The sequence below is a fragment of the Macrosteles quadrilineatus genome, unplaced genomic scaffold, assembly GCF_028750875.1.
Source record: "Macrosteles quadrilineatus isolate MER2022 unplaced genomic scaffold, UCM_ALF_1.0 Scaffold_10__1_contigs__length_6754688, whole genome shotgun sequence".
Lineage (NCBI taxonomy): Eukaryota > Metazoa > Arthropoda > Insecta > Hemiptera > Cicadellidae > Macrosteles > Macrosteles quadrilineatus.
In genome coordinates, this window is record NW_026542603.1 from 1,047,992 (window position 1) to 1,192,170 (window position 144,179).

General features: G+C 34.6%; 4 protein-coding genes across 4 annotated transcripts; 2 read left to right on the top strand and 2 right to left on the bottom strand.

Annotated features, from left to right (window-relative positions):
* The first annotated feature begins 24 nt into the window (after positions 1-24).
* Positions 25-6,791, top strand: LOC129004690 (bcl-2-related ovarian killer protein homolog B-like). Its single transcript, XM_054433251.1, has 3 exons — positions 25-164; positions 5,413-6,080; positions 6,577-6,791. Exons 2-3 carry the CDS (start codon positions 5,454-5,456, stop codon positions 6,715-6,717), a joined length of 768 nt encoding a protein of 255 aa, XP_054289226.1. The 5' UTR covers positions 25-164; positions 5,413-5,453; the 3' UTR covers positions 6,718-6,791.
* A 24,900-nt stretch (positions 6,792-31,691) lies between these two features.
* Positions 31,692-33,509, bottom strand: LOC129004635 (serine/threonine-protein phosphatase alpha-2 isoform-like). The gene has a single exon (XM_054433183.1). The coding sequence runs from the start codon at positions 33,505-33,507 to the stop codon at positions 32,536-32,538; it is 972 nt and encodes a 323-aa protein (XP_054289158.1). The 5' UTR covers positions 33,508-33,509; the 3' UTR covers positions 31,692-32,535.
* Positions 33,510-49,711: 16,202 nt separating this feature from the next.
* LOC129004703 (adenosylhomocysteinase-like) lies at positions 49,712-70,834 on the bottom strand. Its single transcript, XM_054433269.1, has 8 exons — positions 70,664-70,834; positions 63,592-63,782; positions 59,398-59,550; positions 57,242-57,430; positions 54,944-55,159; positions 51,503-51,700; positions 50,756-50,950; positions 49,712-50,103 (listed from the first exon to the last, which is right to left on the bottom strand). The coding sequence occupies exons 1-8, from the start codon at positions 70,689-70,691 to the stop codon at positions 49,972-49,974; spliced, it is 1,302 nt and encodes a 433-aa protein (XP_054289244.1). The 5' UTR covers positions 70,692-70,834; the 3' UTR covers positions 49,712-49,971.
* A 3,344-nt stretch (positions 70,835-74,178) lies between these two features.
* On the top strand, positions 74,179-84,768 carry LOC129004699 (V-type proton ATPase subunit d). Its single transcript, XM_054433264.1, has 7 exons — positions 74,179-74,383; positions 76,558-76,729; positions 77,821-77,999; positions 81,046-81,203; positions 82,063-82,239; positions 82,612-82,689; positions 83,692-84,768. The coding sequence occupies exons 1-7, from the start codon at positions 74,260-74,262 to the stop codon at positions 83,851-83,853; spliced, it is 1,050 nt and encodes a 349-aa protein (XP_054289239.1). The 5' UTR covers positions 74,179-74,259; the 3' UTR covers positions 83,854-84,768.
* The last annotated feature ends 59,411 nt before the right edge of the window (positions 84,769-144,179 follow it).

The window sequence follows — 144,179 nt, forward strand, 5'->3', positions numbered from 1 at the left end:
TGTCAGTCCGCCGTAGTCTGTTGGTGGAGAAGGTAGAAGGCGTTGCTGCTCTTCTAGCAGTAAAGCGCGCGTGTTTTTAGTGAAGTGAACCGATCATGATTGGCCTCGCACGAGTTTGACAGTTAAGAACATGGGGATTTTATTTTGGATAGATATACCAAAAGGTAATGTTAAACTATTCGTTCGATTAGTTAAATATATTTAGCCTATTTGTTGAAATATTTATAAACCTCAAATAGTTTTAAGTATAATTTTACCAAAAACAAATTAGATATTATATAGCTTATAGTTTTAAAATAGCTACATTTAAAGGATGTATCTGTATCTGATATATCTGTAATAATTAGCTGCGTAAAAAGCTAAATATAAATTCTAAGATAAAACATAAGTACCTATTTATTTATAAAATGGAGTACGAAATACAATTTTATCTAGCCAATTTTAATTCATGACAAATTACGTCGCTGGTTTTTTATAGAATTTAAATTTATTAGTTTTAATTTGATAAAGGCTACACATTGAGGTATTTGAAATGTATTGTAGTAAACAATAAACAACATTTATGAAGAGAACCTAAAATGAACTAATGTATACATACAAATAAATAAATGAACAACCGGATTCAAAGTTTTAAACCTCCAATATATGAGGTTCGCTAACTTAATTTAAGCACATTTTTACCTGAATAATTCTTTCGACAATAAAAAGCTATAAATTAATAATTTTAAGACACTTGATGGATTTTTTACAAGACTAGGGACTTTTTACAGTGAATCGTCATATTAAAATAACTTATATTAAAACCAAAGAAAACATCTCAACAAATAACTACCAAAAATACTGAATACTTGTAATTATGATCTTATGGCACATTCGAATGATTGTATTATTAACTGTTTTCAAATTTGCAGTCTGAATTTAGCTTAACATTTATTATGTGCTGTGGGGGGATTTCCATTATAATAAATTTGGATCAGATGAAAGAAATTTAAGATGTGTTTCTGCCTGAAGGGCGTTCACAGATTTTACTTTTTTATTTATTGTTTTTTTAAAACCTTAAAACTAAATGTACTCTAAAAGTAGTAACACCACACCAAACAGAGCCAATTAAAATAACACCATTACTCAAAAATATACGATAAAATTGAACAATAGGATGAAGATTCTACTTGTAAATGTAAAACCAATGGTTAGTTATACCAAAACGCTATGGCTTCAGATTTAGTTTATGCACAGACGGAATGAAATGGCATATCAACTCTAACGCTTTCAGGGATTTCAATTTAACGATTAATGAGTAGACAAACGATTACGGATCATTCTGCGGTGTTTGAAATCTTGTACACCCCTCTGAACATCTGACAGAAAATACTCGTTGCCTTAAACTAAACATCGTTGATTTTTAAATTCCCACACAATGGAACTTGCACGGGTTAATTGGTTATACAGGGTGGGGCAATGAAAGCGCCCCAATTTATAAGCAGTACAAACTCAATAATATTCACCCTATGGATATAAATAGCACATCAAAACACAGCTTATCTTTTGCCATTTTAACTTAACAAAGTCATTTTTCCATTTCTTGAGAACGAAATCCTGCAAGTAACGTCCTTGACATAAGGCACTTGAAAACTCCATCAAATACTCCTCCAGCATTTCTTCAGGAATCACTTTAGTTTTTGGACAATTCTTAGTTTCGGTTCAAGCAAATCTGTGGGGTGACTTTGAAAAACCTCGAACATCAAGTAGCTTATTAGAACCCCCCCCCTTCCAAAAAAAATTGGCCAACGTAAAGCTTTCAACAACAACAGCTTCCTGGCAAATCTCTTTGGACTTTGAGTTACTGCGACTCGCACTCTTTCAACATTTGCTGATGTACAAAGAGTTTTGCGGCACCCACCGATTATTTTTAAGGTTTAAGCGTTTATTTTAAATAATTTTACCCAGTTCACCATTGTTTTCCAATCTGGAACAGTGCCATGTTGACCAAAGATGGAATGTGGTCCAAACAATCTCTGGGTTTTTGCACAAGACCCACTATTTTAAAAATAGGTTTGCACATCAAAATCTCAGTGTTAATAGCCTCGGGCATAATATTTACTAAAATGGCATAGTTTAATTGATGTTTTAAGCACAGCTGATCATTCGTTGTTGCAACAATTAACATGTGACAGCTAAAACAAATTGTGGCGTTCTCATTGCCCCACCCTGTATTTATCACGAAATTTAATTTTTATTAACAGAGAATTATCTTTTTCCATTTTGCCATATTGCTAAACACCACGAATTGTTTTAACTTATTCTTATGACTTTTGGATCAAATAGTAGACAATATTCGTAAAATAAAATGAATAGAAAGGGGTAAAACTGCAAAGCAAATATATATATCCTGATTTTACCGTATAATTCAATAAAACCCAAACCCATTACTCTTGCAGTTTTGTTTATATTTGACAGATTACTAGAAGTTTATCCTTAAAAAAATAGGTTATTGCTCATACCAATAATTAACTACAGTATTGTTTATTTTAAGAAGTGTTAATTGCTTATAAGTTATGGCGTAATGGGTGAGTAGCTTATTTTTTACCTCACTACGATTTTTTTTAGCCGAAACGTTTATTGGAGGCCGAAAGTTACGTATTGCTGTATATTCCAGCTGTCATCGTTATTTGGGGACCGAGCAGGTTTTTAAATCCATAGGGCCGAACATCAGCTAATACACAATCAGTATCCATAGCATTGCAATACACTTGTTTTATTGTCACGACTGCCCTAGCAACTATTTATTATTATTTTTGCTGATTCCTAAAATGATTTCTTCACGTTTTAGTTGAGTTGACTGATTATTATTGTGGCGAATAGAGGTCATAGGGTATAGTGTGGTGAAAATAGGGTTCGTACCACGGACCGAAAAGGTTTTGCAGCTCTCGATCGTAAAAAAAGCTTGAGCCGGCAAAACTTCATTTTCGGCCCTAGGTACGAAATATGCTATTACACAATTGTGGGTTTTTAATTAGCGGATAAATAATATTAAATAATAATAATAGCTAAACACATAAACATTTAGTACTTAAAAATAGATTGCATCAACATAATTTCATAACCGTTAATTACTAATAGTATAATAGATACTCCTTTTATCTACGATAATATACTCCTTTTATCTATGATAATAGTTATAACAGCTTATACTAGTCCTAACTCTTTCCCTAAAGGTCTGCTTTAAAAATGTTTGGAATTAAGTCAACTACCCAGTCATTGTTAAATGCACCTTAGGTTACCAATGTTGATACATTTTACAATAAGTTCCACCTACTATCCAACCATGTCAATTTCTCGCCTAGTTCAAGATAATAAGTCATACGATGTAATTGGGTCAGTAAAAATGCTGACCCAAGATAACTCAGCGTATGATTATAAATTATTAGAGGCTTTGATCAACAAGCTTCCTCAACTGACTAAGCAGTTTTGATATACCCAGTTCATGTGTTACCATGTGGTCGTAGTACATACAAGATTTTCCCTTCCACTATTATAGTGGTAATTATAATAATTATAATAATTAACTAATCATAACACACAGATTAACTCTTTAGTTGAATTTAAAATGTCATTTAGGTTATGTTTGCTTTTTACTTTCTCCGCCTATAGGCTACATAGTATGGAGAATGTATTGTTTTCGTCAAAATGTTCGAGTTTGAGTTTTGAGTGGATCTATCCGTTTTGGGTTCCTCTGGACCCAAATGGTTTTCGAATTGATGTGTGTGCTTGTGTGTCTGTTTGTGGATGTGTACAGAGCTACAGACTACACCTGTTGTCGTCCGATTTCGATGAAATTGGGTACGGTACGTATGTGTTTAATTAATCCATGGTATTTCCAGTCACTGTTCAATTTTTTATAATTTTTTTAATGGTAATTTTTCTACAAAATAACGGACAAATCAGATTTTCTCGAAAAAGGCTCGAACGATTTTGATAACAATTTAGTATTCCTTTAAATCCTGAAGAAAATGGTATATATCCCATTTCCTTAAAAATTACAGTTCAAAAGTTATTTAACTCATGTTATTTTCCCATAAAAAATCCCATGTCAAAAAAATAGATTTTAGGACAAAAGCCGGTTTTGATTACATTTTGTTATGGTTCTTATGATTATAAAACAAATAGTGCAACTTCCCCATTGCTGAAACAATTGTGGTTTTAAAGATATTGCAACATTTTACATTTTCCTAAAATATCATAGGTACTCCCTCCGCTTACCGATTATAAAGGTTGTTCACGGGCTAGTGGGAGAAAGTATGTGTCACATTTCTGATACCGTTTGTTTTAGGTAATGTTATTTTTCGCTCAACGATTGTTAGTGTTTTATAGAAACGCCAACAATGAAATCAGCTGACTTAGTGATTTAGCGGAAATGAGCTATTTTGCGTAGGCCTACTGCTTTCATGTGTGGAATCGTGGCAATTCCCATGCAGTAGTCGGACTTTGGTCCAAGTTTCCTCAAAATCTGAACAATTTTTAAGATTTTTATCGAACTAGACAATGTTTACGATCCGGTTCACGATGTATTCATGGGCCGGGATATGGATTATCATTAGAATTTCGGCAAATGCTATCTCATCTTAAGCAAATTTTTAAAAACAGAATATACATTGTAGTATCATATTAGATTATTATGGTTTTCTTGTATTGCATTTTCAACAAAAAAATTAAGAAATAAAACATAATAATTAATTATTCCTGTCGCTAGAAATAGGTTAAGATCATGGTAGCCGATCAGTAATTCGATTATCTATTCCATGCTTTTAAAAAGTGCAACATGATGGCATTGATACATTTTGTAATCTAATAGAATCAGTTTAACGTAGGATATTCATATAGATTGTGTTGTAAAAATCTAATTTCTTGGGATGAATACAAATTTAAGACAGCTTATAACATTAGTGGAATAAAACAGTAACTTCCGAGAAAACCTAGGATAAAATCTAGTATACACGAATAAAATACCTTTTTTAAATAAAATACTTGAGCTTATAAGATCGCATACAAAAGTAATCGGTTCGATCTTCAATTTTACTATAGTACAGTAGCTACAAATAAAAATTACAACAATTTGGTCAATTACACCATTTGCTCGGGTAACGATGGATGTTTTTGTATACATTGAGCTTCACTCAATTACCTACGAAGAGATTCTAATGTATTTGTTTACGCTAAATATTCTGAGGACCGAACCGGTAAGCGTAACTGTCATGCGATTACTACCCCCATATCATTTTCTGGATAGTTGAATGGTACTTAAAGTGCTCACCTTCAAATCTTAAGGCTGCTGATATGATTCCAAGGGAGTATAAACTATCTACCAAGACATTTATCACCTATATCATCATTAATGTTTTGCTGGTGTTCCAGACCGGCCAGTGACGTGATGCCCATCAACTGCCAGAGGCGGTATGTCCCTTCAGCCGCCGTTGGACAAGCGCCGCAAGCTCAGCTTCCCTGCCCAGCTTCACCACAACCTCCTAGGACTGCCAGAGCGTCGGCCACCCAAAGTATCCAAGCGACGGTTCAGTACAGTCAGCGACGCTGTTTCCCGCAAACTCTCCGGATGGCGTTCCAACACCGGCGAAATCGTCGCCCAAGCCAAAACACTTTGCGGACAGTACATCCGGTGTAGGTTGAAACGAACGAATCTTCTTAACAGAAAATGCGGTCTGCAAAGACTCCGGAGTGCCGTGAGTTTGCCGGAGGTGCGAGAAGTGTTCCCAGAGCTGTTGAGTATCGGGTTGGAGTTGGAGCGGATGCATCCGTCGCTGTACACGGGCGTGGGACGTCAGGCGAGCTGCACGCCGGTGTTGACCAGTGAGGCGGCGGTGACCAGTGTACTGACTGGGGTGGCGAGGGAGTTGTCTCGGGAAGTGACCTGGGCTAAGGTAGTGTCTCTGTTCGCCGTAGCTGGAGGATTGGCTGCCGACTGTGTGAGGCAAGGCCACCCGGAGTTGCTGCAGACAGTAGTGGAGTCGCTGGGCCAAGCTGTGGATTACCACATGGCTGATTGGATCGCTCATCACGGAGGATGGGTTGGTTATTTTTTAACGTAGTTAAACATTCTATTCGATAACAAAACAAAAACACACGTCAAATTAAGAATTTAAGGAGAATTTCGAGCCTATTTCTTTGTGTTGTGAGGTTCACTGGAAACTTGGTCAACAGAATGCATCTGAGTACTGAGGTTTCTGATAATTGTGTAGTATCTATAAATCGAATAAGGATCACAAACTTTTGAGAAACCCGTTGGCTACACGCATATCAACTGCATACTTGAATGAGGGATCTTGATCAGAAACTTTCCGAAATTATTATCTTTTTGAGTCTGAATGTCAATTGATGTATTCAGACTGTCAAAAATTTAAATATAGCTGATAAACAATAAATTGAATGATTATTTATATCAAAATTTACAAAGTTTGTGCTAGTTTCTTGTAGCACATACATGAATACACAATGACATTAACTTATAGACCTAGAAATAACAATAAATATTGTCTCAACAACAGTTTTTGATTTGTTTTGCAGGCTGGTCTGCTGAGTTACTGTAAGCCGCCAGACAACGACATCTCTCTCTCAGGGTTCGTGGCGTTGTTAGCAGCAGCTCTCATGATCTTTCTGCTCCTGATTCTTTCTCTCCGTTGGCTTGGGAGGATCTCTTTCTTTTGAGGAACTTGTACATTTTTGTTGTTGACCATATTGGTGGAAATGTTATGTTTTTTTCAATATAGATTTTATATTAATAGGGGTATATTTTAACCCATATTTTCCTTTTACGTCAACAGCAAAAAATTCCTGGAAATGTTGATAATTAGGTAATTAACAGGCAATATGGATACATCATACAGCCAAACATTTCCGTATACAGTTTACAATTACGTGGTTACGGTTTAGGGAGTTCAAAGCTTGTTTTGTAAAGTTAATAGTAGTTCTTTAATTTTTTTTTCGATTCCACATACCAAAGGACAAAATATTAACTAGGGTGGTCTGCCGTTACACTTTAGACGCATAAATGATCGAAGCATTATTTAAAGATTGTCAATGGCTAAAGCAGCTAACACCCTACAATATGTTCCCTTTCAACAGATTCACCGTTTGTTTGCCCGATATTATTTAAGTTTTAAAGAATGACAAATTTATCTGATAGTTCATACTGTATACCTTTGTAGTGAAACTGGCCATCCTGACCATTTGCTTGTACACTGTAAATGGGCCTAGCAGGATGTACTCGTGCAATCAACATTTGTTCTACAATCGTCAGGTCAGTAATTCGTTCGGGACACTTCACACATCCATATTATTTAACGCCGTGAATTTAGTTGCATTTGAACGACAACGCGAACAAATCGGTGATTGGTTTGAAGCTGTTAGTTGTTGGCGATGACAGTTAGTGCAAGTGTAAAATTTTAGTACATCTAATTCATGTTGGAATTGATTAGCTAACTGTCTATCATTATCAGCTTCTTCCGCCACTGATTCATCTGGTTCTTCTTGTTCACGACGCCACTCTCTTACAATATTTGCATTATTGGTGCGACGACCAATATTACGTTGGGCCTTTGAGGCATGCTCAAAACAAATATAGCAAAATTGTTACTTCCATTGATAAACTGTTACATTCCAACTTTAACCTAGGATGAAAGTAAACATTGAAATGTAAACAAAACAGTTACAAACAATTAACATATGTTTATCTCATTTAAATGAAACTAGATAAACCCATATGTCATAAACCCAAAATAATTTTTCTTTCAACTTACATTAAAATAACAAGCGAAATTGCGTGACCCGTAAAATAAAATCCAAATGGAAATTCGCAAATATTTTTTACCAAAACATTGTGCTCAGTATTCTTTAGCTGTTGGCCAAATTTCATATCAATTGGTCAAGCCATTACATTCTGATGCTCTTACAAAGAAGTTACAAAGTGAGGAAAAGTGAGCTTCGCTCAACAACAGAATCATCTAAATTTGTTGTATTCTTTTTTTAGATTTCTTAAACACACACTTAAAAATAACACTCATAGTAATCTTGGTCAAGATAACTTTACCAGACACTATAATTCTTTCAGAATTTCTAGAGGAGTGATTTGAAGACAAATAAATAAATTGGTGTCATTAATAGTATGAAATATTTATCATTGAAGAGATTTTTAAAGCAGTGATATATATTCAGGATTGTAGCTAGATTCACTTGTCTTAGTAAAGAACCAAAGAACATAATAAATCAGAATATACATTTATGGCATTCACAGCTTTATTTGAAATAAAATATTACATAAGTCTCTCCAAACGAATAAAAACCCAACGTGTCTTTATATGATTGCAGATTAAGAAAAAACTATACCACGCGACAAACAATTCCAATTAAACTTGCCTCGCAAGAAAGTATCATCCAAACACGGGTCAGTTCCATGTCTGTAGTAATGTCGATTTGCCTTAGTCGTCCAATGGATCCGATCAGAATATAAATGTGTTCTGAGAATGCAAATAAATCACGACTGAGTACAGAACTTACAGTTGACAATAGTTTGCATACATTACTTGAAGTGACAACCGATAAGGTATTTCGTATGTGTATTAAGTAATTGATTAACAAGATACTTTATTAGACCTAGTAGCTTTGTTCTTGGTTCACACCGATGAGAGAAAGCAGAAAAGATGAGTGCGGTTCCAGAAAGTCACTGTAATAAATTATCACATCCTCCCATTTACCGTAGAAACTCAATTGCACCAGTTTGTCGTTTTGAACAACTTTCTATGCTTCAATGATTTCAGCAGTAAATAAATTTGCCGAATTTTTAAAAGAGTATTTTTAAACACTGTCTTTTTTGCCAATAAAAACAACTTAAGAAGTTCCGTTGGCATAGATAAACGTCTTAACCTTCTCGTGACGGATTTTTGTACATTCATAAACTAATGTCTAATTGTATGGGTAGCCGAGTGATTATTGTGCTCACCTTCAAATTTGAAGGTCACTGATTTGATTCCAAGCGAGATGAATTCCATACCCAGGTGCAGTTTATTTGTCGTTGGTTTATCAATCAATGATTACGGATAACAAAAGGAATAAGTTAGTTAGTAACAAAACCACAATTTAGACCATTCAATAAAAGTTTATAATAATTCCAAATATGTAGATAGACGAACAATAAAATAAATTATCAAATATTGTCTACTTTTGAAAAAAGTTACTAGCAAAAAACAAAGGCAGCCACCTAAAATTACTACTTATTTGGCCCCAATGAAAAGGTGACTAATTTTAGAATTACAAATACACAAATTCGCTATAGACAGACATTTCTTATGCTCAAGAAAAAGGGAACTTCATGACAAACTATAAAAGAATTTGTGTTGTTCAAAGGTTTATTGCGGACATTTTCCATCACGAAAGTAAAAAACAATACACAACGTTTCGGGATCTGGAATCTGATCCCGTCTTCAGGTGAAAAACCAGAAAGACTCCGTTTCAGGAGTATAAAAGAATTGTTAAAAACACACAACTAAAACTTGTGTTAGACTTTGCCTCAATATGATAAGGTAGTAGGTTGTTGTATTAATAGTCAAAGGTAGTAGTCTTTCACACCTTCTACCACTAATAAAAGTTTATGTCCTTTCAAGACAGCAATCGAAGGACATTTCATAGGATCGTTTGATACAGATTTCGATCTTAGATTTGATATCTTCGTCCACGACTGTGCACCAGGTAAGCCCGGGGAAGCGACTACATAAAGATCAGTATCAAACAGCGGTCAACTGGCTACTTTGGCAAGAACATTATTGCACATGTGTAATCAGTAGCAATCTTGTCTCGTAAAATCTGTACAGAAGCAATAATCTTGTGATAAAACTGCAAGAAATGTTTAACAAGCACAGGGGAGTCTTGAACAATATTTTCCGTTGGTTTTTTTAGTGCTTCACCAAGTTAGACTAGGGTGTGACGCTAGCATCCATGTTTGAGTATCGGATTTCGGTGCGAGAAGGACGTGTTCGATTCCCGGCACATCCACGAATCATATGGGCTTATACAGCTTGTCCTAAAAGCGTTTTCACCACAATATGATGTTTTTAGCTGTTTTACATACGTTAATTGGTGGCTGAAAGTTACGTTTTGCTGGCCATGCCAGCTGTCATCGTCATTTGGGGACCGAGCGGGTTTTTACATCCCCAGGGCCGGAAAATCAGCTGCCCGCTTTGGCCGCTTACTTTCTTAAAACATTAATGCATATTAAATACACAATCAGTATCCATAGCATTGCAATAGAAATGTTTTATTGTCACCGTTGCCTAGCAACAATATTTATTATTTTTTTGCTGATTCCTAAAATTATTTCTTTACATAACCTTAAAGTTGTAGTTGTGTTGACTATATCAGTGTGCATTATTATTGTGGTGAATAGTGGTAGCATGGTATAGTAGGTGAAAATAGCGTTCGTACCACGGACCAAAATGGTTTTGCAGCATTTGAACTCAAGGAGTAGTAGTTGAAGAAAAGATAGTTGCTGTAACAAATAATCACATATTATTTGTGTATAAGTTTCTAAAAATACATACACACAGACAATATTCATAAAATCTACATCGAGGTTAATTTTATTTGTTTTACATGAAGATACCAAATATTTTCCATCAATAAGGTATAAGCTATGTAAATGTACTAAGAAAACAAGGCGTCTTAGTAAAAGAAGAATAACGACAGTTTGAAATTGCTGTAACTAATGTTTGCCGTTGTTACTCCACGGTAATTAACTACACCCGATAACGCTCGCTCGCTACTCGTGTAATTTATGGTGCAAACTTAAGCCTTGTGCGTTGATTCAACGATGGGAAACTTCAACAAATGTATAATTCAATAAGTACATTCATCAGTTTTGTGGCATTTTGTAAAAAAAGGACTAAAATAAAATGTTTTGCCATGAAAAATCATTTTATAAACTTGTTTGTAAATATAGTAGGTTCTATTTGTAAATGTTATAATATTGTGTCCGATATTGAGGAACTATTGCAGGAATTTTCTATCACAATTAGTGAACAAGTTTTAGTATATCTATCTGAACCCGTCCATTGGTAAGATAAAGTGCTTAGAACACAACGAAATGCAAAAACGAAATCCCCAGAAAGCTGGAAATTCACAAAAGAAATCAATACTGAGAAGTATATAGTAGAAGTATATAGATAGCCTAAGTATAAGTAAAAACCCAATACAAAAAGTTCATAAAAGAAAACAATAATTATTTTGGATTGAGGTTAGACAAAGTGCACGTCTGCTCAGTATATAAAAATATACAGTAGTTTTGTTTGTGGAGTGGGGTCATGATACCGACACAGTTGCCATTGCCTGAGATATCTTCCTCAGTTAGTAGACCTACAGCCTTCAGGTTGATTCGAACCATCATGATACAATATGATGACCATGGAAAATCACTCATATTAGAGTATAGATTTATTAAATTAGTAACAATATCTTGGGTTATAGCCACAATCATAGCTACTTACTCCATTGTCGATATGAGGATATGGGTCAATTGAATGATGAACCCTACATAGCGCTTGCGGCAGATCAGTATGGCGTTACCATCTACACGTGATAACTTGTAGGTTTGACTACAAAATATAAATGCACTTCCATAAATTAGATTTTGTACACTAGAATTTTGTCTTTTGGATACTAGGGTAGAAGGGGTAGAAGTTTATATGGACCAGCTGTAGCAATTTTCAATTAAAAATAACATAGTTAAATGAGCCGAATGCAGTGTGGTCTATAATTTTCGATACTTGAATAGTTCATGTGACTAAAGCTGCTATACTAACAGTTGTCCTTACAGTTTGATCTGATTAAAACTCCATAAATGCTACAACAAAAGTAAGTCACATCAGCACTCTCACTCTACTAGTTCATTCTCATTTTTAAAATGGCTACAACTTCAAAGTGGGAAGATATTATTCCAATTTCTTATAGTTGGTTGTCGTCAGTTTTATGGTAAAAAATACTAAGCTCAACGATTACGGTTATTATTAATTAGTATGTTTTTGTCACATTTTCCATATACTTAGCAAACACTCCAAGATGAATATTTTGTACTAAACTGTAACAGACCGCTGAGGTTATCACAAGTTGTGTTCTCAATCGGTTGCAAATTTGCCAACGTATTAAAACCTTTCTTGTGCTGACATCAATTCATTGCGGGAATGTTGTAAACTTTTACAGAATAACGCTGAGTCAGACTGAGCAGTTACATGATATGTCAAATACATTAGGACCAGTAGTAAATGCTGTTTCGTAATGAACTTGGCGCATCGTGAAGTGAGAAGTAAACTCACACTATCGATTCAATGACATGAAATTTTTTATGTAGCCATAATGAATTATTTGTTGTTTTATGTTTTGAATTTTTGATCGAATACAGTAGTACTGAAGTAAATTTAGTTTCGACAGAATAAGCAATTTGAATTTTTCCAAACAAATCAATATTGATAAAGTTTATTTTCGAGGGATGTTGAAAAGGGAAGTAAATAAATCTCTTTAATTTTATATAATAAAAGTTCAGAGTTAAAAAAAACTCGTTAGTTCTCAAAGTTTTCTCAAATCGATGAAGTATTTCGGGTAATACTATTCACAATAGATTCTGTTTTAGTAATATTAAAATCAAAATTGGAATGTTCAAAATAGTAAATCCATTAACACTATTAAAAGTTGATTGATAAGTAGCCTATCTTACGATGTTGAAAATTAATAAAATAAAACACATCTAAACAACAGTCACATAACTAACGTTTTGTAAGATATTTTACAAAATGTATCAGATGTAAACAATAAACTTAATTTAAAACTTTAATAAAATAATTTTCTTTATATGTGAAATTCATTTATAAAATGCCTAAAATGAACAAAAAATGCATTCAAATAGTAACGTCTTTGTTGTATTTTATGACATTTGTATGTACACTTATTGGTTATGATTTAGGCATAATATTTATAAAATAAACAACATCCGTTTGTATGTGGAGTTTATTACCGAAACAATGTTTTTAAAGTCTTGCAAGTGAATGATCGATGGCTATTGGATTATGTTCTGGTTTGGTGTTAAAGATCCCCTCCAAAACCGCATACCAGCTTTACAAAGTCACATGGATCAGACGTTTTTTGTCCTGACAAATATACAGTGTATTTAAACTATTATGGGTAAAACCAATAGCCTGTCAGTAGTTACACTACTACAGGCTACTGTAGCCTGTCTGTAGTGGTATGTCTGTAGTACCTCTTGGTATGTAGTGGCATGTCTGTAGTATCCGGTCTGTATACTGTAGAAGTGGCCTGCCTTTAGTCACCTAGTCGGTTAGCCGAGCAATTATAGTTCCCGCCTTTAAATCTTCAAATGTTCAATTCCGAGCGAGATCGATTATGGACCAGGATTCGTGCTAGACTAATTAAATTATGTTATCCAACAAAAGGTCGAGCATAGATAGTAACATGACCAAGGTTTGGACACACAAAACTCGTAACAGTTTTAGGGAGGTTGAAATCGATAATTTAAAAATAACACGGGTATTCAAATTATAGTATTTGTCAATGGAGACATATTCGAAAACTATAATTCCAGCTATGATATTACTCACAAGTACAGAATGTTTTTGCCAAGGATGGTTTTCATTGTTTGGCCTGAGGCAGATCTCCATTGAATTACCGGCACGAAAGCGACATTAATTAATTACAGCTGTCAATCTAGCTGTCGGCGTGCCAGACTGTTTCCATTCATACCCTGAGCTTTCTCAAACCGCACGCCTTCAGGGGATTAGTGTACCCCCCGAGGTGTGTAAGAACTGGTTAATAGTCTTCAGTAAGTCTATTGTTTCACCATATGAAATCAACGGTTGATTAGATTAAATTATTAGATTAATACGACGATGGCAAACCAGAATGCGTATTTAAGATGAAGATCAGTGAAGGATGTGTAATGAACGATATGATAGATTTGTTGCCATCAAGGTTCTTTATCCAGGATTATTAATAACAGCACATTGATCAAGGACAGATGATCCTTTTTTTGAGGATCGGCGACGCTCCGGAGTCCAGACCATACAATGATGCCCACCGGAGCTCGGCGTCTACTGACCGTAGGGTATACACTAGAACTTGGTGGCCTTTTGTCTGTGTAAGGTTTCTGTGTGGTACCCACATATCGCCACTCTTAAATTTGAAGTTTGTAAACTGGAGAGGATACCTCCATGTTTTTTGTTGAATCAGGCCAACCTTTATACATAATGTGAGGAATGTAAAACAAAAATTAGGGAAAAAGTGTTCGACAGTTTAGGAATTTCAAATCCTAAATTTAGTGTGCTTCTTTACCTAAGGTGGGTGTTAAATGACCGATTTTGAAGATATTAAAATCCAACTATATATTCAGCTGTCAGATTACGCGTAGAGCACACATTCCATGGCCAAACATACATAAGACGTGTTCACGTACAAAAGAATGGCCCATACTGTTAGTCTTTGCCAATACACTGGTTTTAAAACAAGGTTAATTTACATAAAAACACATGATAATGCAAACATTACTGGGATATTAAAAGCCTGTAAATAACTATGTTAATTTACACAAATAAAAGTTACTTGTTTGGTGAAACTGTCAATAAAGTGTAAAAAAAAAAAAAAAAAAAAACACAAAGAAGATTTCCCCCCACAAAACTGAAAATTGGATTTCTTCAGAACAACAGTCAAACAAAACTTTAATAACGAGTTTTAAACTTTCTGTGAGCTAAGTTAAGTCTCAAGTTAACTGTCAGAACTAGTTTTATGGCTTAAGGGGGAGTAGCTCCCTGAGTTAAATCCCTTAACTCGAAACATTTCAACTGACATAGATATGCTGTTTACAGCCATAAAGAACAATCAGTGTAACTAAAGAAAGCGTATAAAATCAAAATTAATCGTTGACAATCTACCTTGTATTCAGGATACTAATCGTTATGTACTCCGTTCGGTAATATGCTAGAAGATTAGGATCCGGTTTGGAGACGCCTCCAAATTCGAAACCTCACGGACGCCTCGGAGAAATTATAAGTTTGAATAAAACATGCGTAGTCCTTGGTGACTGTAGCTACAAAAGACAGTGTAAAAAGAAAATTAATGGAACGTTGCCAAACTTCTATAGGATAATATACCACTGATAACCTGCAGAATAAGCAAATTCCAATTTGTCTCGTTGGACTTTTACAAAAATATTTCCATTAATAAAACTTATTTACTCCCCATTTAACCATAATTAGATTTAATGAGGCTTCGGTTTGCTGCTATGGGGAAGGTAAAATGTGTTTCTATTAGGGAAATTCGCTAATAGGAGCTAAAACTGCTGTTACGTTATCAAAAGGACAATTTTTTGGAGTTTCTCCTAGCCTGTCGGGTGTTGTGCTCAATCAATTTTATATTTGTTTATTATTGAACAAAATCGATCAATTCATTAAGACAGATATGAAAATTTTAGGTGCGTATTTTAAGCTGAAATTAATCCAGACTGGGAGTAGAATGGATTGAAATGATATGAGTGAATATTTGTTTACGATTAAGATAAGATTTAGCCAGGACTATTTATTAAAAGCCCAAAAATGTTTACTGTAGACTAAAAAAATTAATACACACTACTAAACATTCTACCGGAATTATTATATTAACTGTCTTGACTTGATTTAAAGTTGTATTGAATGACTTGAGATATTAAGGATTGAAATGTGGATAACTGCAACGATTACTTATTGAAGCGTTAACTATGAAAGAGCCGATTGCGTTTAAAATTTACTATAAAATGAACATAAGGCTGAATCGTGATTTTTGCAATCAACAATTCTGAACAACATGATTAAATACTCTAGCAAACATCGTTCTAAATACAACGCTTGCATCATTTTTGCGGTTCTGTTACCATGATTCACATTAGATGTTTGAATATTATTGATCAAATGCTTGACTTGCAAGGTCCTCAAGGAGACCCAGAGTAAAGAGGCCGCTTTGCCGTGATGAGGTCTCGCAACAATCCATGCGTGACCGACCGATTTACTTTCCTAGAGCTAAACCTGGCCCAAATTAGAGTCGATTCGAAGAATTTACTCTTAAGTTGGTTAGGCAATGTAACTACATCAGTACGGTGTTGTACGGTTGTTGTGTTTGAAGGGTTGTTGGTTATATTTCTTTAAATTTTCAGTGAGACACTGAATTGTGCATAATCGACGTTTATTTAGAGTAATAGCTATACCTTCAAAGTCATAAAAATAACATTCAATCAGATGGATAGCGCAAAACAATGAAATTAAGCCCCTACGAATTTTATTTTATTAACAAAAACACAAATTGTATCTCTCGCAGTACATACCGCAGAGCTTAACCTCGAAACAATATTTGGCAAAGAGCTTACCTTTCTTCTTACAAATACTTACCTGGACTCAATATATGCAATACTTTAATACTGTTCATTGAAATGGCAAACATACAAAGTAGGTACTCGTATTTTAAGCCAATTATAAATGGAGATGAGTGTAGGATGGGTGGCGCGATCTAGTAGCCAGAAAGGTACAAATTCTGTATCAGCTCCTATTGAGGATAATTGAGTTACTGTGTTTTTTTTATATTTATTGCCTACAGCCCCGACCCCCGAATATCAACTGAACAAAGATAAACTTTTGAAATGATGTAGAATGAATCCCTAATTTAAAAAATAAAGTGTAAGAGATTCCTGAAATCGGTTCTTAAATCTCTTATGGAAGTTAGAGGATTGTTGAGCGCATTTCTGACCAGTAAAAATTACATATGCTATATAATTCCTATTTTAAAAACTCACAAATTCTTTGTAAATTGAAACTACAATCCACGCAAAATCTACCATGGAATTTAGTAGGAAATCTTATGTTCATTTCAACTTTCACCAAGACTCCTTTTTATGAGTTGGTATTAAGATACGGGACTTCAACCTAGAAGGAAAGTGAACTAGTAAAGGTGGAGGTCTAAAAATAGAAAACTCGGACAGCGGAGGGCGGACCATAACTCTTTAACTCTGTAAGTGTGTGATTACAATGCTAGCCGCAGGCGCTAGTAATTACCAGCTGTCTGAGGACCATGAGGTGAAGATTTGGCGGGAAGCTGCCTACTCGAGGGCTGCTAGAGTTGTACATACTAAGTGAACACAACATAATGATTCGGTTTCATACTTAAACCATAATGTTACCTTTCAAAATGTTGTTACATTTCTCTCATAATTTACCTATAACTTATCCAGATGTCTCAGGACCATGAGGGGTATATTTGGCGGGAAGCTGCCTGTTTGTTACATACCAAAAATAGAACGTACGTAATAGCCATTAAATCTGGTTATAAGTCGTTGCCAGCTTTAGAAAAAAATAACGATTAGTTTAATTTAGCCACTACAAATATCGCTTAAATATGGGAACTCTTGAACAAAGCCAACTGAAAGTACAACTTATTTGTTTACTAGCAACAGGGCCCGTTGTGGTTAAACTTTCCAACGACGCAAGATTTATATCAGCCCTGTAGAACTGTATATTTATTTGTACAAAGATTTTTAAAACTGAATTATTATATTAGTAGATTCCTTCGACGGATCCATAATTTAATACTCCCGTCGCAGCAAACCTGCATACTAAGCTAATTTCCATTTACCCGGCTTGATTTCTAGTAAAATATTCCCTATAAATTTTCAGATTTATTTCCTATTTAAATAACATTAATTTTAGTGAGTAGTTAGGTTTGCTGCTACGGGTAAGATGTTGAGGTGTGTTTTTTAAATTGAAATATTGATAGCTTAGTATGAAATAAGCCAAATTGCCAAATTTGATTTAAATATATCCATAAACAAGCAAACTAGAACAGTTTATTTATTCTCCATAAGAATAACATGGGAATTTTAAATTTACAATTTTTTTAATTTTCTCCGTAGTCAATGAACATTCAAAAAAACTTCAAAATACTAAATTATTTGTTTTTTTAAGCTTTTCAAAATGGTCTAGAGAGAAATCTAGAAATTTAAAGTTTTTAGGGTCAAAAATGAGAAAAACCCATTTTGACCCCATAAAACCCCCCATAAATCCCTGATCCCATGGTCCGATTATGCTGGTTCGCGAACTCGTTCGAATAAATGTAGGTTTACACGTTTGTACCAAATTTCATCAAAATCGGATCATTTTTGCTCGAGTTATCGCACTAACGGACACATATCTAATATATAAAATTCTCGTGTCACAGTGTTTGTCTGCAAACTCCTCCGGAACGACTTCACCGATCGTTATGAAATTTGGTGTGTAAATTCTGTAGGTATGCGAATAGGAAGTAAACTATTTCCCGTTTCGAAATTCTTAAAAGGGCTCCGCCCCAGTGGCTCTGGAGTTTCCCATGTTAACCTTATGGGAAATGGAATTAATGAATCTTAACAGCTGTTTCAATTAAACAAGTTGGTTCTGTTCTATGATGTTCAATGGCATTAAAGTTACAAGGATTACCAACAGGGTGCAGCACTATTATTTCTTTTACATTTATGACAACAGCTAATTTGCAACCAAAAGGTGAGTGAGCGTAGCGAACGAACTTCAACCTGGAGGCGAGTGAGCGTAGCGAACGAGCTAACCTAAAGGCAAGTGAGTCGGTGGCTCAGTCGGTAGCGTCGCGGACTTCGGGCCCACGGCAGCGATGTCGTGGGTTCGGATCCTGGTCACTGCCGATAACATTTTATCAGTACAGTTCACCTTTGTACTGTACCGGCTCACTCCTTGCTTTGCTGTAAACGATCCACGCACGGGCGCTTAGTCTATGTGGACGGGCAAATGCAAGGTTAAAAGAGGCCGCCAACCTCTTTTTTTAAAAAAAGAAAAAAAAATTAAAATTAAGTGAGCGCAGCGAACGAGCTCCAACCTAAAGGTGAGTGAGCGTAGCGAACGAGCTCCAACCCAAAGGTGAGTGAGCGTAGCGAACGAACTTCAACCAGGACGTGATTGAGCGATGCGAACGAGATCATCTTGAAAATTAAACGTAACGGTACTTTCTTTCCATCGGTCTGTCTTAGGGGAAACCTATAACTTAGGCGATACGAAGTTCGCGGGGTCAGCTAGTATAAATATATATATATATAAATTCAACATCTCTTATGCAAGTTAGAGGATTGTTGAGCGCATTTCTGACCAGTAAAAATTACATAAGCTATATAAACTTATATATGAATTTGAACGGATGGTGTTTTTGGCCTCTGGGGACCTCAAAACGAAAAAGTAAATCGGTCCCGGGTCTAGGTCTTACCATGAGACCTACGGTAAAAGCTTATTCCCTATATGGGAAATTCGCTAAAAGGCATAATTTTACTTCAAGGCACAAAATGGCCAGAATTATTAATCATAATTTAATACGAATACATCTAATAACAAACAAAAATAATAATTCAGACAGCAAGCGATCAATATGCAATAGTTGCTAGAGCACAATATCTAAATCGGCTAAAATCTCGCTACACACTTTCGATATTGGTTTGACAGTAAAAATTGTTTGAACAGCTGATTTAATAAACTGTACCGACGCGCTACACTTGACATGCACTATAGAATTTCAGGCTTCAACTCATTTTTACATGAACAAGGAAAAATATTCTTGTCAGTTCGGCATGTCCATTCAATTACTTTAATCTTCATGAAGCACAAATACGTCTACGAAAAATCAAAAAGTTACAGTAATGGTTACCACACAATGTTTAATCAGGTTTTATACTGGGTTCTAATAAAAATAAACCCACTTCAAGAGAAATGTAAATGCAGATATTTCTTAACTACAGTGTAAATGCATAAGTGTTTGAAACCAAGCAAAACCTCTCGAAAGATCGAACACTTTCTTTACAGTAGCGGTGCAAAACGTATGTTTTTAGACCGAAATGGATACATTGTCTTCTAATTGGCGGACTTTCTTACTTTGTCTCGCTTCTTGTTACAATAGGAACATAAAGAAGCAGCCGAGGGAATCGAGCGCTGTAAAGTATAGCATTTCAGCTAGGAAGTGTTGTTAGGGTTAAGTATATTAGCAGTTTACAGAGTTATTGGTACTTTCCTGCTATATTGGCCCTTAATTCCAACACAGTGTTAACTATAGTTTCGTATCTTATAAAATAACTTCTTTATCAGCATCATATGTGTTATTAAATTACCTGAAAGCAGAAAAATACGTCAAATAACACTTGTAATAATAAATTTGCTCTTATACTGTTTACTCACAAGACGGTAAAACCGTATAAAAGATGGTTAGTGATGATCGATTTGGATTGGAGTCTTATTGTAACATAATAATTGTCGGACGAACTGATTTATGACATGTATTGCTATCTACTAGGGGTTTCCAATAATCTGAACTGAAATCGTATAGTTCTCTATACAAGGTTGCATGAAAACATAAAATTAACATGTTCTTGTTTTGCTCAACGTAGATTTATCGTTCGTATTCAATAGCACCCGTATGTTCTAACATAACTCTCTGGGACTGCTCACGTATTTAGTTTGTAACTCACGTTTCTGACTCAAGATTACGGTTGTTATCGGTGAAATCTATATAAATTAAATTACAGTTTTGTCTGTACATTGCTCAGAATGATGCAGTTTTTGGTTTTTTTTACGTATGATAGCCAAAGAAAGCCTAAACGAGCCTTATCTCAATTTCCGTTTGTCTGTCTGTTTGTCAGGTCCGTTCTGTCATACTGTCTGTGACGCCAAAATGTAATTTACGCGGACTTAACCTAATTTTAAAGATATTCCTAGCTAAATTTGATTTTGTAATGAAATTGATAGTTTGCGAGAAATAACATTGATTTTGAGCCTTGCAAGATGTTTTGTCGTCCTGTTTTTAAATATAAATTTGGTTTTGAAGTGTGTTTAACGATTATGTTGAATATCATCAAAATGTTTTCTCGGCTAGCAATATTTCTAATTCCTTTCAATCATAAACACGAACGGGTTTGAATTTAGAGAAACAACAATTAAAAAATATCACAGTGCACTTTAAATATTCCGGCTAGAAACTTTTAATAAAATACGTTTAGCTGATCCGTAAAGACAAAAAAGCGTGTTTTATTCATATAATTATCGTAATGCATATTACAAATTTAAAAGAGTATATGTATTGCCTAAATGATGCTACTAAACGTCCCAAAACGCCTCAAAAACCTAATTGCATTTCCGTGGTCACTAACGGGATCGCCAGCAGAAATAGTGTCTCTTCAGCAAACATCAAGTACTACACTTTCAAAGTGATTGTAAAACCACGTTCATCTTGACAACATTGTTTATTGCTGAAAGATAACAGTCGTTGATTTATGTCTCACGTTTTTCTGATGTCTTTAGGCAATCAATCGGTTCGCCGTTTATTATACGTTCGTTTGTTAAGCAAAACTCTGTAGTGTATAGTATTGTGTCTTAGTGAACGAGCGATTTTGTATCGGTTTTAGTGTTTGCAATGTCCCAGCTGTTGTAAAGACCCAATAAAGTGAATTCTTATAAACTGTAATATGTTATTTCTTTTTGAAATACAAGAAATTTAATTTGATGCAAACAATTTGCGTACAGGTCTCCTCGTTATCATTTCATTCCAATTCAAACGTTGAGAAAATAACTCGTAAAAATGTTTTGAATCAATTTCAATACAGGAATTTTTAAATTTTGTTGGAACAACATTTTAGTAGTTAAAGACAAAAATAATAAAACCCAAATAATATGTAGCGGGGACGGAGTCAGTGGAAATAAAAAAATAAAATTGTTTTCACCATCCAAACACACATTGGGTTTTGCTAGATTACGAAATATTTACTAAAATGTAGATGTTGGATTCAAGTTTCTCACTGCTAAGATTTGTACGAACAACCCCTTCTTTAATAACAGAGTGCAAGACTTCACATTACGCGTAGTATCCCTGGGGCACAACCTCATTTCCACATAATAACAACACCTTTTATCTCATACCTTGATAAAAAATATTCCCAGTCTGGTTAAAAATTCGTGTTAACATTTACACTTAGTTTTGCTTTATTGGTAGAAAAATTTACTCATGTCATCGTACATTAAGGGTTTACAAAGATTACATACGGTTTACTAAGGCATGCCGCAAATCAATGTAAATAAAGTTAACCTACTATTATTTTACTGTGTAGTTTTGATTCACAGAATCATTGGTCATACTATATATATTTTTAAAAATTTTCAATTTTCAATAAAATACCTATTTTCAATTTTAGGCTATTATTATGTTTTGCAATATTGTCTAGACTACCCCAATAAGCTACACGGTAGGGTGGACGAAGTCAAGCAAACCCTTAGTCTCAGACGGGGAAGCCATGCTTGTGTTTGGCCACTCGAAGCTAATCCTATTACATACCTTAACTCTCCTCAATATATTGTTGTTTGGTATTTCATATTTAGTACCTGTAGAAATTTATTGATGAATAAAAAGACAACAGTTCTCAGTGAGTAACGCTTTGTAGTCATTTTGCACTCATGTGTCAAGAGTTAAAGATTCATAATGACTTTTGAAATTAAAAAAATGAACTCTTTCACAAGCTAATTGTGGTAAATATAATGTTATTATATCATAGGAAGCAGATGTACAATAAGCCATATTTAGTGTTTTGTTAATTATTTAGTTTAACATTACTGTTTTTAACGCCGTAGACAGTCTCTTCAGGGTTTGTAGGGCGAAACCTTGGTCTGCTGTTATCTAAGATCACAGAAAAGCAGATACAATAAAATCAAACTTTTTTTATCTAGTAAAATAACTAAGAAAGATACAAGTAGAAATATTATTTACTTAAAAAATTATTAGGAGATACCAATAATCTAAAGATAGATATATAATATTTTAAAATAAAGTGATTCTATTTCCACAAGTTTAAACAGTATCTCCATTTTTTTAATTCCTACCATGGATTAAACATACGTCCTAAAGGGAGTATGTTTAATCTATGGTTTAATCTATGGTAGTACTTATTGTTTCAGGAGAATTTCAGGAGAGTTTAACACATAACGACCATGGCACAATTTATAATTTTAAGTCAGATTTTAAACCATTTATACTGACTCTCCACAGTTCTAATTAATATGTAGAGTTGACAACCAACCTATGTTTTTCATCATCTTTATTTTCGTGTGAAGCATCCCGCCAGCCCTGTTGTGGCTTTGTAGAAGATTTATTATGCAATATAACCACTTCTCGTGTAATGGGTCTGCTCCAGTCGTGGTCTCACTCATTATTCTATTAAGCTTCATCATCTACTTTGGGGACTGTTATAACACCACGAACACCTTGTAGCTCTTGTTGAATGCATATTTTACTAAATATACCTAATTAGGCATAAACAGTGCGGCTGCCTGGAAGGCTAATCTAATTAAATGCGAAGGATTTATAAGTTCCCTGGAAAACTTGTAATGTTCGCATTCCACTTTCTGGCTTAAATCTTTGTATTTCTTATGTGTTTTAACCGTAATTTATAACTTTTATGAGCCTCAATATTCAATACAGTACCTACATAGAAAATTAGGAATGTCTATAATAAACTTGGATGTCTGGTGGACTATACAAACTGTTACGAATACTGTACAACATTTGTTTTCCTTTCTCTTCCTGGTTAATAGCTTTGGATTTTATATTTAGTGGTAGTAATAATTGATATTAGAAACGTGGTAAGAGTCCTATGTTCATAGTAAAACATAAAACACACTCAATGTATTGCAAATTATTGTCATAGATTACATTCTCAGACTTTATTCTAATTTACTTCGTGTTTGGTAAAAGTAATAAATGTTTTCTTAAATGAAATATTCTACTAAGTGCAACAAACGAAAGGTTTTTTTATAAATGAAAAATTACCCAGAGTGTTAAAAATTGATGCCCATAATATCCTGTGTAATAATGTAAACATAACTCTACAGTCGAGAATAGAGACAAGAATGATTATAATTCAATATTCAATTTAATTTTTAATGACAAATCTCTTTTCGTGGAAAATTAATTGACATACACAACTCCTCTAAAATGATTTGTGTAAAAGCCCCAGTAATAGCCAAATATGTTCCTCGAGTATGCTAATATGGAAACCAGGCCTATAATTAATGTTTTAATCAAGAGCTAATAATCACTTTTCGCTTGTATTTGATAATGTTATAAATCAGATTTAATCTCCGGCGTTCCTTAATATAACTTTCAACACTCTAATCTTGGAACACGTGTTTTAGTTGCATTTAACGATAATGTTAATGGTCTAAGATAACAAAGTATGATTTTAAATTTATAAACTTACTGTATCTTTTTGCTTGACGATATCATTTGATCGATTTTGTAGTGTCTAGGCCAGTGGTATTTAAGAACATCACAGAATCACAAATGTTTTCTAAACTGTCCAAACAATTGTGGATATATTTGTTGGGAATCGAACCCGTCTTCTTTACTCAGCTGAAGCGTTATTATATGATGTTAAAAGGAGCAACAATTGATTTATTATTTGGTCAACGTATTACCGTTTGCCAACAAACACTGTAAAAACGCAAGAAAAACTTATTTTTACAATATGTACGAGTACATAAACACCTGTTTCATTGTTTACTGTTACATAGTGCTACTTAATAATTTATTTTTTTATGGACAGGAAATTCAGGATGCTCTAACAGAAAATAAATCAGAAAATTTTCAGAGAATAATATTCCAGCCAGGTAAATGGAAATTTGCATAGTCTGCAGGTTTTCTGCGGCGGGGTATTTTTATTTTGTTACTTAATGTGTTTATCGATAGAAAAAGTTGGTCTCCGAAATACCGGGTCACAACCATTTACAACACCTAAATCCATTGGCCATTTTAACCCAAACATCCGTGGGAGAAGTCCTTATTTCTAATCGATAGCCAAACTCCATTTCGTACAATAATTGCGAATTACAATAGGGCTTCACCCAACTTAATTCAGAAAATCATTAACATAGTTACTTCCTTCTTTTTTACAGAGAAAATATTTGCGATTCTTCTATTTCGTAGCAGTTGAATTGTATAAAAAATATACTAAGGAAAATTACCATTTACAAAATACGATTGTAAGCAAATTATTTTAAAACACAATTTCTTCTGTCGGCAACGTGAATGTGAAGCGACAATAGTAATTTGTATCCTTTTTTTCCGATTGGCCCTTAACCTCAACCTTTGAAGGATGACTAATGATTCCTGCCAAAATCTCAGCTTTGATTAATCATTGGTTGAATCGCGCGGGAATTGACTACTGTCAACCTATCATCCGAAGAGAAGGGTTCAATTTACGATCAAGCATTAGGAACAATCATTTTCTACGGTGAATTACAGAAGTGTGTACATTTTTAAAAACTTATTTTTTATCAAAGAAAATAATCTATGTAGTGTTGTAAATCATTCAAGTGTTTCAATCAAGAGCTAATTTAAGATAGGAAGGTTATAAATACCTAGATTTATGTTTTATTACAAATAGTAAGCGAAAGATTTCTCTACGTGTTGCGAAGCGTTGGTTTAATTATAGTATTGCAAATTTTTTTAACTAAAACTTACTCAAAATAATAGCAATTCCCCGAAAAAAAGAGTTGCAATTGAAAAATGGTAATTTTGATAATGTTATGCAATAACAAATATCGGTATAAAAACAAATACTTTTATTGTAAATAATTTTGTAAAATAAAAATGACCGTTAAAGTTATTAACGGTTTAAATTTGTTAAATCTAGCGTGGTATTATCTGAAAAATGATGAGTTAAACATCTTAGTAGAATTTTAAAAGTGGTGTATTATTATTGAAACCGTTAAGAAAATTGTCCTTTTGAGTTATAAGAAACACCAAAATAATAAAATACTCATTCTAAATTGAATACTCGAATGTAGCCTTGGGCAAAATTGGGAAACCGAACAAAAAAGTACGAATAAATATCTTAAAACACTTTTAACAGATTGCTAGTCACAGAATGCATTTGACAGATGTCATACAGTTTGTGCTGAAAATATTTATGCTTTCATACAACCTTTGTACATCTGTTTGGCGTATTATTTTGTTTACGTAAATTGTCGTTTTTTTTTTAAATCTCTTTAAACCGGCATTAATTTGTTACTAGGACGCCCTTTTTTACTCGGGTTCTAGTTAATCTTCTAGTGTATGCGAGCTGGTCGAAAATACATTTTAGACCGCATAATGAACTTATTTTTTCACCATATTACGCCATCAATTATCTAGCTGATTAATACGCAAAACGAGTCTTTGTATTGTTTGCCAGAAAGGCACATTTTTGATAATACACACAAACAGCCGTCATAATACATATCGTACCAAGGGCCGAAAATGAGGTTTTGCCGGCTCGAGATAATTTTTAAGTTCGAGACGATGTCTAGACTATAGACGGTGGTAGAGTATGCTATTATTTATATTTTAATCGTTAAAAATCAGGTTGCAAAAGGAAACGTACAGCTAATATCCCCGACCATAGCTGATTCATTTTCTATTAAGTAAGGAAAAAAGACAAAAGACTCCTCCGGCGCAATCTACAACCTTACAGCAGGCAATGCAAACGGTCGTGTAGGTTGCTAGTACTGTATACTGTTGTGTGGCCCTGCTCGTAGTGTAACGGTTCACAGGGAAAAGCCGATTACGATGTCAAATACCACATATAAATAAAAACGGCCCCAAATAGCCGTATAGTTTACAACCAAGGGGGCGGAGTGGGCGTGAGGCTAGAGTTATGGCTTGTTTCGTATGTGATTATCACTCCCTCTGGCAAGTTCCGAAGTAAGTGGGCAAGAGATGCATTGGCCGGTTGTTAGGATGTAATCTCCAACACTTAGAGCATAAAAGGCAAACTTGCAGCTCAAGAAGTTGGCTTTTTAAACCAGGTTTTTAAGGTGAAAAAATACCGTTGGAATCCTGGGGATCATCTGCAGGGTATCAGCACACTTTCCAATTTAATTTGCCGTTTTATTTGTATTATTTTATAGTATTCTGCTGATTGTTTATTTCCACTAATATCTCTATATCACAGTTTAACTATAGGTCTCTAACATTGTAAAAATTACATTGTCCATAATTTTACCTATATTTCCTATATTACTGCTATGAGATTGGGATGTTTTATTTCTTATACAAGTTATTTTTTACTGTAGTGTATTTTGGGTCAAGTATGAATGGCAGATAAGTGTTTATTAAATATAATAATATAGTAAGTTAGTTTATTGAAAGCTCAAAGACCAAAGACGGCTGCAACGATTTTCGAACCTTAGAAGAAACTGAATGAAGATCTGCGTTTCGTTCATGGGCGGTGTCAAACGACATAGACAGATGTTTTACAAGGCCTCGTTAATCAGTTTGTTGTAACCTGTTATCACCCAGAACAAATGTCGAGATAGTGTATGTCAACAACTCATTACCTATTCATGTTGGTTAATAAACTAGCTGAGCGGAATGCGGATTTCCATAAGATTTGGTTGCATGTAGACAAATGTGTAGGTGGTTCATGAAGGCTATTAGCCAGGCTCTTTTCTGAAAAATAAGAAAAACCATGATTACAAGTCACCCAGATCATTTTAGGAGGTCAACGATCACTTTGTACATTTTGGTTTTATACCCTTACTTTCATACATACCTTACCAACATACATGTTACATACATTACCAAGTGACTAAGTATCTTGAGACCCCACTCTAAATGGTTTACAAAACTACAGCGACACACTTATTGGAAACAGAAAAAAACCTGCTCTTAATAAAAGTACAGTTTGTTTTTAGTGTGACAACTTTTACCCCAAAATAGGATAGGTATTAGGTTGTATTTTTTTTAAAATACAAAGCCCCGTCGAGAGACACAAAATTAAAAGCCCCTTATAAAAGAAGAATATTGGCGAAAACTAAGGTAATCTCAATCAAGTACAACGTAGCAGTCATTTGATAATATATTAATGTAGATTCACTCAAGCTGATACAAGTTTTTAATGACGTCATTTTGTACTGTGTTGAGATAAAGTCTTCTGGTTTCACTGATGACCTTTAACAAGGACCTTCAAAATGAGGTGTTACTCGATGGGGCATTACATTTTTGTCTAAGGAACATGTCGGCCTTAGTCACTAACAAGACTACAAGATCGCGCCACTCATCCTACACTCATCCTTCACTCATATTTGGGTTAAAATACGCACATAGTGGCGTCCCCATCTTAAATAATTGATAATTGATGATTTAAATATCTTGAGCTGTCCCATAATACCCCATCTAAGTAGGATTACCATACATACCAAAATTTGCTCTTTCTTGCTTGGTGGGATGAGTTTAGTTGTCTTGGTACAACTCGTTGTAAAGTTAAGAGTGTGTATCCCTACATTTGCCTAACCCTGTTTAATATATCCAATTACAAATAAATGCAAGTTTCTATTCGTGTCTAAAGACAGTGTGGAAGGCAAGACCACCTACACAGTGTGTTATCACACACCATCTACTGATAATATCTACAGAACTCACGACCCAGAGACAGCTATACGACCACGACAACTACCCACCCACACATTCACTGGGATTAGCGAGTTTCGAATGTCTTACACTTGGAATACAAAATTAGTGATAGTACCGGGACATCCCACTCCCTTGTTAGCTATATAGCTAGTTTCAACAGATTGTGCTAATGCAAATTACTGGTTTGTTTCCTACACACAAACCTTTTGAACGAGCCAAAGAGTACAATTAATTGTAAATTGAGATAATCGAAATTTTCTCCCTCTGGATGTTCACCCCGGCTTATAACAGACAATGTAGGCCTAAGTAGAAATTCATTGAGGTTGTTTGTGGAATATCGTCATACTTTCTTGAAACTCTTCACAAATAAATCAGACTTAAGATAATAGGCTAAAATATTGTTTCGACCATGTTTCATGAACTCGTTTTAACGAGTCAAAACAAGAAGAGAGAGTTTGTTGATTATCAGTTAACGTTGCAAGGTTATCAAAGTGTCGTGTTTGTAGCTCTTCTTAGCTTTTTAGATTAGGTTGGTTTTGATAAGGTTAGTTTTGGATAGGTTCGGTTGGAAGTAAGAATAGGCGCGAGGTTAAAACTAGGTTGAGAATAGTTTTTTTATTTTTTTTTTACTTTATAGAATATCTTACCGCTTTTTGAACTTCAGGCACTTTGATATTGGATAATATTTTTAAACTCATGTTTAGATTCTATCAAACAATGTATCCGTGACGGTTGGACCTCCGGTCTCCATCCAATTTATCCTGAGGCTAAGATATGTTGGCTGGTTTCATTTTAATCAATAATTGTGAATTGGTTATGGTCACAATTGGTTTTAAACCATCTTAATGTTCCAGTCTGATTTACGGTATAAAATATTCATGGAAATATGGAATCTTTATGTGAAAATTCATCCATGTGATCATAATGTGATATTACCTTCAACCATCAATGTAATACTCGATATTCGATATTATAAATTTATGTTTTTGCCTGAATCAAAATACCTTATAAAGCTAATCTGATGAAGTGAACTGATTGTTTTGCTAATTTCAATTCAAAGTCGAGTTGTAGCTCGAGTATTCATCCAAAAAGGTCAGTTTAGTTCAAGTATTTGCCATGTGGCCGGGTCAGTTAGTCAAGTAGACTAAGGACATTTCAGTCAGTGATGTTTGAAGGCCAATGCCAATGAGTTTGTTGGTTTTTGACCCCACATCAGCTGCTAAGCAATTGTTGAGTAGACAAAATTGGTCCAGTGACTCATAGTAAAAGCTATTCTTTAATTTACACTAATATGATGTGGTGTTTGTATTATTTATTATTTTATTTGTTTGTACTTAACCAATCGTAATATGTAAACTAATTTGATGGATATTTCATGCATTGTCTTCGGATGCGACTTAATATTTGTAATATAATATTAACACATTATATTCTAAATAAATAATCTAATGCAATGCATCAATACATGATATATCCTTAATGCTTTACTAGGCCACCAATCTAGGGCGTCGAAATATTGGAAATTGATCTGTAGATACCAGGGTTGGTTAATGTCTTATTCTCCATCTTAAAATATTTTAAGACTTTTGCCCCCAAGCTTCCAAGGTTTTGAGATGTGGCTTTTTACAATAAACATGGATCGGGCTCCATGTGAACTTGACGAATGACTTATAATACTCAAGAATTATGGATAATCAAACATAGAAGTGACTAAAAAGGACACAGTTTGTAAAACATCTCATCAAGTAATCTTCTGTCATAATTAGTTATTTCCTTTGAACTGATGTTCAGATTGGTTAGTGAAGCGTGAAACTAACGCAATTCGTGAAATACGATTTAAAATTTTTTATGAGCTACCATATTTCTACTAGAAATACAGTTATCAAAAGTAGTCAGGTAACTTATGTTTAGAATAAGGCAGGATTTCCTCTTCATGAAAAGCACACATGAAAAATAAAACATGACATATTATGTTATAAAACTAGTCTGGTGCCCACACGAAAATGTAGAATGTCCATTGGGTTTTAAACTATTAAAATCGTGCTATCTTTATCATTATGCTGCTTGCAAGATTATCTACATAAAATGTATACTCTAATATGAGCTATGTCAGTTTGTCTGTCTGTCTGTATATATATCTAAATCCAGCGGAAGGATTTTGAGTAAATTTTGGCATTATGGACTTATAGCCCTAAAAACGTGATTGGTGACAGGCACTACCTCAGGAAAACTCGTATTTCACTCCACAACTCATTTGAAAAAATAACATTGGCCATGGGTTGCCAGGTAACTATGGTGCTTGAACAAAATAACAAGGAAAAGTAAACAAAAGACTTGTTTCATGTGCTTATTAAAGTTAGTCATCCAAAGTATACCAATAAATTAAAAATACAGTACAAAGGGAAAAACATCAATTGTAAACTATTGAGCAAAGATTACACTAAAGATTCGGGGAAATAGCTTCGATCAAATACTGATTATTTTGCTAATCCTTCTCCCACCAAAACTTAATCTCCGAAGTACTGAGGCATTCAAAGTAAACTAACTAAAAAATCGTTGGCACAAGACATTTTGAAACTAATATGATTTTGTTTATATCATACTAGTTGTTTCCCCGTTTTTCGCAACAGGACAAGAATACTTGAGAGAATAATGTGTGTCTCGAAATCTACTGTAAAAAAAGTTACACACACTTGCCATGCTAATTATACAGACAAATCTCAATCGTAATTTTTTCAATGAAAATCTCTTGTGTTTTTGCTTTAAACTGTGTGGCAAATCAAAACATTAACTCAGGGAAAAAAGTAAACAAACTATTAATCAAAACAAAATGTAAACAGCTGATACATCTTCAATATTATTTTACTTTCATATGTTTTGTTAGTAAACAAATCTTAATAAAGTTCTTTTAAAATCCCTGACTTAGGTACCTTCAAGACGGTCCCAAGACTAAGCCCTGAGAGTTATCAAGAAATTGATGGTGTAACCTACTCCATGAAATTCTACATGTGTGTACATAGTTTCGTGGCCATCGGTCCTGCGGTGTTTGAGTATATCACACCACATCCAACAACAAATATACAAACAAACCAACATCCTCTTTTATACTTATAGATTTTTATCTGCCGTCATTGGCGAGCGTATAAGTCGAACAACTGGTTTCAATAACTAGAGGGAAGAACATTTCTTTGCGAGTAGCACTTAAACTTAGCAAAATCATAAAACTGTATCTTATTTTCGTATAATTGCATGCTTTTACATTACATAGTTGTTATTGTTTCAGCGATTAAATGTGAATGATTTGTAATAATTTTTTTTTTTTGTAAATTATACAATTTCTGTACGATTATTTTCACTATTTAACTGAACTAACAAAAGCCGAGCAAGGCTCGGTCCCCCGTTACTAATAATAGGTACCTATCGCTTAGCTATTCATAGAGTGAAATGTCCAGTATAGAAATAGCTTTCTTCGTTACCTTGCAAACCTATCAGAATTATAATACTAGTAGATTAATGAACCTACAGCCTTAGGTAGGCTCAGATCCACTGGGCACTGCTTCACTTAGCAATTTCCCATTGTTGATTGACGGGATTCAATCCCGGACCTCCAGGAATGAAGGGTAACTAAGCAAGCGTACAGGCATAGATAAAACATACTCCACAGGTGGCTCTTGTACAGATGTAGCTTAAGATTTAGGATTACGTCAGCTGTAAGCCAATATTTGGGAATGTTTCCTTAGGAGATCAAGTAAATAAGAAAAGTAAATAAAAGTAATTTCGGTTATCAACATATGTTTATGGTCTTTTTGTCTATGGTAATACTATCTGATGAAACCGTACGTACAAGTAATCCACTGAACAGTTACTAGGAGTTCACTCTATTTGAATATATTTGTCGCCAAACAAGTTGCTCTGACATTCAACCTTGCAGTTTCCTAAACGTAATATACGCATACAAAATCCACGTTCTTTCTCTCACCTTTATTTTTTCGTGATAGAATTCCTTAATGACGTCTCTACCTTTGGAAACTTGTAATATTGTGACGCTCTCGTGGATTCGTGAGGTTTTAAAACTTGAAAAGAACACTTGAGATCCTCCCCCACCGTCATCATAGCACCAGCGTTGTCGAACTGCCCGCAATAGTTGGGTGCGGAGAATATAGTTACAAGTTTTCTATTGGCAAAAAACTCATAGCCATCTTCAACAACTTGATGACCTCTTGCGATCAAATCCATGTCAAACTTCGCGAGGAATCTCAAAATGACTTCATTTCCAAAGGTGAATGAAACCCCTCGGTCATTCTCACCCCAACCTGCTATGTCTTCCGATGGATCAGCCCAGAGAAGGTCACAGAGAAGACCTTGGTCAGGAATGTCCGTGGGCCGTTTAATACGCCTGATGTGATCCATACTCTTCAGATCCGGACTGAGTCCTCCGTGGCAACAAAAGATCTTCTCATCAATAATCGCAGCAACTGGAAGGCAGTTAAAACACTCACAGAAGGTCTTCCACAATTTGACGCTGTATCTCCTTTTGCACTCGTCGTAGAATCCGTAGATTCTATTGATACTTGCACACTCATGGTTGCCTCTGAGAAGAAAGAAGTTTTCAGGGTACTTTATCTTGTAGCACATGAGGAGACAAATTGTTTCAATAGATTGTTTACCTCTGTCGACATAGTCACCGAGGAAGAGATAGTTGACACTGGGAGGGAATCCACCGGCTGCGAAGAGACGAAGAAGATCGTCGTACTGCCCGTGGATGTCGCCGCAGATTTTCAACGGTGCGTCAAGTTCCAGAAGCATCGGCTGAGATAAGAAGATCTCTCGTGACTTGGATATGAGGTGACGAACCTCAAAGTCTGATAGTTGAACGTTCTTACCAGGCTGCAGCTGTCGAACTCCTTGTAACAGACGGTCTGTAATCGAGTCTATGTTCACTTTGGCATCCATTAGTCGAGTTCTAGTTGATGCAATTCGTATTGTGTATTTGGAAACTTGGTGTGTTGCAAAACATAATTTATGTTTTCCATGTGTTAACTGTAAATATTGTCATAGACGTAAATTAATGTTAATCATATGGTCAAGAAATGCTGCATGCATTAGAAAGTAACGAGATGCATTCGTAGCAATAGTAGAAAGCCTTAAACTAGCTTCTAGTTCTTGGTGTTTTCCTAGCCATCTTCACTGTTACTCTCAGCTGTGAGCTTTTCTCATTATTTAATTATTGCACATTCCTAATATACTGTGATAGCAGTTATAAATTATTTATTATATGAATAAATATGCTATAAACTATCTCTTTGGCAGAATTGTACTCATACAAAATTCTTTTTTTGCATAAATATTATCTTAATTCATCATAATTTCGTCACATACTTGTATATAATACGTGAAGGCGATTTCTACGAAACACTACTCCTCCGTTAATAATGGACAGATTTTTACAAACGATATGTCAACATTAAGTATTTTTTGTGAGGACGCCCCCTTTCACCAATTCCTGTAATAAAAGTCCTCGGGCTTTGCCCTACATAGGCCATCAAAGTCCCAATGTATTTCTTATGAAGAAGGGATTTTGTTTACTTAAACAAAAGAATAATTTGTATTAATTACAGCTGTTCATAGTAAATACATGATACACACAAGGGCGTTCGTTTTCAGAGTGAGTTCGTTTTCAGTTTCGATTACTGGAGTGGAGTGAGCGTTCGTTTTCAGAGTGAGCTCGTTTCCAGGTTCGATAATTGGAGTGGAGTGATTGATTACATTATCTTTGAGTTTACTCTTTTAAGTAATCAGAAATTGTGACTGTTACTCGTTTTTAAATAATGCCTGTAATACTTTGCAATAGCTCGAATTCGAGTAACAGGTTCACTAGTTTTATACCATTCCTTTACAGCGACGGCTAGTACTGATGTTTGCCATTTCCCACCAAAAACCACCAAAAAAACAGTATATGATTCTGATTTCTCACGAGAGAACACTTCTGGTTAAATTCCTACGGACCAAGCTACACTAGCTACAGGGTTAAAATAAAATTCATTGCTAGAGTCTCGATTAGAAAGTTGTCAACTCTGACAAACCAGATGTCTAACCTTAGTGGTAAACGACATTTACAGACGGCTGCAACTGAATTGATTCATAATTAGATGAACGTGAAGTAGTCAAAGCCGTACGAGGAGGCGTCGTTCCCATACCGTTGGTTTTGAAGCGTTGGAAATTATTAAAACTTTATACCGTAGCTGTTAAACGTACAATACATAAAATATATTCTCCTGTTAAAGCCGTTTATTATGTTTTTCTCACAAAAAATACGTAAAAATGAAAATGTATTAAACACACACTTAGGGACCTACAATAACTTTTGAACCGTAAATTTTACAGCAATGGGGGTTTGCACTATGTGTTTAAGAATTATAAGGACCGTCACATACAAATTTTCATCAAAACCGGGTTTTTTCGAAAATACGATTTTCTCTTATTTTATGGGGGTTCGATAATAAATTCGGTTAATGGGATAGTAACAAAAGTTACAATAACTTTTGAACCATAATTTTTACATGAACGGGGTTCTATCATTTTGTTCTGAATTTGAAAGGCTACAACATATGTACTAAATTTTTATCAAAATCTTTCGGGCCATTTTGGAGAAAGTTCGCCTTTTTCATGTATTTCATGGGGTTTTCTAAAAAAAATCACCATTAAAAATCAAAATTTCAAAAAAATTAAAGAGAAACTGGAGATACCATTGATTAGAACTTACATACCAAATTTCATCAAAATCGGAACCACAGGACCGGGCGGTGTGGTCTGTAGTTCTGTCTGTGTACACATCCACACACACAGACAGACAAACACACGAACAGACATCACTTCGAAAACAACTTTTTTGTTTCAGGGGAGCTCAAAACGGATATATCCACTCAAACTCGAAAATGTTGACGAAAACAATGTTTTCTCCATTCATACCTACTCTGTCATGGGGGGGGGGGGAGAAAGTAAAAGTACACGAATAACTAAACCTTCCATTAACCAAAAATCAATATTATTGCTTGAAATTCATACGACCTTTGACTATTGATGCAAGTTTAATAGTCCAATAGACAATGATACGATCTAATAATTGCACAAAATACACCCAAAACCCTATTACACAAACAGGTCGACGCTAATGCAGTATAAAATATACGTTTCCTAATCATGGATTTTAATCAAACCAAGAAATCCTACGTTGCGAGGCGGCATTCTTTCACGAAAACTTAAATTATATAAAACCAACGTGTAGCTGTCGACTAGGTGGTGGTTTCCGGCCAACCTTCTCTCTTAATATCAGGTAATTTCTGCGGATTTTTATACCTAAGTGCGTGTGCAGGTGCTAAGCTGCTCGCTGCAGGCGATTGCAACCAAATTGCACTGTCATTACATAGAGCAGCGTGGGTATGAAACGCCATTGACGCCATGGACAACTAGCAAAGTTTCACTTCGTATAGTTTTAGTTGCTGACACAGTCACATCCTTATAGCGAACTTACCCATAGCATTACCGTAGTATAGTCACAGACTACGGAAATATTACAGTATTATATTGCCTGTGGTATAGTGGTGATCTAACCTCAAATGTTCATCGCAGAGTCCCCAAACGATTAGTTTTGCATGGTGTGTTTCCGTAAGCACAGCAACACGAATTTTTACGAGATTAAGATTTAATAATATATTTGAGTTTTTGATGCAGTCTCATTCACCCATTGGAAAGCATTTGTATGGATGGGGAAGGGGTAAAATCCTTAAAAGAAACTGTTCCTTCCACTTTTGGTCTTAAAACGTGACAGGGGATTTTTACGATTCTGAATCGACCACTCGACAGATTATCATGATTTTTGTGTTGAAAGAAATATAATTTTGAAAGGAAGGGAATGTTGGATTGGATTCGTTTGTGTTAAAAACTTAATTTTAGTTTAGGGTTTAAGTTTTTTTACAAATTTAGTTTTTACTATATTATATATTATCATAGACAAAAAGAATAATTATTTTATTTGTCTATATTATTATATAAGATGCAATTTTTATGCCTGTTACAACTGACTGTCAACTGTCAGCATGTTTAGGTTATGCACATCTTTCAATCAATATTTTAATATATTTAATAATATTTTAATCCAAACTATAGACACATTTATTTAGAGTTATAATCATTTCTAAATAGTTAAAAACTTTGTCATCAAATCATCGGTTGATAGAGGTAACATGTCAAGTATTACCCTACTGTGGTGGTCAAATATTGCCTATTCGTCGTTGTAGCTCTTGATCGTCACAGACATAACCAATAATCCCATGAATGGCAGTCAACAGGAGCCGTATCAAAGGCAATCTCACGGTAAAGTGGAGCTATAAAGCTGATCTATGGAGACGCTAGCACGGCGTAAACCAAGCAGACTATAACGTACCAATCGATTGGTTTATTTATGTCGCAGTTTCTTTGAACTGACTGATCGCCAAGTGTTTCTATGCTTTCCACGCCGGACTAACTCATTGTAGATATTGTGTGTGCTTGGAATACAACTAAAATCTTTCTTAAGTTTCCTTCGATGTGAAAATTCTTTGTTTTTGATACTTTAAGTAGACTTAAGACATCTCATCGTATCGTAATGAAGCATTTTTTGTATCTAGTACGCCTAGAAGCGTTGGTGTAGTACGTTCAAATACGCTGATGTTGACGCGATATTTTTTATATTTCAGTGAATTTTATCTGTGCTCTTTTTACTATTTGGCAATTATAAATAAAAACTTTTCGTTGTGGGGGGAGGGGTAACCTACATACCAGGTAGAAAATTACATAAAATTTATATTTCTAAACGAGTATGTTTGATTTTTTTGTAAAGGTATAAACATTTTCACAACACTTTTCCTAGCATAGTTAAACATTAACATTATTTCATCACGGTAAGGGAAGTAACGAATAAGTTCAGAAATCAACTTATACCCCTTTCTACTATTATTTATTGCAATAATTTGTGTTTTCTAAACGGTTAGAATTTGTTTTTTGCGTTTTATATATTGCACGATAAAAATTGTGATTTCTTATTGCATTGAAAAAAAAAATCATCTTTGTCAAGTTAGAAACAACACCTTGATCTCAAACTGGAATAATTTTGTTGAGAGGAGCGTTCCCAAAGCGCATTCGGGAGAATGACTTGATCGTGCCAACAGCTGTTTTCATACCAACTTATTCCTGTGCGCATGCAATTTGCACAATTCATAAATAAGCAATCTTTCCCACGAGTTTTTACCGAAACCTCACGACCGGCAGTTATAATCCGCTACGCTCTCGAGGGCCAAACTGTAAATAACACTTTCTAACTTGCACTTACTAACCGCCGTGGAAGAGGGAATAACTTTACGACATCGTGCATTAACTATTAAGCGTAAATTCTGCTCCGAGAGCAATTATTATGGTATGCTATTGTTGTAATAGCTTATCATATGACTGGTATACAACAGGTTGAGTATAAGAAACGGAGATGCCATAACTTTGCCCGTTAAAATCATTTTAATTTCACTATTTTTTAAAGTTGGGGACCTCTTTTGATCATTTTACTCGTCTATATAAGTCTAGAAGACCTCTGGACTTTGGGACATCATAGTCTAACTATTTCATCTATGGCATGATTCCAAGCAAGTGATGAGCTGGTACAAACTAGAGTTAACTGTAGTGATCAAATTAGTTAAGAATCAAGAATCAACATTTAATTCCAGTAGACACATACATGCATATGGACCCGTCAAAAAGTGGATTACATGCTGCAAAAACACAAGTCAGAGATAAATACAGTACATACAAAATTCAGGCAAAAACAAACAAGTCAAATAAGTTACAAAGGTCATTTATGTTCGAATAAGTAGTTGCTGCACTGAAATGAGAACCCACGACATCATCAGGAGGCGGATCATTTCTCATATATTTAATGGTTTTTATACGTGCGTTTATAATTTATATTGCGTGTGATGCAGAACAGGATTTTGCTAATATTTAGAGTATAGGTCAACCGTGGATTCACACTGAAGATATTCTAGCTTATACTGCACAGTTAAAGGTTTGATGTGATATGGTGCTGGAAAAAAACCGTGAGATAAAAAATCAATTATGTCAATGCGCAATTTGAGTGATTCACCAAGTAGATCCCTCCCCTTAAACATAAACTTTCATACGCGTATGTTCTATTATATATTTACAAATCAATACCAACGCTCTAAAATACCAACCAGTGTTCATTTTCTTCCTGATATCGAGGGATTAAAACCTCAAATAGAGAAACCTGTGAAAAGTGCGTAGGTTTATTAAAAAAGAATTATAAATATAATCCTGAAATATCAGGAAAAAAGTAAAGTTGACGTGCCATTTCAATAAGCGTGCATCAAATTACAGCATTATGAAACCTTTTGATTTTATTCAGGTTCTGAGTCTCAACACATAATGTAACATCAGTGACCTCTGCACAGACCGGAAACACAACTCAAGAGAGCAGGCTGATTGGGGGGCCGAGCTTCATCTATCAGAAGATAAAGACCAGTAGATTATAGACTAGCGACACGTGGATTGACCATGATCATCATGGTGAGGGGAGGGGGGGGGGGGGGTAGCGGGTAGTTCTAGACTATAGACATCTAGCAACAATCAACCACGCAACTCTACTTCTGTTCATTGCGGAAAATAGCACACTGTACGAGTGTACGTGGATAGGAAACTGGCATATCTTGTTAACGAAAAAGAATTAGTAAGGCCCCCCATACACGTAAGGCCTCTTTTATGCACGGCGTTTTCGGTCGGGCGAAATCGTCGGGCGGAATCGATGTCCCTTTTATGCAGTTTCTCCGCCGAGCGGAATCCGCTGATGCCCGTGGTGGGGGTGGTCAGTGCTACCAACTTCGTTCATTTTGCCATCGTCAGTGACCCAAGAATGATCCTTGTGTATTGGTGTATACTTAATTGTACATGAATAGAAATAGACGACGGCGAAGGATATGGGCTGTACGTGGCTGGTACACCCGGTTAATGAAAGTCGTAGGGTGGATGGGGCTTTCACAAACCTATATGGGTTGCTGCGAAATGATGGGAAAAGTTTGAGAAGTTCCTACGAAACAGTAAGTTTGTATTATTCCGCGGATTTAAACAAAAATGTAATTAATTCTCATGCAGTAATTTTTCCCCTAATTACATCACTTTATTTGTACTCTTCAATAAATTACAATGAATAATGATATTCTATTTCCAATGATTACCGTAGGTAATTTCAATACTGTGGATGACAGAGCGTGGGGTAGGTTGGCAGCACTACATTCCGCCCGACGGAAAACGCAGTTGCATAAAAGGGTTCCATTTGAACCTATGTAAAAACACGATCCACGAAACGCCGAAACTCGGCGGAGTCTAAGTCCTCCGTCGGCCTCCGACGGAATTCTGAAACGCGACGGAGATTCCGTCGTGCATAAAAGGGTCCCATATGATCCCATGTTAAAACACTCACCGACGGAAAGCCCGATAGATTCTGATAGATTCCGCCCGACGGAAAACGCCGTGCATAAAAGAGGCCTAACGATCGGCCGGCCGGCGAGGGCCGGAAGGCTTGGCCTGTGAAAGGAGGGTCCCCATACACGCAACGATTCGCCTGCCGGCCGGACTGAAATTTCTCCGCCTAATGGCAAGTGTGCAGTCAGTTTTCGTATGGTAAAAACGTTTTTGTTAACTTGCTAAAAGCTGGATCTTTTAAGTCCCTGTTGTGGTATGCCTTGTTTTTGACCCTCCGCCGAAATTCATGCTTTCTGTATTCTTCTATAAAGGCTAGCACATGCTGATTAGTCCACGTAGCCATATTAGTACAAAGACTGAACAGAAAATAAAGTTAAGTTATGTCAATGACCGTGCCTGACCTTAAAAATGAACGTAAATAAAAAAAATAATGCTACTACTGTACTGTCGGCCTTCCGGCGGCCTGCCGGCGACCCCATACACGTAACGATCGGCCTGAAGGAATCCCATCAGTCGTCGTCCGGCCAATTTGGTCGTCCGGCGGCCGGACGACGACCCCATACACGTAACGATCGGCCGGCCGGCGTGGACTGTTCAGGCCGGGCCGGCGGGCCGATCGTTACGTGTATGGGGGGCCTAAGGTCGAGTGTGTTCACCCTAATCTTCAACTACAACACAAGAGGAAAATTATTATTTGTCGTTTATCGTTAATATTATCGTTATTATCAACTGGCTGGGTAGCTGAGTGGTTACAGTGCTCTCATAACAATCAAGGTGCGGGTTAGGACATGAGAAAAGTGACTAGCTTTTGATAGTTCGAAACTGGACCAAGCTGTCTCAATCATTGGACCTTAAATAAACGATTCTGGCCAAAGAAGTAGCTGACCCTAGTCAGTGACAAAACCACGCAGATCATCTCACTTTATTATATCACTCTCCTTGCATTCGTATTCAGATTTGAAATATGCAACTTGATGTGCGTCATCTGTCTTAATGACATGAGTCTAGTTTTTAATCATCAAAAACCTGCATGTATCATGATTAAATCAATATACTTGTTATTGTCAGGCGAGTACTAAAAGCACTAGCAGGTTGTAAATACAAAAAATAATTTTATTCAGTTGAACTAGTTTTACAATGAAATAACAAGTAGGCTAGTTAATAACAAATACCGAATCAAAATGCACTGAAATAGGACACACTTGAAATTTTCTTCAGCTAATCAATAAGAATAATGAATGTAAAAGACAATATGTTTAATCTATGATTTTATCCTAGCACAGGTCGCTTGATGATGAGTCATTATCAGCTGTCCAGTTGTTTATTATACCCGCATAGTCTGATCTAACGAAGGTCTAGTGATGTTTGGTACGATCAATTATCAAGATATAGAACGCCGCCAGGAAAATAACATACCATTGCCATACGTACCATTTTCTTTTGACGAACAAAATATATGGATTGTCTTAATGATTTGATGGTTAGATAGATCAATTAGCTTTTTATAGTGTTATCCCAATAGTAAAGGAAATGCTTTACTTTACTTTTAATAGTCATCCCATCTACATGGACTAAGTAGATATACATATAGCATGATTATAGTTAAATACTGTAGAACATGGGTAAATTAGTATATCATAACCTAGCGTGTACTACTATTCTATTTAAGTTTGTCGTAGTTTGTTGTATCTTTGATGGGGTTGATCTTTTAGCACAAAATATAGTAAGGGGTTTTTAATGCATTGTGCTTCAATTTCGGCATGATAAACCAGTTGGTGTATAGCAAATTGACGATTTGTCCACCAGCACACCCTGTTTTGTAGCTCAATTTAACTACTAACTCCTTTTACTTCTGAGACTGCACCTTGAATGTAGGAGTTTTCTACTAAAAATTAATGTATTTTTTTCATTAAGATTAGATCAAAACTTTCTGGAGTAAAACAAAATTAACCGTATCCCTCTGAGAAAAAATTTTAGGGGTTAGAGTGTTCGCTTTCAAATCTATAGGTCGCTATTCGGTACCAAGCGTGATCGTTTCTAAAACCAAATACCCTTAGTCATTGGGCTATCAATTGGACAGTGATGCTTGGATACAAAGAAACAATGTAATATATTGTATACATATGTTACGTAACGATAACAGGGTTTAGACCATCCCCTAAAAATCGTAAAAATGTCAAAGGACGTATAATACACAAAATAAAAATAAACGTAAACCTTAGAACCATTTGAATTTCTACCCCATGAAAAGTCTATCCCATGTGAAATTTTTCTTCCTTACAAGTATAACCGTACTCTGTGTGTAAAATAAGTGTTCAGTCCCAGCCGAAATGAATACCTTCATAAATAGGGAAGTCCAATTTAAAAGTGTTAGAATCAATTTACTGTGGAGTGATTGAGAGGGGTTTATACCCTAAGTATCTCCACGCAGGTTCAGCGGCCCTGAAGCTATTTTGCGTTCATTGACATAGGCCTACGTTTTCCTGGATTTCTTCTTGTATGAAATATTTTGAATGAAATCACAGCTAGATTCAATTAATAGACAAATATGAATAACAACAAACCGATATTATGTTGTTTTGTAAAGGTAAAAAATCAATAAATTAAAAATATACGCGCATTTCTTCCTTAGCTGTATGGCATGTAGACCAACTTCTGCCAAATAACTGTCGGGATTTATAACTATAGTAAGTCTGCATTAAAGGGGTTCAGATTGTTAGTGGGCTTCAGAGGTGCGTAGCTAGATTATAGTATTATAGTGCTCGCCTGACAATCAGAATGTTGCAAGTTCAATCCTGAGATAAAAAGACGCTAAAAACTCGTTTCTGATCTTTCTTCTTCTCCTGTATAATCTGTGTGGGAAGAATGTGTTCATGTGATGTCGCTAATACATCACATCACAACAAAATACTTTTACCAATCACATATCATAGTTCCCAGAATTCCCTCGATCAGGGAGGTGTCAAGATACATTATTTATCACCTTCGAGCCGACGTGAGGAGAATCAATCATCTCTCTGATTCTTCTCAGTTGGTTGTCATTCAATATGTTGTTCAGTTCCGTAGCCTATCTCATCCCGTATTTTGACTTGCGCCGATACTGCAATAACAGCTGTTACAATATACGTTCTGAGTCTAAAGTTGTTCACCATTAGGGCAAGAAAGTGTTCACTTTTAGCCATATTTACCAGGTTATTTTGAGCCATGTTTGCAAAATGGCATGCTTTTGTTGTACTTCCCCAGCTGTAACATTAGTCCGGTCATAAAATGCAGGCGAATTAATGGGAAAGTTCTGCTACTACTTAAAAAAAATAAACAGTATCAGCAATCTGACACATACTTTCTCCCATCCCTCGTCAACAAACTTTATAAGTGTAATCTTTATAAGATAAGAGATGGGAGTAACTATGATTAATTTATAGGAGAAATCACAAAAAATGTAATAGCTTTTGAACCGTAGTGTTTACAGCAATGGGGATTGCTTTTACAACGGAGTGGAGTTGGATTTTTTAGAATTAAGGACCTTAACAGACAAATTTTTATCAAAACCGGTTTTTATCAAATTTTCTGTTAAATTAAAAGGACAAAATTTTCCAAGGAATTTGAAACACTAAATTTCTATCAAAATTGTTCAAGACATTCTTAAGAAAATTTGATTTTTCCAGTAAATAAAGCTAAAACCACCTAAATCTTTTTAACAGAGTGTGTAGTATGCTATAGTTTGATTTTAAATGCTCTCAAGGAGTAATCTATAAAACCACATCTTCACAAAGAGCATTTTAGAATCGCTTACAATTTTATATGCAGTAATGATTATGATACACAGGTAACAAGCAGGATTGAAATGACCAATTAACTTAGCCCTCGACCTGGCTGGGGGTCCCAATTATAAATGAAGCTATAAATAACTCCTCAGGCACACTTCAAGGATGGCAGCAGATCCCCTGCTTCAAAGGCTTCGATTGATAACATGGGCGAATATTTATTAGCGAATTTCCCCTATAGGGAACAAGCTATTACCGTAGTACTCATGGTAAGACCTGGACCAGGGACCGATTTACTTTTTCGTTTTGAGGTCCCTAGAGATCAAAATCACCATTTGTTCAAATTCATATATATGTGTCCGTTAGCGCGATAACTCGAGCAAAAATCATCCGATTTTGATGAAATTTGGTACAAACGTATAACCTACGTTTATTCGAACGAGTTCGCGAACCAGCATGATCGGACTATGGGAACAGGGGTTTATAGGGTAAAAATTGGTTTTTCCCATATTTGACCCTAAAAACTTAAAATTTAGCATTTTCTTTCCAGACCATTTTGTAGAGCTTAAAAAACAAATAATTTAGTACATTGAAGCGTTATTATGCGCCTAATGGTTACGGAGAAAATTCCAAAAAACTGTAAATTTAAAATTCCCATGTTATTCTTATGGAGAATAAGTAAACTGTTGTAGTTTGCTTGTTTATGATCATATTTTGATCAAATTTGGGAAATGCATTCATTTCATACTAAACTATACACATTTTACAAAAAAACACCTTTTTACCCTCCCTGTTGCAGCAAACCTAAGTACTCGTTAAACTAATGTTATTTAATTAGGGAATAAATGTGATATTTTTAAGGAGACATAATTTAGTGTAAATCGAATCAGGCAAATGGAAATTCGCTTAGTCAGCAGGTTTGCTGCGGCGGGGGTATATTTCCTATATTACAGTTTTGATTGAATTTATATAATTTTGTTTGTAAAAAATTGAAATGTAAATGTCTTTTGCAGATAATCAAGCTAATGTTTCCCTAATTATTAAATATTTTCAATGTTATATGCACGGTCCCCAATTCTTTCAAAAGTAATTACTGTACATAGAAAAAACCAATTTCAAGAAAACAGACTACTTGAAACTATAATACCACTGAGTTAATACCACTTTAAAGATGTTTTAATACCTTCATTGATTAAATATTTTGAGCTTGTCCACTTTTCAAAACTCACAATTCACAGCAGTTATAAGAGATCAATGTGGTTTGGTCCAGCAACAACGTAACATAGACCAAAGGAAACAGGTGAAAGTGAACAGAGGACGTACAACATTTAAGTAGGTATAATCAGGCAGAAATTATCTTAGTTTGGCAAACAGAAAAATTGGGGCACAGGATGTGAACGTGAACAGCACAAATAGTAATTTGCAAGAACTGAGCGACAAATTCTACAACTTCCGGTTGAATTATTGACTTCCCTAGGTTATTACATTTATAAAGAGGGAAAGTACTGTAACTTCAATTGACTATGGTAGGCACATATTATTATTGTGGATAAACTTTTGAAAAAAGTTAGTAGCTTCAAGGGAAACTGCGTGGTAATTTTAACTAACAATCAAAAAATAATACTTACTCCTCATAAAAAAAATTAAAAACACTTTGTTCTAATGTGATCAAGTGTTTTTATTTTTTTTTTTATGAGGACCGCTAAAAAATAGGTTTGCATTTATTTATAAAATTGATTGTTTTTGTAAGGGACCTCACTGTTAAGGGGGCAATGTACGGTACCCAAAAATACTTTTTCTTTATAAATGGCCTAAAAAAAGTTTTATTGATTAAAGTGTATCCTAGTGTATAACTGAAAAAATATATGGTATGAACCCCCCCCCCTTTCTCTTTCGGGCGAAATATGTTTACGTTTTACAGCATAACTCCTTTTTGTAACTTTGTTTCAAAGCTAATAAATAGCCTTACAAACTGTAGCATGGCTTTTGATATGCAATGAAAAATAGATAAGGGACATTTTATTTTAATTTTTTGACAAAATTTTGTTTATACAAAAATATGTAAGGAGTATGGTTAACAATATGTAAATTTCCATGCTACTGTTTGTGCACAATATATTGAAGAACATATGCACAAAATGACTTATCTCGCTAAAAAAATAAAAAAGTTATGCTGTAAAACGTGATGGAAAACACAAATACACTAGCTTAAGAAAAAAAGTTAAGTTTTTTTTTAATAAAGTTTTTTGGTTACATTGCTTTCAATAGGCGAAGCAGAAAAGCCAGCTGTGCGCGCTTATGAAATTTAATCTAAAAAACACATTTTGAATATTAAAAATACAAAACCAATGCTTGATACTTGTTCCTAAATTGTTTAAGAAACAAATAAATAAATAATTTTTTGGGTACATTGCCCCCTTAAGTTTTATAAGATTTCGTCAATGCCTTATGTAATAGTATATATTAAAATCAAAGTATATTGATACCAAACTACTAAATCTGTACAAATCCTTATACAGTATATTTCCACTAACTAAAGGACTAAAAACACAGAAAACGTAATACTATAATGGTTATAGTAGTACGTTTTCTGTGCTAAAAATCACTAGTCATAACCTCCGAGAGAGGTTATGTTTTTGTTTATAACCATTCATTGCCACCTAAATACAATATAATCAGCTGATTGGTGTCCGTAAAACTCATTACAGTACAGTAGTACCATTGACTTTATATCTACACAAAGATATGTGTAGATATAAAGTCAATGGTAGTAGGTACGAAACCACATTTGAATAAGCTGGCGGCAAACAGCTGTTTTCCTGGACTAAATCCTTGCGTGGGAAGTTCGTCAAAATAATGTAGTGTGGCGTAAAGATAATTAAGTCACGAAAAATGAAAAGTCATTCCTCTTTTTATACGAAACTATGGGATTCTATATTCAGATCAAAGGTTTTCTGCCTGATTTAACCTAATACTAGGTTTTCTGCCTAATGTTAAAGCTTTAAGAGATTTAGACTTGAGCTTAGCTAATGTTCATTGTCATGATTAATGGTAAATAACTCTGTCTCTCTGAAACAAAATATTCAGTTAAAATAACTACCCAATTCACGTTGTGGATGAAAAGGTCCTCTAGATTCCCTAGGAATCATAAAATGTCAGTAGTAATTTCATTTATGTAGTGCAATCCATTTAAGTCACTGAAGGGATAACAGAAAAGAGGTAACTCGTAGATTTTCATTAGGAAAATATCAGTTTGCATTTAAAAAAATACATCATATGATTAGAGATTCCAAATATAAGCCAACTCCTATTTTTTTGGTAATTTTTTTTTAATGCAGTTTTCTTTTCAAAATGTTTTCTGTTAGTTGTATACGGTAATCTCTAATCTGACACTGAAACTTCTTGAATCTTAACAATCACTGTCATGAGTACCAGTGAAAGACAATTTAATCATTCATCCATAAGATTTCCCTGATTAGTGAATCAGAGCTATTATCAGTATACCTAATCTACTATCTAATATTACCGTAGGCAAAGTAAGACCCAGGACCCAGGATTGTGTCTGTGAATACAATAACTGAAGTCATTTGGGTCTGTATTTATTTGAGTAAATTTGGCTTGAAGGCATAGAGCGGGATTAACTTAATTAATTGAACAAAATAATTTATAAATAAAAATACTTTTTAAAAATAACACGTTTTTAAACGCACTTAAAAGTATAAAATAATGTATAAAATGTTGAGAGAATAAATACTTATAAGATTTAAAACGAAAAACGTGGGGCGCACGCTGATTTACAATCAACTTCACCTATTGAACTATTATGATCTATTGCATGCGCCCCACGTTTTTAGTTTTAAATCTTACAAGTATTTATTCTCTCAACATTTTATACATTATTTTATACTTTTTAGTGCATTTAAAAACGTGTTATTTTTAAAAAGTATTTTTATTTATAAATTATTATCTAGTTTTTAGTCTTTAATTTGTAAATATGTTAAATCTATTTTATATAGCCTCTTAATGCATAACCAAAACCTTATTATCTGTAATCAGATGTATTATCTTTACTTATGATTGTTTTATATTTTTAGAATATCTCGGGAGCAGAACCTGTACCTTTTAACCTCTGCTCTTCTAACTGTCAAATTTAAGTACAGCTGACTTAAATTAATTTATATATTTACATTCTTTTAAAATGTAAACATGGAAAATTTGGAAGCCAAAGGGGCGTAGCCCAAGGGAAATATGAAAATTAAATTATATAATATTGCATTGTCATCCATTTGTGAGCTATGTTTCAAGTTTCAAGTCTCTAGCTCATCGGAAACTTCGTTTAAAATTGATATTAAAATTTGTAGGAAAGCGAGCTAATAAAAACAAGCCCTTGGGGCGTAGTCCAAGGGAAATATGAAAATTAAATGATATAATATTGTATTGTCATCCATTTATGAGCTATGTTTCAAATTTCAAGTCTCTAGCTCATCGGGAAGTATCAAAATTTGTAAGAAAGCGATTTAATAAAAACAAGCCCATGGGGCGTAGCCCAAGGGAAATATGAAAATTAAATGATATAATATTGCATTGTCTTCCATTTGTGAGCTACATTTCAAGTTTCAAGTCTCTAGCTCGTCGGGAAGTTAGTATACAATTGATTTCAAAATTTGTACCGGACAAGAAAGCGAGCTAATAAAAACGTTTTAAAAAACCAGCAGGTTCAAGTCAAAACGACATGGGGGAGTTTGAAATTTTTTCAGATTGATTTCTTTCTAATCTTTACACTTAAAACCTAACAAGGTAATCTCAAATTTTCATTACAGCCATTTTGTTGAGCTTAAAAAAACTAATAATTTTGTATGATGTTGTTGTACAATTAAATGTTATGGAGAAAACTCCAAACAAACTGTAGGCTTACATTTTAAATTTTCAGGTTATTCTAATGGAGAAAAATAAAACTAGTCTAAGTCTACTAGTTTGCTTGTATATAAGGGTAATTTTTTAAATAAAATAACAGAAATTCTTTTCCCACAAATAGTTTTAGTTTACGATTAAAGGGTATCATGTATTTTTTACTTTAACAAAATTATACAACTCCTAAGAGGCTACAAAAATACTGGTTGGAAAGTTATTTCTAGTTTCGTCGGTGGCGCACCACAGACTTCAGACCCAAGGCAGCAATGTCATTATGTGGACGGACAAATGCAAGCTTAAACGAGGCTGACCTCATTTTATCAAATAAAGTAAATAATAAAATATGAAATTATTAATATGTTCAATTTTAATGTAAAGCCAATTAATTGTAAAAAGTATTTGGTTTAAAAAGTATAAAGGGATTTTTGTCACTTGTCTGGTCAATATGTGACTTAGGCCGACAGGGCGTTTCTGGCATTCAGTTAATTTACAACTTAGACTGTAACCCAGTCAAGGTCAAGCTTCTTGGTACAATGAATATCCTGGGCAAACTGTTGTACACAGGAACACAGGTCACACTGTCCTCAACCTCAACCTTGGGGTGGCTGCAGGCAGGTGCTACTCTGAATGGGCGACATGCATCCTAGACTTCTCCTTGTTGAGTGTGTCTGCCCACACATCTGCATGTGTCTTTTACATCGAGCGCGGATATAGAGAGCCTTATACGACTGGACCAAGGATCTCCAATATTGGCCATTAACTGGCTAAGGGAAGAAACACCCTTAGAGACCTTGTCTGTTGTACTGAAGGTCTGGTGCCACCAGCTTGTTATTCACCATACTTGAGGGCACAAACGGTTTGGAGTTTGTAATCTAGGCCCGTTTGCTCTAACTCTGGGCACTGAACAAGTTAAAAACTAACAAAAAACATCCAGAGGTAGGTAATAAAAAATGTAAGACTTGTACAAACATTATTTTACTTATGATAACTCTTTGTAACAATCCCTCTAACTAGGACAAACTTGAACCAATCAGTAGGAATACATTTTAAAACCTGCAATGTTAACAAATGTGCTTAATCTGTTGAAATAAGACTTTTTCTGATATAGTACATAGCTCATGTGTTCAGAATCGCTTCAAAGATTCAAACAAAACTGTCTTTGCCATGGAATAGTTCAGCTCTATTATAAGAAAAGAGAGGCATGTGGTGTAAGTATGATTTAGTATCTGTAATGGTCAGGTTTAAAAGGACCTTCCTGAGCAATGCCAAGGTAAGAAGCTTGTTCTGATGACAACTTGGTCAACTTGACACCAAGATGGTCCAAATGCAGCCTTGCAACCTCCTCGTCCAGCTGAAAAAAAATAGTTTTTAATCAATTTATAAATGTAATGAGAACACGAGGCCTTATCTAACAAATGACTAACATACCAACCACTACTTAAATAGTCTTGAAAAACTTAAACTAGGGCAATATTAAAATCATGCTGAGCCAACACCCTAGACTATTAAATAAAGACAAAAACAAGATAAGATGGATCATTTTAGTCTACACTATCTAAAGTATGAAATTATATTTTGTTTGAGTTTGACCTGAGCAATACTTGACACAATCATGTTAATATCAAAACATCTTAAAGGCAAAAGGTGATGCAAGGCAGTAATGCCTGAGAGGAAATTCCACTACTATTGTTCATGTTCTGGAGGCGACTAGGTCCAGCTGGAAATGGTGGTCGGCATTCATTTCCTAGGTTATTGTTGATCATTGGTATTAGTAAAATTATTATTTTAAGTTCAAATATTAATTTTTAAAAATCTCAACGTCTTGCTATTTTACTTTATTTTCAACAGAAATATTCAAAACAACGTAATTGTTTTTTTTTTTTTTTTACTCAAATTTAAGATAAGTATAATAAATATCAAGGCCTTAACGACCATGGATAACAAAAGGGCTCAGATAAACGGACTCTGATATTGAAAAAACACAGTATCTATAGTCTACTAACCTTTTTGGGCAACATGTAAACTCCCAGAGGGTATTCTTCAGACTTGGTCCATAACTCAATCTGCGCCAACACTTGATTGGTAAAGGAGTTGCTCATGACAAAGGAGGGGTGACCCATGGCACAACCCAGGTTGACCAACCTTCCCTCAGCCAATACAATGACATGACGGCCATTACTGAGTGTGTATCTGTCTACCTGAAACATGACAACAACTAGTCAGTGAAGGAGCTCATGTTGGGCCATTAAGAGTAGTACAAGAGGCTTGTTTTCAATGTTTTTCTAACCAAAAATTTTATTCTAGTGATCGCAGAAAGTGTCTTCAAAATGTGTTGTCAAACATTTATTGTGTTGCAATCGCTGGGGACGTTTTCTATCTTGCTTTGATAGTAGTAGACATTGATGACTCTACAACCTTTGTTCACAATTTTCCCAAGACCTTCAAAATCTGAACAGGACCGATGTTCCTAAGAATAATAAAAAAAAAATTCATTTTAAATAATTGATACATACTACTTGGTTACATACACAGTAGAATCTTGATAACATGACTCTCATAGGGATTATAAAATAAGACTTGTTATCAAGGTTGACTTCTTATTGAGGTTTGCAATAAAATGTGATTAGTACTATTAGGAGTAAAATAATTTGAAGGGGATTTCAAAATGACCCTTGTTATTGAGGGTCTAATCGAAGTTTTACTGTATTATAAAGTATATAAGGTTGGTTACTGCATCACTAAAGATATACCTGAGGTTTGATGTTGATCTTTTCCTTGGAGTTCTTCTCCAGCCAAGAGACGTCAATCTCACAGTCAAAGTGGCCGATGTTGCAGATGATGGATTCATCTCTCATTGACAAGAAGTGTTTTTCTGTAATGATATCCTTGCAGCCTGTTGTTGTAACAAAAATCTGTCCTTCCTTTGCTGCCTCATCCATGGTTGTAACCTGGAAGTTACAATACTCAATATTTGAAACTATTGTGTTGGTATTGAAGAAATATTTATTGAAGTGTTTCCTAGACCAGAAACAAGATTAAAATCAAACTTAACATTACACAATTACATCTTATGAGGGTTATTTGACTTTTGTGTAGCTTAGCTTGGAAAACCTTAAGTGAAGGAAGAACTCAAATGAGGTCCTATAATAATTGTGTGGGTGAGGTTGAATTTGCTAGTAGGGATGTACAGGTCTCGAAACTTCGAGAAATTTTCGGGACATTTTAAATCTTGTTCTACAAGAAAAGATTTTATTTTGATCAAGATTTTTTGGATACAGATTATAAAAAGAACAGTTAAAAACGCCTGCATAAAGTCAATGCAATACCCGCAATACAGGAGCACGTTGTTGCGTTTCCTTTGCAAAGGTGTTCTTACTTAATTAATTCTTAACATGTAAATATTGCTTTGATTAAAATTTTTTTTCATCGAAATGATGAGAATGTTTGTTAATTGTAAGCAGTGTAAGACATGTTTTACTACTGTTAACGTAACCAAAAAAAGTCATTCCAAAATCATTCTAAAAATAACACAAGAGTGAAATTTTTTTACTTAATACTTAACTAGTAGTAGTAAGACTGCTGTTTTAGACTAATTACTTTGGTATTTTTCAAAGTTGAACTATATCCTAACTGATGTCACCATGTTTCCTATGTGTGACAGTTGTTTTTAATAAAGTAGGCCTAAATAATATTTGCTTTTTTATACTGATGTTTTTTTACACGTCTGCTACCGCAATAGTACAACACTTTTAATTCATATGGACCAGCGACGGCTGAATTCTACCCATAGACTGCTGTTGCACATTTGCTTTGGTGTTCCAATGTTATTAAAACGCTTATATCTTTGTAACCGTCTATTTGAAGGCCCTAAATTCTCTGCAGTGGTCTACAGGGATGTCTGTCGCACATGTATTTTGCTTGGTCTGTGGATATGATGATTGGTGACGTCATATGATACAATAATTAGACAATTTACAACTGTAACAAAACGTCATTAGCCTACGTAGATTTTTATATGTGTTATTATTATCTTTAAACACCATAGCCTAATTCAAGAAAAGACTTTTAATGAACTGTTACATGTATGCAGCGTTTGGGCTATTTCAAGAAAAATATAATCATTTCAACTGTCTTCGGTTCAGGCAGCATATGGCCTTTCCCAGAATATTTCAACTGATGAATCGTTAACTTTGTGGAAAGGTCGCTTGGGGTTCAAACAGTATTTGCCATTGAAGGCTCAGTTTGGTATTAAGTCTTTTGAGATTTGTGAGTCATATTCGGGGTATTTCTGGTCATTTCTTATATATACAGGTAAAAGCATGGTTTTTGACAATCCTATTGTCCCACCAAAGTCAAACAAATACACTGCAATTGTTTTATCTCTCATGGCGCCTCTTCTCGATGAGGGTTTTTGGTTGGACACACTCTGGACAATTGGTACAATTCACCGGAACTTTCAAAGTTATTGAAAGAAAGGAAAACTGACACTTGCGGCACCTTGAAACTGACCAGGAAGTGTGTACCTGATGAAGTAAAAAGTCAAAAGTTGGATAAGGGTGAAATAGTTGTATTGCATATAGCGAAGATGTCATGATCATGAAATGGTGCGATAAACAAGTTGTCTCTCTTATTTCAATTCAACCTTCCATTCCCATGAAATGGGAGTGAAAACTAGCAAGAGTGGTAAGCAAGAAATTAAGCCAGTTTTGGTACTTGACTATAATAAACAAATGGGAGGGGTTGACTTGAGGGATCAAATGCTACACGGTTATCAGCTTGAAAGAAAGAGGGGGCAGAAATGGTATTTACAAATTTTCAAAAGACTGCTAAATGTTACTGTTTTGAATTCCTATCTCATTTGGAAATGTACCAACCAAAAAAGTGAACATTTTGCCTTCAGATTAGAACTGGTAAAATGTTATTTGAAACCTATGGATCCCAAGAGCAGAGAAATGCAAGTGGTAGACCATCAATTGAACCCAAACCAGCTCGGCTAACTGAAAGACATTTCCTTTACCTCATTCCACCTACTGCAAACAAAGTGAATGCTCAAAAAGAAGATGTTGTGTCTGTTCCAAAAGAGGAAGTAGAAGGGACACTAGGTACTGGTGCCCAAAATGTGAAGCTGGACCATGTTTGCGAGAATGTTTCGAAGATTACCACACAAAACTCAACTTTTAAGGTATGAAAAACTTGTATAACTGGCCTAGACTTTTAATGTATTATATATTTTTTTAAAGCCAGTAATTTGCTGTTTAATTTGATGAAAGAATTGTTAAAATATAATTATAAATAACAAATAGGAAAACTACCTATTATAAGCGTTTATTTTACAAATGTTCCAAGCCTGCTGGAAAACCAAAAAACCCACGCAGCAGGGTTGGTCTTTATTAAAAAAAACTTGCGCGTTGAAGGGTTAAAAGTGACACAGCCTATTGCATTGCTGAATGGCCAAATAAATCATTGAAGGATGGATGGGTCCTTGACATCAAATAACGATCCCTGATTAAGCGATTTTAGTAGTTATGATGACATCTTGACACATTACATATGGCAAAATGTATAAATACTTCAATATTGATTTTCTACTGGTAGACATATCAGACATATGCCATAAAACCCTACATATTTGTACAAACTGCCTTGAAACTCGGCCTAAATAGATGTTTGCAATTTCCTAACCTAACAGTTAAATTTCCAGTACTCAAGATATGTAATTTTTTACAATTGTTTTATTTAGGGAATGTGCTATTACCAGTCTCATGGTAGGATCTCGCCCCAGGACCGATTTTCTTTTTAATTTTGGAACCCCAGAGGTCAAAAACATCGTACACGTACATATTCAGTCAGGTTTGCTGCAGCGAGGGTATTATTATTCATGATTGTTTTTTTTTGCCTAAGTATTTTAACCCATTGTTGGTTTGTAAACAGTGTAATAAAGACTGCAAAATTAATTTTCTTGGTTATTATTCTCATTTTGAAGAATTTATTCTCAAAATTTATAAATCTAGCCTAACTAATGGTTTTTTAGTGGCATGAGAAGAATATTCCATCCCGTTCCTATCCTGAAAATGAGGAGGAAAGGAAAAATTCTCCCTTATCTCCAAGTAAAAGTACAATAATGTCCATCAAAGCTACTGAGCTCTACATATCCCAATAGTTGCCACACAAAAGCCGCTAACATTACTAACCTCGTATCCCTCCATGGAGGCTTGCAGTGCATTGATAGGATCAATCTCTGTGACGATGACTCGACCACCGAATGCCCGCAGACTCTGAGCACAGCCCTTGCCTACGTCACCGTAGCCAGCCACTATACACACCTTGCCAGCCAACATGATGTCTGTCGCTCGCTTGATACCATCTATCAGTGATTCTCGGCAGCCGTACAGATTGTCAAACTTACTCTGCAACAAGTGACCACTTGGAGAGTTTAGCAGGCAGGATTATTTATTAAAATATTTCTTATTATTCAATAAAACTGTAAAAATGCACACACCAATCAATTAGGTTGTAGAATAAAGCGTTTATGTAAATAAGTGTCTGCAAGAGCTATTTAAAAATAAACCTGGGATTAGGCTAGTATTTAATGGTACCAACACACCAGGACCAGGGTAAGATGAATGTAGTACCCGCAAGGGTCTATTCTTGGTCCATTGCTTTTCCTGTGCTATGTTAAGGACATGGACAAATCACTTTCATGCAAGCCTATCAGTGAACTATGCCTGTATGCTGATGATTCTAATTTACTCATTTCAACACCTAAAATAGAACAAACGGAAATGGTTGCTTTCATAGAACTTGGAAACCTTGGAGATTACTTAACGTATCAAAATTTAACATTAAATCATGATAAAACCAATTTTATTACATTTACCCTAATACAAATTTTCTTGGCCTGACTATCGATAAACACCTTAATTGGAATGAACACGTAAACAAGATCTTGACAAAAATGAACTCTGGAATTCATGCGCTTTCAAAACTGTCTTTTTATTGTAATTTAACAACATTGAAAAATATTTATTTTGCTTACATACATTCTCATATTTCTTTTAGTATTTGTTTATTTGGAGCAACAAAAAAAGCAAATTTGGATGGTACGTTAAGACTCCAAAAGAGGTCTATAAGAGTAATGCTGAAATTGAATCATGATGATTCGGCCAGAGAACATTTCAAACAGTTAAAAATACTGACGGTTTATGGCCAATATGTTCTTGATGTCATTTTGTGTGCAAAGAACAAAATTCTTAATGATGTCCCTCACGTACACACACATAATTATAACACTAGAAAAAAGAACTCTATAAGGCAAAATCAGCACAGACTGAAGCTCTATGAAAACAAACCAACATATGTTGGTGAACAGTTTTTAAAATTAATTCCAGAAAATATTAATAAAGAAAAAAATTCAATTAAATTTAAAAGACAACTGAAAGCTTATTTAATTAACGAGGTAATTTACTCGCTGGATGAATTTCTAAACCTCCCTCTTAAATAAATAAACTAATAACTAATATGAATGTACCAACAAAGCTTCCTAAGATGAGTTGTAGGAAATAATGTTAATTTATAGTTATACTTTTTCATACCTGTATTTTGACACTATTTATGTATGTTATATGCTACTTACAAATAAAGATTATTTGAATTTGAATGTAGAATAAATTAAATGACACTTTTGTTACTGAATAAGATCAACTGCGTCTTTCAATAACAATATATATATCTATATAAATAAAATTAGAGTTTTGTCTGTACATTGCTCAGAATCATAAACTTTTAGGTTATTTTTACGTTTTATACATTAAAGAAACCGAAACAAGTCTCATCTAAATTTCTGTCTGTCTGTCTGTCTATCTTCCTGTCTGTCACGGCCCAAGAGGCATTTTACCCGGCCTTCTCCTGAAAAATGAGAGTACCTATCAAGTTCCAAATCATTTTAATGTATTCACTGGATTGGCAAGATTGTCTTTAGCCATTAAAATATGGCATCACTACTTTGTAAATAAAATGACGGACGTTTAAAAACCCAATTTTGTGTGATTTTTGTAAAGTTTTCTCCCAATGTTTATCACATATTCATCATGAAATAACGAACAGCTGTTCGAATCAAGATTATTTCTTCTAGCTGTAACTGATATGTTTACATTGAATGTTGTTTACAAACACCGCAACCATTTCCAATCACGTTTTGAAAGCAAATCCAAACCAAGTAAGATTAAAAACGTTTTTCCTTACATAATGGATTTAATTAATCGCAAGTGCAATAATTTGTAGGGTAACCGTAAATGAAAATAGAGTTTCTTTGTGTATAAAATTGTTCTAAAATATTCAACTACATCAGAATCCTCATTGTACAAAACGTACCATGCATCTTCACCTCAAATATTGTTTTTGTGGACATCACTCACTCACTATCTCTAAAGCTAGAGATGTGTCTCTCAATAAGCAAAAGCTAAAAAGTTTCTGAGGTATATTCAACCTACCTTGGTAACAGAGTCGTTGACGTTGATCGCAGGCACTTTGAGCGTTTTGCTCTTGAGCATCTTGTAGAGGTTATGTACTCCAGTGGTGGTTTCTTCTGAGATTCCCTTGATTCCAGGAAGATATTGCGGATATTTTGTGTGGACGAGGTTTGTCAAATCGCCTCCGTCATCCAGAATCAGGTTTAGAGGCTGAGGTAAAACAAAAAAGCAACAGGAAACAATTAATTTTTATTGTAGAATAATTCAATCAATTCCATTTAACGTGAGTGTAGAAGATTTAACTGACTGATTTCTTTAGCTGGATGTTACCTACTCTAAATGAAAACACAGATTCAACTACTTCTATGAGGAAAAAAACTTATGCAGCTGATTTTACCTATCAACAATGCAACACAGCCAATCAAAATTACTTATACAGTACTTATGTAGGTACATGAAATTACATTTATTTTAGATACTCTGATAAACACTTTGTCCATTACCTGCGGTTGTTTTAGAAATAACTGTCAGTGGTCATTAAAAAAAATTATATAACATTTTATTTAAGGCCAAACACTGAATAGAGAACAGCCATAGCAAATTGATGATACATCTGTTTGAAATATCATTGGAAAGACATATCGGTAAAGAGTAATGGAAGTAAAAACTTGTAGCTTTTTAACACAACCATAACGGGATTGGAGGATAAAATCTTGTAGTTGATCACAACCTGAGACTAATTAACCCTTAGATAACATTTTCCTGTTATATGACCTGGCAGTATATAGCCATGTACAAATATGAGAAAAGAAAATATAATTAGCAATCCTAGAATGGTAAATGTGAAAGTGTGAAATCTACAGTAGAAAGTAGATTAAATTGTGAGTTCTAACAATAGCTAACTTTTGGAAATTCCATTGCCATTGTGAAATCTTCTATATACGGTAGACTCCATCTTAACCGGATACCCATTAACTGGACTACACTCGGCGAAAATAACATCTCTTTAACCGGACATTTTTTATCAGCACATCGGTTTAACCGGACTAGATTGGCAGGAAGTGGGAGTGGGGGGTTCTCATGTGAAAGATTTGAGACCAGTGATCATGTCCCTAAATACAATTCTCTCCTACATTTAAGTCAAATACTGTATACAGTATGCATTTAAACGGTCAGTTTAAACAAGTTTTTGGAGATATCAGTTTAACCGGAAAAACCGTTATCCAAGATGTCTGGATAAGAGGGAGTCTACGTATATGATACGTTTAGTCGTTTTTTGTGAACAGAACTCCTTCCTCGTTTTAAGACCGTTTTTGATGATTAAAGAGCCAAAAAATGGCCCTGATCTGTAGTTTTGCAAAGTGGTTTTCATTTTTTGAAATCTTCATTAGTTTGGGCAGGACGTTCCATCAAAGTTGGGTCTTCTCTCATAAGGTTAACATGGGGGAATCTATAAATTTAATTGGAAACTTTGTCTACACTAATTTGAGAGAACGGATGGGTGTAGAAGCTTGGTAGATTTGTCTTAAGAAAGGTCTTGGAATTTAGATGAGCCATCAAAAGAAAAACAAAGTAAATTCCCTCGGGGCTATGCCCCATTGACATTTTAAATTCCCTCTCCAAATGTGTTTGAAATTCCATTTGCATTGTGAAATATAGTTTAAAAAGTTCCAGGCTATAACAAAAACCTTCTAAAAAAAAACCTGTTTGATGTATAGTATTTTGAGTTTTAAAACCCATAAACTTCTGAAAACACTGTAGGCCTTAACTATGGAACAAAACCGTGTGATGGTAGGCCTACACTAGAACTGAGTTTTAACCAAAATAAAGATTAACAAAATGTATGTTAGCAAAAGAAGAAAAGGAATGTTATTAACTGGTAGTCACTGAGCACACAATGCAAACTGCATAAACGCACGACACAACTGCATTTAAAACCTCTGTGGAAAACAAAAATGGAAGACTCAAAGACGGTAGAACTGCAGCTGCTTATGCATCGTCAATCTACATAGGCCTAGGCATAAACTTTAATCAAAACTAATTAAAATACTTGAAAAATACCTTTTTAAAGCAACTTTCATTGTTGAAAAATGACTCTCCCACTAAAAAGTCCTTTCTTTATTTTAATTAAAATAGGTAGGTAATGTATTTTGATTATTTATAACCATGTAGCCTACCTGGCCGTCAGGGAAGACGATGGTTTGGTCTATACACCAGATGTATTCCTCGTCAGTTTCTCCTTTCCAAGCATACACGGGCACTCCTGTTTTGGCTATGGCTGCGGCTGCGTGATCTTGTGTGCTGAATATATTACAACTTGACCACTGCACCTGTACGATCATCAGTAAAACACAGTTAAAATGTTTGTGTTTACGACAGTGGGCCAGTGGAAATTTTGGTTAAAGAACCACGAATGCTTTTAAAGATGTTCATGTACAAGGGAACTCTGGTGATGAGCTTATTAGTTCCCCAACTTGTCTAGTATGCCATTGCTGCTGTTTTTAGCACAGTGATTTGCGCAGCATAGTGGCCATGGAAGACGACTTCCTAAAATAGAGGTAAGTTATAAATTTCCTGGTCAATGGAAATAAGATGTTAACTTCCCAAGTATTTTGAATTTTATCTCTTGGTGACAAGCTTATTAAAATTAAGTGGAATTTTTTCATTTAACCCTCAATCTATATAAATAAAATTAGAGTTTTGTCTGTACATTGCTCAGAATCATAAATATTTAGGTTATTTTTACGTTTTATACATTAGAGAAGCCGAAACAAGTCTCATCTAAATTTCTATCTGTCTATCTGTAACACTCAAGATGGCATTTTACGCAATCTTCTCCAGGAAAACAAGACCCTCAATGTTTTCTAAAAAAGAAAAACTAATTTATAAACTTGATATTTTTTTATAAATGAAGCAAGAGTATAATAGGAGATCCCAATGTTATTTTTTTAAATAATTTTGTGTTTAAGAGATATAAAATCTGGAAAGTAGCCTACACAAAATGTAACCACCATGGAATGTCCCCTCCCCACCTATGTTTTTTACAACACTGACAAGTGATTTATAAAAAAAAAACAAAGAATAATTATATAACAAATTCTCAATGTCAATTATAAAAGACATAAAACCCACAGGATGTTCAACCTAGACTTAATTATAACAATATCTAATTAGTTTGAAAAAATAGCCTAATTTAAGGACAAAAGTTGTCCACAGGGTTGGATATAACCTCCATAGACCATAAAAGTTCTTCAAATGCTCACTAGAGAGCAGCACTGTAAAAAAAATATATTTACAACATTTAAAGGATATCATTGAAGCTGTTTTTGAGATCTTTGTGCAAACATACATAAAAGAGTATGTACATAGGATACAGTACAAGGTGTATTTACATTGTAATAAAGTAGGGTAATAACTTAGTATTTGTATTGAACAATTTCTTGGATAGTTTATAAAAAAACTAAAAACTAAAAAAACTTGGTTATATGTTTTATAAAAAAAGTTCATAAAGTAAACAATAAAAAACCTCAGTAAAGTAGTATGAACAGCATTTTTTTCATACTACACACAGTAGCCTACATCTGGCGAATTCCAACTTTTGACAGTGATATGGTTTGTTCTTTACCATGACTGAAGCAAATTACATCTCGCCACACACAACTGTACGCGACCGAATATCACTTCATGGCTCTCATGGAAAGCGCTCAATCCACTAGTGGTTATATATCGATGGTCATACTTGAGGGCAAATGCGTTGATGCCGTTACGCCAACACTGGGTGCCGCCATACGTAGCGTCTCCCAGGCGCATTTGCCGTTGTGCACTTATTTTATTTCCAAGATGGACACCATCCAGTTGGGTTGAGTAAGCTTTTTGAACATTTTAGATATTATCGAAGAGTACAATCGGAATAATCCAAGATGATGGGGAACCCACCTGTTTTTTCTTCACGAGGACAGTTTTATCTAGTTTTATTTATATAATGTTTTAGGAACACAGGAAGAATGAAAAGAAACTCTATCGTTACTATCAAATGTTATTCCAGCATTGTGTAAAAATAAAAATTAGTTAATTAAACCTAGCGTTTAAAAGGGTTAATAACTTATTATAAATTCAAATGTTTTTCCAAACTTAAATGAATACAAGATAAACTTAAGATCATATTAATGAATAAAATATACTTTCATTCTCAAATAATAGAGAACAGCATTCCTACTTAAATTTATAACAAGGTCGGGATAAATTAATGAGAGAACGAGATAAATTCTTATCAGTCCAATACAAAATGTCACTAAACTATAAAATCAAAAAAGCCTACTTTTAGGTGGTCTGATAGTTCAATCAAAAGTTTATGTAACAGAATTATTAAATTTGATGAAATATTAGCTGTACTATGATATGTTGAGAGTTTATCAAGAGGCCACTACAGATAACAGAGTACAATAGTTAAAAGCAAAACATTCGTCCAAATCTGTGAAACTTGAATAGTTATCAACCTTGACAAACTTGATTTTTGTTCTTTATTTTTCATGAATCTGGCAATGGAAAAGAATTAATCTGTTTACACCTATTTCCTTAACTGTAGCAAACAGTTAACTAACGATTTTAGTTTTTAGTATTAAAAATGTCAGGCCTGCCTAATCTGCTAAGTTTGGGATTAATATTTTATTTTTACAAAATTCAATGGCAGTTCCAGGTTTACTAGATTCATCATTGCGAATTGTCAAGTCCAGACTCAAAAGACCATTTTATTAGTAGGCTATCTAGGCTAGGCCCTACTTCTTATGAAGTACTGTACCACATTATAGGCTTAAGCCTTGAAGTTCTTGTGAAACAAATTTTATTTAAAATTTTAGATAGGTAGACCAATAAAATAAAATTATCAACACTAGCAAACCTATAGGCTATTTTTAAGCTTGATATATCATAATCTTCTGTAGGCTAAGTCAATAAGATGTGGAAAAATGTTTAAGAGCTTTATTTTTTATTGAATCAATGTAACTTAAACTTAGGTTCTATGTGTGTGCTGTATGTTTAATGTTTGCTTATTACTCACGTTTATTTTTAAGCTAAGCCCACAGGTATTTTTGCACATGGGACCAAGACCAAGACTAAGAATTTCCTACTGCAGACTGGATTATTTAAGTAACATAACCAAAATCTTAAAACTGATATATGAATTTTATTTACATCTTTTTGAATTCAGAATTTAGAGTTTGTAAACACTTTCTATCCCCAGACAATAAAAAGAGTCGATAAAACTGGCCTATATTATTTCAGGTAGGCCTAAATAATGTTAAATTTAAATTTAATTATTCAACTTAGACCAGGGCTGTTTGACTTAACTGGTTAACTTATTTTTGTGGAAACAAAATGAATCATTAATACATAGTACAATTCAATTAATTATTTATTGATCTGCTTGTAATCCACACTTTAGAATATTTTAGTGGCAGCTGGATATTCAAAACAAACATTTCGATTCTCCTTATTTAAATACAACTACAGTAATTACGTAAAAATAAACAAATATCTTTGACGGTACGGTACCTATCATGATGTTAAAACAGTTGCTGCATACCTTCTCTGAGCTGACCTTCAAAGGACCAAGCCCCTAACCTCGTAGGTCAGTTAAAAATTACGTAGGCTAATTTTACAGCTTTGTAAACATTGAAAATTCTTCATGTGATTTTTATCTGATACTATCCCTTTGCCCATGCGTTTTAACCCAGAATAAACCCTGCAGACTATTATACCTATTACAACTAGGCCTATGATATGTATCATTGTCATTTAGGGCCTTCCATTTCCATTGTACAATGGATATGGAAAGCCTTTAATGACAAAAAAATATTCTCGGCAGATAAACCGAGCTGTATTTTTACTCTTACAGAGGTGGTTTACCCAAGTAGCGGTTGATCAAGGATCAGTTAAGAGAGAGAAGGTCGAGGTTTATACTGTACAAATTTAAGCCCTGCACACACCAGAGCGATACTCATGCGATACTGGAGCGGGCGCGATACTTTTACTTGGTAACTCTCTTGCGATACCATTGCGGCTTATGGAGCTGAACACACCAGAGCGAACTGCAATACGCGATACCGAGACGAATGCGATACCGTTAATAAAATGAAGGCTCAATAGAGCAATCGGGGAATTGTGGCACCATCTTCAAACTGAGGTGTACTGCTTTCCCGCACGTCCCTTTCCCGCTCTGGTGTGGAAGCACCTGTTCTGCTGCGATATCATCGCCCAAGTATCGCAGATAAAATTCTAGGAATAGTATCGTACTACTCCAGCGATAAAGTATCGCTCCGGTGTGTACAGGGCTTTATGTAAGTAAACCTTACTTAGTCCACATTTAGACCTACCTCAGCTCCAAGCTCTGTAAGGGTCTCAATAAGCACAGCTGTTTGAACCGTCATGTGCAGACACCCAGCGATTCTAGCTCCCTTCAGGATCTTCTGTGGCCCGTACTTGGCACGAAGCGCCATCAGTCCAGGCATCTCTTTCTCTGCCAACATGATCTCCTTTCGACCCCACTCTGCCAGGTTGACATCAGCTGTAGCAAAGAAATAATGAATAGGTTATTTATTCATTTATTCATGTAAATTGTCACAAATTACACCATACAGAGGAGTTTCCTCAATGGTAGATGACATGTCAAAATGATACAAAAATGTTAAAAACTAAATTAATGTAACTTAAACATAATGAGAAAACAAACTCTCCACATGAACCATTTTACAAACCACTATTACTATATAAAATGAAATCCTCTACTGAATAAAACATATGGCTCTTTAGATAGTTAACAAGTTTTCTTTTAAATGCTTTGGCAGAAGATTCATTGCGAATATGAGAAGGTAGTTTATTAAATAATCGGCTGCCTGTATAGAATGGTGTCTTTCAAAAGCTGCTGTTCGATGTATCGGCAAAGAAAGATTACAATTACGTGTAGGATAGTTATGTGTAGATTTTAAAAGAGTGAATTTGTGAAAATTTTCTTTAACAAATAGAAGGGTATGTAGAATGAAAATGCAAGGTAAAGGCAGAATATCTAGTTTCCTGAAAATTGGTTTGGATGATGCAGTATAGGGGGAATTTGTCATAGCACGGACAATGCTTTTCTGAATCTTAAATATTGCTGGAGAAGACTGTGAGTTGCCCCAAAATATCACTCCATATGTTAAGTTTGAATAGATATATGCATAGTAAACCATTTTCAAAATGTTTATCTCCAGGATTTTTGATAAGTTTAGAATTAGAACATGACCTTTATGGAGAATTTTTGATAAAAAATTTACATGCTCATCCCACTTCAAAGAAGGATCAACGTGTAACCCTAAGAATTTATAACTATCTGCTGTCTGCAATAAGGGTTTGACATAAGAGTCATCAGAGTATTTTGAATTGGAGTAGTTGGAATGAAAATTAATAGCAAAAGTTTTATTTTTATTTAAAAGAAGGCCATTAGCTTTAAACCAAGAATTCATAGCAGATAAGTCATTTTCTAGCATTTTAAATAAATTAACCCGGATGGGGTGTTTACATAAAAGAGTAGTATCATCTGCATATGTTATTAATTTGGAGTTATGAACTGCATTTGGTAGGTCATTAGCAAAGACTAAGTAAAGGAATGGTCCCAGAATTGATCCTTGAGGGACACCAGCTTTAACAATGGAATAATTACTTTGAACAATATTATTTATTTTGACTGATTGTTTCCTATTATCCAGATAGGACTGAACCCAGAGAAGTGCATTACCACTCACCCCATAGTGATTCAATTTTTTCATGAGCAAGTCATGGTCAACACAGTCGAAGGCCTTCGACAGATCACAGAACACTCCGACTGTGTACTGCGATCTATCAACAGCCTCCGAAATGCCCGAAACAAACTCATAAATTGCCTTAGTTGTATTTCTACCCTTCCTGAAACCAAACTGGTTTTCACAAAATATGTGATTGCTCTCAAAAAAATAAGATAATCGGTTTAAAGCTACCTTCTCAAATACTTTAAAGAAAGTAGGGAGGATGGAGATAGGCCGATAATTGTCCAAAACTGAAGAATCCCCTTTTTTTAAAACAGGGTTAATAACACTATATTTAAGTATATCTGGGAATTTATGATGGTCAAAAGATCTGTTAATAAGAATTGATAAAGGATAACAGAGTTTATCAGAACAAGCTTTGACTAAAAAAGATGGAATGCCATCCCAGCCAGCCGATTTTGAAGACTTAAGACTTTTTATGACATTAAAAATTTCAGATGAAGTTGTTTTCTTAAAATGAGACATATTTACTAATGGAGTATTCACATTCGCAAGGAAGGCTCTTACGTCATCTACATCTGTACTCAAGTTCAAATTATTACATGTATTTACAAAAAAATTGTTAAAAACTATTGCAATATCATGAGGCTTCTTATGTGTAATGTTTCCATGATGAATAGATGTGATTGTTTTGTCTTTACTATTGCCTTGCTCAGCTTTAATTATATCCCATGCAGCCTTTGTTCTGTTATTTGATTTTTCTATAAAACTATTGTTGTAATTAAGTTTTAATGATCGAACACATTTTTTGAAAATTGCTTTGTATTCCTTAACCCTTTCAGTGCTAGGCCAATAATTCATATTTTGTAAGACTTTTTTGTTTGCCTTTTAAATCCATTACCTGTTGTTGAATTTTAACTGTCATGTTGTCACTATTTTATTAATTAGGCTAATTTTGAATAATAACACAACAAGAAAATATATAAGAAAGATAAATCCCGCTATTTGTAGTAAACATTAAATAAAACTTAGTTTTTGTTGTAGTTTTCCTGGTTTTCCTATAAATTTTTATGTTCTGATAGCATTATTTGAAACCAAAATCTCATAAAATCAAAAGACATATAGTTTACAATGTAATATTGAATTTAACCTTGATTAAGTTGGACAAGGTTATCGTAATATAGCCATTTTAGGGAAACTAATGTTTTGCAGCAAAGTCTCAGGAACACATTTATGATCACTGTTGTGTTTAAACTAAAAGATTGCATCTAAATAGTCCGTGACTAACCGGTGCTGCTACCTAGTAACGCATTGAACAACCATCTGCAGCGCCATCTGTTCGCAATCGGTGGCGACAGCTTAAATACCGGGTTTTGACTCCCCAGTCTTCAAGCACAGATAGCCGAGAAGGCTAGGGCGTGTGTCACTTGGCCAGTGGCATTCGTCTGCTCGGGTTCGAATCCCGTCCTGTGTGGCAAATAATTGGTGACCTGTGTGTTTGTAGCGATATACTACAACCACTGGGGCATAGTGAGGTGTTCATAATCCTTGGTTTAGACATACACCTCGAAATCATCGGATTGGGCGAATCTTTTAGCTAAGTGGTTGATAGTGTATCCTATGAACATGCAGGTCACCAATGGCCGTTTTGCTATTTTTTGTTAAAATAACCTTCCTCTCTATATCCCTTAGAGATTTTTTAAAACAACGATATATCGTTTCATAGCACTGAAAGGGTTAACATATGCTAGAAACTCTGGGTCTCTGTTGATATTACTGAGTTTGTGCAGATATCTTTTTTTCTGACTCGACACCTGAATACCTTTAGTAACCCAGCCTTTAAGATTAAAGTTCCTAGCTTTCCTCGAGGTCTGAAATGGAAAAGAGTCATCAAAATAACTTATGAAAACGTAAATGGCTTTAAAGTTCCCATGTTATCCTTATGAAGAACATAATTGTTTACATTTTGATCAGCTGTATAATTTAATTGCTGTTATTTATTTTTCAATTCAACAAAACGCATTGGGCACATTTACTGATTTTGTTGAAATTAAATATTTACTACTTTAATTTACATTCGTACATATTACAATGTAAACAATCGAGAAAGCCTGGGCAATTTGATATATTTTACAAAAAAAGAAAAATGAATTGACAGGGTACTGTATTTCTTGAGCAATCATTGAAAGAACTGATTTTTTAACCATGGAAACATAGGAAAGTCATAGAACGCCACCAATTAGAAGAAATAGAGATTTAAAAAACCCATTTACTATTGTTATTATCCTATACAGGGTGAGTTTCTACTGACCGTGTTAACTTCGCCAGTGGGTTCTACTCACTAAAAGGAACAAAAAAGTTCCTATAAACCCATGTCCGATTTTCGACCGTTTGGCTGTTTTGGGGGATTTTGTGTTTTTCTTATTTTATTAGACTTTGCTCCACAATTTATGTAATACAAACTTAACCAATTACTTTAGAGAGTTATAGTTAAAATCATTGGAAAGAACATTAAATTTGCTATAAATCAAAGGTTTCATTCAACAATTATACCATTACATAGTCCACGTTATAACCAAAATAAAGTAAAAATGTCATTAAATTAATTAATTACGGTAATTTTCATGGGCCTCCTTTGATACATAAACCTGCATTTATGCAATGTTGAAATGCATAAAAAACTTGGCATTTTAATAATCTTTCAAATGATATGCTATTCAATACTATTATTGATATAAACCAGTGAGAAATTACTAATAAACTTCAATAAAACACGGTTTACAGATTTTGTTTTTGCACAGTTTTACTGAATAGCTCACATTCCCGATTAACATTAAAGCATATTCTTATCTCAAAAATCCTTTCGGGCTCCGCCCCAGTGGCTCTGTAGTTCCCCATGTTAACCTTATGATTTTTCATATTTAAAGGGAATTAATGAATCTTAACAGCTGTTTCAATTAAACAACTTGGTTCTGTTCTATGATGTTCAATAGCATCAAAGTTACAAGGATTACCAACAGGGTGCAGCAATATTTTTTTTTTTTATTTATGACAACAGCTAATTTCCAACCAAAAGGTGAGTGAGCGTAGCGAACGAACTTCAACCTGGAGGCGAGTTAGCGTAGCGAACGAGCTAACGAGCTCCAACCTAAAGGTGAGTGAGCGTAGCGAACGAACTTCAACCAGGACGTGAATGAGCCATGCGATTACTTATGAAGTTAAACGGGGCAAAGCCCGCGGGTACAGCTAGTCTAATATAAATTATGATTAAGTGAATAATAATGGTGCGTGCTATATCAGGTAGCCTATTCAAATGCCTTCAAATTTGTCATTAACTCCCCACATTACTGTCGTTAAAAGAAAAAAACTCAAATAATAGAAATGCAAAACTTAAATCCACCAAAGCCGTGCAACGGAACCAGACTGATGATTTTAAAAAATGACACCAAACTTGATCGAAGCAACAATCATTAGTGGTAACTTTAAAGGAGAAATAGTCTTAATCCCAAGAATACTGATGATTTCATCCGAATTACCCTTTGAATTCAAGCGACTACAAATTCCATTGCGTCATGCTATTGCAATCACCATTATAAGGCACAAGGACCCCCTGACTATCGCCAGTTTAAATTTAGAAAATGCATGCTTTTCATACGGACAGCTGTATATTGCGTGCTCACGTGGTGGTAGGTACGCCTACAAACTTACCGGTAGCCTACTTTACACCTAATGAAAAAACAAAAACTTTGTTTATCCACTGGCAACAAAGTAAAATAAATATTCTATTTTTGTTTTTGGTACCTATACATTTGTATTATTTATTGTAAAGAACAAATTAGGTACCATTTAAAATAATAGTTGTTAGCGCAGCAATGCGCGCCGGTTAACTGCTACCACCTGGTAGTTATATTTTTAAATCATAAAGACTATGGTTTGAAAATATCAATATAAGCTTACACAGGCCTACTCGTTTTCGCCAGAATTCCTGGGAAATCTGATTATGCCTTACACAAAATTTGGATCTTGGACGCATTCAATAAAAAAAAAAAATCCAGAAACTTAAACAAAAAAAGTTCTGGGTGAAATATCAAAAGTAAATTAGTGTAACTTACTGACAAAAAAAAATGTTTATTCAAAAATCATTAGGTCTATTACATAGGTATCTATATAAAACCCATGCACTTTTGAGAAAACTAACTCACAGCCCCATAAACCATATATTTCACATAAAATGTTCGTCATGACGAGAAACCTTGCACAAAACTATCCATTATTCCATAAATTTCCCTTTAAGGTTGTAATTCTTTCTATATAGGCCTACCTTATGTTAAAAATACCTCAGCTGTACTTTTGTATGAGCTTTCAATTTATTACCTTATTTAAATCAGGTGTAATTATTTGTTTGTATTACTGTATTCTGTTTTGTTTATTTCAGCTTAACTTAACCAATCAATAGTTTTATTAAAACTCTTATGAAGTAAAACGGGGAGAAGCCCGTGGGTAACAGTTAGTATATCTAGACCAAAATTTGTTCCCTATATAAGAAACTCATCCTTCACTCATCTCCATTCATATTTGGCTTAAAATATCTACTTTGTATGGTCGCCAATTCATAGAACAGTATTAACAGTATTAAAAAGGTATAGCCTAGCCTAACATGTGTTTAAACAAAATTTCTTTGTCTTGTTTTGTGCTATTCTTTGTGGCAGATCAGAACATGTTACCGGGTACTTTTGACCGGATGCGATCTCACTTTGGAAATCAAGTCAGGTAAGACACTAAGTATATTCTTAGATAGATCTATGTTAGCACCAAAACCCGGGTCAAACGAAATTCACAATAATGGTAGTAAAATGTGTTTTTTTTTATCGGTTAAACTTTATAGCCTAAGTTAGAGCATCATGAATACTGATTTAAACCATCAATATCTCATATGAAATCCTTTATTTCTAGGAGCAGCCTATTTCCAAGACCAAGACATAAAAAATAACTTAAATTTTAGGCCTAACTGGTAGCCTATATTAGGCCCACTGAAAATTAATGAGTGACAACAATAAGTTAAAATTTGGTCTATTTCACTTACCTTAGGGCCTATTAAAAATAATACAATATAGGATAGACTCTAAACAATGATATATACAATATATCATGGTATATACAATAGGCCCTAACCATTTCCCGTAGTTCTGCTTATGTAAGACTTTTGATGCAATTTGTATGCAGGACCTAAGTCAAGTTATGTAATGACTTCCTTGGAGGAAGGTAGCTTTTTCTAAGTAGGATGCCTAAGACTATTAAAGTCTGCATTAGGTAGGCTATATCAGGTTTTGCCAAGAAAATAGAAAAATCAGGCCTATGGCCCATCCTTTAAGTATATTACTTGATACTGTAAAATAAGTTACGATGTAAATGGGGCCCAACGTAATTATTTTGATTTTGTTACCCCCCACGGGGCAAGAACAGACAACATGTTCCTTGCATTAGTTTAAGTTTATCATAGTTGGTATTTTTCCAAGCAAATGCCCTTAATTTCCTTGACAGGTCAATAATTAATTCTTTGGAACATTAATATGAGGATAAGGCTTAATTTCAATTTAAAAATCCCGCTTCTAAGTCCACATGGTTTTTAACCTAAAACATTTACTTAAATAAGACTCGTATCACTTACCGACTTTAAACTGCGGTTTGTTTGGCATATTTTCAGTTTATATTCGCTAGATAAAATTAATATCCTAATCCAAAATATTAATAACTACACAACCGGCGAGTAGAGTTTTCAACAGGGAGAATCGTCGGTTACGATAGAAGTAGAGATGGAAAAGTGTGTGTGTGTAGAAGACTAGAGACTAGACACAGACAGACGACGATACCGCGGTACCGAACTGAAGAAGAAGAACTAGAAGTGAAATTAGTGAAGTAGAAGCATGGTGGCAGGAAAGTACAAGGTGAGTGAAGTGAAGACCGAAGAAAAAGAACGAAATCGTCAATAATCGAATCGAAATCAGTAAAACATGGTAAAACCATATATAAAACATACTCCCTTAGTAGATTTCTCATCCTTATGGAACTGGGGCCCTATTTTTGAAATGGTTGACAGTTGAGTCAATCGTCAGCACTTAACTCAACCAACAACATGATTTGGTATTTTTGAAACCCAACAGTTGGGAAGCGAGTTGGGAATCACTAGTTGAGAGACTCGTGGTGGAAATGTAGAGCATACGACCGTCAAAAATTCAGATGACGTCATTTTGAACCAATCACAATGCAGAGTTCTTGCGGACTTCGATTTAACCTCTTCTTACTCTAAAGCCTGTGTCACACTTGGCTACTTACTAGCAGCTACCTAGTAGCAGCTACTGAAATAGCAGCTACTTTTCCTGTCACACTTATTTTGGTAGCGTCTATTCACTAGCTGCTACTACTAGTTTAGCTCAAGAGAGGTTATGTCCCAAAGACACGGATATTTTTTATACAGGTTCAAAAAATTAATCACATCTCCCCCACCCCACTTCGGATCACTCATGATTACTTCAGAAATTATTCAAAATGAACGAGAATAAACAAATCAGGCAGACAGCACGTGGTGCAAGTAGCCGCTAGTCTGCTATTGAAGCTGTCACACTGGGCGACAGTCGCTACTTGATAGCTGCTAGTTGGTCACGTGACTCACTAGCGCAGTTTAGTAGCACGGAAAGTTGGACATGTTCAACTTTCCATGCTAGTAAAATTTCACTAGCGCGCTACTCTTAGTAGCTGCTACTGCCTATGTCACATTGGCTACTTAGTAGCTGCTATTTCGCTAGCTGCTAGTAAAGTAGCGTAGTGTGACACAGGCTTAAAATCTGGCAGCTAATCTCAATCCAATCTGCCATATTTCGAGACACTGAGGTAAACTGTCAACTCCGTTCTAGAGAGATTGAGGTTATAATGGGTTATGTCTTGCTTAATTTAATCTTAGTGATTGCAAAGTACCTTAACTTATATAGGCTAAACTTAAGTATTAAAAATAAAATTTACTATGGATGTTTGTTTTAGGGTGTAGCTAATTATAAGTTTAGGCATAGGCTGCACTTTACTTTAGGTCCTACACTCATCCTAAATACATTATTAATTGCTTTCTTCGTCTCTATTTCGGAACACATCACCTTATTTTAGTTTCCTTCATCGGTTTGTTTTATGTTATTTTTAATTGTTTTTTATTTAGGTTAAAGCGGCCATTTGCCATTGCACTGGAAGCATATCGTAACTTAAATTAATTTGATCCCTTTATTAGGTGAATGGTATTGAAACAAACTATGATATTGTTTCTCTCTACACCAATCTTTAATACCTTAAATCATAGGTCTAATAACAATAATTATCTTATAATAAGTTCAATTAGTATGCCTAGTCTATTTCAAACATTCCAACAAGATTAAAACCCTTGATTAAATAGTCTAGTATTGACACAGTAAATAAAATTAAAATGCGATTATTCTACAGAAAACAATCGCATAATTGGGTGCTAATACATTGACAACAAATACATAACCTCTAAATCGCAATTAGTAAATTAAAGCAATAACAAAACAATATGGCGTCGTCTCAAAAAGAGTAATTTTTTGCCGAAAGAGAGGAAGAAGAAAGTGCAGTCAACCTCCACTCAACAGCTCGATAGGTGTTGAGTAGTTTTGGTTGTATAAGTCCACCGTCAACCGTTTCAAAAATACGAAACGATTGGAAATAGAATGACTCGACACTCAACTCAACAGTCAACCATTTCAAAAATAGGGCCCCAGCTGAAGACAATTTTATTGTTAGTTCCGTACGGTTTATGTAGAGGTCGTGTTTTGTTTACAATTTGTTTCCCGTTATTACAGCCATTTAAAACCTCGTTTAACCAAATAATACGATCTAATCATAAACAATAACCTGTCCCCTAGTTATATAACCAAACAGTAAAGCACAAATCAAGAAATTAACCCTAAAATAATAGAAACAAAGTTTCGTCGACACTAGCGCCCATGTGTCACGTACATGAACTAGACACGAAAAACGTGCTTCAAAATTTACAATGGGATGAGAAGTCTACTTGTGTTGGTTAGTCAATGGTAAAACAGGCAGAGTGACAAGCTATGAGGTGCAGTGTCACCAGAATGGTTAGGATTCACTTACACTACTACGAGTCGTAGACACTATGAGCCTCCAACCATGTAATTCTTAAAACACATGGCTCACTTAATCTACAGATCATAGTCTGTACGGGCCTATCGAAAATATACAATAAATTAGGAGGGCTCACTTACCGTACTTTACGGATCATGGTGCGTATGAGCCAAACGATTGGATTAATTTTCATTTCAGGAATAAGCTCGTATATTATAAGAGCCAAATTACTGAATTCATACAAATTACAGGAAGAGGCTCGTATATGCTACGAGCCTATTTAATTATAAATATCATAAAATATTGCTGAAGTTAACTATTATTAAATGGGATCAGGAGAAAATCGCAATATCAAAGCAGCAGTTAATATTAATCCATCTTTAAATGGCCGGGTTTTTAGCTGATATATTATAGAGTTTACAATCAATATTGACGTTTTAGTGTCATTTTAAAGAGCTCGCTCTGAAGTTGTGTGCCGTCATAGCCGTCCCTAGTACTCTCCCAAGAAATGTATACAATCTACTCCATTCATAATGATAAGAAACGTAGACCGTAGACCTATATTATTGCTATATTTGGAGGTTGCTATAGGAATTAATTTTCCTTCGACAAATGAACAGTTTGCGTTTTCGGTCAGGTCGATCGGACAACGCAATCCTAGTGTGGCCCACACAAAACAGCTATTGTAAATAATGACAATAGCACTTATTTAAGAATTAAATTTACAGCAATTAATTAAGAACACTTATTTTTCTTTGAAAAGGACGTTTCATTGTAACAATAAAATACAAACTAATAATAAAGTGGAACACTAGAGGTTTGTTACCAAAATACTCCTAAATACTGTACAGCTAATAGATATTGAGAAAACAAATTTCAGGGAGATTTCAAATAACTAATTGCATATACATTACACTCTACAATTTGTATTGATTATAGTACTGGTTATACTATGATCCTTACCACTGACGAGATAATGTCATCCACTGTCTCGTGACGTTGTGATCATATGATAAAATTTGGGTGGTGACTGGTGAGACCGAGGAAGGCCTACCAGAAAGAAACCAAGTGTCAAATCGTTTTCCGAAATAGTACTAAGTTCCAAACAACTCTTTCAAAATGATGCAAGGATGTATGTTTAATGTAGACGGGGGATATTTAGAAGGACTCTGCAGAGGGTTTAAATGTGGAATATTGAAGCAGGCTGATTATTTGAACTTGGTGCAGTGCGAGACGCTTGAAGGTAAGAATTTGTCTTAGGCATAGGTAGTCGTTAAATGGTTTCCTTTACTTTTAATTATATACTAGCCTAATTTATAAAAGGTCAGCAAAGGTAATATATCAAAATTAGGCTTAGGCCAATAGGCCGTAATAACGTTTCCTATTATACAACTAGGGTATATGGTAGGCCTAGCCTAGGTCTCGCAGCCTTGGTCTCCCTAGACTTGGGTTTCAATTCTCCCTAGACTAGTTTTGGGAACATAGTTTGGTGCACACTTTAAAACAACCTTCAAATGAAAGATATGTTTATGTAACTTAGGTACCTTCGATATTTTGATTTAACCTTGACTAAGTACATTGTCTTTTTAAGAGCCATTTGAAAAGTTAGTTGGTACCTAGGCCTAGAGCCATAAAAAAAGTGTAAGATGTTTTAACACGTTCGCTGCTGACCTTCCGTGATCACAAACATCTTCGGCGATTCTCCCGCGAGTGGGGCGAATTAGAAATTTCTTCTTTGATTATGAATAGGCCTACATTATGAACATCTTCTGAGATCACAGTGGCATTATGAATATCTTACACAATAATGGAGACATTATGTACAACTTCTGATATCACAGAGGCATTATTAACATCCCCCATGATCACGGATACATAATGATCGTCTCCCGCATTGGCAGCAAAATACTAAACATCTTTTGCGATAAGATCCTTTCGTCAAGGGGAGGGGTTATGACCCCTAAAATCTCCCACTTTGTCTAAGCCACTGCCTAAAGCCTGCTCATAGGTGCCGGGAATTCTGGTTTAAGTATGACGTTCTAAAATATTGAGATGATTTGATTGATGAATATATAGTCTACGTGCCCCCGTTGATTGAAAAATGTGCTCATCAAACTGAGCCTGACAGTTGTCCCTTCTGTAGTTGCGCATGCAGACTAAGGCTAGGGCCAGATTCATCTTACCTCATTGAATTTTTTCCACGGGCGTTACCCGTGGGTTTGAGAGACACGAGTAGGCCTAATAAAGTCTGTTAACACGTTTACCAGTCTCAGATCAACCAGATTTGCACGTGTATTCTCTACTAACATGCCACGGGCATTGCGGCTTATGGGAGTGAACACACTTATCTTATCATTCTGAATTTTTACACGGAAGTTCTAGTTTTAACCTAACTGATTTACTGTGCAGTGAGCTCGAAGAGGGGGGGGGGGTGGGTTTGCGGATCACGGACGGGACAGATGATTTAATTGCTAGTGTGCCATGCTCTACCAGTCACGCTGGTTAGCCCGAAAAACGTACCTATCTCGCAAAAAGAGTACGGCCACAGTCAAACTCTTTTTACGTGTATCAGAAATACCAATCTCGCTGTTTAAATATTACAAACGTGTAGCCCCGGCCTAAAGCCCCGTTCACACGGGGCGAGTTTACAAGCTACAAGCCGGATTTTTTACACGCAGCTAGTAAAATAGCTCAGTGTGAACGACGTACTCGCTCAAAAGCTGCTTGCAAAAAAACTCTGGAAAAAGTTGACACAGCTGCTATTTTACACGCCAACTCGCCAGCTTTTGAGCGAGTAGGCGTGTAAAGTAGCCCATTGTGAACACAGTTGCTTGTGCTTGTGCGCATGTTATTCGAAGATGTCGGAGGATTTAGTTCAAGCCAGCTACTAAGCGAGTGGAAAAACCATCGTGTGAACAACTACAAGCGCACTCGCTGACTCGCCGGCTTCCTTCTACACGTTGGCGAGTTGGCAAGTGGACAAGCTCTGTGTGAACGAATACAAGCGCACTCGCCAACTCGCCGGCGTGTAAGAAGCCAGAAGAAGTAGCGCGTAAACGAGGCTTTAGCCTCTTTTGCTGCTGCACATTTTTTGTTTGTTTTTAACCTGCGCGACAAAATATTCATTTGGTCTATTGATGTAGGCTACTATCCCCAAGTAAAGTGTGATGGGAAGTAGTGAATTAATTATGTTTTACTACTCTTGGTGTCAATAACTAAAATTTTGGCTTAATTTATTCCTCCTGTTTATTAAAACAAAAAGGGAATTCGATCTGTTACCCTAATCTTTTATGCTGTACACTCTTTGTTAGGTCAGATGTAACTTTGTAATTTACATTAGACAAATAAATAGGCGTATAATAAATTAAACTTAGTTTTTTTTCATACAAATTTTATGCAGACTTAAAATTTTTTCAGACTTAAAACTTCACCTCCAAGGCACTGATTATGGCAGCTTTTTGGCGAACGAACCAAGCCCTCTTGCTGTCTCAGTTATTGATGACAAACTCCGTGAAAAACTTGTCATTGAGTTCCAGCATCTCCGCAATCATGCTGTTGAACCTCTCTCCACTTTTTTGGATTTCATCACGTAAGTAGTTAATAGACATGTTTTAAATAGCCTACAATATAAACATCTTACAATTTTTTTAGTGATGTATGAACCAGAAATTTTTGATCGAGCTGAGCTTGAGTAGTCCAACCAAGCTAACAAATTTGATCGATTCAAGCTTAGGTAAACATTTACAACTCACATGTCACCCTTGGAAACACACTCCTGGAATTAAAAAGTTTATAAAATAAAGTCCTGGAGAATAATAAGTGTGGGAAAAGCAATTTTGGTCCCAAAAATGGACCAGAAAATATCTCGGCCGCAGCAAACCTGCCGACTAAGCAAATTTCCATTTGTCTGGATTGGCTTCATAGTAGGCAAGCCGCCGTCTCTATTTCACCCGCCAGTGCAATACTCTAAACTGCTTACACATCAAGATCATACATCATGCATAGTAGATCCTGGAATTGCATCCTATTCAATACCATGGTGCGATCCTGAATTTACTATGCCATACATTGAAAGTGATTTCAGTGATAGTGAAGACGAACTGTTGCTGTTATTCAATATGTCAAAGAACTAAATGAATCCATCTAATTAATTGAAGAAGAACACAATTTGGCAAATTCCACCATCTAATGAATGACCTAATTGATTACGAAAAGTTTAGATCTTATTACAGCCTGAAGGGTGACGGTGACAGCTCAGGGCGCTAGTGCACATTTGTGATTTCACCTTTTGGTGACACGAACGATGCGTAGCTAGATTCCATAGCGGTAGCGACGTCACTCACTTGTTATTACGGCAGTGAATATGCTTATTTAAATAACATTTAGAGCTACGTCAGCAACTTCTTCTTAAGACATCTGCTGAGGCCGGTGTGACAGTCCTTTGAACAATTTCAGGTACCCAACAAACTATGTGTAAGGAAATATATTAGGGTATTCGGCTTGAGCTTGATATTTTGACTTGGCATTCGATTTCTCAAGCTTGTAGGCTAGGCTTGATTCCTCTCAAAAATTCAGCTGCTCGTTCTCCTCTAGTTTAGATGTACTATTTTAAATCTTGATGGTTTTACCCAAGTAGCAAAGTTTATTGTGACGTGTAGTAAAAGATTGGTTATGTTACAGGTACAGTTACATGATTGACAACATCATTCTGCTGATTACTGGGACGCTGCATCAGAGGCCCATCTCTGAGCTGATACCCAAGTGCCATCCGTTAGGCAGCTTTGAGCAGATGGAGGCCATTCACGTGGCGGCTACTCCAGCCGAGCTGTACAACGCCGTCTTGGTGGACACTCCTCTCGGTAGGCACTCTCAACTCTGCTTTTCATAATCATTATCTTTACTTTAAGACAACAATGTCACCTATCTTTTTTTCGTGGACCCAAGGGTTGGCAGGCTATTATCCACAGGTGATGTTGCCTTCATCTTATTACTGCTACTTAACTGAATGAACTTACATTTTCTTTAAAACAGACAAATGAAATAAAGCATTGCAATATCGTGGTAGCCTATCGTTATAAATGTATTGGTTTTACACAATAACTATACCGGTTATATAATACAGTACACTTCTTATTAATCAGAGAGTTTCTTGGGACTGGGACTACCTCTTGGATAACATGGCGGTCACTTAGATTTCTAGGTTAGGGGTTACCCATCCATTAGGAAGACAAATACTTGTAAAAAATCTTATACTATAATACGAGGAAGATTTGTGTGCACAATGATCTCAAAAACGCCCCAACGAGATCCTCTTTTAGTTATTAAAAATATCTTGGTTTTAGGCTATAAATTATGTCTATACTAGGTTCTGTTGTGGGAAAACTAGTGTTCTGTTAAAAAAATTTAAAACAAAATTTTTTTACATTCCTTATGGGTTGAAAATTTTTTTAAAGAATGTAAATTAAACTAGAAAATTAATAAATACTGTACAAAAGAAAAAGCCATTTAGATGAATACCATTGAATATAATCAGGGTGTATACCAACCGGGAAAAACATTGAATTTGAAGTAACCTGGAAAACTGGGAGAAAATACAGGGGCTTCAGAGCCACTCCGGAATATTTATTTCGTCCACTAATAACTGTGTGATTGTGTTTCCCAGGCCTACAAGCTCGAGTGATTATACACAAATTCGGAAAATTTAGCTCGAGCTGAACTTTTACTATCGCGATTGTAAAATGTTTCTGTATTATTAGTACAGTTTAGAAGATTTTTAGTAATTTCAATTTAAAAAAAATATTTTGTAGTAAATGTTTCTTATTGCTAATGTAACCATAGACAATAGACTTTACCACTATTCATGTACAAAAATTGTGTAGGCACTGATATGATGAATAAAGACTTTTGAATCCTGCAAAGTTCGCACAATCAAAAAATTCACATTTCTGCTGCGGTCTGGGAAGACTAAGATGATGTTTTTTAATGACTGCGGGAGGCGACAATAATGTATACAAACCAAAGAAAATATTGATATTCAGGATTTTGCTGGATGGCGGATGATGATGATAACGTTTCTGTGACCGCGGGAGACTATGATGATGACCACATGACCACACCACGGAAGGTATTCAGGATTATGCCGCCGATGATAATGTTTCTGTGAACGAGATATTTAGGATTTTGTAGTGATGGCGGATAAGGATGATAAAGTTGTTGTAACCAAAGGAGACTATGGGCCCTTTCACACGAGGCCACTGGTGGCGGCCACCGGCAGGGAAACTGCAGTGGATGATACAGGCAACTTACAAGCCACTCTACTACAGCCACTGTACAATGGTAGTTGTGAAAATGCTGTTGAACAATGAACATCTCCTTCTTCTCGCGTTGATAATAAAGAAAATAAGGCAAAGACACAGGCGTACTATACCAAATTGCCAGTTACTTTTCAATTTCGCAAATTAGATCTTCAGTATTCACTTTGTCTTCTATTATTTGGTTTATTATCATATTCTGTTGTTTTCCTTTGTCTTTTTCAGCAACGTCCTCTTTATTTTTCTTCTGATCACTCATTTTCACAAACAAACAAGTCAACACGAAAACGCTCAACAACTACCATAGTGCGTTTGTCTTTGCAGTATGCACGTGAACTGATTCAAAATAGTAGCTGCGCGCTCATCCACGGTGGCGGCCACTGGTTGCTACGTGTGAAAGCTCCCATTTAATTCAATGCCCCGCGACGAGTTGACGCCACTGCAGTTGCCGGCGGTTGCCGACTAGCAGTTGCGCGAGGAGACACTGCTCGGCCACTGTGTAGTGGCGGGCAACTGCAGTGATTGCGTGTGAAAGCTCACATTTAAAATAATGTTAAAGCTGTGGCAGGCAACCAGTGGCGGCAACCAGTGGCGGCCACCGGTGGCGGCCACCAGTGGCCTCGTGTGAAAGGGCCCTATGATGATGACCAAATGATTACACCACGGGAGGTATTCAGGATTATGCCGCCGATGATAATGTTTCTGTGAACGATGGAGATATTTAGGATTTTGTAGTGATGGCGGATAAGGATGATAAAGTTGTTGTAACCGAGGGAGACTATGTTGATGACCACACCACGGAAGGTAATCAGGATTATGCCGTCGATGATATTGTTTCTGTGAACGATGGAGATATTTAGGATTTTGTAGTGATGGCGGATAAGGATGATAAAGTTGTTGTAACCGAGGGAGACTATGATGATGACCACACCACGGAAGGTAATCAGGATTATGCCGCCGATGATAATGTTTCTGTGAACGATGGAGATATTTAGGATTTTGTAGTGATGGCGGATAAGGATGATAAAGTTGTTGTAACCGAGAGAGACTATGATGATCACCACACCACGGAAGGTAATCAGGATTATTCCGATGATAAATTTTTTGTGAACGATGGAAATATTTAGGATTTTGCAGTGATTGTGGATGAGGATGATAACATTTCCGTGACCGCGGGTGGCGACAATAATTTATACAAAACACGGGAGATATTCAGGATTTTGCAGTGATGGCGGATGAAGATGAAAAAGTTTTTGTGACCAGCTCAATGATTTAGATCAGTACTATATTTCGGTGGCTCAGACAAACTATGACGATTTTTATTCAAACACTATTGAAAAAATTTACATAAGATTGAATGTCTAGTTGTGTAAATAGTCAAAGGTAATACTCATTAGTACTCGCCCTTTGAATTGCTGCCTATTTTGTTTACCAACTAACACATTAGGCCTTACTTCTAATTGCTCCTTTTGTATGGTGTACTTAAATATTGTAAATTTAGTTTTTTTACTGTTATTTCTTCAACTTGCAGTAAAACAGCTTCATACTGAGAAGAAGCCTATCAATAATGATGATTTATTTATTTTATTTACAGCTCCATTTTTCGTGGACTGTATCAGTGAGCAAGATTTGGACGAGATGAACATTGAAATCATCAGGAACACCTTGTACAAGGCGTACCTGGAGGCGTTCTATGAATTCTGCAAGAAGCTGGGCGGCACCACCGCAGACGCCATGTGCGAGATATTAGCAGTGAGTTGGTGTAATTTCTTGGCTTAAGTTATTAAATAGATCTTGTGAAATATTGTGTTGTGATTAGCTGGCAACAGTTTTACCCCTAATTAACCTGGATGGCAACGGAAGTCTCTAGATTCCTAGAAAAGGCCAGTTCAACTAACACATTTTAAAATCTAGGGTAGATAGACCGGTCAACGTCTTTTTACGCTCAGACAAAGAAATTTCATGTGAGCAGCAGATGATCCAGAGTCTGTTAAGATAGACTTTATTTTGTACATCACATGATTCCTTGTTACCCCTTTTTGGATCAGATGACTCAAAAAACAGGGCAATCAAACTTTGTTTCGAGATAGGGTTTATCACCTTACTCCAGCTCTTCCCTTTCTATATTTTCTTCCAGGTTTCCTATGCTCTTTCCTCTCATTTGTTGTCCCAGAGGTTCCAGTCCAGATTTGGTCTTCCTACTGCATCCAGCTCTTTCTGTAGGTTGAGAGCTAACCACTGTCTCTTCCTTTTTATCGTTCACTGGCAGCAATCCATATCTCCAGGTCATAATTTCACCCAAGCGTATGCAAATTGTTATTTGGCATAGGCTAGTGGTAAATGGTTGAAATATTTATGTCTCAGTTATTGTAGTATTATGAATTAAAGACCAGTTAAGCCTAAATCAACAGTCTCACATATCCCATCCATATTATTTAGTAATGTTTTCCTATCTGTAAAAATTTTGTTTCATGCTTAAAATATGTTTCACATTGGTCTAGTCTTATTAAAAAATTTAAAAAAAGTAACTGCTTCCACACACTGATCCACTAATTGCTGTAACTGCTGCATTAGTTATAGTGTAATACATTAGTTCATTCTGCTTTGACAGTTTGAGGCAGACAGGAGGGCAATCATCATTACCATCAACTCGTTCGGAACCGAGCTGACAAAGGATGACCGAGCGAAGCTGTACCCTCGCTGTGGGAAATTAAACCCTGATGGATTGGCAGCCCTGGCTCGTGCCGACGACTACGAACAAGTCAAGCAAGTCGCTGAATACTATGCAGTGAGTATCACATCAACAGTTTTTATGGGTGGATTGGATCAACAGTTTTTAAATTTGTGATTGGATAACGAAGTGGTATCTAGGTCTACAGGGTATTGAAAAAGTCTTAACACACTTAAAAATAAATTAAACGCAATAAGATAAAATTTTGAAACTTTTACATATCCTTAAGGGTAATCCTTTCATAACATCATCCTACAATTCAACCGGATGTGGAACATGGTGATGAAATGGTTTGATAACAGATTTAAAACCATAGTGTTGAATTGAAATTGAATGTTTTTTTGTTTATTTGTGTTTTTTACGGCAATGGCATTTTTTAATTTTGAAAGGAAATATTGTGAAAGGTATTCATTGACTCTGACTTTTCAGGAGTATAGCGCCTTGTTTGAAGGAGCTGGGAACAACCCTGGGGAAAAGACTTTGGAGGATCGGTTCTTTGAGCATGAGGTAAGTGAAGAACATGATTATTTTAGTTACAGATTTATTGTACTTCTACTTCTCCATTTCTGGAGGAACTTTAAAATATTTAGAATACTAATGGAAATTACAAGGTACATTCACTATAGTGATCGGCGAGACTAGATTTTTCACTTTGAGACAAGATTCTTTTAATTACCGCGGGACAGGATTTTTTTCAGGACGAGATTTAATGGAAGGTTATAAACAAATTAATATCTACTTTTTATATGTTCAGAAATATTTACACGATTTTAGCCTACTCTGTTTTTTAAGGTAGATATTAACTAGTGATGGTTGAATCCAGGAATGTGGAATCTTAATCCTAAAAAAATCGAATCTCAAATCTTCAAATCTCAGTTTTGATTGCATTTTTGGGTAAAGGCTATATTGTAATTAAATATTTTAATTGGAAAACTATAGCACAAAGATTTGTAACACTTCTGATTTAGAATATCACATTCTCCAAACATTCTGGTTAGACACACACCTTTCTAGAGTTTTCAACACCCCTTTTCTCTAGGAACCCATGTTTTCAACTTAGGTTTGCTATATCTGGCGATTTTCTATTGCAATGTAAGTTAGTATATTTCTTTTATGCAAAGACTCAACCAATTAATGTTGAGACTTGAAAATTCAGTGCCTAACTGAACATATACTTATCTTGGAACAACGATTGGCCTCTTAGAAAAAAAGATCTAACTTTAGAGATTCCCAGGAGAAAAATATGAAAAGTAATTAGATAATTAGAATTAAGCTAACTTATCTCAAAAAAAGTCAAGGTCAAGGCCACTGATGGACAACATATTTTGTGTTCTGTGTATTATTTGTGTATCAAGTTATGGTCTACCTGGGACTTTTCTCAGATAAACTAGTCACTATCCCTTCCCTTTATTCTAAAATCTACAATCTTAGCCTTGAGTCTTTCCTTAAACATGCCATTTAATTAGTTTACTTTTAATAAAGATCTTTTACCGTGTTTTTTTTATGCAGGTGCACCTGAACGTGTATGCGTTCCTGCAGCAGTTCCACTTTGGAGTGTTCTTCTCCTACCTGAAGCTAAAGGAGCAAGAATGTCGTAACATTGTGTGGATCGCCGAGTGTGTCGCACAGAAACACCGGGCCAAGATCGACAACTACATCCCCATATTCTAATTGGTATACTCTGTGTAATACACTGTGATAGTGTTCTTTAAAGTACGACCCCTCCAAATTTTAGTTAAAAATCTTGCAAAAAGTGTCATTAATTTGTATTGACCACTTTGGGTGGGTTCACATAATTTTCAAAATGAAAAGCTTTGTTTTGCTCCAAAGTGGATTTAATTTACATAAAGACTTCCTATATAAATAATGTGTATTGCTTCGGTTTCTATTTGTTAACATTTTCTCATGAGAAAATACATAATATCCCTAAAAAATTATCCACACATCAATGTTGATTGGCTTCTTAGTGTTTTTAATGTATTATTAAACAATGGGGTGTAGAAAGGTTTTTTTAGTCCAGTAACAGAACAAAAATCTTGGAGTGTTGATGAAGATTGGATAGTCCTTTATAAGGCCAAGCGCTTGGGTCTAATTTTAACATTCCACTCTTGTGTTTTAATTTTCAATAATATAAAATAGACAATATAAATATTGCACGGTATTGTTATTAACAGTTTTGATTGGGCATAATACAAAATGATTAAACCTTTTTCATTTAACTGCTCAAAAGGTTAGTCAGTTAAAATGTAAATTTTAGATCCAGAGTCGTCAAAAATATATTATTGGTGTATAGGAGAAATGAGTGTTAAATACGGATATTGTTTAATAGCTTTGTTAGATTTCTCAGTAGCCAATTGTACAGCAAGTATCCCAATAGAAAATATAACAGTATTGTTGTAATTAAGATATTATTTGTTGGTTCTTTTATTATTTTGTTGAATGTATATTTGTAAAAAATCTTGTCCTGTGTAAATTAGGTGACTAAAACTTACCTTCAAATTGAATCCTGTTATCACTTGGTTGCTTTGATCATCCCCTCTGTCTTGTGAATAAATAGGTTACAAATAAAGTTATAACAATGTTAAATTATTGATCTTTATTATTATTTTAACCCTTGATGTTTCCTATTCATTAAAGAATAGACATCCTTGTTAATACTAATTGGACCTATTGCGCTGGAAAATAATATTGGCCTGATGAAATGTTACTTTATTGTTGAACAGTGCACAGTTGATGAACGCAAATGCAGGGTGAGATACCTTGTATAGCTTTGTTATTGCTGCTTTGTATTAACTATCTGATCATAATGTAAACAAATCCTAACTTCAATAGGATAAAGTGAAACTTAAAAGAACACTAGGATAGAGCCCCAAAAAACCTTATTTTTCTTTTGATGACACATCTACAGACCAAGACATTTCATTACACCTCTAGGGGTGTGCACCAAGATGTAGTTATTAAAATTAATCTTTTACTTTTTCAAATGAGAATTTAGTAAACTAAAAGAATGATACTGTTTCACCTCATTTTGGCTACTATAAGAGAAATAGAAATCAGAGATTTAAGAGAATTTTTTGAAATTTTACTCTTGGCGTTTTTTCTCCAAGCCTACTCATTTAGGAGCTACAATATGTTTGACATTGGAAAAGGTGGCTTGTTGTGTCATTTTGCCAGATGCAATATGGGACGTAATAAGGTGCACACTTTGATAAAAATCTTTTATGAAACCTCGTTAATGCTCCTATCAATCGAAATAGTTATTTGTGCAACTAGGGGGCAAAGTGAGCAATTGCCTCACTCGAGAGAAATCCTTACTAACGAGCCGTAGGCGAGTGAGGAATGGTTTCTCGAGTGAGGCGATTGCACTTTGCACTCAAGTTGCACATTATATTTTTCCTACAGTTACCATAAAACAAATAAATTTGTAAAGAAACGTGCCTTTACGTTGCAAATCTGGAATGAGACAAAGTAATTAGTGTGAGACACTGCTGAGCGAATTGGCCACTTTGCTTTCTCAAATCAGTGAGAGAACATGTACATTGTTAGGTTACTGCAGGAAAATTAATTTTACGCCACACTACACTGTTATAATGAACTTTCCACACAAGGATTTAGTCCGGAAAACAGCTGTTTGCTTCATCAAATGGAGGTTTACTACATACTACTGTACTGTAAAGAGCTTTTACCGGATACCAAACAGCTGGTTAATTTGGCAATGAGTGATTATAAAAAAAAACATAACCTCTCTTAGAGGATATGAGTGGTGATTGTTAGTCATTGGGAATAGGTCACTCGTTCAAAATGTGTTTACCGGACTCGTTTGGTAATACGGCACTCGACTTTGTCTCGCACAGGAACGACCACACTTGTCTGGTAAACACCTATTTTCCGGACTAGTAACTTAATATAATATTAATATTACCTACGACCATTTTTCAAAGTAGCAGTTTCAGTTCAGTTCTTAGAATTGGAAAGATTCACTTAACAACATTGTTTACTTAATCGCATTGTTGTTTTACTTAATAACAACACTGGTAAAGGACCAATGAGGTTCAAGGATTGAGAGAGAAGAAATAAAATTGTAGTCTTTGAATGTCAACTAATCAGCTGTTTACTGTTTAGACTAATTGAATTGCTAAATTTTAGATTGCTAATTTTAGACTAATTGAAGTGGTGCAAGTAGTGTTTTGTAGAACCAGTGCCGGATGTACCACTAGGCCGATTAGGCCGCGGCCTAGGGCCGCAAGCAAAAGGGGGCCGCAGAGGATTGGGAAAAACATTTTTTAGATAAAATTTTTAAAAAATAATTTATTTTAAACCACCAGTTTGCCGCGATCACAGGTGACCATAATGATGTCTCCGTGGACCGAGGGAGATGTTCACGATTTTGCCGCGGCCTCGGGTGCCTGTGATGATTTCCCCGTGATTGCGGCCCATGGGAGAAATTCACTATTTGGCCGCGGGTGCCTGTGATGATGTCCCGTGATTGTGGCCCGCGGGAGACGTTCATGATTTAGCCGCGGCCGCGGGTGACGGGGATGTGTCCTTATGATCGCAGCTCGCAGGAGACGTTTACGAAGTAGATGCTGTATCGAGTTGTCAATGATGATGTCCCCGTGTGCGGGAGATGTTCACGATTTCGCCGCGGTCACAAGTGTCGATGATGATGTCTCCGTGATTGCGGTCCGCGGGAGATGTTAACGATTTCGCCGCGGCTGGGGGTGTCAATGTGGATGTCCCCATGGTGGCTTACCGAGGAGGATGTTTACGATTTCGGCACGGCCGCGGGTAACAATGATGAAGTCCTCATGATCGCAGTCCACGGGAGATGTTTTAACACGACTTTGCCGCGATCGCAAGTTTCGATGATGATGTCCCCATGATTGCGGCCCGCGGGAGATGTTCACGATTTACTGCGGTCCCGGATAACTATGATGGCTTTGACTTGGTTTAGGAGAGATGTCCACGATTTCATCCAGGATCACGGGTGTCGATGATGATGTCCCCTTGATGTATAGGAGATAGTCACTATTACTTCCGCCTTCCGCGATCGCAAGGAATTTTCACCACAGGGGGAGGGCCGCTCAAGTAATTTGGCCTAGGGCCGCAAGTACCCTAAATCCGGCACTGTGTAGAACGATTTGTTGCATCACTGTCAGTGGCGATGAAAGGTTATAAACAAAAACATAACCTCTCTTAGAAGTTGTGAGTAGTGATTCTTAGTAATAAAAAAAATTGTCGCAGGTAAAATAGTGTATGAAACTCGCGTAAGTAGTGGTAAGTAGTGGTAAGTAGTGTCTTAACGACACTATATTTACCATCCTAATGCAACTATAATAAACTACTAATCTACCTACTAAAATATTTTTTAGTCATGCTTGTGTAGCCTAAATATAATAAATAAAATGACTTTATTAGCCAGTGTTTAACTGATACATAACAGTTTTTCAGAACAACATTGTCTTCTGTAGGTACTAGTATAGTGCCTCCAACCAAACTTTTGTATATTTTGAAAACTTTAAAAAGTTTTATCTTAAAAGTGTGCAACAGATTTTATGCTCTTGGTCGGGTAAGCCCCGTTCACACGGGGCGAGTTTACAAGCTACACGCCGGCTTTTTTACACGCAGCTAGTAAAATAGCTCAGTGTGAACGACGTACTCGCTCAAAAGCTGCTTGTAAAAAAGCTCTGGAAAAAGTTGACGCTGCCGCTACTTTACACGCCAACTCGCCAGCTTTTGAGCGAGTAGGCGTGTAAAGTTGCCCAGTGTGAACACAGTTGCTTGTGCTTGTGCGCTTGTTACTCAAAGATGTTGGAGGATTTGGTACAAGCCAGCGACTGAGCGAGTGGAAAAAGCGTCGTGTGAACGACTACAAGCGCACTCGCCGACTCGCTGGCGTCTTTCTACACGTCTGCGAGTTGGCTAGTGGACAAGCTCCGTGTGAACGAATACAAGCACACTCGCCAACTCGCCGGCTTCTTACACGCCGGCGAGTAGCGTGTAAACTCGCCCCGTGTGAACCAGGCTTTAGAAGTTATGAGTAGTGATTCTTACTAATAAAAAAAAATTGTCGCAGGTAAAATAGTGTATGAAAGTGAAAATAGTGAAAAGTGTAGTGAATGCAACTATAATAAACTACTAATCTACCTACTAAAATATTTTTTAGGCATGCTTGTGTAGCCTAAATATATAAATAAAATGACTTTATTAGCCAGTGTTTCACTGATACATAACAGTTTTTCAGAACAACATTGTCTTCTGTAGGTACTAGTATAGTACCTCCAACCAAACTTTTGTATATTTTGAAAACTTTAAAAAGTTTTATCTTAAAAGTATGCAACAGATTTTATGCTCTTGGTTGGGTAGTCAAGTGTACAATGCCAACCCATAATAAGAAATATGACACAATCTCAAACAGAAAGCCTCTGGTGAAATTAGTTTGGCTCATGGAGGGTTAGTTTCCCTATGAGTAATGCAGAACGTTGAAACATGACCAAATCTTTCGTGGTAGAATATAAATTATTTGATCGCTGAACTTTGAATCTGCTGTTCTCGGCACATGTGTTCCATAAGTGATACTTTAGCATATGCAGGAAAGCAGTAGTAAACTACTGACAATATCAGTGACAGCACGAGTTGAATTGTGCAGCCTCAGGAAGCATACCTCTGAACCTGTACAGACCTCAGTCTTCCTATTACTATTTTGAATTTGTTCTCCAGATCAGTGTTAATCTTGTGATACCCTCCCTCATAACCAGGCTCAATATATGCAGCTAAGAATTATTTTTTTACACAGCTGGGATAATCTGCAAGAAGTGTACTTTTGGAGTCCTATGAAGGTATAGAGTATACTACATAGATCTAGTCTCTGGCTAGATCTAGTCCTCAAGACAACATAAAGTGTTTAATAATAGGCTTTACCTTTGTCAATGTGAAAGTGTTTCTATACCAGGAGGGAAGTTTACTAGCATATTGTGTAGGTAATACATAATTCCTTTTCTGAAGTATAAAGGCATCCCTAAAGTAGCTTTTATCATTTTATTTTTTATATTACAGAAAACATTTAATACATTTTTGAATTTTTGAAAAAATATAAATAATATAAGAGATAAATTCAAACCAATTCATAACTTTGTTTGCAGTTGTATACTCTTTCAAATGACATCTTGTTTCTACTGATATAGTTACAAAGCCTTAGCAATTCTTGAGAAAGCCTGCAAATTTTGTAAAAAGTGAGAGGGGGGAGGGTGGGTGGTTCACAAGTGGTCGAAAGGTGTTACTTTGTTTCAAGTAGAATCGATATGGATAATTAAGATTAAAATTTCTCAAAATAATACATAGCTAAGAATTTCAAATTTTTCAGTGGGACCTCCCCTTAAGTTTTAAGTGGATATATCCGTTTTAAGTCCCTCTGGACCCAAAATACCCCCGCCGCAGCAAACCTGCCGACTAAGCTAATTTCTATTTGTCTGAATTGATTTTAAATTAAATATATTTAAATAACATTAGGTTTAACGAGTACCTAGGTTTGCTGCTACAAGGAAACTAATAACGTGTGTTTTTTAGTAAGATATCGATAGCTTAGTATAAAATATATAAATTTTCCAAGTTTGATCAAATATCCATAAACAGGCAAACTGCAACATTTTACAATATTCTCCATAAGAATAACATGGGAATTTTAAATTAACAATTTTTAAAATTTTCTCCGTTACCAATAATCGAACAAATATACTTTTATATCCTAAATCATTTGTTTTATTTTAAGCCCTTTAAAAAGGTCTAAAGAGAAATTGGGAAATTTTGTGTTTTGAGCGTCAAAAGTGAGAAAAACCAATTTTTACCCCATAAAGCCCCGTTCTCATGGTCCGATCATGCTGGTTTGCGAACTCATTCAAGTTTATCCACCTACGGTAATAGCTACTTCCCTATAGGGAAATTCGCTAAAAGTGGTTTTCGAAGTGATGTCTATGTGTGGATGTGTAAAAAGCTACAGACTTTACCTGTGTGGTTCGATTTTGATGACATTTGGTATGTAGGTACATCTATGGTATCTCAGGTGTTTTTTCATTTTTTTAAGTTTAGATTTTTCCATAAAAACCCATAAGAAAAAATAAAAAATCAAATGTTTATCTACATACGATTTTGATAAACATGTTGTAGAACAGATTCTGAACAAAATGGTTTAATACCCATTCCTGTAAAAATTACGGTTCAAAAGTTATTGTAAATTATTTATTTTCCAAAAAAAAAAAACTCCATAAAATAAGAAAAAAAATCGTATTTTCGAAAAAAGCCGGTTTTGATTGAATAGTATGTGATGGTCCTTATAATTTTTAACAACATTGTGCAACTCCCCATTGCTGTAAATATTATGGTTCAAAAGTTATTGTAACTTATGTTATTTTCCCATTAAACCCCATAAAAACGGATAAATGGATTTAAAAAACTGTATCTGATTGAAAATTGTCTGTTATGGTAGAAATAACTCTAAACAAAACAGTGCAACCCCCCCCCCCATTCCTGTAAAAATTACGGTTCAAAAGTCAATGCAACTTTTGTGATTTTACCTATTAAATATCATAGTTAATCTCGCTACCCATGATTAAGGTTGTTGACAAGCTAATGCGAGAAAGAATGTGTCAGATCGCTGATACCGTTTATTTTGAATAACAGTACGAACTCTACAATACATGCAATGCAATATTGTACAACATAATTCGGAACAGAGTAAAAACAAAAACATTGGAAATAGTCAAAATAATACAACAATCCTGTAGAGATCATTTCCATATGTGCGTATTAATCCTTAGTTATTTATCTATTTTCATGTTACGATGATTAATCCTACTAATATTATAAATGAGAAAGTTTGGATGTATGGATGTATGGATGTATGGATGTATGTTTGTGACAAGTGAACGCGAAAAATACTGGTCGGATTGGGCTGAAATTTGGCATGATGATAGCTCACATTCCCGATTAACATATAGGCATATTCTTATTTCAAAAATCTTTTTGGGCTCCGCCCCAGTGGCTCTGGAGTTTCCCATGTTAACCTTATGAGAAATGGAATTATTGAATCTTAACAGCTGTTTCAATTAAACAAGTTGGTTCTGTCATAGACTAACCAACACAAGTAGACTTCTCATCCCATTGTAAGTTTTGAAGCACGTTTTTCGTGTCTAGTTCATGTACGCCACACTGGGCGCTAGTGTCGACGAAACTTTGTTTCTATTATTTTAGGGTTAATTTCTTGATTTGTGCATTACTGTTTGGTTATATAACTAGGGGACAGGTTATTGTTTATGATTAGATCGTATTATTTGGTTAAACAAGGTTTTAAATGGCTGTAATAACGGGAAACAAATTGTAAACAAAACACGACCTCTACATAAACCGTACAGAACTAACAATAAAATTGTCTTCAGCTGTTCCATAAGGATGAGAAATCTACTAAGGGAGTATGTTTTATCTATGGTTCTGTTCTATGAGTTTCAATAGCATTAAAGTTACAAGGATTACCAACAGGGTGCAGCACTATTATTTCTTTTAAATTTATGACAACAGCTAATTTGCAACCAAAAGGTGAGTGAGCGTAGCGAACGAACTTCAACCTGGAGGCGAGTTAGCGTAGCGAACGAGCTACCTGAAGGCAAGTGAGCGCAGCGAACGAGCTCCAACCTAAGGGTGAGTGAGCGTAGCGAACGAGCTCCAACCTAAAGGTGAGTGAGCGTAGCGAACAAACTTCAACTAGGACGTGATTGAGCCATGCGAACGAGATAATCTTGAAAATTAAGAAGTTAAACGGGGCAAAGCCCGCGGGTTACTGCTAGTATATTATACAATGATTAATAGCACGATTACTAGAAAAATACCGGTATGGATCATAAACATAAACAAATGACGTTATTGGCCCGATCCTATACTAATAGCATTGAACATATGTTTTTACAGTTCCATTTAAGCAACGTTAAATAATGTTTATTTTCGGGCCAAAAACGTCATTTGTTTATGTTTATGATCCATACCGGCATTTTTCTAGTAATCGTGATTAATAGCATATAAAACAACAAAACTTAATTGGATACAGTACATTATGTACCGTATTCAAATGTTGATAGAATTTTAACCAAAAACTATTTTTCTTAACAGCTGATTTAGCAGTCTCTCGCACGATGTGTTTGTTTCTTCTTGGGTCATTGTTGTCTTTCTTGTCTTGTTCGTGTCGTTGAACTGTACGATATATTTTTATTAAGTGTAGAGTTGCCTTGTGTGTCCATGTACTGTAGTGTAGCGTTCGTGAGTATGTTTTGGCAGAGATTTTTAAAAGTATTAGTTTCAAGTGACATATATTTGTTTGGTAAATTCTAGAAGAAAATTTTGAGTGTAGGAGTTTTGCCAACGGGTATCAGGTAGAAAGGGTCCCCACCCATGAATTCCACATACTGCGGAGTTTTGCCAACGGTTGTGGGTTGCGCGAGAGGGGAGGGGGAGAGAGAGAGATTACACGTGACCGTGAGGGTGGCTTCCGCTAGGGGTGGACAAACCAGGCAGGATGCAGATTGTGTTCAAAGTAATGGAGTTATGTACCTCTGACTGTAAAAGGAAATATTGAATTTTTAACCTAACCTAACCTAACCTAACCTAACCTAACCTAACCTAACCTAACCTAACCTAACCTAACCTAACCTAACCTAACCTAACCTAACCCAACCCACTGCGACAAGCGCATAACTGCCAAGCGTAGACAACCAACCCTGACAATCGCTCTCCCTCCCTCCGTCACACTCTTTCTCCCACCACCACCGTTGGCAAATCTCCGCACCAAGAGGTGGCCGAAGGTATCCCCCCCATCTATCTGACACCCGTTGGCAAAACTCCGGTTCCCGAAAATTTTTCCTCTGACGACATGCATCTTTAGTTCTGATGCTTCACTGCAGCAATTCTGGTTAGTATTTTCCATCATCATCTAAGTACCATTATTCTTGTAGAATATTATTTTAAGAAGGACAACTTAAAAAATAAGAAGTAGAATACTACATTTTGTGCCCATTAAATCTAAAGAAGAAATTGCAAGTAGCCAATAATTGCTTTTGTAGCTCCAGTTTTATTGGAATGTGTTAAAGAAATATTATTTAAAATAATAACAGTACCTATAAGAAATAGCTCATGTAGACTAGCTAAAAGCTTTTTAGACCACCAGTTTAAACAGTTGGTTTTTAGCTTATCCAAGCGCATAAATAATAAAAAAAATTGTTCGGAGGTTAGTGATTGCGGTCATACCAAAGGTAAGAGAATATTATCTATGAATATCCATTAGTAAATACTATTTATTATGTGTGTACAAAACTTGAGTATCTGACCTTCTCAACGCTTGGCTTGAAAAGGAAGGCTAGAGCATACATTCTTCATAAATGCCATGATGTAGTTAGTTAGGTCTTTGATGAAATTTTAGATTATATTTTAGGCTTCAGCACTAAGCTAATTAGTAGTATATTCTAAAATTATTTTCATTCCTTGTAATTTCGCTAATTCGAAGATAAACTAACATTGGCATTGTTCATTAACATTACTGTACCTTTAGCCTGCATTCGTCAACATTTTAAAGATATATTTTTTGTAGGGTATGAAGTTCAAGTTCATCAAAGTTAAATAAAACAATAACGAATCGGAGTTAATCCTATGGCTTAACTTTGGAAAACTGTTTTTTTGTAGATAAACAATATTTCTAAGACCCCGAACCTATTTTCGGCAGACCTGCATAATAATATTTGGTAATTAATACTAGGATTACGTATGCCTACCTCAATACTAAAATTGATAAATCTAAGTTATCTATCCATATTATTAATACGCTACATGAAACTTTGTGAACAATAAGGCTTCATTATCGTTATTATGGACAACATAATGCGGCTATGAGTGGGAAACATTTGTAGAAAACACAAAAAAATTTCAGCTTTTGAAAAATGATAAGATATTTACAAGGAATGGTGATTATATCCAACTATTATGTAGGTACGTAGTGAGTATTTTCATAATCTTTGAGTCGATTCTTTTGAAGTCATCGGAAATTATGACTGCTATTCGTTTTAAAATAACGCCTGTAATACTTCACAATCGCTCGAATTCGAGCAACAGGTACACTAGTAACTTTAAAATAGCGTAGGTTCAACTATGTATTACTTGTTTACTGTACTTCGACGAATTCTGACATTTTTACTCTACACAGATAGGCAAGCTACCTACTCTAAAAAACTTACTTTATCACCACACTATGATGTTTTTAGCTGTTTTACATATGATAATTGGTGGCTGAAAGTTACGTTTTGCTGGCCAAGCCAGCTGTCATCGTAATTTGGGGACCAAGCAGGTTTTTACATCCCTAGGGCCGCAAAATCAGCTGCCCACTTACTTTCTTAAAACATTAAATACACAATCAGTAGGCCTATCCATAGTATTGCAATAGAATTGCTTTATTGTCACCGTTGCCTAGCAACTATTTATTATTATTTTTGCTAATTCCTCAAATTATTTCTTCACATATCCCTAAAGTTGTAGTTATGTTGACTATCAGTGTGCATTATTATTGCGGTGAATAGTGGTAATTGGGTATAGTGTGGTGAAAAATAGCGTTCGTAGCACGGACCGAAATGGTTTTGCAGCTCTCGATCGTTTTAAGTTCTCGACTTCGTCTCGAACTTAAAAACTACCTCGAGCCGCAAAACCTCATTTTCGGCCCTAGGTACGAAATATACTATATCGTGCATTTGTTCGAACTCTCATTTCGGTTGACGAAGGAAAAGGCTCGGACAGTTGCCACCGGACTGTCACAGCTGATTGTTACGTCACACCAGAGCCATGGCGAGCTGCAGGTATGATGTTGTGTCGTTTGTGTCTTATCAGAGAACTAGTACCGATTAAAGGTTGGAAACGCTCTGTTTCGTAAATTTAGATTTTCTGTCTTAATTTAGCCTGATTAGCTGGATTATACCAGCATAAATTCTATGATGAGTTATGGTTCCTAATTAACACTTAAAAGAATGCTTTCATATTTTTGAAAATTAAGCTATATTTTAGTTTATATAATTATTGTGTAGACATCGTAGTACAGTTCGTTATAATGTCCCCGTTAGTTAACAACTGAACCGGGATTATAACTTTGGCTAACTTCGGAACTGTGATTAATATTGTGAAAAGAGTTTGTAGTGTAGTTGAAATTGAATAATGAAAGGAGAATATGAAGGTGTTTTCAGACAAGAAGCAACCTAAAAAATACAATAATAACTCTTTACCCTAAGTTGACAAAAACTAAAGTTAAAGTTTTTCACTTTTAAAATGTTACGAGCGGACTTGTTTTAGGAATTATGGTGGACTGAGCTAAACTTCATCGTACCTACCTTCTTTTATTTAATCCTTAGTTCATGACGTAAACATACTCAGGTTTTGGTACATGAAGGTTTTTGCAAAAATAAATACCAATCGTGTTACTAAGACCATCGCACTAAAGTGTAACTATGCTTTAGCATAAATGTAATTTTAATAGTGCATCTCAGTATAATTGCATCTTAGACGGTGCAATTATTGAAATCAAATTCGTCACTTAACCTGATTAAAATGCACTCAAGTGCTTTTGCCCTAGATAGTTACTCAAGCTTAAGGCATGGTTCTGCGCTAAATTAAATGTCACCTTGACTTAGAGAGGACTTGAGGTAAGCTGTTGGTTGAATTAATGATCCAGGAGCATTTCATAACCAAACTTGCATTACAGTAAGTAAGTTTGTGGACCACCGAATTGGCAAAACTGTTAGCGTTTTAAATACTGTATATTTGAAAGTAACCAGGGTAAACTAATTGGCAAACATCTATATCATTATTGAACATATAGTGTGGATACGTATTTAAATACCCCCACCGCAACAAACCTCCTGACCAAGTTGATTTCTATTTGTCTGATTGCATTTTGGTTTAAATAATTTGATTAATAATATGTCACATCAATTCTCTATTTAAATAACAGTAGGATAGACAGATTTGCTGTTACAGGGAAGTCAATAAGGCATGTTTTTTAGAGAAATATTAATAGCCAAGGATGAAATAAACAAAATTATGAAATTTGGTCCTATATTCGCAAACAATTAAACTTAAAACTATTTGACTTATTCTCTATATGAATAATATGTAGTACAGTACAGTTTTATGGAATTAACCATTAAAAGTGTGTCCATTAAGAGTTCTTGGATTTTTTTTACCACGAGACATACTGTACGGAAGTAGTTTATTCTATATATTATCTAAAAGGAAAATTCACTAAAATAAATGTGCATTTTAACATAGCCTATATGATTCCTCATCTTGCTGGAGATTGATGGACAATTTAAGAAGCAAGTTGTATAGTTGTGGCCATTATTTTTTTAAGTACCGGTAATAATAATTTACGATGGTTGTTTCTCTATGGTTCGTAATGAGTAAATATAGAGGGATGAGTAATAACGACATATCATCAGAACACTCAATTGTTAACGTACTTTACCTAATTATAAAAAAACTAATCCATTTCTCAAGACGTTTCACGCTACACCTTAATTATTTACCTAAGGACTTCCACACCAATCTTAATTTGTTGAACTTCAAACCAAATATAACTGCTTTGAAAACTAAAACAAATTATAAATTATTGTATTGTGTACAAATATGACATAAAGGAACAGAAAACAGAATAAACGTGGAAGATAAATAAACAGTTCTCTTCAGGACGCTCTATTTTAGACGTAAGGCTACTTCAAAACACTCAAACACAATAACACTTCTGGCCTCTAGAAACCGTTCTTAAACACACTCAAGCCGAATCAAATCCTCAAGAAGTATCTCGCCTTATATTTAGTAGAGGCTGTGTTATACAGAGGAAACATTTAAATGCTCTTTTTATACATGTTTGCGAGTATAATACTACGTTTAAATACAAATCACCATAAAAGTGTCTGGGTAGCCATTTATTATAGTACTCATTTTCGCATTGTTTGATTCAAAGCTTGGTAAATTCTGGACCAATATGCCTTGTCATTGGGCTATCGATCAAAATACTGATAACATTTAACGAAAAGTAGACGTTGGATAGGAACAAGACAAGGGTTTGGATAAATTACTTGGGGAAAAACGTAAAAAAGTCTACTAGCTTGGATAAACACTAAGTAAATAACTAACTAATCGCCGGTTTTGGCATCGTATAAAGGTATAGCTTATGAGGAATATATAAACAGCAAACAACAAAAATTGGTTCAAAAGGGTTGACTCTAACAATAACAACAGAGCTTCAGGCATTTACCAAACTGAGGGTTGATTGTGGCGGTTTTGTGTATTTAAAAAGTTTCTATAACAATACCAACCTATACAATTTACAATTATAATATACAATTAGTTATTCTTTTCCGGGTTTTGTAAATCCAATGTACAGATATAGTTTGCACAACAATCTATCGAAACATCCTTTATTAAAGGAACTATATAACACCATCGTTAGAAACATATGAATGGGATTGAATACGCGTAAACATCAATGAACGGTTATGTCCTCATATGATTACAAAATACTTCGCAACACTGTTCGATAGATATGCTCTCAATGAGGTACTAAGGTATGGAGTTACCATCGTTTAGGATGTCCCTTAACTGATCACCTGTGATAATGCCGCAACCCCTAGGTCTAGCCTGAAGTAATGTGAAAAACAATCCCGGGCTCGTGTCTAGCGTCCTAGGAAAAAAATGTCGATTGGTTGGATTTGAGCTACTACTAGATCAGCTCGCTCCCCAAAACAAACACACAGTATCTTGAATCATAACCTTATTTTTACAGTTATTCTTCATACAGTTAGTTATACTTTTCCCCTTTAATTTATAAGTACAAAAAATAAAATAACGTTCAAAGTGGTATGGAATTTATATTTAAAATATATTACATAAAAAAGATGTAACTTCAAATTATGATAACAACAATGATTATAACGATGGTTCATATGTTAACCATTTACCCTTACTATTATGGCTACTAGCATAATAACTCGATTACTAACATTCAAATTTAGCAAAGTTACCTTTAAATAAGTTTTCAGTAAATCTTACCTCGAGGACGTGTAGAGGTTACAGTAAATTAATACTGAGGAAAAAGATGGATCAATCCCCAAAGTCATCACTATTTCTCACTAGAGATCTACGGAGGGGTTCAAGTAAGGATTTCAAGCCACATCATCCATATTTTCTTCTGGGTACTTTATATGTGAACCGAATTTTACATATTTTATTGAAAGGATGACTGATTTGTTAATAGAACCTGAGATAGTGAAACGCATCTTTTCAAAATACAAATTTTTATTTGGTTCAGATAAATGTTTTTCGTATAAAAATAAGCGTTAAGAATATAAGTTAAGAAAATCATGAAATAAATATAAAAGAGAGGTATTGAAAAACAATAATATCGAAATACAGAGAGACAGCGTATATTGTTTTTTCAATAATAAAATAATTGGTTGGTAATAATTTTTTTCTGCTTTATTACCTAAAAGTTAAAACCCTATATGTATTCAAATATGTTTATGTTGTGATTGAGGCTGCATTTAATGCGTAGGACTAAATTTTATTTACTTATAAAGATTGAAAATAAATTTATCATAGACTTAAAATTGATCATAAACTTATCACCGTTATCAATACTTATGTATGTTATGAATATGAGTAATTTATGCGAAATGTTGTGGGCTATGATTGTACACAAGGGTTTAAACTGATATAATTAACTACCCTTCATTAGTATTAGGAGTTTATTCTTGGATACCCAAGGCTCATCAAGAGCCGTCAGCTCCAATAAAGTGGTCCAGAGAAGTTTCTCCAGCTTAATTCTGTTTTGCCTTAATTACTTGTGTGGTTCTTACCATAAGTAATGAACTATTTTTAAATTGTCAAATTGTCAGGAGTTACATTACAAAGTAAAGAGTTTGACTTATTCCAGTTACAGATGTAGACTCCTTTCAGAATAATTTACCATTCAATTACTGGTTTCAGCTCAAGAAAACCGAAGCACAAATATAGATCTGTGATACAAATCAAATCATGTGGTTTACGCTTGGTCTGAGGTAAACGTGGTCTCGGAATAAATCAATACAAAATGTTATAAATGATCGTTTTGGATAAATGACTACCTAGCTAATTTAATCCAGAGACCTTACTCAATGCATTGTGTTATTTTGATATTGTTACAATTTGTTAAATTTTCTTAGGATTGGTGGAAATCATAATTTTGTTAAAATACAAGTTCCATAGAATTTACAGAAACATGTGTTTCAAATTGTGAAAGCAATACTTTTGTTTCTTTAGTTTGTTTAGTTAGGCCCGTACTTAATTTTTTCAGTACAGCATGGTGTTCCGTTCCCACAGTAAACATGTAAGTCCAGTAATGAGATAAATTCTCTCCGCCTAACTTTGGTTACAAAATTGTATTGGGATAAGTTAACGGACAACACGTATGAAATAAATGTTTGAAGAAGCGTGCTTCTCCAAACATTTATTTCAGTTTAGCCGAAAATAAACTTGTCCATTTATTAACGATAAATAAATCATAGACAGTTATTCAGCATATTTTTTTGGTAAATAAAAGATGCAATGATAATAATAACAATTGTACATACTGTTTTACACGAAAAATATTGCTTTTAACTTATATATTTATTTAAATTTATAAACAGGAAAAAATACTGAAATATAACAATACACTACATATAGGCTAAACTGACGATCGTTTAATTATCTCAGTTAAATGTTGATGTAAACCTAATTTCAATATAGTTCGATCAATTTGATGAACTAATCAGTCAAAATACTACTGAAACCTTCTTATTAAAAAAAAAATATATCCATAAAAAATACAAAAGAAGCATGAAAAATTATCGTGTGTAACATTTCTTTGTACTACCGTATTATAGTGTAAAGTTCTTAAAACACAAGCAGATTAATCAATTAGCTTGTTAGCCAGCTGGCTTTTATTTCAACTAAAAAAATCACACGTCTAATGTTTTTTTCCTGTCGATTACTGTGTGTTTAATACATTAAACAAGTTGTTGAGTTGTTCCTATTTAATTCAAAAATAAGTTTGTTGTTGCGTATTTTAGATATGAAGTATATAGTATTTTGAAGTTTTATGAAGAATTATTATCAATTAGTCAAGTTATTTATTTTTAATGACATCTTAAATCGTAACATTTAGTATACCGGTTGGATATAGAAGTGGCTTCTAAAATAGATAATTTTTTTCAAAAAGATACACTAACTTTGTTTTAACCTTTACTTGTATTTTATTTGTCGACTTAGACCAATATGTATGTTATGTATATGAGTAATTTTTACGAAACTTTGTACAATCAATCCCCTTAAACCACATTAAGTGTGGTTTAAGGACATAGTTTTTGTCTTTCTAAGCTTTAGAAATACAATTCATACGGAATGATTTTTAAAATCTTCGTAAAGATAACAGTTTTTGAAATTTTGTCTTTGACGATTGACAAAGAAAAGCTCTTTGATGGTGAGAGAGGTTAGTTGCTTGGAAAAAATGGCTGGCATTTTGTTGGAAATAATCTCATTTAGCGGAAGCTTCTTAAACCTACTGTGAATTCTTGATAACATTTTAATACCCTTTTATTTTAGCGCAGTTCCTTTTTACTTTGATAAAAAATCTAACAAAAGGAGTGATGCGGTTAAAAAGTTTACGTGGTTAAATAATTTCAGTCCCTTGACAAACTTTTTAAAGAAGTACGCACTATATTGCATGAGAATAGTATAGTCTAAGTAAAATGTTTGTATCAAAACATAAATGCACGCAATAGACCATTCAGCTTTTTTACCAATTATTTAACTTTGTACAAACAGAGAATACATATTCCTCGACATAAAATGACAAGATAGGTTCAGGTACCGTGCAAACTGAGAGTCATCGAGGCAATTCGGAGAAATGTCAAAAGCCCAATAACAATTCTCGAATCGCATTCTATAAAATCGCAAACTATTTCACACATTTGGCTATTTCTATTTTATAACATACTGTTTACCAACATTTCTGTTTCAATAGTGACTTTTTAAGGCATACTTCTACTGCAGATTTTTTCTGTCTACATCCGTGGCCCAAGAACTGATACATTTAATTGATATATGCAAACTTAAAATGTTTAAGTACTATATACAATCTTCAGCCTTTGAATCAAATGCCAGTTAGTTTCTTCGTACTAGAGGCTTTCCACAAAGAGACTGAAGGGAATATTTATACATAGATAAAGTAGTAAATCAAGTTGAAAGTCTCTATTTTTCTAATGGATTAATGGATACAAATTAGGTAGCCCTCAAAACCTATCACTGTAGATCTCGAGAGTTTAACACAAAACTTACAAGTCTAAGTTTTCTCTTGAGCTCGATTCGGGTACAAAATTATATGTTTTATTAACATAACACTACATTTGAAAACAACCAATTACTGGTTTAATCAATAGGTCAAGATGCAATAACATCACAAAGTATGTTATAGCATATAGTGAGTAAAATGATAAATTTTGTTAATTACCCCCGCCTAAGCAGACTAAGCGAATTTCCATTTGCCTGATTTTATTTTCACAAAAAATATATCCTTAAAAATGTAAGATTAATTTACCAAATAACATTAGGCTAGATAGCATTAGTAAATAATTTAGTTTAACGATTACATAGGTTTGCTGTTAATAGCGAAATGTTTATAGTTAAATATGAAATAAATAAATTTTCAAAACTTGAACAAAATATGTTTATAAAAAATCAATCTACAACCTTTTAAACTTACTTATTTCCAAAAAAATTGCATAGTGATTCTTTATTTACCGTAAAAAAATGGTATCCTTAACCAACATCGCTTCATTTTACTAAACTAGTTGTTTTTAAAGATCTACAAAATATTTTGAGAAGAAATAGCAAAACTTTATGTTTTGAAGATTAAATATTGGAAAACCCTTTCAACCCATAAAACACCCATAAACCTTCGTCCCCATAGTCCGATCATGCTGGTTCGTGAAATCTTTTAAATAAATGTCCTACAAATGTGTAATGTATAATGTGTATAAATGTGTACACAAATTTTATCGAAATCGGATTGTTATTTGTTCGAGTAAGTGTGTTGTATATACACGGCTCCAAGTCCAGATCTTACCATGAGACCAACGGTAATAGCTTATTCCCAATATGGGGAATTCGTAAAACAATACTTTTTTGAAGAAATTTATACATTTTTCCCTTGGTGTAAAGTCTTATATACGAGTGGCTACTTAATGACTTATAGTTACTTAGTTTTCTTATAGTTAGGATCTTATGTATTTGCCTCAGTTTTCTCCCCTAGAACACTAGGATATACTCGGGGTTATTTTTTCACATTATTTCATACTAGACATTGGGATTGCGGTATTATCACAGATAAAATCCATTACACCGGTAATTTGTGGGATTTGAACCCAGGACTTCAGGGATCGTGAAGTTTTGCATTCCACCGATAGAACAGCTCGCTCCCCAAATTTATATGTATTTGAAAATTGAGATATTATCATTTCGTAAGCTATAAACTTGGAAAAAAGGTAAATAGTTGAATAAATACCTTGTGTAGAAAAAAATTTCTCAAACGGGTGCCACGGAAGAGAATTCCCAATAGTTGACACATTGTTGGTCCTGTTACGAACATTATTTCAAGCAAGTAGCCCTTTATAGAAACGATTTTCGTACAAAGTTATAACGAGTGTTCAAGCAAGTGATTTGGACCTCTCGCATCGTTAAACTGCCATTCGGAAAACTGCGATTCTTAACAAGTTCTCTCAACTTGTACAGATGAAGGTGGAGTCTTCCTCATATTTATCGAAACTCTCAAATCTGTTGTTACTAACAGTTTAATTTTGGGGTTAAGGATGATAAAACGATATCTTTCAATCGTAACAAAATATCTTGCAGATACAATTAATGCCAACAACTATGTCACTGAAAAGGCCAACCTACAAACATATACACCTACATTTATGGTCATTATAAAATATGTTGCTAAATTTTTCAGTACAATTGCTATACGAATACGACTGTAAACACTTAAAACACTTTTTTAAATGCATTAGAATACAGGTATAATGTATGTATTTCCATTTTATGTTTGATTATTATGCTTGAGTTACCAAGAGACCACGTAGAACAAGTTTTAAATCGTTAACATGTCATAGAATATAAAAAAAATAACGACTATAAAATAATATCAAAAGATCTTTACCTTCAACCATTTTAGGTGTTTCAGTTCAGTTCTTAGAATTGAAAGGTTTCTCATTACAGCAATGTTTACTTTCATAACAGCATAGTTGTACTCATAACAACACAGTGGAGTAATGAGTTTCAAGGATTGAGAGAGTAAAATTGCAAAGATTCAAACTTCAACTAATCAGCTGTTCAGCCCAATTTAATTGTTGATTGATGCAATTGATATTTGGTACAATGTTTCGTTGCATCACTGCCAGTGGCAATGAGGGGTTATAAATGAAAATACAACTTCTCTTAGAAGTTATGCGTCGTGATTTTTAGTAATTAAAACACTGTTGTAGTTAAACTAGTGTATGCAACTCGAGTAAATAGAAGTTTTCAAGGCACTCGCCAAGGCTCGTACCTTAAATTTTTTACTCGTGTAGTTAACACTATCCATACACAACTACTATTAAGTATTTCTCATTATAATACAATTTTAGAGACGAATAAAGCTTGATGAAGATAATGATAGATAATTCAACAGTTGACATACCTTAAAGTCAAATCTTCAATAGGTGGTTTTTTGTCGCTTACTCCACACGGTTTGCTGTGAAGTTACTGAAAAGTTACTGGTGTTTTATTTGTAAAAATTCAGTGCTCTTACAAGTGAAAAAATCCAATGTAAAAATTACATTGTAATACCAGAGTACTGGAAATGTCTCTATGAATGTAAACGTGATAACATTATACTTTTGAAAATAAATTAAAATTATCACTATATACCGTAATTAAATAGTTTCTATCCTAAGCCATTAGCTGTTTTATGATTCGTTTCTTCCTAAAAAACATCAAACAAAATCACTAAACATACAACGTTAATGATTGATATATTTTTATTTCCCAACCAAAACTCATAAGCTGATAAATACATTATGTAACCTACATTGTGAGCTGGGAAATTGCGATGCACGCAGATGTTAGATTTTAATATTATGTTTGGAAAATATAATTTGCGTTTCATAATTATTTTCTAATTTTCGTTCTTGTATTTTTGTCTATAAAATCGAGTAGTAATAAAAATAAATGACAAGTTAATCTTTAATGACTAAGATAACTAAGTAAACTAATGACCCGAAACTAGTCATACCAACAACGGTTTTTGGAAAGTATAATCTTTTTATTTTATTAAGATATGTTATCTTCCTATGGAATAAATACATTTTACTAGCTTTATTTAATAATATCCTTGATCAAGCAAAGTACAACAGTTAATCTGATTCTCCATAAGAATAAAATTAAATATAAAATTTATCATGTTATAGGATTTATTATGTAAGAATTATGGGTAAAATGATTCGTTTTTGAAATTTTAAATTGTTTGGACAAAATTCAATATCTTAAGGTTGAAAAATAGGAAAATTCTAAATTTAATTACACAGTCTCCTCATAAAACCCCGTTCCAACTGTCGGATCTTAATACTTCGTGAACTCGTTTAAATAAACGTAAATTTCAACACGTCCGGATGATATATACTCAAGTTATCATGTTAATAGACACACACAATCACAAATACCCCCGCCGCAGCAAACCTGCAGACTAAGCGAATTTCCATTTGACTGATTGGATTTACACTGAAATGTCTACTTAAAAATATAACATTTATTCTCTATTTAAATAGAATTAGTTTAACTAGTAATTAGGTTTGCTGCATCAGGGAGGGTGAAACTGTTTTTTTTTTTTTTTTGTAAAACGTTAATAGTTAGTAAGAAATAAAAACATTTTCCAAATTTGATCAAAATATGTTCATAAACAAGCAAACTACAACAATTTACTTATTCTCCATAAGAATAACATGGGAATTTTAAATTTAAAATTTTTTGGAATTTTCTCCGTAACCATTAGGCGCATAATAACGCTTCAATATACTAAATTATTTGTTTTTTTAAGCTCTACAAAATGGTTTGGAAAGAAATTGCTAAATTTTATGTTTTTTGGGTCAAAAATGGGAAAAACCTATTTTTACCCCATAAAACCCCCCGTAAACCCCCGTTCCCATGGTCCGATCATGCTGGATCGCGAACTCGTTCGAATAAACATAGGTTTACACGTTTGTACCAAATTTCATCAAAATCGGATCATTTTTGCTCGAGTTATCGTGCTAACGGACACACATATATATATATATAAATATATAAATATATAAATATATAAATATATAAATATATAAATATATAAATATATAAATATATAAATATATAAATATATTAATATATAAATATATAAATATATAAATATATATATATATGAATTTGAACGGATGGTGTTTTTGGCCTCTAGGGACCTCAAAATGAAAAAAAAATCGGTCCCGCGTCCGGGTCTTACCATGAGTACTACGGTAATAGCTTATTCCCTATATGGGAAATTCGCTAAAACAAATATGACACGTACATTCAAGGTAGACGTATTTTTTGACGGGTTCATTTGATTATGACAACGGTACCGATTTATTTCCAATAATAGTTCATGAATGCAACCTCAAGGATTACTATAGGAAGGTATTTGCACAATTGATTAAATGTATCGGTAATCCAGAGGTGATAATACCATAATGAAGATAACTATCCCAGCCTGAGGCCTGAGTAACAAATAACTCTTGAGATATTATGGATAATGTGGCCATATGGGCTGCACCTCTTAGATGATTACATATCTCGACATTGTTCATGACGCTTCTTACATGATGGCGTACTTGAGCTACACTAACTAGGCTAATATTGCATCAAAATCCAATCATGCCTGTAAATCGAACCATAATGATTTTACTGATTATTTAATACTCCAAAACAATTACTGTAGAATTCATTAAGTACGGTGTATGATTATTATTATAATTAATTATTATTATTAGTGCGAATTAAATGAATACGGATTCAAAATACTTCCGTAAAGGTTACTACTAATTATTACAAGTTTTTGCCATATTATGGTAAACAATCTTTAATATTATCTCCATCAAGCTGTCAAAGTCAACAAAGTGATAGTTACTCCAGTATAACTATAATTTACTCTAGATTACTCGGTTAGGTTGTGTTATCATTAAGAAGAGGCCTGGGTTACAAACCAATTAATCATTGTAATATATAAAGTTGTTACAAAATATTCACAAACTTTGTACTATAGAAAGTAACAACAGAAAGAGTACATGACTAAAGTTTGACATTTAGGAAACATTTATAAAAGTCTAGTTACAGTATAATTGATTATTGTATCAATACAATTCTTCCTATTAAAAAAGTTTGGCCGCTTAGAAAACGACCTGCGCGCTAATGCTAAACCAATGCTGAAGGAGGTCACTTTCTAAGCGGCCGAACTTTTATACCTAAAAAATAAAGGCTGAAAAATATTGTTTTCTCTATAGTAACAAAAACAAAACTGTAGAATTCAACGCTAATCAGCAGAACTAAAAATTGACGTAGCTGGAAAAATATACTCTATAGACTTTTGAGAAAGTATTTAAGACTGACAGTGATACATAATGAATACAATCTCTTTTAGCGAATTTCCCTATAGGGAAGTAGCTATTACCGTAGGTCTCATGGTAAGACTTAAGCCCGGGACCGATTTACTTTTTCATTTTGATGTCCCCAGAGGCCAAAAACACCATTCGTTCAAATTTTTATATATCTATATATATATATATATATATATATATATATATATATATATATATATATGTGTGTCCATCCGCACGATAACTTGAATAATTTTTGTCCGATTTTGATAAAATTTGGTTTGAAGGTGTAAAGCGGGATAAACTTGAATGAGTTCGCGAACCAGCATGATCGGACTATGGGAACGGGGGTTTATGGGGGGTTTTATGGGGTAAAAATAGGTTTTTCCCATTTTTGACCCTAAAAACAGGAAATTTCACAATTTCTTTTTAAACCATCTTGTAGAGCCTAAAAAAACAAATAATTTAGTATATGGAAGCGTTAGTATGCGCCTAATTGTTATGGAGAAAATTCAAAAAAATTGTAATTTTAAAATTCCCATGTTATTCTTATGGAGAATAAGTCAACTGTTGTAGTTTGCTTGTTTATGAACATATTTTGATCGATTTTGGAAAATACTTTTATTTCTTACTAAACTTTTATCATTTTATAAAAAAATCTTTTTTACCCTCCCTGTTGCAGCAAACCTAAGTACTCGTTAAACTAATTCTATTTAAATAGGAAATAAATATGCTATTTTTATGGAGGCATTTTAGTATAAATCCAATCAGGTTAATGGAAATTCGCTTAGTCTGCAGGTTTGCTGCGGCGGGGGTATTTAGTACTGTAATTACTCAAATGAATCTTGTCTTAAATTATTTAAAGGATAAACCCAACCTATAGATTGATGCAATATTGGAACTTTTAATCGTATGTATGCTTATTCTGACTTGACAAACACAATTAATCTTAAATTTTCCAATTAAAATTTCTACAATTTTGATCTTTTAATTTTTTTTCTTTATGGACGTGTTTAATAAAACAATACGATAATAATATATTGTTGACAAAAATGCATTATTAGAAAGTAATAGCGAAAATAATGTAGAAAATAATCATTCCAATAATATCCTCAATGTTAATATGTCTTGTAAATAGGGTTACCTTTGCATTTGCGTCTGAAATATAATTTAATATGCAATAAACCTTGTTTCACTTTCAACAACACGTTTTACAAATGCGCTGAATAACTATTTGGTGAATGTTAGCATATTCATGATTTCATTTTACATAAATCTGTTAAACTTAGGAGGATCAACATCGTCCATTTTAGAATTCTAAATGGCTTTTATATTCACAGAATGTACAAGATACGTTATATTTTATGTGCAACGTAACGGAGTAGTATATTTAAACATTTTTTTGTTTAACTAAATCAAAGGTGGCTACTAAAACTGGAAAATGTATGTAATAAGATTCAGATTGTCCTTACTAAAATAGAATATCATTATTTAATCACTAAAGACATTTGGTATGCTAAACTCATTAAAACTGGTACGGCAATGTATTTGAATGATCTTTTATAAATTAAACTTTATGTTTTAAGATTGCCTCATGAACAACATGAGCATTAACATGAGGTGAACTTAATGTTATGAACATTTAAACCAACACCAAATAACCTTTGGAAAACAAATTATTATTTTCATAAAACGATGCGTTTTTATGATATTCTTCATATTTAAATTATCTATGATTCGTGATGATAATTGAGCTACAGATAATATTTTCAACAACACTAATTGAATATTGTTGTGAAACAGCGCATGGGTAACGAAGTCCTGGAAATAAGGGACAGGGGGAAGAAACACTAAGAGTAGCTAAGTATTAAAGGGGAAACATTCCACATTTTTAAAAGTAAATTTGTTTGTTTGCTATTGTATGCCCCTAAATTCGAACTAAAAAGCCTTCAAAAGAGCCTTTGTGAAAGGCCTGGCAAACAACAAAACATTTCCAGAATTCAATCCTAAACACTGAATGGACGTTGTCTGAACTTGTAGTTCCTTCGTTCCTTTTAAAATGTTGCCAATTTACTTTAGATTTTTTGCGTGGATCAAGCAAGTACTTATTTAGAGGCCAGGGGTGATACTGTACAATCAGGGGCTAAGGGTGATTTTACCCATCTCTTTAGACCGACTATTTAAATACGTTTTTGTGATTGTTTTTAAAAGCCCCATTAGTTGATAAAATGTAAAACCCACCAAGATGTTGAAATCGTTATGAAAAAGAACTGTGACACAAAGTTACTAATACAGTCAATCTCTGGTATAAATATATGCCCAACCAAAATACTTCGATGTAAAATTCCTTTCCATGTTTTACACTTAAGACTGGCGTTCGTATGAGTTATTCTGTCATTAGATAAAAAAGTAGTAACTGTAAAAGTCAGCCATGTAAGAGAGCTTTAGGAGAGTGAAATATCCTGGAAATGTTTTCAGCATTCAACAAAAACCTGTACATTACGTAGAGATTAAAGGTTATAATTTTGTACTTGAAAATTGTTAAGCTATGTAAAACAGTAATATTGATATAACCTTTCGAGGGTATTGTCATTGGTAGCCTATTGTAATTTTGTAAAATATTGTGATTAATTGGAAAAAAATATATTCAACTTATGTAAAAAGTTTATTCTTGAGAGCTCCGGTGTAAGAGTTGTAATATTATGGTTATCAAAATGATACACTGTATCTTACTAATATTAAAAATCTGAAAGTTTGTGAGTTTGTGTGTATGTTTGTGTGTGTGTTGCTCAATCACGCATAAACTACTGGACGGATTGGGCTGAAATTCGGCATGCTGATAGCTCACATTCCCGATTAACATTAAAGCATATTCTTATCTCAAAAACCCTTTCGGGCTCCGCCCCAGTGACTCTGTAGTTCCTCATTTTAATCTTATGATTTTTCATATTTAAAAGGAATTAATGAATCTTAACAGCTATCTCAATTAAACAAGTTGGTTCTGTTCTATGATGTTGAACAGCATAAAAGTTACAAGGATTACCAACAGGGTGCAGCACTATTAATTTTTGTTTTTTAATTTATGACAACAGCTAATTTCCAACCAAAAGGTGAGTGAGCGTAGCGAACGAACTTCAACCTTGAGGCGAGTTAGCGTAGCGAACGAGCTAACCTGAAGGCAAGTGAGCGCAGCGAACGAGCTCCAACCTAAAGGTGAGTGAGCGTAGCGAACGAACTTCAACCAGGACGTGAATGAGCCATGCGAATACTTATGAAGTTAAACGGGGCGAAGCCCGCGGGTACAGCTAGTGATTAATAACGTTACAGTTAACTAAATTAATTGTTTCTTAAGTTCAAAAATGATCTCGAAAGGAATTGATTTCCATCAAACCTCAACCCCATATCAAGATAGTTCGATATATTTACATAAAAAGTAAAAAGCAAATATTGGTCCCTGACTAACTAGGAGACCTGTGGTGATTGTTCATTCCCTATGGATGGGAAATTCGCAAATAAATACACAAATTACTTTATATTACTGACCCTCGCCTATGGCCATCCGGTGGCTAAAAAATGAAGTGTCAAGTCAGGACTGTAAAAGTCAGCCATGTAGGAGAACTTTTGTAGCGTGAAATCAAATCCCACCCACCCTGGGATTGCTTTCAGCGAAAACCGGACATTACTTACATCACAGTTGGAAAACCTTTTTATACATGAAATCATTTGTTTTAAGAGTTTAAAGGAACAAGGTGATCGCATTGTTATGAATAGAAACATCCTTGGCATACCTGTTAAAATGAATATTGTAATGACATTACATAGGGATTAATATTCTAAAATGTAATCTTAAAATTTAAATCTTTCGGAAAAATGAGAAGAATATGACTAAGTTAGTGTTAATTACTCAGTTAATTAAAATAAATGATAAACGGTATGCAGCTTACCAAGCCTTGCACACACATGTGTTTTAAATCGTTGGTATCGATGATATTGTGTTCAGTTGAAGTTACTTGAATAAAGTTGTTGCAGAAAATATTTAAAATCCCCCTTCTTATGAATAAATTTATTTTTCGAGTCAATTGCATTTGGTTGCAATATGATGTTACAGTCTATGTTTTAATCTATACTTATTTAATACGCAAGCAGGATTTTTGTGACAATTACTCCTCCGAAACTACTGAACCGATTGTCATGTTTTTGGTGTCATTGGAAAGAGCGTAGCGTGAAGTTGTGCAGGAAACTTTCTTTTTAGGGAAATAATGAGAGAGTGAGGCCCTAGAGCCCTTTAAAGTTTCGTATTTCTACATAAGATTAACATTGGAAACAAAAATTGTTATGAAACTCCAGCTGTTGTCAGAAATCAAAAGTGAGAAGAAGAGCATAGGTTAATCCTAAACAGTCAATAAGTTTGCTAATATAGTATTATAACAGTTTGCTACAAATATTTACTTAGCAATTGCTCGAATTCGAGCAACAGGGACACTAGTGTCTATTATGCCGTGTCTTAACGTGTTTATTGAGTTGGTAGTGTAGAGTGAATTGGTAGTCCGCTAGTCATAATCTTAACTGTTATCAAGTAAATATTGAGAGTTTGAACTAAACTATCACAAGGGAACATTTTGATACATATTAGAAAAACATTCAACTTTAACTATGCTAAGATATTTTTTTTTAATTTTATGATTCTTTACTTAGATTTGTTGACATATCTCAAATAGCTTTAATATAACAAAATATTTTTTTTTTCATCTGAAAATTGAAATGTGTAATGAAGGGCTCAATCTCATAACCAAGAATTTAAAAAAAAGATCACCATACAGTGGTTTGTACACAGTTGCAAACTCGACTTGGTTTGAACACTAAACTTTACGGTTGTAAAACAGTTTATACCTAACCATCGTTTTATCGAAGCTATGATTGCGAATCAATTTCAATTGGCAATTTTACGCTGAACGCAAAGCCATGCGATCACAGTTTTCTTGTTCCATACATTGTTCCATTTAAAACACCTGCAATGATTAAAACCCATTCATGTATGCTCATATACATTTTGTCTAAACCTGAAAGCCTTTTACTCCAAATTTGTGTGCTAGCAAATACAACAAGATAATTTGTGAACAATACTCTATGCAAAGAAAGTTATGGTTAAAAATTAATTGACAAACATTTTGATCACACGAGCTTCAATTATTATTTCTATATATGTAGATAATATTATCGTTAAGTCATTCCACCACATAGAAGAGTTGTTCTGACCGTTCCTTACATTTTGGTTTAAGAGCTGATAGTTGTTACTAAAACATTCATCTCTGATTTCATTGTTTGAGTTGTAACCGTGCTAGTCAAAGCCTGACGATAGTTAGGATTTATTTATTAGTCAGGAATAATATTAAAGTATATTCCTGACGGCTCTGGGCAGGTGCTAGAGCGCAAATAATATAATTTAATTGACTGTAGTAGATATTATTTTGCGTTGTACCTAGAGTTAGTTATATTACTAATAACTCTGAGGCCCGACAAACCTAGGCTGCACGATTTAGCGTGCGTAGTTGGAAGCACGTGGCCAGTAGGCTAGTAGCTAATATTATTAGCCAATTAACAGAAGCCCAGCTAAGTAACATAAAGTTGGTAGTAGCAGTAGCAGTAGTAGGGTTGTTATTGTTTATTCATTTGATTATTTTAATTTAACCTGAACAGCTTGTTTGGTAGTCCAACACGTTATCTTGGTAGCTTGGATAGCGGAGTACCGGCTATCAGATAATATATTTATATAGTGTTTGGAACGTATTTAATATTTATTTATCTGCTACTAAGTAGCTCAATATTTTAATAGTGCAATTGCCATTTAGTTTTGCTTGTTTGGCTTGGTATTTATTGAGACCAGCTACTAGTGGTGTAGTCACTCTACCTATAGTGTACTTGTATATTATTATGTGGTACGATTATTGAGTGAACTGTTTGATTCTTAGCTTGGGCATTAGAGTTGTGTATTGGATTATAGTGGCCTAGTAGACCCCGCCTGGTGATAACACGCGTTGTGGTTTTTATTGGCAAGTCGTCGTATAACTCACCGTGTTTTAGGCACTCTGGGCTTAACTATTGGATAGTTAGGACGAAGCCCGAGTTGCGTAGTCAGCAACGACCCCCTAGGAGTGTGGAGAATCGGCGTAGGCCTGGTAGTGATTATTGCACGTTTGTTTTGGTGACTTGTTTTTGACTTGTTCACAGTGCCCGTGTATGAGCCAGTCCTATACCGGTTAGACCCGGCTTTTGGCCTAGTGGTTTCCCTGACCTTATCGCAGACCCTGGAACTTTACCCAGCCATTGTAGGCTGAGCTGTCCCGGCAAACGGTTGCGACTGACTGCACTTTTAATATTTTTCCAGTGCAGAACATCTCGTCGCAAGATGGCGCCTGCGAACAGGGACTGAGGTTGGCAGTGGTGCTGAGTTGCTGACGTATTAACGGCGCCCGAACAAAATAATTTTATTTGTGCAGATTTGCTGCGGACTTGTGCAGATTGGCTGCGGAACTGAGCTGTTGAGCAGAGTTTTAGGCAGACCTGCTGTGATTTTATAGTCGGTTGGGTAGGCCTAACCTGTTTTCTGTTACAGAGTGGTGTGTTGTGAACCCTAATTTATTTAGTGGTTTTATACATAGATATTAGTTAGTAATTTTAATTTTGCTAATTAATTGAGCCTTATCATTGAATATTATTTGAGTGAGAACCCTTATTGTGTATTTGTGGTTTGACTTTCACACCCATAATTCATTTGATTTATTATTTTGCTAATTAATTGAGCTTTAGCATCGAATATTATTTGAGTGAGAACCCTTATTGTGTATTTGTGGTTTGTCTTTCACACCTATAATTGGTTTGATTTATTATAACGGTGTGAAATAGATTTTAATCGGTTTCGCTTTTTTTTTCGGATTGGTCGTGGTATTTGGATTTTAAATATGGTTGTGACTACGAGTACGACGTCTGTGCTGGGCGGTACGCCTATTACGTCTGCTATTGCTACGACTAGTTCTAGGGTTAGCTCCGAACTGTCGGTGATGACGACATCGTCATTGTGGCCGGCGTCTTCGCCCGTTTGGCCGACAATTTCCTCGGTAGTGGCTACGACGGTGACAACTTCGTTGACCTATTCCGCGCCAGCGACTATGTCCTTGGGGTCGCAGCCCCGGGACAGTCGCGTGGGTTGGATCTATGACCTCTCGAAAGGGGAGCTCATGAGGACGATGGACCAGTATGGTTTGGTGACCACTTGGACTTCTGCTGAATTACGGCAGAGATTTTCGTCGCTTTGGAAGCAGCGGAATGCCCGTCGGTACAGCGATGATAGGCTGTGTACAGCTGGGGCTGCTGCACCGACATATTTACCGCCCGCTACTACAACTGTGGAGCTTCCTGACCCCCAGAGAACCGTACCTCAGGTACTGGGTAATACGGAATCTAACCAACTTAGCAGAAAGTTAGAGGCGGTCAGAGAGATTCTTGGGTTGTCTTTGGAGACTGATACCCGGACTCTTCGAGAACAACTTGCATTGGTGGTGCGACAGGCGAGGGGCTCGCCGAGTAATGAGGTCGGCTATGGGTTCGGAAGACCCGCCAACCCTACGTCCCCTGTTGTGGCTGCTCCAATGCCTACCTTTGGGTTACCTAGTAGACCCGAGGGATGGCAGCGGCCCAATGATAGTTCTGAGAGACCAGCCCGGCCTTCTAGCTTGGAGCTGCCACGGGGCTCGGATATGCTCTCAAATGAGGCCAGCAGGGGGGAGCCAAAGGATTGCTCCAAAATATGTAACACGGTACGGAAGTGGGGTTTGAGGTTTGATGGCCGACGAGACCCTGTGTCGTTCCTGGAGCGCCTTGAAGAGCTGATGGTCTCGTACTCTATAACATCAGAGGACCTGCTCAGAGCGCTGCCGGAGCTGTTGCAAGGCTCAGCGCTTCTATGGTACAGGAATTGCAAGGAGCTCCTGTATTCCTTTGAAGCTTTCCGGCGTCAGTTTGAAATCCAGTTCTTCCCACCAGGATATTGGAGGAACTTGGATGAGGAGATCCGGAAAAGGACACAGGGTGAAGGCGAGCACTTCCGGGACTACGTTGTTGCCATAAGTACCTTGCTTAGGCGTAGCGGTACGTTGTCCGAGCATGGTAGATTGGACTTGATCTACAACAACATGCGACCTGAGTACAAACTCATGGTGCGACGGCGGGACTTCCGCAATCTGGCCGAGATGGTTGAGTTAGCCGAAGACTACGAGGCCTATCTGCGAGAGAAGGCAGCCTTTAGACCTCCTCCTTCTCCGAACGTAGCGCTGGTTTTGGAAACCGCCTACACACCCAAAAAGAAGGTGGAGAAGCGCGCCGAAACTGCCGCCGTCGAGAAGCGGAGTTTCGAGAGACCATCTCCGGAAGCCGAGTCGCGTGGACGGGTAGCTTTGAAGTCGGATCGGGTCCACGGTCAACGGCCCGTGACAGCAGCTAGAGCGCCTGAGGGTCCAAAGGGGACGGTGAAATGCTTTAGGTGCCAGGAGACTGGTCACTTTGCCCGAGAATGTGGTAAACCAAGGATCGTCTCCTGTTATGGGTGTGGCAAACCTGGTTTGACGGTGAGTCAGTGTGGATGTCGGGCGGGAAACGGCAGGCCAGCTCAGACATCAGGAGGTCAACTGGGCAAGGCCATCCAAAACGAACGACCTCAGAAGAGTGGTCCGAGTGGCTCGGAAAACTAAACAGCCTGGTTGGTGGAGTAGACGAGAACCGGCTGATTTCAGAGACAAGGCCCTTTGTTGAAGTTGTGCTGATGGGCAGCGTTTTTAAGGCGTTATTGGACACTGGGTCCGTAGTTAACCTGGTTGGGCGAGAAGTCGCCGATCATCTTCAACGCCAGGGGGTCGAGCCTTTTAAGAAACCCTTTCCTCTAAGGATGGCAGATGGGTCACGGTCAACAGCTGAGTATTCATTCCGATTGGCAGGAGAAGCTGCGAGAAGACAGTGGGTTGGAGATGCCTTGTGCGTCCCCACTCTTACCACAGACATGATTCTGGGTATGGATGTCATCTGAGACCTCGGATTGGTGACATGTGGGACAGAGGCAGTAAGAATGGGCGTGGGTGATGACTGTTCTGGCCAAGGTGGCCGTATAGACAGTGTCAAAATTGGTGACGAAGACCCCGAAGGCCCTTGCGATGGAAATCCCCGTCTGGTTGCTGACGCTAAACCATTCAGCACCTTGTTGGCTGGTAGTGACTAGTACAAGAGTTTTTCTTTGTTTTGAGTTTGAGACCTGTGGTGTAGGGTTCACCATTGGGTTAGGGGTTGGAGTATTTTGTTTTGGCCGGAGTTCAAAGATTTTTTTGTTCTTTTTGGCCGTTTTCTTTTTTTCATCCCGATGTAAGTGGGGGATGTAACGAGTTATTTTTCCTAGGCGGGTAAATATTTGCTATTTGACCGCGCACCTATTGCTGGCATCAGCAAGCGGCGGCGGCGAAGCTAGCGAGCGCCCTTTGACCCGGCTTATCAGTGCCGATAAGCCTGGGATATACTAGTTTCTCAGGACAGTCTAGGACAGGGACATTCTAGTGGTGGATCTCGGACAGTCAAGAAGTGAGTGTTGGTGTCCGGTGTCTAGTGAGACGTCCAGTGGTGTACGTGACAGTGGTGTCGGAGTATGCTGGTGGTGTGATCGCGCCGAGTGTTGGTGTAAGTTGGGTACAGACCCACTATTGGTGAGTGGACGACGTTCCTTACATTTTGGTTTAAGAGCTGATAGTTGTTACTAAAACATTCATCTCTGATTTCATTGTTTGAGTTGTAACCGTGCTAGTCAAAGCCTGACGATAGTTAGGATTTATTTATTAGTCAGGAATAATATTAAAGTATATTCCTGACGGTTCTGGGCAGGTGCTAGAGCGCAAATAATATAATTTAATTGACTGTAGTAGATATTATTTTGCGTTGTACCTAGAGTTAGTTATATTACTAATAACTCTGAGGCCCGACAAACCTAGGCTGCACGATTTAGCGTGCGTAGTTGGAAGCACGTGGCCAGTAGGCTAGTAGCTAATATTATTAGCCAATTAACAGAAGCCCAGCTAAGTAACATAAAGTTGGTAGTAGCAGTAGCAGTAGTAGGGTTGTTATTGTTTATTCATTTGATTATTTTAATTTAACCTGAACAGCTTGTTTGGTAGTCCAACACGTTATCTTGGTAGCTTGGATAGCGGAGTACCGGCTATCAGATAATATATTTATATAGTGTTTGGAACGTATTTAATATTTATTTATCTGCTACTAAGTAGCTCAATATTTTAATAGTGCAATTGCCATTTAGTTTTGCTTGTTTGGCTTGGTATTTATTGAGACCAGCTACTAGTGGTGTAGTCACTCTACCTATAGTGTACTTGTATATTATTATGTGGTACGATTATTGAGTGAACTGTTTGATTCTTAGCTTGGGCATTAGAGTTGTGTATTGGATTATAGTGGCCTAGTAGACCCCGCCTGGTGATAACACGCGTTGTGGTTTTTATTGGCAAGTCGTCGTATAACTCACCGTGTTTTAGGCACTCTGGGCTTAACTATTGGATAGTTAGGACGAAGCCCGAGTTGCGTAGTCAGCAACGACCCCCTAGGAGTGTGGAGAATCGGCGTAGGCCTGGTAGTGATTATTGCACGTTTGTTTTGGTGACTTGTTTTTGACTTGTTCACAGTGCCCGTGTATGAGCCAGTCCTATACCGGTTAGACCCGGCTTTTGGCCTAGTGGTTTCCCTGACCTTATCGCAGACCCTGGAACTTTACCCAGCCATTGTAGGCTGAGCTGTCCCGGCAAACGGTTGCGACTGACTGCACTTTTAATATTTTTCCAGTGCAGAACATCTCGTCGCAACAGTAAGCCTTAGCTTACGAGTAATTGGAACTATTCTGACTTCCTGAAAATATCATTTGCAGAAAAAGCTGGCAAAATGTGACAGTTGGTCGCAATGTCCCATTTATTTAAACATCAACGTAGAGATTGCTGAGACTTCATAGGAGTACAAAACTCTATTTTACCGCTGATAATAATATGCATGGTATTAAAATACCTCGGCATCTAGGAATTACATGGCACAAAATACAAATTTACTTTTTACCATGGTAGATTATAGCCTTAGAATTAGCCGAACAGTATAAATTTGTAAATATATCAAGTTTAATAAACCGAATATAATTAGTATAACTATTTAGTTCACATTTTAATTAAATTACCAGAAAAACTACATTGCCACGAGGACATGATTTTTATTTATGGTTTTATTTGAGTTTTAGTTAAGTAGTGAGCCTTGGATTTTCATCTGAATTTCTTGTTGTCATCAATATACACAATTTTGTAGGCCTGTTTTCCACCGGAATGGGGGTTTGATTTCTGCGTGCCGTTATTTCATACATTTAAAATATTTCTATTGTAACCTAATTTTAAAGGTTTACGAAAAAGGAATGTTAAGGAATAATCTTTTTCACCACACTATGATGTTGTTAGCTGTTTTACATACTTTTAATTGGTGGCTGAAAGTTACGTTTTGCTGGCCATGCCGGCTGTCATTGTCATTTGGGGATCGAGCAGGTTTTTACATCCCGGGGCCGCAGAATCAGCTGTCCGCTCACCTTCTTAAAACATTAATGCATATTAAATACACAATCAGTATCCATAGCATTCCAATGGAATTGTTTTATTGTCACCGCTGCCTAGCAACTATTTATTATAATTTTCGCTGATTATTTATTATTTCAAATTATTTCTTCGCAGAACCTTAAAGTTGTAGTTGTGTTGAATATCAGTGTGCATTATTATCGTGGTGAATAGTGGTAATAGGGTATAGTGTGGTAAAAAATAACGTAAAAAACACCAACTACGGACCAAAATGGTTTTGCAGCTCTCGATCGTTTTAAGTTCTCAACTTCGTCTCGGACTTAAAAACTCCTTCGAGCCGGCAAAACCTCATTTTCGGCCCTAGGTACGAAATATACTATTTCAAATGTGTGTTGATTATTATAGCATTTCTCTTTTGAAACAAAACTGTTTTACACTACAGAAAGTAGTAGCAAATACAAATATTTTTACATAATTAAAAATAATGAGGTCAGTACAATTAAACTTGACGTTATAAAGATATAAAGCAATGAAAGATTATTTATACTGTTATGATAAGAAACTCGATTTTTATTCAATAGTTTAATGGATTCTTAGTTACATATGAACATGTCTTTGTAAAACCTAAAAAAAAGTTAAGTGGTAGCCCTATATCGATGTACCCATCAACTAACTATTAATTCTATAAGAATTTACACTTTATTTGTAGAATATATTTATTTTATGCTTGAACCTTAGTTAGGCCCATTCAAATCTAACAGACATAATTTCTTATTTGAGGAATAAGTTTTGGTTCTTAAATATGTGTCAACATTTATCGCGTTATGACAACATCACCTGTGATAATTTCCATTGTTTTTACCAGGAATATACTGAACTTTCTACTCAGTTTTCCGAGACGGAAAATTTGGTCGTCTGACCATCCTATGTAAAACCAAACATAATATACTCTGCGATAATTAAAATCGCCCTTTTATTTTTAAATCTTAATTTTAAAACTAGTACTAACGGCCTCCAGCTATTGTTATTTCTTTTAGAAAATGAAAAAGTAACTACTGACAAATTGTAGATTGAAAATCTATTTTTTATTTCGTACGTTCTGTAATCTTACTGAAATTATATATAAGAAAAAAATGTCAAGACACGAGACGTAGGACGAAATGCTTTGAGTAAAAAAAGTTGAATACTTATTGCCTATTATATTTGGTCTAAAATTTTAGTACGTGGCAACTAAAAAGCTATTATGTAATTCAACTCAAGTGCTCAGGTTGGGATGTTTTTTTGCTAACAATATAACTTAGCATGTTTATTTTACTCTATTCTTCAATTTAACATTGAACTTGACATACAAATGGCTTAGATACATAAAAAACATGAAAAAATACTTCAGATTGTGCTTATTTAGAAAATAAAATAACTATTTGGTCAAACTTATAAATAGTGCATTAATGAAACAGTTCTTTCAGTGATATAAGGAATTAATTGGGTTTATTTATTATATAGTCATAATACTTTTATGACTTCCAATGTTGAAAAGTGAAATTAGCCTGTAGAAGTTACGAGTAAGTTATCGTTTTACTAAAATGAAATTTGGAATATGAAAATGCAGCTTACAAGCATATATATGAGAAAACAAATTACTTACATTTTTTATACAATTAACACTGGTCTTTTAAAAGATAATATCTGAAGTGACAAGCTATAAAATTAAAAATCTGCCGTTTAAGGGAATTTTTTAGAACGAAATCAGATACCGCCCATTCTGGGAATGCGTGTTACAAAAGCCACACATTAGGTTAGGATTATGGGATTACAAATCTGATATTATACGTGGAGTTTTTACCGATTGTATAACGTATAATATCTGGACACTGCAGTTATATTGGCCCAATACCAATAATAATAATGCTACGTTGATGATAGTTAACGGAAGCAATTTACAATACGGCAATAACTTGAATTGGACCTTCTTCGAAGTGCATTAATTGTGACGTATTTATTGTTTTATTGTTTATTATTGTTTTATCGTATACTTTTAAAAGAATGGTTAAAAACCGCTCCAGTATGGTTTTGTACAGTTTTAAATTGTAATTGGTTTCTGAATTCCACAATGAACACCATGCCTAGGAACAGTTTTGACTGAACCATCAATTTATATTCAAATAAAGTTTTGATTGTGAATTAATGTTGATTGGCAATTTTCCGCTGAATGTAGTTCGTGTGTTCATCGTCTTCTTGAATTTAAAATTGTCACAGTTTATTAAAAGCGACTGCTTTTCCTATTATCAATAAATCATGCCAGTAAAAAATCCTTTAATTTTAATATTTTTCACAATATCAATTAAATAATTAGTAAATTTGCGATTACTTTGTGAAACATCGAATATCGATTAAAATGACGAACCAATCCATTTCTAAGAAACAATCGTTAATAATTTGTTTGCATAACATTCACCTTAACGAAGAAATCTCCATCCTCTGACAGTCCAATACTTTTCTTTTATTCTTGTTAGGCTGTATGGCAATTCATTGGTGGAATTTGAGCCCAAACCTTCATGATCAAAACCTTGTTCTCCAATAACACGACCAGCCGCAATAATAATTGAATCTTTGCATTCATTCGTTGAAAACTATTCTAAGGGCCGTTTCCCCCAATAATATAACTATGTTTAAATTTTATTGGGGCTTACCTTCCAGGTGAGGACGGTTATCTGGTGATTTATGGGTTGGGATTTCAACTGAAAATAAATTTCGAACAAGAAGCTTGTTTCAAGAATATTACTAGTTTAGAGATATTTTACTTTGGGATATCTAATAATTTCTTTTTGTAATACATCAAATCGTAACATGGATTGAGGTGATGATTTGAGGAAGAATTCATCCAATAAGGAAAATTACAGTAACAGAATTTCTAACTTTCAAAACCGCAGACATTCGATATTAGTTTTATCAGACGTTATATTGGTCAAATCCTACGGTTTCGTATCTGAATCGGAGAGCAGATTCGAACTTGGAAATATCATGGACAGAGGAGAAGCATTCCAATGTCCCTGCGGAAAGGCAGCTTAATCTAATCTTCCAAGTTGTCCTTCAAGTTATCCAAGTTATTACTTTGAACCAATGTTAGATACACTTCTGATTTCCTTTGTCAAATTTTCAGCCGTTATAAAGTCTTATTAGTTTTGAACTCTCTGGACCGCTCTTCGCTCGGGCAATTTTTTGTAAAACTAGCATTTTATTTAGTGTATTGCATTTAAAATATATGTAAAAGTCTAATTCATTAACCACAGGACACTAAGAAAAAATCTGCATACAAACAAATACAATTACATAGCAAAACAAAACACACCATTAATTTACATCACCTGATTATATTTTAATTTCTTTCAATTCTTCAAATTTAATTTTTTTAAATTTTGTTGTGTCACTAAACAAATCTAACAAAACTTTTTCCAAAATTCCTGACATGGGTACCTTAAAAATTACGACGACACATGACACATTAAAAAACACGAACTTTATTTTATTGAAAGCTAATTATAAGGATTTCGCTTGTAACTAGTCCAGGTAGCAATCAGATTTGTCGTTAATGTTTGTAGGAACAATAAACATGAAATAACAATGTTATCACCAGGTTTTAGTATCAGAAATCGTATAAAATAGAATACTCTTTAAGAAGAGACAACAATAATAATTTTATGGAAGCTCGGGAAGAGATTTGTACATTAAAAAAGGTTGAAAATGCAGATTTAACTTTGATGCTACATAGAGTACTTTACAATGTCCAACCAATTACAACAAACCGGGAGGTTTCCTCCTACACTAGAGAGTTAAATTGTAATCGATTAGCCTATCCCTTACACAGTACATAAATCTGACACCTCGTATTCGAATTACACATTACAGCTTTTATTGATATTTGACGTATTTTACTATTTTTAATTATTAGGGGAATAAGTAGTAACATGCTAAAAGTGACTAATTCATAAATATGTTTGCTGTAACGAAGCATTCTTGGGAGACTACACACATGAGCAATAAACATGGCAGGCTTGTATTAGAGCCATAAACACAATAACACTTCAACTGGTGTTACATGATGTAGCTATAAAAACAACTCCTGTTTGAGCTAAACGCCACTGGCAAGTCGTTTGACTGTTGTCATACACAAATGGTAATTTATCTTAATTCAAACTATAACGTTACTAAACGTACTTAAAAGTAAACAAAAATTTATCTGGGTAATTTAACGTTGCTGTCTTTTGTATGGTTAGAATGTTAGTGCACAGTTAAGATTACATATTATAAGACAATTATTACGTCTCCCGCATAATGAAATAAATTAAATCGGTGTCACTTTTGCAATACTACATTTATATTTGGAAGACTATATTTATTACTTAGTGCAAAAATAACAATATAATATTTTTTTCATTTCGACTATAAATTTAACAATTGGTTCATTTTGAATTTGTTGACATAAAGACAAGGAAATCATTTACTGGCGAATCTTCGAAAAATGGCTAAATTAAAGAGAGCTTTACGCAGATTATTGTTGCTAAATATATTTATAGCTTGATACTGTATAAGGTAACACCTCTTTCAGACATAAACCCTGTATTAACTAATAATTCTCACTTTAGAATATGGATATACCTTAGCTGCTGACAAATTTACAAACAATCGGTCAGAAGTTGGAACACAAATAATAATACCTAAGGAAATTGAAACAGAATTTGGAAAACTAGTGATTTAACTTTACTCAGATTAGAGTGTTATTTCATTATAACACATTACATCTGCGTACGTCTCTTCATTCCGCAGTTTAACTTGTACATGTACTATGTAGCAATGTAGGTTTATGGTTATGATTAGCATAAAGATAACACGATTCTCCCAATTAAACGGCAACATTTGTGTTTTACGACTGCACAAAACAACACAATAGCATACTAACTACTTAAAATATTTAGATTAATTTCACTTTGTATTGTTTTCTAACACACAGTATATATACTAGCGTTCAGAGTGATTTTTAAAGGGATCCATTAAATGTTGATTCTACGTGCTGAATAAACATTTAATACTGCAAAATAGTAATAAAAAATTAGAATAAAAAAGAATAAGAATAGAAAATACCCCCGCTGCAGCAAACCTGCCGACTAAGCGAATTTCCATTTGTCTGAATTGATTTTCAGTTAAATATATTTTAATAACATTAGGTTTAACGAGTACTTAGGTTTGCTGCTACAAGGAAACTAATAAAGTGTGTTTTTGAGTAAAATATTGATAGCTTAGTACAAAATAAATAAATTTGCCAAGTTTGATCAAAATATATCCATAAACAAGCAAACTACAACATTTGACAATATTCTCCATAAGAATAACATGGGAATTTTAAATTTACAATTTTTTAAATTTTCTCCGTTACTAATAATCGAACAAAAATACTTTTATATACTAAATTATTTGTTTTTTAAGCTCTTTAAAAAGGTCTAAAGAGAAATCGGGAAATTTTGTTTTTTGAGGGTCAAAAGTGAGAAAAACCAATTTTTACCCCATAAAACCCCCCGTAAAGCCCCGTTCCCATGGTCCGATCGTGCTGGTTCGCGAACTCATTCAAGTTTATCCCGCTTTACACCTTTAAACCAAGTTTCATCAAAATCGGACAAAAATTACTCAAGTTATCGCGTTCACGGACGTATATATATATATATATATATATATGTCTATATATATATATATATATACATATATAAAAATTTGAATGAATGGTGTTTTTGGCCTCTGGGGACATCAAAATGAAAAAGTAAATCGGTCCCGGGTCTATGTCTTACCGTGCCACCTACGGTAATAGCTACTTCCCTATAGGGAAATTCGCTAAAAAGAACAAAAAGAAGATGTACAGCAAGAACTAGATGTAAAAATTATAGCCCTGTATAAATGCTGCATTCTATAGTTTTGTATAAAAACTGCATTATAAAACTTTTTAACACTTTGGCCAATTGTTTTTAACTCCTTAGACTGATGTAGGATGTTTTCCAGTTTCATACAGGAGAACTCTATTGCCCTATGACATGGAAGGAAATACATTTTTGTTACTACGTGTTAGCTCATCCAAATGCTAACACGTAAAAATGGGTGTGAATAAGACGGTTTTGTCCAAAACCTCCATTGAATAATCTCTTATTGTATTTAAAAATGTTTTAGAAAAGAGAGAGAAATAAAAAAGTATATTTCCAATCTAATCATATATTTTATTAATTTAAAAATATGTGACCACATACGTTGTATTACCTGTTTATAGACATTTGAATATTTAGCTTGTAACCGTGGCAAAAGTCAAACCAAATATAAAAACTGTTATGACTGCAACAATGTCGTTGTAGGATATACATCATGGAGGTGTTAGGGCAATAACAGAACAATAGCTCCCTGTCCGTTTAAAATACTTTATCTTTGTTTGGCTGTAATGCAAAGGACATATGAATGAAAAAGGACGATAAAATATTACTTTGGAAGAATAATGTCCAAATATTCATCGTATAAGTGGGCTAGAGCAGAAGATGTCATAATCATAAACGTTTAATGCTTATATGAGGATTTATGAAAATGAGCTACTACACAATACAACACATAAAACGTTATAATAATAATTACGAATACGTAAACGTCAAGGTGAGTTATATTACCATGATAACTACGCCTTAGGTTTTTTTTTACCTAAATAATTTTTAACTTAAATACTAAACTAAATGCTAGGTATTTTATGGTTTCTATTGGCTATTGAAAAAGTACCATTTAAAGGATGTTTTTTTACTTCACAATATAGAGACCATCACTAAATCACATATATAAGTTCATAAAAGGTGGGGACATAATTTACGTATCGATTCCTTGGGTAACAATAAAGAGAAAATCAAGGATAACATTTTTCCAAAATAGCTTCCTTAACCAGATATCCATCTTTTTGTATTTTTTACATAAAACCTTTTATCTTTGCGTTTTCTTACTGATATTTATGAAACTTGGTATGTACGTTGGTAAAAGAGAACCATGTTAGAAAAAAATCATCTTGAAAAAAAAAATGGTGTTCATTTTAGTTTTTTAAACTTAAATTAACACAAAAACGGCTGATTTTATAAAATAATGTAAAAAATGTATTACCTATCAAACGGTACCAAGTTTAAAAAGATTGAATAAGAAAAATCTGAAATATTAGATTTTTAGTTGAACAATTGTGTAGATTAAGGCATAACGTAATATTTTAGCTATTTCTTATGGGTATTTTTTTAGGAGATTGGCAGCCATTACGGATCTGGTGATTGCCTGACTCATGTGACTCATATCCCTATGCGTGGATTGTATCAGACAGCTGATATGATAACAAATAGCACCGGCATGTTGATCCACGACATCGCTAGATAGGTTTCACAATCTCGCATACAACCAACCTAGCCACAGTCTCACTTAACACTACACGTGTAGTTATGTTTCAAACTTAAATGTTGATAGGTTAAGGATGATGTATATAATACTGATCAATAGGAATGGAAATTGTTGAAGACTCAAATAACAGTACCTAACTGACAATTGAGTGGGATATTCGGTGGTGTACATAACGTAAAACACTGTTCGGTTAACAACAAAGCTCAGTATTGTGCCCATTGATGTTTGAGGTTAACAACCAACATGAATATTGCTGTGATGCAATCATTGTTGCCAACAGAATGGTATTTACTGGTAATGCATTAAGCGGATTTCCCAATGTCAGAGTAACTTGTATAAAGCCAGGGGTTTTAACTATTTTGTGAAACTGAAACCAAATTTTAAATTAAATAAAAAAAATAATCAAAGCGAACTATATAATGCTGTAAGCTATTGCATGGTTTTATTCTTAAGGTGAGTCAAAAATGGTTAATATAGGTTCGTCTTGTACATTGTATTCGATCAGTTAAGTTAAGTTGTGTTTACAGTCAGCCTGTGTGGGCACTTGAGGATGTTGGTTTAACTTGGAGAGTTTTGATGTTTGAATTACTTCAGGGTATAAAGTGTCTGAAGAGGAATTTATCTAATTCAGAACCCTACCCGGACTTCGATAGACATCAAAGTGAGCAATGGAGCAGATGGATGAAAGTTAACTGACGTTCGTTCACTAACTACCAAAAAAGACAATCTTACTATTTCCATTTCCTTTATGAAAATCCCAAATATAAGAAAAGGACCAGATAGAACAATTAAACTAAATATACTAATGTAAAAAAAACTTGAATTTTAATGTAAATCGTGTTTTATTACTGCTTTTCTGCTATTAATTTATACAGTAATGATTTTTCTGTAATTTAACCAAACAGATATCTAGATTCTTTATGACTATATTGTTAAAAAAATAGCTTAAAAACTCGTAAGCCTTTAAAAAGACATTAAAATTGCATTAAACATTTTTCAGATTTAAAAGTAAAAAGGAGAGTCATATTAAAACTGAAAAAAATCTTATTGACTCCAAAATAAAAATACACAATTACAAATTTACAAAACAACGTGCTGTGTTTTAAATTAAATCTAATGATTGCAACTGTACCGTAATAAATCCTGATTAATCCAAGTAAAACAGATCCTGAAATAACTTTTATTTAAGTTACCGTCTTACCATGAAACTAATTTAAAACATAAATTACAATAAATCTTTTGAAATATTTACTAGTTTACCCCTGATTGCATCTTTGTAACAAACATTTTATTGTTATTACAGTTAAAAAGGACATATGGAAAGGATTAATAAACCTTTCCTGAGGCAAGCCTCTGGGGTTATTACAAAACACACAAAAGGTAACTAACTATATTACAGAAAATATAAATGGTTGATTTGTTGTAATGTTGTTTGGAGAAAGTTACACTATCCCTACAAAAAGACATCTTGGTCAAACACTGATTTGACTTTGAAGGTGCTTTGAGCAAAGTCAAGCCAATTTCCAGTACTGCGCTGTTTCATTAGTTTTGCAGTATCTTGTCAGGATAGTGCTTTCCTTCTTGCAAACAATTGTCAAATTAATTTCCAAGTCAGTAATCATTTTATATAATTGGAATGTTTATCACTATTTTTACTTTTGTAAATATTTATATGTTGAAGACACTGTGTATTAATTAATATACCATCTGTGTAATCACATCAACTTTTAGCCTTCAGATGTGATGACTACTGGTTCGTTCCCAAGCAGAGTCTATAGTGGATACAACGCTAGATTATCATCGAGCGATGCATTATAACAAAATAATATAGATAATAGCAAGACCATGGTTTCGACCTGTATTTTTTTAAGAGCGTACAAATGCTGGTGGAGTTGAAACGCAAAATTAAATTAAATTAAAGTACATAGTACAAATACCCGGTTAACTTTAATTGTTTGTCTAGTTTTAGTGTTAGAGGAAATGGTGATGTGGATTTTATGTACAGCTAAAAAAATACCTTAGTAAAAAATTCAAGCTCTGACTATTTAGTACCCAGGTATTTCTAAAAGAAGATCACAACAAACAAACAAAAACAAGTTAAAAAACACAATAAAATTATAAACTTTATTATTTTGTTATATTATGAGAAAAACAACTACTTCGTTTTTTATAAAATGCTTGGAAACTTTTAATACTGTAGTACAATAAGCTCCCAGATACATTCATGAAAAGGAAAGGAGTTTTACAGCTAACACATGTAGTAGACTGCAAAGTCACTTTTGCCTAAATGATGAGAATGAATGTCCTTGTAAATATATTTGGATTACTCTCCCTGACCCTTCTACCACAGAGAGTTAGTTATGGGTAAGTATTTCACTATGTTTGGCTTAGCCATTGCACAATTGTTAGGGACCTATATTATTGATATCTCTATGTTCAAAAATTTAATCTGAATATGGGAAAGGGTTTTATAGGAGAAAAAATAGGTTCTAAAATTTTCAACCTACGAAAGATTGAACTATATTTCTGTACCATACTAAAGAGATTAAAAAAATAATTTGGTGTATTGAAGAATAGCTGTAATCTGTTTATGGAGAATAAAATAACATTTGTAGTTTTCTTGATAATGGACATAGGCTATTTTGATTTGGCGAATTTATTTATTTCATACTAAGCTATAAATAAATTTTTTTAAAACACTTCATAAACTTTCCTCTAGAACCTAAATAATAATAAAACATAATTTAATAAAAAAGGGAATATAACTGACATTTCGAAGGAAATGTTTTCGCGAAAATCCAACCAAACAAAAGGAAATTCGTTTGGTGTGCAGGTTTTCTGCAGCGGGGTATTAGAAGAGGTAGCGTATCGTAGTTGAAACATCTTGCAGAGTTTATCCTTAGGAACTAATAGATAGATGCAATCAATGTACACAATGTTAACCTCATGAAAAAAAACTTTAAAAAACTATAATTTTGAGTACTTATAGTGTGAAATTGTACAATACACTATTCTCAAGGATCGCCGTACCTCTTGTAAGGCTAGTTAAATTATATGGACGCTGTAATCATTTTGTGAAATAGTATTTCAGATATGAATTAAATACATACTGGATGTTTTGGCTACATCCATTAATTAAATATATTCACAGGACTGGTAAACTGTATTTTGTAAATTTGTTACTGGGTAAAATTATCCTTTGTTTTATACGGAATTAATTATTTATTTCAAAATCCAAGAATCAAGAGCATCTAGGTTTAGTATTTAAACATTTGAAGTATACTGCAAAGACTTTTTTCACAATATCGAAATATTGAGTATAGTCGAGTTTAACCTTTTGATCCTAATAGTTGTAAGTGCCAAGTCCAATGTATATAGACGTAAAAAACTGATTTAACTGGTAACAACTAAACCTGGTAATAATTTTGTTTAATTTAAGATCGTTTATGGTACATTATTATAATCAAGTCATATTTTATGTAAAATATATTTGTTTTATGTCGCATACAAATGCGACTGGTTTTATAAAACAATTTCTGGATTAAAACATTAAATTTCTACAGTGTATCAGTTATTACATCTAAGATGTTACCCTGAAAATATATTATACGATTAAATTTACATAAAATTAACCTTTTCATATATTTTTTCAGTGCCAATATCTGTTACTATTTTTTTGAAATAATGTTAGAGTTAAGATTAAATAACCAGTAACCGTATTTAAACGGGTACATCCGTCAGTTTAATTTGGCTTAGTAACACGTGTAAAATATAAATATGAAATAATTTGAACATGAGAAGAAACAGACTGTAAGTGAAGGTTTTTTAATTACCGCATTAAACAATAAGTCATTATTTCAACAAGACAGCTCCTGGCCATTCTTGATAAGAACTATCAGGAAAAATGTCTGCAGTAAGATTTATTTATCGAAAGAGGATAGCAATTGCAATATTTCTCCAGAAAGCAATTCCAGCGGAGAAGAGAGAAAATGTATTATTATCATACAAATTCTCGTTTTCCATAGTAAGTTACATAGGAGTACGATTAGAATATTAGAATATGATCAATACTTATAACTCAATAAAAATATAAAAAAACAACTTTGCAGAGGGAAATATTGGTTTACATTTAGTCGTAAAGTGTTGCGATTACTATGTGTTTCATCATCGAGTAATTTGTAATTCAGGTAAAGAATAAATCCGCTATTGCGTAATTATGTAAAGTGAAGTTATAAGAATACATTTGTCCTCAAGCTTAACTAAAATTGAGTATATACAAAACTATTTGTGTACCTTTAACAAAATAAAAAAAAGTTTTACTTAAGTAGTAAGGCCAATTTGATATTCCTTAATATATTTTCTATTTAGATTACTTAAGGTTTTATTTTGCATTTTAAAACTAAATATGGAATTTACCTAGATTTTAAAACTTTATGCGACTTCGACACATGTTAGCAAGATAAAATGTAATGGAAGTCCTTCAAAAAGGTCAGCAATTCAAGTTGAAGGCAAATAAATGGAACATTGAGAGCATCTGTTACTCCCCTTACTACTAAGAGCTTTGCTGCATGACCGAAAATATTAACTAGATATTTTCAAATCACGAAAGCATCTTCAAAAGTCAATCAACCAATCAATTAAAATAAGATTCGTTGAATTATATACAATATTTAAAATACGAAAAAGCTGTCTGCCGTAGGCTAAACAGGACTTGTGCGTGGGACGCACTAAAATATAGTTGCTTATAATGCTTCATAACTGAAGTTAATGTGAAAAATAGAGTTTAGGAAGTGAACTTTATATTTAGCTTACCTGTAGGAATTGAAAAAAAGATAATAATGGGTCTGGTCTTACAATACAATGACTGTAGTTTTGTTTTTGCATGGCAGGATGCATTGAACATTCATCTGTAAGTCTATTTGTTCAAAACATATGACACGTAAAATTATTCAGTTGTATATTTATAACCTTGTAAATAGGAGTCAAATGTTCTTTTCCCGCCTACACCATATGTTTGACTTAATATTAACATAACGTTATACAATTACGTTCTAGCTTTTAGAACAAAATTTCCCAATGTTTTGTTAGTAAAAATAGCTGTAGCCTATATGTAATTGAGTTTATCCCTTTATAAAGTTCTAATGTGTTTAAGCGGCTTAGCTTATAACTAACTCCTTACAGCATTATAAATAATTCCCTAATAAATATAGTTATTTAAAAAATTGTGTATTAGTCAAGTGTTCAATGTTTACAGTTATAATGAAATTTGCAAGCTTAAGTTTTACAAGTAACTATGATAGTACATTTAACTGTACAATCAGCTAATAAAAATCACAAGTTTTGTTATTACTCAAATTTAAGGAATTACCAATACTTATTTGTATAACTCAATAGCATCTTTTGATACGCAATAATATGGTGTATTATCACCAAAAGAAAAAAAAATTATAAGGATGCTAAGGGATCTAAGGGTAGCTGTAAAAAAATGTATACGATATATATACAATTCTGTAACACGACCATTTTTGTGCTTATTACCTTGAAATAACTATTATATCATCGTAAAGGCTTAGCAACATATCAGATTCACTGGTGTGCATTGCGTTACCAGCAACTTTTCTGCAGCAATTTAGATGATTTATTCTTTAACAACATGTGTTGTTACGGCTTTAATACGTTTAAATATTACGTCTGACATTTTGGCGATTAAAAAACAAATGACTTTTTTTATAAAATATATTAATTAATTATTAGTAAAATAAAATCGTCCGACTCCCTATTCTTGTTGAAGAATCATTTCAACTTTTTAAGACGCATTTTTAGAAATGTCATCAATAATTTAATAATAACTTTTGTTTAGGTACTAAGCAGTTTCTTCTTTTCTATAAATTTTCTATCAGAAACAAGTATTTTACACAACTGTATTAGGATCAAAAACTCATTCACCTTATCCTAATTTAGCAATGATGTTTTTACATTATAAGTATATTCATACATGAAAGTTAAATCAAACATGATATCAATATAATGAAACACCCACGAACCAAACTTTGAACTTAGAAGGTATTATTACTGGATGAGATACTCAGGCATGCATTAACTTGTGTGTGTAATCCACACCGTGGTTTAGCTAATGTAAACTTACACATTCTATAGTGTTATAGTTCCAAAGTTGCACTGTTAATTATCACTCTGATAAATGTAACTTTACTATGTTTTAGCGGATTTCCCTATAGGAAAGTAGCTATTACCGTAGGTCTTCTGGTAAGACATAGGCCCGGGACCGATTTACTTTTTCATTTTGATGCAAAAGCAAAAACAAAATCCAAATTCATGAAAAATCAGACAACTCGGGGAAGAATTGTGTTTGCTGAATGTATCCTAACACGTTCGGTATGTTTCTTTGGTCGGCCAGAAGAATCGAAAATATTTTTAATCTCAACATGTTTTGTATAATATAAGGCTGAAGCTAAGCGTGAAGTAGGGGTCTAATATTACATAGTCCTATTGATGAGCAAAAATAATGACGTATACAAATTTTAATAAAAAAAAATGTTTATATGGTCTGGAAATGAATACATCTTGGATTTAAAATGTTTTCGCCCAAACGCTTTTTTGTTCAAGTATTTAAATAGTTATGCTGCCTAAATAAAATGTTATAAACACTGCTAAATTATCATTAAAAATCATTAAAGTTTAGAAATTAGTTATGAAGAGTGGTCGGTGTACTTGTATGCCATAAAATCGTTTAAAGTCAAGATAAAAGACAAGTAAGATACAAAGCTAAGTTATGGATTAAAAATGCTTACAGCAGATTATTATTAATTATATTATTAACATTATTTGTAATAAATAATCAAAAACTAATTATGTCAGAGAAATACTATATGTCTTGTATCTGTTGGATGATTGCATGTGTATCTCAGATATGTTCAATATCACATTAGGCTGACAGTAATGAACACATATGGTACAATCTACTCGACATGTTCATACAAGCAACCATAATGGAAGTTTATTGAATGAAGATGTTTCAGTTCCTACAATAAAAATACAAACTAATATATTCATACTGCATGGAACGAATAAAGTCATACTTTAAAAACTATGTTTGTTAATTTTCATGAACAGTATAAATTTGAAGATTGATGAAATAAGCATACGAATTTATTTTGTGTGAATGTTGGTGAAGTATTCTTTGTTGAAACCAAAATAAAGATGATTGAGGGTGCAAAAGAGTGTTTTCATTAACACATTAATGTGTTTCGAGATCATTAACACCACTGTTCATGAGATGGTAATTCCAAAATAGTATATATTCGCTAAAGAATACACTGTAATACTCTGTTGTATTATCGCCATCAAAAAATGAAACGCACAGGATTGTTAAAAAACAACGCTTATAATAGGTTAAAAAAATTATTTTACTATTAAAACATTTTTTTGTATTTAATAGCACCGTATTATTTGCCACTGTTCCTAAACAGATGTTTGAAAACGTGACTTTTATACACATTAAACAAGTTTACACTACTGACACAAGCCGTACTATTAAAGAAATAAGCTCTAAATATTAAGGTTAAGAACTGAACAAAGTGAACAAGCCTATAACTAATTGACGCCGTGATAAATCAAAGGTAGCCTAAAACGTGAAAAACTGAAACAAGAATTATACACAGACCTTGGAATAAGGATTGTGTATTGGGAATCAACATAGGATATGTTAAACTAAGCATTTGTTAATCCAAATAGTTAACTAACTTACCAGTAAATACCGATTAGAAACAAAAGTTACTTAGCGTTGCTCGGTTAATCCAGAAGTTAATGTAAAATCCACCCCAATTACTGTACAGTTATTGTACACAATGTTTAACTAGGTCATAAGACACAAGTGGCTGATATTGAACTAGAAATTTAAGAATATCGTACCAATAATCGTACAAATAAAATGTTGTCTCCCTCGTGCTGAAGCGTCACGTACAAAACAATCCTATAACCTATAAGCATAACAATGTTTCAGCAACATGTTACCATTGGTGATAATGTTTTGGCCTCCAAGTAAAATCTAAAAAACATGACAAGATACAAAGTAAACGAATAACTACATCGTATAATTACAATAAAAGAGTCACTAAATATCAATTTGATTGTGCAATTCATACAGAAACCATTATTCTAGTCACAGAAAGATTGTAGAAAAAGGATCAATCAATCTAAATCAATCTGTGGTACAATACACATGGAATGGAATGAAACCATGGATGGTTCTTAGTAGTATACCAATTAAGAAATGTCTCTTATGTGTCTTATTGAAATATCCAACCTTTTTTGTCGGTGAAATTTCATTATAGTGCATCTTAATAACAGAAAGTTTTCCCAGAAATACCCATTACATGGAATGTGCTATATGATACACTGATTGCTGGCTTGGCTCATTAATAAATACCCATTAGGCCACCGATTCTAACTTCCATTGTGGAAATCGGTCCATTTAACTCTTTCTTTGTTACTGTTTTCGATTCGTTGAAACGTTGATAAAGAGTTTATATTGGCAACTTGTATGGAACGACATAGAGCATGGAATTTGATTAGACCAGCTGCTTTTTAATGTAGAAAAATATCATAGGTTTCACACGTTTTATGACGGTTAAATGTGCCATATGGCGTTTGGACATTTCATCTGCAAATAAATATTTCGTTTTATAAATAGCATATACCATTCATACATAATACACTCATCAAACTACATTTATATCCTTATAAATAAAATTAGAGTTTTCTCTGTACATTGCTTAGAATCATCAATGTTTCGGTCATTTTTACATTTCATACGATAGGAAAGTCGAAACGCGTGTCATCGCAATTTCTGTCTGTCTGTTACGCTCAAGGTGGAATTTTACTCTCTCTTCTCCAGGAAAACGAGAAAAAAGATCATGATAAATTTTTTGATGTATCCTCAACATGCATAAGAAGGTTTTTAATTACTTGGAATGTGTATGCGTCCATTGGAAATAAAACAACGAACACTCAAAAACCCAGTTTTGTGTGGCATTAGACTCATTTTGTACTCAGTTCTACCATACAAGTCAAGTGATCTATTGTTAATGAAATAATATCAACTAACCTTTGAATATTTTCCTCCTAACACTAAAACTGTTCAATTTGTTATCTGTGATTTTTAACTATTTTAAAGAACTCCCCAATATTTTCTTGAGTGCTTCAAGATTGCTCCCCTAATTGGATGGAACGAATGTACCATTACCTACAAAGTCACCATTGAGGTATTGCACCGGGCATTTCTAGATATTAGAAACAGCCCAACCTGAATGGGGGAGTTGTTGATGTTGAATTGAACTGTGATGTTTTCTGGCGAATCCAGACAAACTCTGACTGTTGTGAAATACTCAACACTGAAATGGCAACCATACGAGTAAGTAAGTATTTTAAGCCAAGTACGAATGGAGATGAGTGTAGTGCCACGATCTTGTAGTCTTTTAGTGTCTAAGGCCCCGTCCTAGCTGGACGGCAAGAGCGACGCGACCGACGCGACCATTGGCCGCTGCTTTCGGCGGCAAAATGTGTGTCCACACTGAGCGGCACGACAAGGCGACGCGTCATGGAATGAGTCAGCTGTTTTGGGTGCTGATCCGTCGCGTCGCGCCGGTGTAGCGCTACCAAATACAAACATGTTTGTATCTTGAAGCGCTTGTAGCGCGACCGACAAGAGCGGCGCCGCTGTTGCTGCTCAGCTAGGACACTCCCTTTACTTAACATGTGTTTGTATCTGTCGCTGTTGTCGGTCGCGTCGGTCGCGCCGCTCTTGCCGTCCAGCTAGGACGGGGCCTATGGTCAAAACGTGGTGGGGGGACGAGGGCTGACTAAATCGATACATCTCTTAAGCGATCCACTTTGTGGCCAACCATCGCCTCTCACTCACATTAAATATGAAAGCTGTTTGCACTGATCAACGTGGAGATGGATAATTCCCAGAGATTATAATCAAGGTTGGGGACGGAACATTAGAAAATATAAAATTTATATTTTCTAATGTTCCGTCCTTAACGTTACCTACGTTCAATAGGAGGATACCTACGTTCAATGGGGTAATAATCGTCCCTCCTTCAGTTGGTGTTGTTGCCAGATCACAAGTGAACTGATAACCAGTGTATTTACAGGATTTCATGAACTATTTACCATGGGTAGTGCCTGGCTCAGGGAACGTGCGATTCTGACACTTAAATTCGAGCAAGCAACTCAGATTAACATGAAGTTGATGGCTCTCTTCCACAACAAAGAACGTACGTATAAATCAGTGAAGACCGTCCTTAGAGAATACGATGCTGTAAACTTCCCGCCAGAGTTCTTCACTCAGTAAAGCCTATAAGCACCCGGGTTGCCTGCATAGTTCTCACTCTGAAGGTTGGAGCTCTAGTGATGCTGCTGAGAAACTTACATATTAGAATATATTAGAAAAATCTTTATTGTTTCAATATTACATAGGACTATACAATTAAGAAATATTACAGTACACGAAACAATAACCACCAAGGTTAATCAACCTAATAGTAAACGTAATATCGCAAAGTTACTCAAAAGCAAGCAAAAATTCAGTGCAGTGAGGTCAGTGTTTTTTTTTCACGGCAGCTGTGTTAATTTATCATCAGAGGACGTGACTTTCCTTACAAATGAAAAAGAAGTATGGAGGTACATCCACTCAAATTGTGTAATGGAATGCGTCTTCGTATTCACAGTCCCCAGTGACACATCATTGTAGCAGAGATTCTCACGGGTTGTGGCGCTGGGGAATTGGTATTTATCCCAAGAATTCAATTAATTCCTAGAAACTACCCATTTGAGTTCAAGTGGCTTCAGTTCCCCGTCACATTTTCCTTCAAAATTATGATTAATAAATCACAAGACCAGACGTTGTCCACAGCCGGGGATGGGTGGAAATGAGCGGATCATAATGCTTCTCTCACGGACAGTTATACGTTGCAAGTTTCAGAGTGAGATCCAGTAAAAGGCTCTTCATTCATGCTCCGGGCGGCCAGACTGCAAACGTAGTGTATAGGCACTCAGATAAACCTTACACATCCTTTTTGCCAAAGATAGAAACCTTGGGTGAAAGAAGGGGCAGATTTGCTATATACCATATTATAAATCACTGTTCAATTGTAATAAAAAAATCCATATCATTATCATTATTATCATTATGTTTAATAGTGTAAATGTCATTATTCTATTTTGTAATAACATAAACATATTATAAAGGCAATAGCCTCTATATTTTTAATAAAAAGTAGTGGAAGTAAAAGGACATATTAGGTGTATTGGTGTATAGTATAAATTATTCCCATTTACAATATTTCATTGGGTTAAACAGCTGGCTTAAAAAGTCTAAATTATACAACGTTACTTCCTCCAAATAAAAGTACTGTAAAGTTTGTATTTTTTGAAACCTAGAAGGTCGGTAAATTACAAAAAAAGAATTTATACAAACAGGTAAAATATAACGATAACAAACTTTTGAAATCTGAGTTTGGGAATAGGTGCATAATCTATGCTAGTTCTTTGTTGACCCTGCCAGATAAAAAACAACTTCAATCAAGTAGGTCCACAAACAATCGACCAATAAAGTTATGTCGAGTGTTCAAGAGAGAGATTGGGATTCCTCGCATCATTAAACTACCATTCACAGATTGAAATATTTCTACAAGCTTCATTAGCTTCTTCAGATAGATATTTTCTCAACTCTATTGAAAATTGAAAGACCATGTGTGTATTGATGGTATTGATATAAAATCCTCGTATCCCAATAATTCTAAAATTTTGTAATAAATGTTATACATTTGAATATATCTTACTACCAAGTAATTGCGATCATCCACTACATAACTCTGAGTTCACTATAATATGATAAGTGTTTATTTTGTTATTATGCCTTTTACTGTAACTTTTTACTAAACACGCTTCTTATTCATGTTAATATTAATCGTCATAATCTGATTACAAGTTTTATTTACATAAGGATATTTTTACTTTTGAACTGTATTACAAAATATCTTCCTGAGTTAGAAATAATTCTTATGTTATATAATGCATATACACCGTACACACTAACATTTTGCACAATTACTCATCTTGACATTGCCCAGAACATCGTTTCTGACAGATGTTGTACTTACTCAATGTCTCAATTATAATAGTTTAGTAAGAAATAAAAGTATTTTCCAAAATCGACCAAAATATGTTCATAAACAAGCAAACTACAACAGTTGACTTATTCTCCATAAGAATAACATGGGAATTTTAAAATTACAATTTTTTTGAATTTTCTCCGTAACAATTAGGCGCATAATAACGCTTCAATATACTAAATTATTTGTTTTTTCAAGCTCTACAAAATGGTTAAAAAAGAAATTGTGAAATTTTGTGTTTTTAGGGTCAAAAATGGGAAAAACCTATTTTTACCCCATAAAACCCCCCATAATCGCCCGTTCCCATGGTCCGATCATAATGGTTCGCGAACTCATTCAAGTTTATCGCCCCTTACACCTTCAAACCAAATTTTATCAAAATCGGACAAAAATTACTCAAGTTATCGTGCGGATGGACACACACACACACACACATATATATATATATAGATATATACAAATTTGAACGAATGGTGTTTTTGGCCTCTGGGGACATCAGAATGAAAAAGTAAATCGGTCCCGGGCTTAGGTCTTACCATGAGACCTACGGTAATAGCTACTTCCCTATAAGGAAATTCGCTAAAAACATATTTGCTGAGTGCTTGAAATCTCGTATGTACTCAAATCACGCTGCATCACTGTGGATGAATTATTATCATCTTACTAAATATGCATTGAACTCTATCTATGTTTTAATGCAATAATTATAAATCATGATTATTTTTTAATACTGTACTTTGATATCTTTCAAACGCAACCAAATAGTTGCAATGTTTTGCAGGCCACGGGTAGTATTGAATACAATTTAATCGTCACTCTACATAATTGTTATAGCTTAAACGTACATATAAAATTGGATTGTTCTATATTAACCTCTGTTTTACTTCGATTTCCTTACAATCAAACTACAAAATGGTTTGCAATCAAACCAATATTTTACTTTAACTCGTGATTTGTAAACTTAAATCATCATACGTTCACAATGATTGCAATTATACACTAGAATCCTGGGTCCAATAACATGGCCAGCAAAACGTAACTTCCAGCCACCAATTAACGTATGTAATACAGCCAAAAACATCATAGTGTGGTGAAAAGTTTTGTTTGTTTGTTTATTTACTTGATAATGATTGAAAATCCCTCTCTATTTTCAATCCAGCCACACAGACGTCATTTGTTTTTATTGTACAATCATTAGTAAACTGGCAATAAAATAGAGCTACTTTGTGCTTACCATGAAAATAATAAGATTATATAGATGCACCGATTGGCAAATTTAACTAAATGTTTACTTCGATCTCCTTACAATCAAACTACAAAATGGTTTATAATCAAACCAATATTTTACTTGAACTCGTAATTTGTAAACTTAAATCATCATACGTTCACATTGATTGCGATTATACACTAGAATCCTGGGTCCAATAACAAGAAGCTAAAAGTTTTGTTTGTTTGTTTATTTACTGGATAATGATTGGAAATCCCTCTCTATTTTCAATCCAGCCACACAGACGTCATTTTGTTTTTATTGTACAATCATTAGTAAACTGGCAATAAAATAGAGCTACTTTGTGCTTACTATGAAAATAAATAAGATTATATAGATGAACCGATTGATACATTAAACTAAATGTTTGACAAATACGATGGAACGCAGAGTGATTTAGTTTCTAAAAGTGTTTTCAAGGAAAGCAACCCACATAACTCTTGTCTAGTTAATTTAGTGTTTCCTATGTTAAATCCCGCAATCAAACTAAAAGGCCTACAAAGCCTAAAAGATTGTTTACTACAAAACTTCGCCAATTTACAGTGTACTAACTCGTGATAGCGCAGTCCTTTAAACGAGCAGTTCCTATATTTTGACAACATATATCAAATATAGGTCGTCTGTGAAATCTTTTTATTTTTTATTTATTACAATTGGAAAATTCTTAAAACATAACAAAATAACTTTTTTGGTTTAAATTTCGTTGGAAACCATTGGAACTATCTTAGAAAACTTCACTATTTTGTTATTTTTTATTTTGAGGTAGCTAAATTGTCATTAACCAAGAGTTATCATTAACCAATTGTTGGAGTTTGGAGTTTCTGTGTAATGATTATTTCTCTCTGATTGCTTTACCAGTGAATACTCCAAGTCACTTAAAAAATGCCTCCCTTATATGCGCCCTTGAAAGGTAGAGCCTAACCCCTTCCTTAATTTCTTAGAGTCCTTATCAAAATGTGGTTTCAACGATTTAAAAATGAAATAGTAATTTTCAGTTAAATTAAATTTACAATTCATTCTGAAAAAATATTTTTACATCATTTATATTCCCTAGTTTGTATGTTATGATATTAACTAGAGATGTAAGGGCTGACTTGAATAACGGATGCTCTGAGCTGCCAATACCAATATTGTGGTCCTTGTACAAACCGCGGGCCATTGTGATGGATTGTTGAATGTCTGTTGTTTGTGCACTGTCAATAACTGTGGCTGTTATTAAACTGTTACAAAGACGATAAAGAAAACAAAGGAGGATTGAATCGACTCTAATCGTTTATATGTTGAACATTAATACGATCCATTAAGATTACTTTTAGCGAATTTCCATATAGGGAAGTAGCTATTACCGTAGGTGGCACGGTAAGACCTAGGCCCGGGACCGATTTACTTTTTCATTTTGATGTCCCCAGAGGCCAAAAACACCATTCGTTCAAATTTTTATATATGTATATATATAGAGAGAGATTTATATATATATATATACGTCCGTGAACGCGATAACTTGTGTAATTTTTGTCCGATTTTGATGAAATTAGGTTCTAAGGTGTAAGGCGGGATAAACTTGGATGAGTTCGCGAACCAGCATGATCGGACCATGGGAACGGGGTTTTACGGAGGGTTTTATGGGGTAAAAAATGGTTTTTCTAATTTTTGACCCTCAAAACACAAAATTTCCCAATTTCTCTCTAGACCTTTTTAAAGAGCTTAAAAAAACAAATAATTTAGGATATCAAAGTGTTTTTGCACGGTTATTAGTAACGGAGAAAATTCAAAAAATTATAAATTTAAAATTCCAATTTTATTCTTATGGAGAATATTGTAAAATGTTGTAGTTTGCTTGTTTATGGATATAATTTGATAAAACTTGGCAAATTATTTATTTTACACTAAGCTATTAATATTTTACTAAAAAGCCCCACAGTAGTTTCCTTGTAGCAGCAAACCTAGGTACTCGTTAAACCTAATGTTATTTAAATAGATTTAATTAAAAATCAATTCAGACAAATGGAAATTCGCTTAGTCGGCAGGTTTGCGGCGGCGGGGGTATTTCATTCTTAATTTGTATTAAGTTACTAACATTTACATACCTCATAACAATAACATTACATATTATCTTATATATACAAACAATATTTTTTATATTTCATTAATTAACATTTTGAGTTATAAGATTTTAATACAAATCCTAATTAGGCATTAAGATTAAATGTATGAACACTTACATATTGCAATAAAAACCCCGTTTGAAAATATAGATTCAATACAGTATATGCATATTAAAAAAATGTTATCGAATAAAGTTAACATCTTTAAAACTAAAACATAGCTTTCATAGGCTCATTTCATTCTTTATATGAAACTTATATGTCTTTGCAACAAAGTAAAACTATAATTTTTAAGTTCATATGACCACGAATACTATTAGTACGGATAAACTTGTCTAATCTCCATTCATTCTCATACTCGTTGGTCGAAATTGTATTGAGCCTTCTGAAAATAGCTGTGAGACGGGTCACAGTAGTTGACACCTCATATGTATTCAAATAAGATGCACTGGACTGTATTGGGCTTTAGGCTGTCTGTATAAATCATAAATGTATATTTACATTTCTTCGCCTCTTACTTATACAAGTTTTAGTCCTAGTGACAATTTGAATATTTTTGATGACACAATTCTACGAGTGTTTCAGGAGAATGAAGATAATGTAACAAAATAGCCTCTATAATATGGACCATGGGGAGCGAGCTGGTCTAGTGGTTAGAGCGCGGAACTTCGGTTCCAGAGGTCCCGGGTTCGAATCCTGCCAAATCACCAATGGATTTTATCCATGTGATAATGCCGCAACCCCTAAGTCTAGCCTGAAGTAATGTGAAAAACAATTTGGGGCTCATGCCTAGTGTCCTAGGACAAAAAATATGGTAATCAGTATATTATTCAAAACTGTATTTCACACTAACTATGTTGCTGTAAAAAGTGTGTAGTATTGTGAATGTAGGACTTACGGTGACTCAGAATCGAGTTTTAGTTTAGACATTTCATTAAATGAGCCGTGTCTACTTTCCACCGGCGAATGTAACGACTCATAATCTACGGTCGAATTGTTTTTTGTATAGTAGGTTAGTTTTGTTTCGATTACTGTTTCAACGACCCTCAACAAGGCTGTGTCTTGTTCTTATTATTCTCACCGCCGACGTTTCAGAGGCTCCGAGACGTCTAACCTGTGCACATCGTCGTATTTTTACATCCAAATCGATCCACCTTTTGAATGTTTAATGTGCCATTTACTATTTATTTTTTGGCTTATTGTTGTGGTCTTATCTACTATGCAGTAAATTAAGAGCGCCCAGCGCACTTGATGGGGCCCATGTGAGCTGTCAACCTGTGACACCGGGAGCATGGCGGAGAAATATTTCCACTTTGGGGCCTCCTTTGGGACTCTGGCCAGCCCATCTCCGTCTAGCTTCAACGACTCCAGTGTTCTGCGCCTGCACACAATGAACATTCCGCCGTACCGCAAGTTCCTGTTTTGTGCATTTGTTTTAATAGATTTATTTATTGTTGCTGTTGCCAAATGGACTTTTTATTACTCGTTAAATATTTATAAGCACAGCATTCTATTATTGTTATCTGTTTAAAATTTTATTCTACAGTCTATTAGCCTACTTGTTGACATTTTTAAATTTTATAATTTTACTAAATATTTATACTTTAAATTCATTCTGATTTTGGGGCCCCTAAATAATTAAGGTTATCTTTTCAAATGCATTTATTAAAAGGACATACATATAATTTTTTCATTGTTGTAATTTGTTAATATTTAAATTTTGAAGGTAAAGGTTAGTTAAAGTCTGATTTTGAAATTAGCCTATCTGAATGATTAAAGAAATGCTTGTAAGTTAGTAGGCTAGATGGGTAGCTAAATTTATTTAAAGTTTATTTGAAAGTTTCATGTATTGTTGTTTATTATTGTTGTTGTGTATTTAAATTGTTTATTACAGCTCGTTTCTCTCAAATGGCATGTTGTTCTTGAACCTCCATCCATGGTTCTCATGTTGTTAAGTCAAGTTTTGTGAGCCGCTCCTCGGGCCTGCGCATGGATCACGCTTCCAAGTCGTTAGCCTGGGTGCGGGCCATGGTGCGGGCACGAGGGCGTGGCTCATAAATCTAAGGCGTATATAACTAAATAATAAATTTATTAATGTGAAATAACGTACAAGTAAGCTAAACAAAACGAACGAGTCTTCATGTGTTAATGAATGGGTATTAAAATATTACTAATTTCTCAACTAGATAATGTTAACATCTCCAAATATAATGATGTCTTTACTACATAGAATAATCACATCATTTACTTGTGGCAAGCCGATGGTTGTTATATCTGTACCTAACCTACTTACATAAAGTTTTTTTACGAAATCTTTAATAAACCTTTACTTTGAGGAGCCTAATTGCGTTTTAGTAGCAGTTAGTAAGTTTTACTACATGCAAAAGCATCTTTTTATAAGAAGTGACTTTTATTGGGACAAAGAGTTTGGCAGAAATACAAGCTCGTGGTTATTATAAATCATCTTTGTACTTAAAATTTATAGGAATAAAGGATTTTCAATCTTGGACACGTGTATCTAATTGAAAAGTAAACACCACCTGGTGACGGTA

Coding starts and splice junctions, on each gene's coding strand:
- LOC129004690 (XM_054433251.1), top strand. CDS start 5,454: ATGTCCCTTCAGCCGCCGTTGGACAAGCGCCGCAAGCTCAGCTTCCCT. Junction 6,081..6,576: donor TCGCTCATCACGGAGGATGG/GTTGGTTATTTT, acceptor TTTGTTTTGCAG/GCTGGTCTGCTGAGTTACTG.
- LOC129004635 (XM_054433183.1), bottom strand. CDS start 33,507: ATGGATGCCAAAGTGAACATAGACTCGATTACAGACCGTCTGTTACAA.
- LOC129004703 (XM_054433269.1), bottom strand. CDS start 70,691: ATGCCAAACAAACCGCAGTTTAAAGTCG. Junction 55,160..57,241: donor TCAACGACTCTGTTACCAAG/GTAGGTTGAATA, acceptor CACTTGTTGCAG/AGTAAGTTTGACAATCTGTA. Junction 51,701..54,943: donor CCTCCATGGAGGGATACGAG/GTTAGTAATGTT, acceptor TGTAACTTCCAG/GTTACAACCATGGATGAGGC.
- LOC129004699 (XM_054433264.1), top strand. CDS start 74,260: ATGATGCAAGGATGTATGTTTAATGTAGACGGGGGATATTTAGAAGGA. Junction 74,384..76,557: donor GCAGTGCGAGACGCTTGAAG/GTAAGAATTTGT, acceptor AAATTTTTTCAG/ACTTAAAACTTCACCTCCAA. Junction 78,000..81,045: donor CTTGGTGGACACTCCTCTCG/GTAGGCACTCTC, acceptor TTTTATTTACAG/CTCCATTTTTCGTGGACTGT.